Source organism: Mustela putorius, unplaced genomic scaffold (assembly GCF_011764305.1).
Source record: "Mustela putorius furo isolate JIRA1106 unplaced genomic scaffold, ASM1176430v1.1 tig00003962_pilon_pilon_pilon, whole genome shotgun sequence".
Taxonomy (NCBI): Eukaryota; Metazoa; Chordata; class Mammalia; order Carnivora; family Mustelidae; genus Mustela; species Mustela putorius.
In genome coordinates this window covers 12,581,628-12,725,806 of record NW_025422106.1, presented here as the reverse complement: position 1 = coordinate 12,725,806, position 144,179 = coordinate 12,581,628, and the positions used below count along the sequence as shown (strand labels likewise).

General features: G+C 38.5%; 3 protein-coding genes and 1 long non-coding RNA gene across 18 annotated transcripts; 2 read left to right on the top strand and 2 right to left on the bottom strand.

Annotated features, from left to right (window-relative positions):
* Positions 1-40,582: 40,582 nt before the first annotated feature.
* On the bottom strand, positions 40,583-53,233 carry LOC106005324. Its single transcript, XR_001178605.2, has 2 exons — positions 53,011-53,233; positions 40,583-40,700 (listed from the first exon to the last, which is right to left on the bottom strand). It is a non-coding gene; the product is annotated as an uncharacterized LOC106005324 (long non-coding RNA).
* A 1,631-nt stretch (positions 53,234-54,864) lies between these two features.
* Positions 54,865-66,749, top strand: RNFT1 (ring finger protein, transmembrane 1). Its single transcript, XM_004747256.3, has 9 exons — positions 54,865-55,015; positions 56,312-56,769; positions 56,957-57,033; positions 58,673-58,773; positions 60,223-60,376; positions 60,990-61,148; positions 62,054-62,119; positions 65,220-65,321; positions 65,846-66,749. Exons 2-9 carry the CDS (start codon positions 56,367-56,369, stop codon positions 65,978-65,980), a joined length of 1,197 nt encoding a protein of 398 aa, XP_004747313.1. The 5' UTR covers positions 54,865-55,015; positions 56,312-56,366; the 3' UTR covers positions 65,981-66,749.
* On the bottom strand, positions 64,215-107,954 carry RPS6KB1 (ribosomal protein S6 kinase B1). Of its 12 annotated transcripts, none has more exons than XM_045070366.1 (15): positions 107,710-107,939; positions 99,689-99,738; positions 98,562-98,682; positions 96,987-97,055; positions 88,412-88,559; positions 86,042-86,099; positions 84,496-84,596; positions 82,407-82,497; positions 82,120-82,243; positions 81,554-81,661; positions 80,830-80,892; positions 80,328-80,405; positions 75,724-75,831; positions 73,587-73,699; positions 64,215-65,156 (listed from the first exon to the last, which is right to left on the bottom strand). In XM_045070366.1, the coding sequence occupies exons 1-15, from the start codon at positions 107,848-107,850 to the stop codon at positions 65,153-65,155; spliced, it is 1,377 nt and encodes a 458-aa protein (XP_044926301.1). In that variant the 5' UTR covers positions 107,851-107,939; the 3' UTR covers positions 64,215-65,152. The 12 variants fall into 12 exon arrangements, 11 of the variants coding, with proteins under 11 accessions (XP_044926301.1, XP_044926296.1, XP_004747309.1 ...); XM_045070361.1 differs by lacking the exon at positions 64,215-65,156 and adding an exon at positions 71,001-72,630 and having other exon boundaries at positions 107,710-107,933; XM_004747252.3 differs by lacking the exon at positions 64,215-65,156 and adding an exon at positions 71,001-72,630 and having other exon boundaries at positions 82,153-82,243; positions 107,710-107,929.
* A 172-nt stretch (positions 107,955-108,126) lies between these two features.
* TUBD1 (tubulin delta 1) lies at positions 108,127-134,778 on the top strand. 4 transcript variants are annotated; one of them, XM_045070177.1, is made up of 9 exons: positions 108,127-108,342; positions 109,166-109,381; positions 112,670-112,817; positions 113,815-114,031; positions 115,583-115,814; positions 122,417-122,581; positions 129,206-129,346; positions 132,705-132,888; positions 134,614-134,778. In XM_045070177.1, exons 2-9 carry the CDS (start codon positions 109,210-109,212, stop codon positions 134,714-134,716), a joined length of 1,362 nt encoding a protein of 453 aa, XP_044926112.1. In that variant the 5' UTR covers positions 108,127-108,342; positions 109,166-109,209; the 3' UTR covers positions 134,717-134,778. The 4 variants fall into 4 exon arrangements, with proteins under 4 accessions (XP_044926112.1, XP_044926113.1, XP_044926114.1 ...); XM_045070178.1 differs by lacking the exon at positions 108,127-108,342 and adding an exon at positions 108,350-109,053; XM_045070180.1 differs by lacking the exons at positions 108,127-108,342; positions 109,166-109,381 and adding an exon at positions 112,934-112,997 and having other exon boundaries at positions 112,674-112,817.
* The last annotated feature ends 9,401 nt before the right edge of the window (positions 134,779-144,179 follow it).

Here is a 144,179-nt window from a genome sequence, read left to right as displayed (position 1 = left end):
TCTGCCTGTGCTCGCTCTCGCTCGCTCTGACAAATAAATAAAATCTTTAAAAAAAAAAAAAAAACATAGTTTACTGGAGATCTTCTAAGGATCTCCCACACTACTTGACTTGCTGTGGGGAAGGGCAGGACTCACACTTCACAAACACCACATGGCCCACCAGGCCCACGGCTCTCTCTTCTCCTACGAGAAGAGCTCATGAGATCACATCTGTTTTCTTGAATGAAAGACAAAAGGGCAGAGTTTGAGAGCACACTCAGGATGTATGTAACCTCAGTGTAAACTTATATGAAAGTCATTCTTCATGCATATTGTATAGGAAAACAAAGAATTGAAAACTACTGTTTCAGTATGGGAGGTTCCTCAGAAAGCTAAAAGTAGAACTACTCTACAACCCAGCAACTGCACTATTCAGTATTTATCCAAAAGATACAAAAATACTTATTCAAAGAGGCACATGTACCGCAATGTTTATAGCATCATTATCAGCAATAGCCAAATTATGGAAAGAGACCAAATATCCCTCAACTTATGAATGGAGAAACAAGATGTGGTGTAGAGATATATAGATAGACAGATAGATAGATAAATATAGATATAGATATAGATATAGATATATAGAGATGTGGGGTGTGTGTGTGTGTATATATATATATATATTAATCAGTGATCAAAAGGAATGAAATCTTTCCGTTTGCAAGAAATAAGTCAGTCAGAGAAAGACAAATATCATAAGATTTCACTCACATGTGGAATTTAAGACAAAAAACACATGAAAATAGGGAAAGGGAAGGAAAAATAAAATAAAAACAGAGAGGGAGGCAAACAATAAGAGACTCTTAAATGTAAAGAAAAAACTAAGGTTTGCTAGAGGGGAGGTGGATGGGGGCATAGGCTAAATGGCTGATGGGGTTAAGGAAGGCACTTGTTGGAATAAGCACTGGGTACTATATGTAAATGATGAATCACTAAAATCTACTCCTGAAACCATACTATACTATGTTAACTAACTTGAATTAAAAAAATAAGTAAGACTTTTAAAAACTACTGTTTCAGAGGCAAAATATATAAACAGACCTGGAAACAGTTAAAATTTGGATTTTTTGTGTGTGTTTTTTTTTTTTGACAGAGAGAGATCACAAGTAGGCTAGAAGCTGGCTAGCTGGCTCCCCACTGAGCAGACAGCCCCTATGCAGGGCTCCATCCCAGGACTCCGAGATCATGACCTGAGCTGAAGGCATAGGCTTAACCCACTGAGCCACCCAGGTACCCCAAAATTGGGATCTTAATTTAAAAAAAAGAAAGGAAGGAAGAAAATGGTATCATAAGTACTCTCTTAAACTTTAGGGAGCATACAGATAAGAAAAGGAGTTAATCAGGGGCACCTGGGTGGCTCAGTGGGTTAAAGCCTCTCCCTTCCGCTCAGGTCATGGTCTCAGCATCCTGGGATCTAGCCCCACATTGGGCTCTCTGCTCCGCAGGGAGCCTGTTTCCTCCTCTCTCTTTGCCTGCCTCTCTGCCTACTTGTGATCTCTGTCTGTCAAATAAAGAAATAAAATCTTGGGGCGTCTGGGTGGCTCAGTGGGTTAAAGCCTCTGCCTTCGGCTCAGATCATGATCCCAGGGTCCTGGGATGGAGCCCCGCATCGGGCTGTCTGCTCCACGGAGAGCCTGCTTCCTCCTCTCTCTCTCTCTGCCTGCCTCTCTGCCTACTTGTGATCTCTTCTGTCAAATAAATAAATAAAATCTTAAAAAAAAAAAAAGATAAAATCTATTTTTAAAAAGTAGTAATCAGAATAGAGGATATTTGTAATTTGCTTTTCCAGCATTTATTATTTCTTTTCCATGTCACAACTTAGGGTTTCTGCATACAGCTGCACAGGTTGTACATTGAAAAATTTCAGTGGTTGTACACTGCAATCACATCACAGACTATGTGAATTGTGACCCTTGAAGTTGTGCAGTATACAATATTTAGAGGAGACCGGTCACAGCCCTAATTTTCCTTTGTGATTCACTACTCACCCCATCACAGTCAACATGATCTGATAAGATACTACCCCTGGACCTGGAGTTAAAGCACGACCAGGCCTAATGCATCCCATTTTCCTGGCCAATGGTGGGTACATGAACGAAATTTAATCAGTCCAAGCACAGTGGATCTTAAGACTCTTGACAGGAATGTACATTCTCATGCCATAATTTTCCAAATGAAAACCCTGACTTTTTTTTTTCACTTAACAATAGTACCTAATGAAAACAGCAACTATCAATAAAATGTGTCAAAATGAAGGAGTTAACTTTTTTCCCAAGCAATAATGGTATCTTCATTAACATAATGACTCTCTTATCTGATCTCTATTGTGCCCACTTGACACCGCTAAGATTGGGTTGCAAAGGATCTGCTAAATATGGTCTTAGAAAAAAGATTTTCTTTGACCAAAATGGAAACTGAACTGGCATTGCCTTAATCTCTGAGTAACCAGTCAAAGCTAATACAAATAGACCTTTATGTATCCAAGACAAGGAGTTCCCATCACTACAGGTGATCAAACCTAGGCAGGGTGATTGCTTATAAAGCACATAGTAGAGGAGATTCAAACATCCACTGGGGGTTTGGAATATTACATTGCCAAGGTAATGTCTTCCATGTGGTCTTTTAAATAGTAAAGATATTCAAACATATGCACACAAACAGAAACATGATATTCTGAGAATTAAATAGATTGTGTTATCGATCTAGCTCCAAAATTTTTTGGAAGAACTAGGGTGTGAAGATGCTTTCCTTTACAGGGTATCATTCAACTGAACTGTGATGCCAGTATGTCAAAATTATGAACCAGATTCTTGGGTGATTTTTCTTCACAATTTTGTTGAGATAGTCTAATTCTTTGTGCATTGTGTTATTTTTATGTTACTAATTTTAAATTTTATGAAGTCTTCTGCCATATATTTTCCCCATGTAGCTATCTAAAAAGCAAATACACAACATGATGACTATTTTTTTGGTCATTTATGTCTTTTGCTTCACTGACTTATTTACAGATTTATAATTCATTGAATTTTAGCTTGGAAATTAATGCTAAATCAATACTTTGTATAAATTATGATTTTGTCATAAATTATTTTGCAATAGACTGACCGATGTGATGTAAAACTCTATTGTATATAAATGAAAACATTAAGCAAGTTGAAGGCATAAAATCAGCTAGCACCCTAGCATAGCAGCTTGTGAGTGAGAAACTATATAGCATTTTTATGTAGCATATGGGAAAACTGTGCAGCATGGGGGTTTTGAGTATTAATTCTACAGTTGTACTAAATCTAACATGTCAGTCTCTATCTACATTCCAGCCAGATTTAACGTGCTATGTTTTCGCTGTTGCATTGAATGCTGAATTATCTAAGATGGTGGTGTTTGAGGGAGCCCATCTTCATAAAGCAAGTCTAGACCACTTAGCATCTATACATGGAAATGATTTTAGCTACCAAGTATTCTAAAATGTAGGTTTTTTTTTTTACATATTTAGGAGTCCTTCCAAATAAAGTATGTATTTTAATTCTACCCTGGTTAAAGCATTTACTCTCTATGTAATGTGTAATTAGCATCATGGACAATGACACCTTTTTTCTAGGCATGATGGTTGGGAGGCAGGCTACAGTTTTTCAGATATAAGAAAGATATTACATTTTAAAACATTACAGTAAGACATTGAGAACATATTTAGATCCTTATAGATTTAAGACCCTAACTCGGGAGCATAAAAAATTAATTTCATATCACTAGACTTAATTCCTATTTTGAGCCTCTATTCCACCCAATAGCAACTTAATCTCAGTGAATCCAGAATGTTCCCCTCCTGCCTTTCCTGGGCTGTACCTAAGTTCCAGAAGTGGACATGACATTGAGGCCTCTGGGCCGCATCTATTCAAGCTGCCATGTGTTCATTCCTATCTGGGCCCTGCTAGGTATTGGGATGCCTGACTGGTTTTGAGAGTAGGGTCTTTCTGGGTCTGCTGGCCTTTTCAATAAGGTGGGGTCTTTCTCAGGCCTGTTGCCTACACATTTCATGTTTACATTCATGAATGCTCTTTCCTTGGGTCCACATCCTGCAGGGCCCATAAACATTTTATTAGTCGGGAGTGGAGTAAGCAGACTCACCCTTCATCTATTCTTCCAAATCCACTGTTGATGGCATGAACTCCGTATCTTGAATCTTTTAGGCCTTGGGTTTTTCAAACTCAAAAGTTCAGGTTCTTTTAACTCAAAAGCTTTTCACTTTTATCATCCTTTGCTCAAGGAAATGAATGTTGATGATTGCAGAGGAGTGGGGAGTAGATGGAAGGGAATATTGTTTCACCATTTAAGTATGCTTCATTCTGTTGCTCCTTTGAGCTCCCTTCACAATTTAAAAAACAAAACCAACCAAACAAAATCCTTTTACATTACTACTTCAGGCTTACCATGAATACAACTAGATTTATATCAGATTGAATTAAGTGTGAAATTTGTTAAAATTGATAGCTGTTTGTTTTTTCTGACACAGTTTAAAATTCTGAAAGAAAATTCAAAATAGCAAACTACTACTAGCTCTCATTTCTATCATCTGAGTACATAGCATATGCTAGTGCTATGCTATAAACACTTGCATATATTTCCTTATTTAATTTCTATAGCAACCTTATGAAGGAGGGTATTAGTCCCTCATTTTATATATAGAAAACTGAGGCACAAAGAGGGCAACTAACTAGCTCAAGGTCACACACAGAACCATGTAATACTGCCACGTTATACTATGTCACTGAAGAGTAAGGCTGGAATCTGGCAACTGTGTTATTATGTCTCCATTAAAACATTTAAGTCCAGGAAGAAGTGCTCTTTTGAATAAGAAAAGCCAAGAAGTCCTTAGTATGGCTGTCTGGATCCTGGTTCCTACAGCTTATATGAACCAGGACTTACTATATGAGTAGAATAAACTGGTTTAACTTCGTATAATAATTTCTAAGGTCAATTTGCAACATACAAAATTATATACATGAGGAAAACTACAAAACCCTGATGAATGAAATCAAAGAACTAAATAAATGGGAAGATAGAGTCCATGTTCATAAGTAGAAAAACTCAGTGTTGTCAAGATGCCAGTTCTTCCCAACCTGATCTACAGATCAATCCATCCCAACCCAAATCCTAGGAAATTACGTTGTGGATATTGATAAACTAATTTTGAAGCTCATATGGAGAGGGAAGAGACCCAGAATAGCCAACTCAATATTGAAAGAGAAGGACACAGGGATGCTGGGTAGCTCAGTCAGTTGAGCATCTGACTCTTGATTTTGGCTTGGGTCATGATCTCAGGGTGGTGAGATGGAGCCCCCCACTGGGCTCCATGCTGGGTATGGAGTCTGCTTAAGATTCTCTCTCTCCCTTTCCCACTTCCCCTTTCCCCACCATCCCCCACTCACTCTCTCACTCTCCCTCTCTTAAAGAAAAAAAAGAGAGAAAGAGGATACAGTCAGAGGACTGACACTACTTGACTTCAAGATTTACTATAAAGCTACAGTAATCAAGACAATGTGGTATTTACAAAAGTATAGACAAATACATCAATCACACAGAATACAGAGCCCAGAACTACAGTAAACTGATAATAATAATTGTAAACAAGGGGCACCTGGATGGCTCAGTCAGTTAAGCAACTGTCTTAGGCTCAGGTCATGATCCCAGGATCCTGAGATCAAGCCCCACATTGGGCTCCCTGCTCAGTGGGGAGCCTGCATCTCCCTCTGCCTGTCACTCCCCCGCTTGTGTGCGTGCCCTCTCTGTCAAATAAATAAATAAAATATTTTTTAAAATAATAATAATAATAGTAGTAAATAATCATAAAATAATTATAGCCAACTGATTTTTGACAAAGGAACAAAAGCAATACATTGGAGAAAAGACAGTCTTTTCAAAAAATGGTGCTAGAACAACTGGACATGCACATGAATCTAGACACCAATGTTCTACCCTTCCCAAAATTAACTAAAAATGGATCACAGACCTAAATGTAAAACACAAAACTATAAAACTCCTAGAAAGCAACATAGGAGGAAACTTAGATGACCTTGGATTTGGTGGTGACTTTTTAGTTGCAAGATCAAAGGGATGATCCCAGAAAGAAAAAATTAGTAAGCTGGACTTCATTAAAATTAAAAATTTCTGCTCTGCAAAAGATACTGGCAAGAGAATGAAAAGACAAGCCAAATAGTGAGAGAAAGTCTTTGCAAAATGTATTTCAGATAAAGGACTGTTATTCAAAATACATAAAGAACTCTTAAAACTCAACAATAAGAAAACAAACAACCCGATTTAAAAATGGGCCAAAGACCTTACCAGACATCTTGCCAAAGAACTCAAATAAGCATTTGAAAAGATGCTCTGAATCATATGTCATCAGAGAAATGCAAATTAAAACACTATACAACTACACCACACAACTATTAGAATGGTAAAATCCATAATACTGATACCAAATGCTGGCAACAATGTGGAGCAACAAGAACTCTCACTCATCACTTCTGGGACTACAAAATAGTATAGCCACTTTGTAAGGTAGTCTGGCAGTTTCTAACAAAACTAAACATACCCGGGGTGCCTGGGTGGCTCAGTGATTTAAAGTCTCTACCTTCAGCTCAGGTCATAATCCCAGGATCCTGGGATCGAGTCCCACATCAGGCTCTCTGCTCAGCAGGGAGCCTGCTTCCTCCTCTCTCCTCTCTCTCTGCCTGCCTCTCTGTCTACTTGTGATCTCTGTCTGTCAAATAAATAAAATCTTTAAAAAAAAAAAACTAAACATACCCAAACCAAACAATCCAGCAATCGGGCTCCTTGTTATATACCCAAAGGAGTTTTGTATGTTAGTGAATGGACAAATAAACTGTGGAACATTCAAACAATGGAAAAGTATTCAGCACTAAGAAGAAAGTCATGGAGAAAACTTAAATGAATATTACTAAGTGAAAGAAGCCAATCTTCAGACTGTACAATTCCAACCATTTGACATTCTGGAAAAGGAAAACTGTTGAGAGAGTAAAAGCATCAGTGTTTGCCAGGGTTTAGCAAGGAGGGGGGGATGAATGGGTGGAGCACAGAGAATTTTTAGGTCAGTGAAGAAGCTACTTTATATGATACTATAATGGTGGGTATATATCATTACACATTTGTCCATACCCATAGAATATACAACAACAAGAGTGAACCATAACGTAAACTATGGACTCTGGATAATAATGATGTGTAGATTCAGTAATTCAGTGTAATTCAGTGTAGATTCATCAATTATAACAAATGTACCACTCTATAGAGGGATACTGATAATGGGGAAGGCTATGTATTTGTGGGGACTGGGGGTACATAGGAATTCTCTGTATCTTCCTCTCAATTTTGCTGTGAATGTAAAACTGCTCTGAAAAATAGTCTTTTATTTAAAATTTTTTAAAAACAGTCTATTTTTTAAAAAAGAAAAATTATATACAGGCAAGCAATTACTGAAACTGCAGAAGGCTATGAACTGAAGCTGATAAAAAGTGTTAAATAGGTGATTAAACACACATATACACATCTTATATAGCTGACAATCCCAATTGCTTACAGCAACTTGAACAAATATCTGTAATGAAAATTAAGTTTACTCAATGCCTTCAAAAATAAAGGCAGCTGGTTTATTTAGTATTATCAATGAGAAAGCTTTGATTTAAAAGCATTGGAGAATGAAAAGTCATTTTTATTTCACTACTTTAAACTTTGGCCTTGAAATAAGGGAACAAATGCCATGGTTTTACATTTTTCATGTGAGGAAATGAATAACATGAAAATGATATTGGATGTCACCATAAAACTTCCAATGTGTCTACTTTAGCCATTTTCTCTCCATCTCACAAAACTGCTTGCACACTCATGCTCTCTCCCTCTGTACTCAAAAGCACCTTTTCTCAAATTTCCTTCCCTTTCTCTTGCTTTTCCTTTATGCTTTCCTATTCTTTTCTCAAGTAAAGCAGTTTATAGGCTTTTCCAGTTTTCAGCCAAAGTAATCCCATATTTGGCTTAGAAAGGTTGGGAGAGCAGGAGCAGCAATGGAAAACACTCATAATTTAACACTTAACATTGAATTTTCCTTCTCAGACATATATAGCTATATCTCTTATATGGAGAGTTTTTTTATTCTTTTAATAAAAATAAAAATGGTATTATCCTAAACATTCTGCTTTCTAACTGGCTTTTTTTTTTTCATTTAATATATGTTAGAAATCTGTTGATGTCAGTATGAATAGGTCTACATTGAGCCCCATGTTGGTACAGAAATTATTTAAATAAAAAAACAAACAAACAAAATGTGAAAAACAACTCGGGGAATGGGAGAAAAACTCTTGCATCTAGAATATATAAAGAACCCCTACAATTCCATTTTTAAAAAAGAAGTAACCCAATTTAAAAATGGGCAAAATATCTGAAAAGACATTTCTCCAAAAAAAAAAAAAATTACAAATGGCCAATAAGCACATGAAAAAATGTTCAACATCACTGGTCATCAGTGAAATAAAAATCAAAACCACAATGAGATATACTTTCACATGGACTAGAATGGCTGTAATAAAAAAGACAGATAATAGTAAGTGTTGGAGAGGATGTGGGAAAATTAGAACCCCTATACATTGCTGGTGGGAATAAAAAATGGTATAATTGCTTTGGAAAACAATCTGGAGTTCCTCAAAGTTTAAACACATAGTTAACATATGACCCAGCAATTCCACTTCTGGGCATATTTCTGAGAGAAATGAAAACATATGTCCACACAAAAACTTATAAATAAATGTCCATAGCAGCATTATTCATAATACCCCAAAGCAGAAATCACTCAAATACCAAGAAAGTGATGAATGAATAAACAAAATGAAGCATATTCATACAATAGAATATCACTGAGTAATAAAAAGGAATGAAGTACTCATACATGCTGTAACACAGATAAACCTTGAAAACATGCTAAGCAAAAGAAGCCAGTCATCTGGGGAAGATGGTGGAGTAAGAGTGCCCTAGTGTCACCTCATCCCATTGATACTCTGACCAGGTAAAACTCACATCCGTGTAAATAACCCAGAAAACAACCTAAAGACTGGCAGAACAAACTCCACAACTAAATGTAGAGAAGAAGCCACATCAAAGAAAGTAGGAAGGGCAGAGATGCAGTTGGTAACTAAAGAGACCATGGGGCTGTCTTTGGGAGGGAGGGATGCCAAGGGCACAGAGAGGGGAGAGAAATAGACCCCCGCGGCAGGAAGCAAAATGGGAAAGATGAATCCCCATGACATCTGGCTTTGAAAAGCAGAGAGGCTGAATTTCAGAAGTTCTTACAACCAATAGGACTTAAAACTTGGAATTTTAAAAAAATTAGCAGGCTTGGCTCTGGGAGAGACAGAAGGGTAAAAGGAAACTGAGTTCCCGTCCTTAAAGAGACGGTACAATAAACAACCCACAAAGACAGCATAGAAGCAGTAGTTTTGAAAGGCCTTTGGGACACATGGGAGGGAGTTATTTACTAACTCAGAGTGTATCCCAGAGGGACAGAATAGCTGGGAGCTCCTTCAGGAACAAAGGAACTGGCAGGTACCATTTCTCTCCCCACCCTCAGGATAAACACATGGCCACGCGTAAGACTCACTACCTAATCTGCAAGCACTGTCATCCAGCCCCCCTGCACTGTGCTTCTGCCAATCCATCCCTCTGGACGTCCAGCCTCAGTCCGGGAGCTGCAAAGCCTCTTCCACAGAAAAATGGGGGTGTGCAAAGCTTGCTGGTACCACTGTCGTTCCATATGACTCCACCCCCATGCTGTGCTTCTGTGAAGCTAGACCACTTCAGTCCTCACACTGCAGGGACCCTCCTGCAGAGGACTGGGGGGCAGGCAAAGCTTGGTGGCATCCCTCCACCCCCCAACCGCAACCTGTGATGCTGCAGGTTTGGCGGTGTATGAACAGCCTTGAAAGTGGCCAGAACTCTCCAAAGTGATTCCTGCCCCAGAGAGAGGGAAAGATAACACACCAGTCAGATGGCGATCCCAATAGTAGGCTGGAGGCAGATAACTGGTCTGACTGCAAGCCCCACCCACAAATGGAACCTTCTCAGGGCCAATACAGGGAAAGTGCACTATAGTTTGGCACTACTGCATCTCTGGCAAATGGCTGGTTTGACACAATTCAAGCCCAAGGCATCCCCAGACTGGCCCACTAATACCACAGGGCCAAATGATACCCACAAAAGGCAGATAGAGCCACTTCAGACAACTGGACTGAAGGAAAAAGCAGCTCAGCCAGAACAGCAAAGCACATGCATCACCCATAGGACCCGTGTAGTGCCAGGTTCTGGTGAATAGGGGACACAGCATGTCAGGGTACTGCAGGACTTCTTCATTAGGCCAGTCAAGTGCAAGAGATGTAGAAGTCTCCTAATACACAGAAACACACACAGAGAGTGAGATAAAATAAGGAGATCCCAATTGAAAGAATAGGACAAAATCATAGTAAGACACCTAGGTGAAACAGAGATATGTAACCTACCTGTTAGAGAATTTAAAGTAATAATCATAAAGATGACTCAATGGACTTGAGAAAAGAGTAGAAGACACCACTGAGATCCTTAAAAAATGAGATTTAAAAAGAACGAATCAGAGATGAAGAACACAATAAATGAAATTGGAAATACATTAGGAGCACCTGGGTGGCTCAGTTGTTTAAGGGTCCAACTCCTGATTTTGGCTCAGGTCATGATCTCAGGGTTATCAAGCTCTGCATCAGGCTCTGCACTCAGCACGGAGTTTGCTTGTTCCTCTCCCTGTACATCTCACCTCTCCTTCTCTCTCCCACTCTCTCTATCTCTCTCAAATAAAGTCTTTAAAAGAAAATACACTAGGGGTGCCTGGGTGGCTTAGTCAGTTAAGCATCCAACTCTTGGCTTCAGCTCAGGTCATGATCTCATGGGTTCTGGGATCAAGCCTCACCTCACACTCCTCATTCAAGCTGGGAATCTGCTTGGGTTCCTCTACTTCTCTGCCTGCCCCTCTTCCTGCTCTCCCCTTCTTCCTCTCTCTCTCAAATAAATAAATCTTTTTTAAAAACCATTTTTAAAAAGAGGGGCACCTGGGGGCTCAGTCATTGAGCATCTGCCTTTGGCTCAGGTCATGATCTCACCTGGGATCAAGCCCCACATCAGGCTCCCTACTCAGCAGGAAGCCTACTTTCCTCTCCCACTCTCCCTGCTTGTATTCTTGCTCTGCCTCCCTCTGTCAAACAAATAAATAAAATCCTTTTTAAAATGTAAACAAATAAAAATAAATAAAAATTTTAAAATATTTAAAAAAAGAAAATACATTAGATGGAATAAACAGCAGACTCAATGAAGAGGAATAAATCAGTCACCTAGAAAACAGTGTAACAGAAAATAATCAAGTTGAGCACGTAAGAAAAAAATATGCAAAATGAGAAGAGACTTAGGGAAATCAGTGACACCATTAAATGTAATAACATTTACATGATAGGGATCCCAGAAGGAGAAGGAAAAAGTAAAGGGGGCAGAAAATTTATTTGAAGAAATAACATTTGAAAACTTCCCAAATCTGAGGAAGGAAACAGAAATCCAGATCCAGGAAGCACAAATATCCCCCTACAAAATCAAGCCAAGGCAGTCCACACCAAGACACATAGTAATTAAGATGACAATAAATAGTGATACAGAAAGAATTGCAAAAGCAGCAAGAGAAAAGAAAGCAGTTAAACACAAGGCAAACCCCATAAGGATTTCAGCTGATTTTTCAGCAGAAACTTTGCAGGTCAGAAGACAGTGGCATGATATATTCAAAGTGCTGAAAGAAAAAAATCTGCAGCCAAGAATACTCTATCCAGCAAGGCTATCATTCAGAATAGCAGAGATAAAGAGTCTCCCAGACAAACAAAGTTAAAGGAATTCATGACCCCCTACATTTAGAAAAATGTCAAAGGGGCCCCTTTGAGTGGAAAGGAAAGACCATACCCAAGAGTAAGGAAAGAAGGAAGCACAAAAGCAGTAAAAATAAGTCTATCTGTAAAAATCAGTCAAAGGATTCATAAAATGAAGTAAAGTATGACATACATACCTAAAATGTGGGAGGAGAGGAGTAAAGAATAGGTTCAAATTTAAGTGACTATCAACTTAATACAGACTGCTATATACAGAACATGTTACACACAAACTGAATGGTAACCACAAGTCAAAAAACAATAATAGACATGCAAAAAATAAAGAGAAAGGAATCCGGGGCGCCTGGGTGGCTCAGTGGGTTAAAGCCTCTACCTTCGGCTCAGGTCATGATCTCAGGGTCCTGGGATCGAGCCCCGCATCGGGCTCTCTGCTCAGCAGGGAGCCTGCTTCCTTTTCTCTCTCTGTCTGCCTCTCTGCCTGCTTGTGATCTCTCTCTGTCAAATAAATAAATAAAATTAAAAAAAAAAAAAAAAGAGAAAGGAATCCAAATATATGACTAAAGAAAGCAAACTAATCTCCAGAGAGGAGACCAAAAGAAGAAAAGAGAAAAACTACAAAAACAACATAAAATAAATAATAAAATGACAATAAATACATACCTGTTAATAATTACTTTGAATGTAAATGGACTAAATGCTCCAATCGAAAAACATAAGGTGATGGAATGGATACAAAAACAATACCCACTTATGTGCTGCCTACAAGATACTCACTTCAGACCTAAAGACACATGCAGATTAAAAGTGAAGGGGTGGAGAAGCATTTATCATGCAAAAGGATGTGAAAAGAAAGCTGGGGTAGCAATACTTATATTGGAAAAAATAGACTTTAAAACAAAGGCTGTAACAAGATTCAAAGAAAGATACTATATAAGGGTCAATCCAAAAAGAAGACATAATAATTAAGTATTTATGCATCCAACATGGGAGCACCCAAATACTTAAAGCAGTTATTAACAAACATAAAGGAAGTATCAATAGTAATACAATAGTAGGGGATTTTAATACCCCACTTACATCAATGGACAGATCATCAAAACAGGAAATCAACAAGGAAACAGCAGCTTTGAATAACACATTGGACCAGATGCATTTAACAAATACAATCAGAATATTCCTTCCTAAAACAATAGAAAACACATTCATTTCAAATGCACATTGAGCAGTCTCCAGAATACATCACATAATAGGTCATAAAACAAGTCTCAACAAATTAAAAAAGACTGAAGTCCTTCCATGCATCTTTTCTGACCACAATACTATGAAACTAGAAATCAAGCACAAGAGAAAATCTGGAAAGAGCACAAATACACGGAGGTTAAATAACATGTTACTAAATAATAAATGGGTCAACCAAAAAAATCAAAGAGGAAATCAAAAAGTACATGGAGATTGTTAGGTCCCCCAATAATAGGTCCGTGATCAAAGGTGCGAGACTGATACAAAGCGAAGGTCAAGCAAAGCTTTATTTAGAGCCAAGCATCGAGAACCAAACCGACCGGTCAGGGCCATCTCTTACAAAGAGGCGACCTCTCTCTGCCTTACAGACTAGCTTTTAAGGGGAAAGGTATCTGGTTAGGCCTGGCCACGCACAGGTTGGCCAATGAGATTGCAACACACACAGAGAAAGCTGCCCAGGCATGCTAGGTCACACATGAGTGACCAATTGAATTACAATTTACCCTATAGTAGATATTTGAACTAGCTTATCACCTTGGCACCCAAAAGGCAGGGCCCATACTCCTTGGTAGCTAGGGAGACAGTATGCGCCCCCTCCCCCCATTGGATGTCTCCATCTGGCCCGACCCACCCTTGTATTTGGGCTTTGTTACCTGAGACTGGTTTCCAGGACTTGCTTTTAACTAAGTTCCCTGACAGGGGGCAGGGTCAGTTTAAGTTTTACTGCATAAACAACAAAATCAGTGTTTAACTGGATGGCATTGCTCTAGCTAAATAGGCCCTTCCAGAGACAATTAAAAATGAAAACACAATGTTCCAAAAATGTCTGGGATGCAGCAAAAGTTGTTCTAAGAGGGAAGTTCATAGCAATACAGGCCTACATCAAGAAGCAAGAAAAATCTGAAATAAACAACCTCATCTTACACTTAAAGGGACTAGCAAAGAAAGAACAAACAAAACCCCAAAACAGTAGAAGGAAGGAAATAATATAGAACAGAAATGAATGAAATAGGGGCAGCTGGCTCAGTTAAGCATATGCCTTTGGCTCAGGTCATGATCCCAGGGTCCTGGGATTGAGTCCCACATCAGGTTCCTTGCTCAGCAGGGAGTCTGCTTCTCCCTCTCCTCCCTGCTCTTGCTCTCTCTTGCTATCTCTCTCTCTCTCAAATAAAAAAAATGAAAAAAAAAAAAAAAAAGAAATGAAAGAAACAGAAACTAAAAGGGCAATAGTACAGATCAATGAAACCAGGAGTTGGTTCTTTGAAAAGATCAACAAACTGAATAATTCTTAGCTAGATTCATCCAAAAAGAGAGAGAGAGAGAGAGAGGATTCAAATAAGCAAAATAAGAAATGGGCGAGGAGATACAAAAACTAATGAGTGAGGAGATGTAACAACTCACAGCACAGAAATACAAAGGACAAGAGAATACATGAAAAATTATATACCAACAAATTGGACAACGGAGAAGAAATGGATAAATTCCTAGAAACATATAATCTCCTAAAATTAAACCAGGAAGAAATAGAAAATTTGAATAAACTGATTACCAGCAATGAAATTAAATCAGTAAAAAAACAAAATAAAAACTCCCAACATACAAAAGTCCAGGACCAGATGGTTTCACAGATGAATTCTACCACAAATTTAAAGAAGAATTAATACCTATTCTCAAATTATTCCAAAAAATAGAAGAGAAAGGAAAACTTTCAAAATCGTTCTACAAGGCCTGCATTATCCTGATACCAAAACCAGATAAGAAAAGAGAATTAAAGGCCAATATCCGTGATGAATATAGATGCATAAATCTTCAACAAAATATTAGCAAACCAAATCCAACACATTACATATTAAAAAAATCATATACCATAATCAAATGGAATTTATTACTGGGATGCAAGGTGGTTCACAAATATTCACATTTATTGTGAATATTAATTATGTTATGTATTATATTTTATTATCATATATAATATATAACATGATAAATATATAAATTAATATATTATAAATATAAGTATATATAAATCATACAATATACAATATATTATAAATAAATAATATAAATAAAAATACATAATATAAATTATAAATATATATTATAAATATATATGTTGTAAATATATTATGTGTAAATATGATATATAAAATATATGTTATAAGTATAATATATCATAATAAATATGAATAATGTTATTATATTAATATCATTATTATTTGTGATATTCACAAATCAGTAAAGGTGATACATATCAATAAGAGAAAGGATAAGAATCATATGTTCATTTCAATAGATGCAGAGTGTTCTTCTCCCTCTCTCTCTGCCTGCCACTCCCCCAGCTTGTGCATGTGCTCTTTCTCTTTCTGTCAAATAAATAAATAAATAAAATCTTTAAAAAAAAAGCAACACGTGTTGGCGAGGATGGGGAGAAAGGGAACAATCATGTACTGTTGATGGGAATGCAAACTAGTAAAGCCACTGTGGAAAACAGTATGATTTCCTCAAAAATTTAAAAATAGAACTACCCTACAGTCCAGTAATAGCTCTACTGGGTATTTACCCATGCAGTAATAGCACTACTAGGTATTTATCCCCCAAATACAAAAACATTAATTCAAAGGGATTCATGCATCCCTTTGTTTTTGAAGCATTATTTACAATAGTCAAATTATGAAAGCAGCCCAAGTGTCCATCAATAGATGAATGGATTAAGATGTGATAAATATACACAACAGAATATATTCAGCCATAAAAAAGAACAAAATCCTGCCATTTCCAACAACATGGATGGACCTAGAGAGCATAATGCTAAATGAAGTCAGTTAGAAAAAGACAAATACCGTATGATTTCACTCATATGTGGAATTTAAGAAACAAAACAAAGGAATAAAAGAGAGAGACAAACCAAGGAACAGACTCTTTTTTAAAAAATATTTTATTTACTTATTTGACAGAGATAGAGATCACAAGTAGGCAGAGAGGCAGACAGAGTGGGAAGCAGGATCCCTGCTGAGCAGAGAGCCCAACACGGGCCCTGATCCCAGGACCCTGGGATCACGACCTGAGCCAAAGGCAGAGGCTTAACCCACTAAGCCACCCAGGCACCCAAGGAGCAGATTCTTACTTATGGAGAACAAACAGTTACCAGGTGGGTAGGAGGATGGGTGAAATAGGTGATGGGAATTAAAGAGTACACTTATCATGATGAGCACTGAGTAATGTATACAATTGCTAAATCACTACATTACACATCTGAAACTAATACAACACTGTATGTTTGCTATAGTGGAATTAAAATAAAAACCTAAAAAGGAAAAGAAGAAATAAATTAATAGAAAAGTAAAAAATGCTAGTCACAAAGACTACCTATTTTATGATTCCATTTATTTAAAATGTCCAAAATAGGCAAAAACCCACAGAAACAGAAAGTAGATCAGAGGTTACTTAGGGTTGGGATATGGACAAAATGGGACTCACTATTAGTGGGAAAGGAGCCTCTTTTGAGGGAGTTATAAAATGCTCAAAAATTGATTGTGATGATGGTTGCACAACTCTGTGAACATATTAAAACCCAATGAATTAAACATTTTAATGGGTGAATTGTATTGGTATATGACATACCTCATGCTGTTACATTTCCAAAATCCTTGTGTCTGGCTTTGTTCTAGGTGGTGCAAATACACTAGTTGACACATGTCTTCCATTTACCCTTCCAGATTCACTCCTCAGCCTTCACCACTCTGTACTCTGCTCTTAGAGACTTATCTAACAGTCCATATCAAAAAGGTTCTCATGAGGGGCTCCTGGGTGGCTCAGTGGGTTAAAGCCTCTGCCTTTGGCTCAGGTCATGATCCCAGGATCCTGGGATCGAGCCCCGCATTGGGCTCTCTGCTTGGTGGAGAGCCTGCTTCCCCCTCTCTCTCTGCCTGCCTCTCTGCCTATTTGTGAGCTCTGTCTGTCAAATAAATAAATTTAAAAAAAAAAAAAAAGGTTCTCATGCTTTGGTTGAGTTTGGCCAATGGAGTTCAGGCAGGAGAACACAGTGGAAAAGAAGATGGGGTTAGGGTATTTAATTCTTTTGGCTTGCTCACTGAAAGGACACATTGGGCCTGCTGTGTCTCTCCAGGGAGAGTAACTGATCTTTCAAGGCAGCCGACTTTGTGTACTATCTCTTTTACATTCTACTAACTACTATAACTATTTCTCCAGCCATTTGGGGCCTATAGATGGTAACTTCACAAATGCTCCAGGGTTTCCCCATACTTGGCTCTTTGTAAATAACACCCTAAAAAAAATAACCAGTTTGTAAAAAAAGAAACTTTCTTGGGATTTTCTGTACCATCCATTTTCTACTGAGACCCTTGCTAAATAGATGGGGACCCTGCTACCCCAGAGCTTTCATTCCAATGATCAAAGGAAAGAAATAAAATACTAAGAATATTCCAAGTAGAGGGAACAGAAAGTATAATAGTGCTGTTCCAGGCAGACATTTGGCATGTTTGCTGTGCAGAAAGACCAGTGTGACCAATGTGCAATGACTTAATGGGGATTAATAAGAAATTAAGTTGAGTGGTGGGCAGGGCCAAATTATAGAGTCATATGTATGCTATTAAATTTGTACTTGCTTGATATGTTTAACTAAATACAGACAAAACATAAATAGAAACACAACTTTTAGTATTTATAATGTTATCTAGTATTTGCATCCCTGATTTAAAAATCACTTTGGGGTGCCTGGCTGGCTCAGTCAGTAGTCTTGATCTCAGAGTCATAAGTTCAAGCCCCACATTAGGCATAGGGCTCACTTAAATAAAATTAATAAATAACAATCCCATGCTTGTATTAAAGTAGTGCCAACTACCTTCAGGGACTGGAAAGGGCTTAATTTCTGATTCATAAAATACAAATAAATCAGGGACCAAATATATAGCCATGCCATATATACATATATATGTCATTAATAAGAAAAATCAGAAAATAAGATTCATAACAGACTTTCTTTTTCACCAGCTAACCCCTTAAATGAGAGATCTTATTTCTTGAGAGCCATAGGTTTTGTTTTCATTTTTTACTTTGTTTTTGAAAAAAAGTGAGTTTAATATTTAAGGAAAGAAATCCTTTGCAAAAGTAGAAATGTGGAACTGGCCGAGTTGTATGGGGTGCGTAATGAAGGAAATCTTCCTATGACAATGGTAGCACTTAAGTTGAAGAAAATTTGCCTATAAAACAAATACTGTCATATATAGACTGATTTGGGGTAAGGGAGTATCTATATTCTATATTTTTATTATAGTTCCTCTCTAATAAAATCTTTTATTAGATGTTTATAAGCCTTCTCTCCAAAAATTCCACAGGCAGCCTGGTGACTTTATATTTATATGAAAGCCAAAGAACAAACTAAGAATATATCCAAGATTCAAAGATGGTGAAAAGATTAAGTATCATAACCACAGAAATCAGTTGAGAATCAGGTTTAAGTATAAATAAAGCACACTTAACACTTTGTGGGGATACTTGGCTGACTCAGGTGGAGGAGCATGTGACTCTTAATCTCAGGGTCCAGGGTTTAAGTCTCATGTTGGGTGTAGAGATTACTTAGAGCTACCCTATGACCCAGGAACTGCATTACTGGATATTTATCCAAAAGAAACAAACATAGGGATTCAAAGGGGCACATGCATCACTATATTTATATAATAATGTCCAAAATAGCCAAAATATGGAAAGAGTCCAGATGTCCATTGACAGACGAATAGTTAAATAAGATGTGGTATATACGAGTACCAGGCAAGCTCACAAGGCCCAACTGGGAACCGGCACACTAAGTGCTTTGGAAGAAATGAGAAGGCCTGTGTCCAGTGATCACCCCTGATTTGTGCTATTGCTGCAGGAGTACCTGTGTTTACACAGGACATTTAGCCTTAGAAAGGTCTAGGAACTTCTAGACTTGAAGTCTCCCCAGGGAACACCCAAGACTAGCTCTTACAGGGAAGGGGTATGCTCAGTGCAGCTTCATTTGCACCATATCCTGTCTGAACACTTGGTGACAACCCAGCCCTGACTTGTGGGGCCCCTGGTGAGGCGTGGGGATGCCAGAGCAGACAAGCAGAATGCATAGCTGGGGAGGGTGGAAGCTCTTCCTCCCAAAACCAGGGTAGCTTGGCTGGGCTCTCAATGACTTACATACTCACTCTTGCCCCAGAGATGATGGCAACATTCCCATCTGCCCTGAACTCTGTTCAGGACTTTGGGAGAAGGGTGAGGATCAGAGAGACAAGAAGCGTAGACACACACACACACACACACACACACACACACACACACACACACAGAGGACTATTACTCAGCCATCAAAAAGAATGAAATCTTGCCATTTGCCACAACGTGGATGGAACTAAAGGGTCTTATGCTAATAAAATAGGTCAGAGAAAGATAAATACCATATGATTCATTCATATGTGGAATTTTTTTAAAGATTTTATTTAATTATTTGACAGAGAGAGATCAAAGTAGGCAGAGAGACAGGTAGAGAGAGAGGGAAGCAGGCTCCCCGCTAAGCAGAGAGCCTGACATGGGGCTCAATCTCAGGACCCTGGGATCATGACCTGAGCTAAAGGCAGAGGCTTTAGCCCACTGAGCCACCCATGTGCCCCTCATATGTGGAATTTGAGAAACAAAACAGATTAACATAGGGGAAGGAAAGAAAAAAATAAAATAAGATGAAATTAGAGAGGAAGGCAAACCATAAGAGATGCTGAACTCTAGGAAACAAACTGAATTGCTAGTGGGGAGGTGGGTATGAGGAAGGAGTAATTGGGTAAATGTGCATTAAGAATGGCACTTGAGGGGTGCCTGGGTGGCTCAGTGGGTTAAAGCCTCTGCCTTCAGCTCAGGTCATGATCCCAGGGTCCTAGGATTGAGCCCCATATCGGGCTCTCTGCTCAGCAGGGAGCCTGCTTCCTCCTCTCTCTCTGCCTGCTTCTCTGCCTACTTGGGATCTCTGTCTGTCAAATAAATAAATAAAATCTTAAAAAAAAAAAAAAAAGAAGGGCACTTGATGTTATGAGCACTGGGTGTTAAGATGCAACTGATGAATCACTAAATTCTACCCTAGTAAATAATAATACAGTATATGTTAACTAAACAGAATTTAAATGAGGAATGTTTTAAAATTATAAAAAATGTTTAAAAAATTTTTTTTAAAAAGGTGGAGAGAGAAGCTGAATTAAATCAACAAAATTACTTTGTAAATGGCAAAACATAGAGCTCCTCTATATTCTAAACAATAAAACACATGTGGTGTTGTATTTTTTTGTTGTTGTTATTTTTTAATGTGGTGTTATATTTTTAAAAAGGGAAAAAAAAAAAACAGGGGCACCTGGGTGGCTCAGTTGGTTAAATTGTCTCCCTTCAGCTCAGGTCATGATTTCAGGGTCCTGGGATTGAGCCCTACATCGGGCTTTCTACTCAGAAGCAAGTCGGCTTCTCCCTCTCCCTCTAATCTCTCTCACCTTCACTCTCTCTCAACTATGTAAAACAAACAAACAAACAAACAAAAAAACACTTTGTGGAGCAAATATTCATAAAAATAAACATTCTAAATAATTGTTTCTACATATTTTATAAATAAGTTATACAATACCCTGGGTAAATATTTGAATTAAGAAGTTGCCAGGATGAGAGTCAAGTCTCCAGCATAAATTCACTGAAAAGGGACTGTTGTACAATCTTTCAAAAAATACTAGTACTCTATTTACTCTAAATAATAGGACATACAAAGTCACAATATCTTTGGGCCTTAAATCTTCCATCAGTATATCTGTATAGTATTGGTTTTGACTTAACTAAAAATCTAAGTCCTAGCAAGAAATGCTTATGCACTTCCAGTTTCTGACTGATTAGAGCGCCCTCATGTGTGTCTTTCTTGTAATGTTTTAAATGACTGAGAATTGTTAATCTCACAGCAATATAATTATAATACCTTTATTTTCCCATTTATAATGGTTTCAAGTACCACTCAGAAAATGATAAAGAGTGTGATTAATACTACTACAGTTCACTAACAAGCTTTTCATATACCAAATTTTATTCTAAAGTAGTAAAGTTATTGCGCTGGTTTACATTTTAATGACTTAAAGTATTTTTCCTTTAAAACTTCCAAGATAAGCTTTTCATTACAATATTATTTTATCATGTCTGAAAAAATGCAGCCAATGAAGTTGTTAATTATATGTGATAGCTTTTTAGGGGTGGAGAACAGCTCAAAGGGACATTTCTAACTCAGTTTTTCCAAATAAAAATTTACTTAAGTCACTGCAGAGATTTCTTCCTACTTGAAAAGATTATATTACAGGGAGCCACAAGAGAATCTCATTTTTTAAAAAACTATACATAAAATTTTAAAATCTCATAAATCCAACCATATTTTAAATGGCATTCATCCAACAAATATTTATTGAGGGGCCCCACTGTATGCCAGGTATGAGATGTCAAACCGAAGGAACCCAAAGCTACTAAAGTAGAGCAAAAACGTACTGTTTTTTTCTTACTTCTATAAAATGACTTAATAATGACCGCTTCACCCAAGAGAGTTGCTGTAAAGATCTAATAACATGACATAAGCAACCACATTTTTTAAAGAGAGAAGTGTTATTAATATGTTTATAAGAGAACCTTGGTGATTCCAAATACATATTTTAGGCATTGTTTTGTGTGTGGAAAACCCTTGAATGCGAGGCTCTACTGATTTTAACAAAATTTTTCTTCAAATTTTCATGAGAGAAAGTGGGAAGAGAAAATTATGTCACCTAAGAAAGAAAATCTAAACTATTCTTCATCACCTCTTATGCATTTTTTTCTTAGCAACAAGGCATGGATCGGTTGGTGGTTACACCAGCTAAGTCAAGAAGTCAGACTGGCTATAGTGGACTAGCTAGAATGGGGCAGCGATGCTACCCTGGCAGAACCCAGTTTTCACCTTACCAAAATCCCTGAAACCAACACCAGCAACCCAGTTTATTCAAACAAAGGTAGCATATGAAATGATTCTCAATGACTCTCTGATTCTACTCCCCATGGGAAAATGAATAGACTGTTTGTATCCTCCCACCAAGACTTAGAATTCATTTCCTATTTCCAACTTCTTTTCCATCTCTCACATATCCACAGCCTCCCTTCCTGCTGTCCTCTTCCCATTCAGAATCCTTCACTGCATCTGGAGAAAAGCTCCATACCTCACAACTCTGTCTTCTCTGTGACCCAGTTTAAGCTGTTTTCATATGGCCTACTGTTTGACTATTTCCAACTTTGAAAGTATCATGATTTTACTCACCTCCAATTTTTAAATTGTTATGGAAATTACTTAACATATCAAAAACGTAGATGAAAATGTATAATGTATCCCCCACATACCCGTTATCCAGCTTTAACTACTACCAACATATGGGCAATTGTAAGCAGCGTAACTTGGTTAAAATATAGCATGAGAGTGGTTAGTGATTAGATAATCAAACAGAATTTCTGAAATGAAAAATATATTTGGAAGTACAAAATCAATGCAAAGATTAAATAGCTGAACAGTTCAGTGGAATAATTACCTAGAAGACAGCCACAGAAGTTACCTAGAATGTAACACAGACCCAAAGAAATGGAAAGGATGAAAAAAAGAAAGTGTCATTGATGATAAAGTGCAAAGGTCCAGTGTGTATTTGGAGTTCCAGAAGAAGAAAATGGAGAAAATGGAACAGAGGCCATATTTGAAAAATTATGACTGAGAATTTTCCATAATTAATAAAACTCAAATTCTCAGTTTGAAGAAACTATGATTCCCAATGTAAAGAAATGGAAAAAAAATCCACTCAAGATACATTATAGTGAAACTACAGAAAACCAAATAAAAGAAGAAGATCCTGTAACAGGAGAAAGAAAGACAACATACCTACAAAAAAACAAATGAAAGTGATAGGACATTCCAGCAACAGTAGAAGCCAGAAGATAGTGAAAATACAGACATATTTCATTTTTTTGCAGTTCACTATACTGTGTTCCACAAATACTGCATTTTTTTTTTAAACAAATCGAAGGTTGATAACAACCCTGCACTGAGCAAGTCTATCAGCACCATTTTCTAATAAAATTTGCTTATTTCTTGTCTCTGTGTTACGTTTCGGTAATTTTCACAGTATGTTAAATTTTTCCACTATTATTGTATTTGTTATAGTGATCAGTGTTCTTTGATGTTACTACTGGAGCCTGAAGATGTGGTAAATTGCTGCAATCTCATGATAAAACTTTAGTGAATGAGGACTTCTTTCTTATGGATGAGCAAAGACAGTGGTTTTTTTGAGATGGAATCTACTCCTGGAAAGGTACTGTGAAGACTATTGACATGACAACAAATGGTTTAGAATATTCATAAACTTAGTTGATCAAATAGTCACAGGGCTTGAGACAATTGAGTCCAAGTTTGAAAGAAGCTCTACTGTAGGCAAAATGCTATCAAACAGCATCACATATTACAGAGAAATCATCCTATGAAAGGAAGAGTGGCAATCGACATGGCAACAAGCTTCACTGCTCTTTTATGTTAAGAAATAGCCACAGTCACCAGCCACCCCAATCTTTAGCAATCGCCACTCTGTTCAGTCCTCAGCCATCAACATGGAGGCAAGACCCTCCGCCAGCAAAAAGATTATGACTTACTGAAAACTCAGATGATGGTTAGAATTTTCTAGAAATAAAGTTTTTCTTAGAGAGCAGAGGGGCAGAAGGAGAGAGGGAATTTTTATTTATTTTTTTTTTTTTTTAAGATTTTACTTATTTGTCAGAGAGAGAGAGTACAACTAGGGAGAGCGGCAGGCAGAGCAGGCAGAGCAGGCAGAGGAAGAAGTAGGCTCCGGATTCGGGGCTCGATCCCAGGACCCTGGGATCATGACCCAAGCCATCGGTGGGTGCTTAACTGACTGAGCCATCCAGGCATCCTGAGAGAGAATCTTAAGCAGGCTCCACATCCAGCACAGAGCCCGATGCAGGGCTCAATTCCATGACCCTGAGATCATGACCTGAGCCGAAATCAAGAGTCAGACAGTAAACCAACTGAGCCACCTAGATCCTAAAGCATTTTTAATTAATTTAATTAATCCTAAAGTATTTTTTAAATAATGTATGCCCATTGTATTTTTAAACATAAGGCTATTATACACTTAATTAGCATAAAAAATTTTATATGCACTGGGAAACCAAAAAATTAATTTGACTTACTTTATTGAGATATTTGCTTTACTGCCATGGTCTGGAATCAAACCTACAACATCTCTGAGGTATGTCTGGTAATATCTCTAAAGTCTGAGAGGAAAATAATTGTCAACCTAGAATTATGTCCTAGCAAAACCACCTCAAGAAAGATCTTGAAACAATGATATTTATGGAAGATACCAGTGGCAGGGTCAAATATCCTAACGGTAATTCTTTTGTTTAAATTTCTCTAATTTGGGGCACCTGGGTGGCTCAGTGGTTTAAGCCTCTGCCTTCGGCTCTGGTCATGATCTCAGGGTCCTGGGATCCAGCCCCGCGTCGGGCTCTCTGCTCGGCAGGGAGTCTGCTTCCCTTCCTCTCTCTCTGCCTGCCTCTCTGCCTACTTGTGATCTCTGTCAAATAAATAAATAAAATCTTTAAAAAAAAATAAAATAAATTTCTCTAATTTATTTGACGGAGAGAAAGAGAGCCCAAGCTGGGGAGGGAAAAGCGGGCTCCCCGCTGAGCAGGGAGCCTGATGTGGGGCTTAATCCCAGGACCTGGGATCATGACCTGAGCCAAAGGCAGAGGGTTAATAACTGAGCCACCCAGACACCCACCCTAAAAGTAATTCTTGAAGTTTCTAATGAGAAATTCTGAGGAAGTAGGGTTATAAAAGTTATGAACATTCATAGAACACAAATAAACTAAGGTGACAATGGCCCTAGCCACAACCATCAAAACCTCACCTCAATTTTTACTCTGTGGAACATTTTGGTTACATGTGAGGCATAAGGTTCACTTTTGTAGATTTCAGGGAAGAAAACACTTCTGCTCAGTCTCCTCCTTACCCCACTAAAAAAGGCTTCCTTGGGTCCCCCTGTTCTTAGGAGGAGTGGTTAAAGTAATTGGTCAGGGTCCAAGGTATTCACCAGGGTCTTACTGCTTCCTCCTGACTCGGAACTCTTTTCTTTTCTGCCTCATACTGGGGCCTCACCTGCTAACTGTGTCATGTTGGTTTCAGGGTGAAGGGAGAAGTTCAACGTAACAAAGTTCCCCAGCAGTAATTATTGGATTTTCATTTCATATATGTAGCTCTCTATAATCCCTGGCACACTCGCCTTTTTTGCAAAGTGATTTGCTTTTCCTTCCTGGTGAAGTAAAGTCTTTACCTACTGGAGAGGTTAAGTCTATTTCTCTATCCTCTTGAATCCTAGACTTGGACAGGTGACTTCCTTTGGCCAATGGGAGGGTACAAATGTGGCACAAACAGAAGGTATAATAATTGCATATTGGAACTTGCTCTCTCTTGCTGCTAGGAACCCTTCCACCCCTGTGTGTACATAACCCCAGACCAGCCTCCTGGAGAATGAAAGATCATGTGAAGAAGCCTCTGGTTATCCCAACCATTCTAGCGGAGGCCCCCAGATACATGACTGAGGCCATCCTAAATCATCCAGTCCCAGCCGAGCTGGCCCACACTAGAACTACCCTCAGAATTATGAGAAATAGGGGTGCCTGGGTAGCTCAGTAGGTTAGGCCTTTGCCTTTGGCGCAGGTCATGATCTCAGGGTCCTGGGATCAAGCCCCGCATTGGGCTCTCTGCTCAGCGGGGACCCTGCTTCTCCCTCTCTCTCTCTGCCTGCCTCTCTGCCTACTTGTGATCTCTGTCAAATAAATAAATAAAATCTTTAAAAATAAAATAAAATCCTGATTTCTTAAAAATAAAAGCATTATGAGAAATAATGTCCATTGTTTTAAACCACTAAATTTAGATGATTTTGTTTCACAGCAAAAGACAACTGATATACTGGTATAACATACAAACAAATAAAACAAGCTATAAAACCCCGAATGTAATCAGTGGAAAATGGTAAATGAATTTATATCCCTATTAAAGGCTATTATGCAACTATTAAGTATTAGGATCTTCATGTTTTAGTTCAGAGTAATACTGTCCAAAAGAAATTTAATTATGTCACATGTGTAATTTTAAGTTTTAAGTAGCTACATTAAGAACAGCAAAAGGAGACGCCTGAGTGGCCTAGTGGATTAAGCCGCTGCCTTCGGCTCAGGTCATGATCCTAGGGTCCTGGGATCAAGTCCTACATTGAGCTCCTTGCACAGTGGGGAGCCTGCTTCTCTCTCTGCCTCTGCCTGCCACTCTGCCTGCTTGTGCATGCTCTCTCTCTCTGACAAATAAATAAATTAAATCTTAAAAAAAAAAAAAAACACAGCAAAAGGAAACAATGAAATTAGTTTTAATAATATATTTTATTTAACTCAATATATCCAAAATGACTATCACTGCAAAATGTAATCAACAAAAAAATAATTTGTGAGATAGTTTACATTTTTTTGTACTAAGTCTTAAAAATCTGGTTATATTTTATACCTCATTAGCACAATTCAAATTCAAACAAACTACATTTCAATGTTCAGTAGTGACATGAGGTTAGTGACTACCATCTTGGATGACAAAGGTCTCAAGGCTTGTTCAACATACATGAAGTTACAGATTCAAATATATTATTTCACCCCCTACACATTTTTTAATATTTTTATTGAAGTATAACTGACATGTAACGTACTGATTTCAGGTATACAACATAACAATTTGATATGTGTATACACTGTGATCACCACAATAAATCTAGTTACTATCTATTCCCTAGAAAGTTAACTTTTAGAATTTAATCTCCTCCTGACAATCTTCAGGTATGCATTACAATATCATTGACTATACTTACCATGATATATGTTACACCCTTGTGATTTATTTATTTTATAACTGGAAGTTTGTACTTCACCCATTTTGCCCAACTTACCAATCCACCACCCTTCTGGTAAATGCCATTCTGTCCTCTGTATCTCAGAGTTTTGTTTCATTTTGTTTGTTCATTTTTTTAAAACTCTACATACAAGTGAAATCATACAATATTTGTCTTTCTCTGACTTATTTTGCCTAGCATGATTTCCTCAAGGTCCATCCATGTTGTTGCAAGCAGTAAGATTTCATTCTTTTTAGTGGCTGAGTAGTATTCCAGTGTGTGTACATACACTACATCTTCTTTATCTATTCATCTACTGATGGACACTTAGGTTGTTTCCATATCTTGACTATTATAAGATGAACAAAGGGATGCACATATCTTTTTGAATTAGGTATTTTTTCCAGATAAATTGCATAAGTGGGATAGCTAGATTATACAGTAATTCCACTTTTATTTGAAGAACTTCCATATTGTTTTCCACAGTAGCTGCACCAATTTTCCTTCCCACCAATAGTGCATGAGGGTCCCCTTAAGATCCTTAATATAGGTCTTTTCCAATTTTACAGCTCTAACCACTTACTTTTTTAATAATTTTTAAAAGTTACATTTTTTTTAAGTAGGCCCCACACCCAGCATAGAGCCCAACATGGGACTCAAACTCAGGACTGCAAGATCAAGACCTGAGCTGAGATCAAGAATCAGACACTCAACCAACTGAGTGAGCCACCTAGGTACCCTTCAAAGTCACATTTTTATGTTAAATATTTGTTTATAAAAAACTGGAATACTGATTTTTTTTTTTTTTTCACAAGGAGGGTTAGGGACAGAAATTGAGTGGGAAGGGGCATACAGAATCTTTTGGGGGTGATGAAAATGTTCTAGATCTTAAAAAGAATTAGGGTTACACAGGTGAACATATTTGTCAAAACTCCTAAGGTACACACTCAAGATCTGTGCTTTTACTTTGTATAAAAAAGTTATTAAAAAATTGAATGCTGGGTGGCTCAATCAGTGAAGCGTCTGCCTTTGGCTCAGAGTCCTGGGGTTGAGCCCTGCATTGGGCTCCCTGGTAAGTGGGGAGTCTGCTACTCCTTCTGCCCCGCCCCCCTGCTCATGTTTTCTCTCTCTCAAATAAATAACATTTTTTAAATTAAATTTCCTCATACTTAAAAAAAAATGGAACCTTAGTTAACAATATGTATGATGACATATTTAAAGGTGAAGTATATTGTTATATGTGATTTGCTTTGAAATGCACAAAATAATGGGGTGCCTGAGTGGCTCAGTGGGTTAAAGCCTCTGCCTTCAGCTCAGGTCATGAATACCAAGGTCTGGGATCAAGCCCCACATTGGGCTCTCTGCTGAGCAGGGGGTCTGCTTCCTCCTCCCTCTCTCTCTGCCTGCCTCTCTGACTACTTGTGATCTCTGTCAAATAAATAAATAAAATCTTAAAAAAAATAAATGTACAAAATAAGATGGTTTGATGGACACATGGAATAGGGGACTATGGCTAGGAATGGCTACTTATATGATGGTATACAAATATACCAAAATGTCTCCTGTAGAATATAGACTAGGGGTGGGAGATGAAGAGGGCAGTGTGTTTGGCTGTTTACTACAGTTCTTTCATTATCTCTGAAAATTTTCATAATAAAATGTTGGGGGAGAAAAGAAAGTTGCAGAAAAACATAGTATCATTATAATTTTGTTTTAATGTATTCATGTGTTGTAGAAGATATATTTATATATGCATAAAGATAAGAAAGCCACACGAAACTGAAGAAATTGTCAAGCTGATCCCAAAATTCATACAGAAATGAAACCCAAAATAGCCAAAACAATCTTGAAAAAGAGAATAAAGTTGGAGTCCTGACACTTCCTGATTTCAAAACATAACATAAAGCCAGAAATTAGGAAGTATGGTACTGGTATAGAGAGATATGTAGATCAATGGACTAGAAATGTACATGCTTGCATTTCTGGTCCATTGATTTTCAAGGAAGTTGTCAAGAAAATTCAATGGGAAAGAGACAGTCTTCCAATAAACTGGATATCCATATAAAAAATTAATTTGAGGGCACCTCGGTGGCTCAGTTGGTTAAGGGTCTGCCTTCAGCAGAGGTCATGATCCCCAGGTCCTAGGATGGAGCCCACATTCCCTGCTCAGAGGGAAGTCTGTTTCTCCCTCTCCCTCTGCTCCTCCCCCTGCTCCTGTGTGCACTCGCTCTTTCTCTCAAATAAATAAAATCTTCAAAAAAAATTAATTTGCACTCTTACTTCACACCATATACAAGAATTAACTCAGAAGAGATGCAAATGTAAAAGCTAAAACTGTAAAACTCTTAGGAAAAAAAAAATAAGTAAATTCTTGCGGACATGGGTTGAGAAATGGTTTTCTTAGAGATGACACTAAAAGCACAAGCAGGGGTGCCTGGGTGGCTCAGTGGGTTAAGCCTCTGCCTTCGGCTCTTGTCATGATACCAGGGTCCTGGGATCGAGCCCCGCATCGGGCTCTCTGCTCCGCAGGGAACCTGCTTCCTTCTCTCTCTCTCTGCCTGCCTCTCTGCCTCCTTATGATCTGTCAAATAAATAAATAAAATCTTAAAAAAAATAAAAGCACAAGCAAACAAAGGGAAAAAATAGATAAACTGGACTTCATCAAAATAAAAAAATTTAGTGCTTCAAAAATACCATCAAAAAAATAAAACAACCCACAATATGGGAGAAAGTATTTGCAAACCATATATCTGATATAGAAGTTGTATCCAGAATATATAAAGTCAAACCCATTAGTAAGATAAAAACCCTAATTTTTTTAAGTTAGTGGTCTTTTTATTGGGAGGGGAAAAAAAGACTAGCATTTATAACTTTGAACAGATGTAAATTATAATTTCTTGAATAGCATTGTTGATGGCTGTGTTGAAGTCCACAGTCATAGCCTACTTTATGCTCCAAGTCATTGTTCAGGTTTTAAAAACAGATAATCCAAAGATGCTCCCTTAGTAAAAGTTTCTTTTAAAAAAAACTGGGTGAGTGGTGACAGCCTGACACCCATTTTGCTCTACTACAACAAGGACAACGCTGAGCCAACACACGTAGCAAGCCACCAGGATGAGCGCCATGGGTTGGGGCACAAAGTACAAGAAGGCCATTCTGCTAAGTGGGGCTCTGTCTAGACAGTTTATCCTTCACCCACTTTTCTGCACAACATCTGAGGTAAATCAATTTTAAATGTTTGTTTTCAGTGAACCAGCTATGACAATTCAGACTAACAAACTGAACTAGAACTTATTTGAATAGGTTTTAAATGTTTTTTCATTTTTCCAAAAAAATTTTTTTTAAGTATTTGAAAAGATATTCCTCCAAAGACATACAAATGGACAATAAGTAAATGAAAAAATGCTCAACATCATTAGCAATGAGGGGAATGCAAATCAAAACTGCAATGAGATGCCACTTTACACCCATTAGGATAGTTACAGTCAGAAAGACAGTAAGTGTTAGAGAGGATGTGAAGAAATTGGTACAGTCACACACTGCTGGTGGGAATGTAAAATGGTATGGCCTAATTTTGGAAGATAGCCTAGCAGTTCCTCAAAAGGTTAAACATAGAGTTACCATATGATTCAGCAATTTCACTCTGATGTATATACTCAAGAAAAATGAAAATATATGACCATATAAAAACTTATACATAGGGGCACCTGGGTGGCTCAGTGGGTTAAGCCTCTGCCTTTAGCTCAGGTCATGATCTCAGGGTCCTGGGATCAAGCCCCGCATCGGGCTCTCTGCTCAATGGCGAGCCTGCTTCTCCCTCTCTCTCTGCCTGCCTCTCTGCCTACTTGTGATCTCTGTCTGTCAAATAAATAAATAAATAAATAAAATCTTAAAAAAAAAAAAAATAAAAACTTATACATGGAGGTGCCTGGTTGGCTCAGTTGGTACAGCATGTGACTTTTTTTTTTAAAGATTTTATTTTCTTTTCTTTTATTTTGAGAGAGAGAGTGAGTGAGAGAGAGAACACAAGCAGGTGTAGAGAGAAAGGGAGAAGCAGACTCCCCTACTAAGCAGGAAGCCCAATGCAGGGCTCAATCCTAGGGCCCTGGGATCATGACCTAAGCCAAAGGCAGATGCTTAACCGACTGAGCCACCCAGGTGTCCCCTGAGTATGTGACTCTTGATCTTAGGGTTGTAAGTTTGAGCCCTATGTTGGGAGTAGAGACTACTTAAAAATAAAATTGAAACAAAACAAAAAACCTTAGGGTGCGATGGTTAAGCATCTGCCTTCCACTCAGGGTCCTGGGATCGAGTCAGTCAGTCTCCCTGCTCAGCAAGTGTCTGCTTCTCCCTCTGCCTCTGCCCCTCCACCTGCTTGTGCTTGCTCTATCAAATAAATAAAATAAAATCTATTATTTTATTGACACAGAGAGAGAGAGATCACAAGAGAAACAGGCAGAGAGAGAGGGGAAGCAGGCTCCCTGCTGAGCAGAGATCCCAATGTGGGACTCGATCCCAGGACCCTGAGATCATGACCTGAGCCAAAGGCAGAGGCTTAACCCACTGAGCCGCCCAGGCACCCCCAAATAAATGAAATCTTAAAGACAAAACACCTTATACATGAATGTTAAAAGCAGCATTGTCTTAACATTGTGAACAAGTGAGAAGCAATTCAGGCATCCATCAGCTGGTGAACGAATAAACAAACATGTCACATCCATATAATGGAATATTACTGAGCAATAAAAAGGAATGAAATATTGATACATGCTTCAACAAGGATAAACCTTGAAAATACTTTGCTAAGTGAAAGAAAACAGTCACAGCAAGCTACATATTCTATTATTCTATTTATACGAAATGTCTAGAATAGGTAACTCCACAGAGACAAAGTAGATTAATGATTGCTAGGGGATGGGGGAATGAGGGGAATGAGGAGTAACTATTAATGAGCACTGGGTTTCTTTCTTTTTTTTAAAATTTTTTATTAACATATAATGTATTACTAGCCCCAGGGGTACAGGTTTGTGAATCGCTGGGTTTACACACCACAGCACTCACCATAGCGAGCACTGGGTTTCTTTTTGAAGTGAAGAAAATGCTCTAAATTTATAATGATGATGGTTACACAGCTCTGTGGATAAAACCCCACTGAACTGTATACTTTAAAAGGGTAAAATTTTGTGCTATGTGAATAGTACCTTAATAAAGCTGTTGTTATTAAAAAAGTTAGTTTGAATGAATAAAAAATTTTATAGAGAGAAAAATTAAACTCATTTATGTTTCTTATAATCTCTACTATCATTACTGAACCATTTTTATGAATGAAGACTAATAAGAAAAAAAATTAAAAGTGTAATTAGAAAAAATAAAAAAACAACACACTTAGGTTTCGGTGTTTGGTACAAAGCAGTGACTCTCAGATTTGGGCTGGTAGCAAGAGGGGTGAAAACTGCAAGTGCAGTAACTGCTGCTAAAGAAATACCAGCAGTTTCTAATTTTATGCTGTCCTATATTTTGCTGTGACTTTCATAGCTTTCGATAATGCTATAGTGGAGGCCAAAACAGAAATGCCTTTTATATTTTATTATAACAGCTAAACTGGGAAATAAACTCACCAATTGCTTTTTTAAAAATGAAATGAGCTAAAAACAACATAGATGTAAGTGGAGCTTAAATAAACCTTTACTCAGTAAAATGAATGTGTTCACAGGGGAGGGAGAGTTTGGTAGTAAAAATAGTTTAAAGTATTACATTATTTTAAAAAGCATTTTGTTTCATTTACTGTAGATGGTCAAACACCATTTTAAAACAGATGGTAAATCTGTTGGATAGTAAAAGAAATGACATCTTGTTTCCATTTTCCTATTCCTCCCAGTTCATCTCTTTATTGTAAATCATTTTCCATTGTGGGAGGATATTAAATTTAAATCAAACTGAAAGGAAAAAAGGATGTGGCTATGTCCATAAATTCATATTTCTTAGCACTTGCTGCCTCTTATAGCCATTTTATGAAGAATACTTTAAATTGATCTATTTTTCCTGGATCTGAATAAATTGAGTTTCTTTTCTTGAGCAAACAGCTCATTCAAAAAACCTATTTACAAAAAGAAAACAAAAGAATTGTGTAGTTATGATATAAACATTTAAAATAAATTTTAATACTTTCAGGAGAAAGATGTGGTACTGGTAAGCATTTGAGGAATGGTGTTAACCTTAATTTGTAAAGATAAATAATAACTAAGATATGCAGTGCTTAACATATTCCTAGATTGTTCTAAATGCCATACATAAGACACTGTGTATATATGTTTGCATACATACATGTATATGTGTATATGAATGTGTGTGTTGCTCACAATTATATAAATAAGCATGTAAAAAATTTCTCACAATAACCACATTAAGAAGAGGAAATTGAGACAGAGCAAAGTTAAGCAGTTTGTCCAAGCTGAATCCAAGGGAGTTTGGCACCACAGTCCATTTTTAATAATTACTCTATGTATATATCAAGAGCACTGAGAACACTAAACAAGATTATAGATCTTTCATATCTCCTATTCTGAACTTCCCTCTACAAAATACCAAGTTCTTTTTTTGGACATACGGTACATCGGAGACTTACTGTAAAGTTCTTTTAAAAGAAAGGAGTAACAAATTTCTGTTTTTGAAAACTCTTTGACCTATGACAAAACACTCTAGATTTATGGAAAGCAAACAGTTTTTCAATCTAAAGCACATGACTTTGGGATCAAACATAACTACATTAAAAAAAAGATACACTGGAGGGCCACCTGGGTGGCTCAGTCAGTTGGGCATTGGACTCTTGGTTTCAGCTCACGTCATGATCTCACAGGTTGTGAGATCAAGCCCACTCATACTCAACAGGGTTGCTTGAGATTCTATTCCTCTGACCCTCCCCACCTCATGTTCTTTCTCTCTCTCTATAGCGAAGAGATAAATTTTTATAAAAACAACACTGGAGGTGTCACTGAGGGAGGCATTAAAAGGAAGGCATGGAGAACCAGGAAACACAAGGACCAACAGCCAGGACTAGAGTAGCTACTCTGGAGATAGCCCTCTCACATGTGATGCCACTCTAGTAACCCAATCCCCACATGAACAGGGATCTGAGAATGTGCCAAGGCTCCCCCTCGCCTTCACCAGGTGGGCAGGTGTAATGTGTCCATGTGCAGTAAAGAGGGATGTCTTTTCTTTTTTAATTTTTTGCTGCTTCCTCCCTGCCAATGCATTGTTGGGGCAGAGGGAGAAGGTATTTTCAAGACAAAGCACAAGCAGCACAAATAAAAGGTGTGAAGTTGAAAAAAAATTTGAAATCAGGTTAATAAATCCATATCTTTATTTTCCAGATGGTTAATCATGATAGAAATAAATTTCTATATAAAATCGTTAACTACTTTGGTAATTTGGATTTTTAGCTAAAAAAAAGGAAAACATATTTCTTTTTTTTTCAAGTTATCTATTATTTTTTTAGTTGAAGTACAGTTGACATACAATGTTAACATTAGTTTCAGGTGTACCACATAGTGATTTGATAACCCTATACTTTATGCTATGCTCACTACACGTGCAGCTGCCATCTATCACCCCTCAACACTATCACAATACCATTGGTTATATTCCCTATGCTGTACATTTTATCCCTGTGACTTATTCATTCCATAACTGGAAACCTATACCTTCAATTTCCCTTCACCCATTTTGCCCAGCCCTCTGGCAAAAAACAGTTTGTTCTCTGTATTTAGTTTTAAGTCTGATTCTGCTTTTTGTTTGTTTGGTTTTTAGATTCCACATATAAGTTAAACGATGTGATATTTGTCCTTCTCTGTCTGACTTATTTCACTTAGCTTAACACCTCACGGTCCATCCATGTTGCCAGAAATAGCAATAGCTCATTTATTTTCTAGTTGAATAATATTCCGTTCTATACATACACCGTATCTTTATCCATTTATCTATCGATGGACGCTTGGTCCAGATCCTGGCCATTTTAAATAATGCCACAATAAACATAGGGATGCATATATCTTTTTGAATTAGTTTTTGTTTTCTTTGGGTAGTAGAGTTACTGGATCATATGGTATTTCTATTTCTAATTTTTTTAAATATTTTTATTTATTTATCTGAAAGAGAGAGAGAGCACTAGTAGGCAGAGAGGCAGGAAAAGAGAGGGGGAAGCAGGCTCTCCGTTGAGCAGAGAGCCTGATGTGGGGCTCAATCCCAGGACCCTGAGACCATGACCTGCGCCGAAGGCAGAGGCTTAACCCACTGAGCCACCCAAGGACCCCTCTATTTTTAATTTTTTGAGGAACCTCCATAGTTTTCCAATGTGCCTACACCAATTTACATTCCCAACAGTGCATGAGGATTTTGTTTTCTCCAATTCCTTACCATCACTTGTTATTTCTTGTCATTTTGATTCTAGCCATTCTGACTGGCATAAGGTGATATCCTATTGTGATTTTGATCTGCATTAAGGAAAACATGTTTTTTAAGATTATACTCAACTTCATACAACTAATTACCTAAAAACAATTCCCAAAGACATTTCTATTTTGAGAGAAAAACAAAGACTGCCTTCTTATATCCCAACTCTAGAACCAGATTGCTCTATGACATTTTTCCTAAAAGCATTCACTTAAAACATGTTCACATAGGGTCAACTTCAACTTATTGATAGGAATGGATGGATTCTCTGTGAAGAAGGAATTGAGGCTGAGTTCAGGCTAAACAAGAATGAACTTGACAAGAATGAACATCAGTTGTCACTATCTGCCATAGGTATGGGTAGATGAAGTGACAGCACAAGTGCTATCCATTTACTATCTCTGAATTAGTGGATACAATTTCTTTCTTTTTTTTTAAAAGATTTTATTTATTTATTTATTTGAGAAAGAGACAGTATGAGTGGGAAGAGGGAGAGGGACAAGCAGACTCCCCACAGAGCAGGGAGCCCAAAACAGGGTCTGATCGTAGGACCCCAATATCATAACCTAAGCTGAAGGCAGACACTTAACCAACTGAGGCACCCAGGTACCTTAGTGGATACAATTCCCATACAAAAAAACCCAATCACTTGTAGTTTAAAACAGAGCTTAAAGTAGAACTGAAAATATACATATGCCAACCCAATAAAGACCATTTTTAATAAAAATAATACCATCTTACTATACCATAAAATAAAAAACTTACACTCCAAATTATTCTCCAAATGTTTAGGAAGTGAACTGTGGATCAGCCACATCATATAACGGTAAGAGAAAGAAAACCAAAAATTTGTGTTCAAAGGACGCAAGCTAGGGCCAAGATTTAATGGTGCTGGAGAGATAACTGGGCACAAGGAGGGGAAAGAACATTCTATGAAGGAAAGGGGACAGGTACTATAGCAAAGCAGAAGTAAAGTTTTCTTGTCAGGGTAAAAAGCATTAAGAAAAAACATTAAAAACTTGGAAAAAGGCAGAAGAGATCACTGGGATCATTCCAATGGAATACAAAATATATTTAGCAGACCCTCTGGGAATTAGCCGATTGTGTAGGAATGTACATCTTAATCTGACTTTCTATTGACTAGACTATTTTACAACTTTATAGGGGTAATGATTAACTTGCAGGTAACCAATAACAAAGCAAATTGCTCTTCCTATTAGAGAGCAATGCAAATGACTCCTGTCCTTAGTCACATAAATACAAATCTCCTGGTAGAAATTTAACTGTTTTACATCTGGAAAAAACATAACCCAAAATAGTATGTCTCTTACCATGCAGAAATCTGCATCTGTTGACAAATTAGTTTTCAGCATTCCTTTGACTATATAAATTCTCTGTTCTTGAATTTTTTTTGAATCAGTCTTAGTATCTTATATGTTCTCACAGTTAATGAGTTGAATAAAATATCTGAAATATTTTCCTGTTATATTTGAATAAGAATCATGTTTTTAAGTTTTTGAAAATTATATTCTAGCAAATGTGTGTGTAGCAAATAATTAACTAGATAAACAGGGAAAAAGAGTTAAAGAGGCCCTAATAACAGGTAACAAGAAAACAGCAAAGGAGTATAACTATGCTGTTAACAAATATCTACTTTGTTCTAGAATGATGAAATGGTGACTGAGTATTTATTACTAAGAATTTAGGTGTTGCCTACATGAGGTGACTATGCAGGTATCCCTTTTCAAAAGCAATTTCTGAAGGTGTAATGTTCATAAAGAAATGGCAACTTGAGATGACTGGGTGGCTCTCTTGGCTGAGTGTCCAGCTCTTGGTTTGGGCATAGGTCATGATTTCACGCTTGTAAGATCCAGCCCTGCATCAGGCTCCACACTCAGCACAGAGTCTGTTTCAGATTCTCACTCCCTCTCCCTCCTGCTCACACACTCTCTCTCAAATAAATAAATAAAATCTTAGAAAGAAAGAAAGAGAAAGGAAGGAAGGGCAACTTACCAATAAAGGAAGGCTAGAGAAGTGATGAAACCAGCAGACTTTACTAATAAGGAAGACTAGAGGGAAAAGATTCCAGGTAAGAACAATCCATGGTGTAGAATGCTACAAAAAGTCAACACAAGATGAGATCTGAAAAATGTCCATTCATTCATATATTCAGTAAATATTTATTGGGTTCTTAGTATTTGCCAAAAACTGTATTAGTAATGGGGATACAGTAATAAAACCAAAATAGTCCCTACTGACAGTGAGAATTGTGGAAGAGACAGACATTAAATAGCTAATACAAGTAATAAGTGTTCAGAGATTTCAGTGCTGGGCAAGGAACAGTCCACTGAAGGCTGTCTCCACTGCTGATTGTAACTAAACACTCTGGATGAAGTACAAAAGCCACTACCTGAGCACTCTAGAAAAGTTAATAAAAACAAAAGCAATACTGGGAGAAGAATCAAACTGGAAAAACAATCCATACAGGAGATTCATACGTGTGTGTGTGTGTGTGTGTGTGTGTGCGCGCGTGCGTGTGTGTATGCGGATGGGTAGTGAGAGAGAATTTTACAGGATGGTGGGTGCCCAGTGAAGCTGTGGCAGTGGCAGAAAAAGCAGCTAAAACTCTTAGAGCAACCCTGTCTTTGTAGACAGAGAAACTGAGAAAAATGGTCCTTGGGTTTTAAAAGAGTAGTGGGGGAGAAATCCCCATTTTTCCCTCTCTTTTCTCTTGTTGTGAAATGGCCAACTAAAACTCCTAGAGAAACCTCATCATTCTAGCTATAGGATAGAGGCAGGAAGTTGAAGACAATCCCAGAGAGGAGAGAGCTGGTTCGGTGTACAAATGAGCATATATCCAGGGCTCATTTCACACACACACACACACACACACACACACAGAGAGAGAGAGAGAGAGAGAGAGAGAGAGAGAGAGAAAATCCCACAGCAACAGAGTAAAGTCCTTGAGAACTGAATGACAGTATAAAGCAAACCAAAGTCCAAGATAAACCCCTAAGTAGCAAAGATGTAGGACAGATTTAAAGAACACAGCATAGGATTTGAAAAGAGTTCTGACATTAGAATCCAAAAGGGATAACAAGGGCGCCTGAGTGGCTCAGTGGGTTAAAGCCTCTGCCTTTGGCTCAGGTCATGATCCCAGGGTCCTCTGCTCAGCAGGGAGCCTGCTTCCCTTCCTCTCTCTGGCTTCCTCTCTGCCTGCCTGTGATCTCTGTCTGTCAAATAAATAAATAAAATTTAAAAAAAAACAAAACCCAAAAGGGATAACAAGGCAAGACAGATCTTGCAGTCTCAATCCAAGTGACATAATGACTGTTGAAGACAACAATAAAAGTCAACATCCTTCAAAGGATTTTACTAGAATCGAGAATATCATAAAATAATATTCAAAATGTCCAGAAAGGGTTTTTTTTTTCCTGATGGACATTGATACCTCCTAGTTCAATATGCCCCTCAAATTTCCACAGTGATTTTCCACAGAGCTATGCCCCATACTGGCACCCCTTTAATAGGCCAGGTTTCCACTGCCCTTCATTGGCCATTGTCCATGGTAAAAATGAAATCTAGGGATTGTTATCATTGTCTAATTCTTCCACCACTGCTAAGAAAACAGTATACAATTTGGCATACCTAGCTGATTTTTACCTTCTCTGATCAGCAGGGTGGTCTCCCAAACAGGATTTTGTCCACTTATTTTACAACTGCCATCCATGAACCAAGGAGATCTTTGTTGGTCATCTAAGAGATGTCTATAGGGCATAGTCCAAGTGATGAAAGAATCTAGAGGCTCCTCAAAATTTCAAAGTCAGGCTTAGGGTTTGAAAAGACGCTCCCTATTGTAAGTACATCATCTTTGCTTTCCACAGGTAGCATGACTCTGTATAAACTATTTTCATTTTATTATGGAACTATTCTGGGCACTGCCCTCCCCAGTACAGTGTTTTTCCAACACTATTAAGACATCAAAGGCATTTTAGGTTTCAAGATTTTATGTCCAAGTCATAAGGGGAGTTTTTTTTTTTTAATTTTTAATTTTTCATAAACATATATTTTTATCCCCAGGAGTTTTAACCCACTGAGTCACCCAGGTGCCCCATAAGGGCAGTTATAATTAACATCTGACACAACCTAATAATTGCCCCTCAAATGGGAATTCTCCATTTGAGGTGGGAGGTGCTCCCAGGCTTTTGTGATAAGCCCCAGTATATGTTCCACATACAGTTATTGCACAAAGAATTTGTCCAGAGGTGCCTGGGCAGCTCAGTTGGTTAAGTGTCTGCCTTTGGCTTGGGTCATGATCCCAGGGTCCTGGGATAGAGCCCCACATCGGGCTCCCTGCTCAGCGAGGAGCCTGCTTCTCCCTCTCTAATAAATAAATAAAATCTTAAAAAAAAAAAAAAAAAAGCAAAAACAAAAAAGAATTTGTCCAATCAGCACTCCAGATCCTATTCTATATCGTTAAGATTCACATAATCTTATTGATTCCCATTTAGCATGTCCAATTAATATTGCTTGAAGGGCAGATTTACATGCCTTCTATTTTACAATTATAGGTAGCCGTTCCCCAATCAGATATAATGTTCATCCCCATAATGCAACCAGGTGAAAGATAAAACCATTTCACGTAAGGCCCACTGAAACATTAATTCTCATCTAAGCTTTCATCTTGGGGCGCCTGGGTGGCTTAGTCATTAAGCGTCTGCCTTCAGGTCAGGTCATGGTCTCAGGGTCCTGGGATCGAGCCCTGCATCTGGCTCCCTGCTTAGCAGGAAGCCTGCTTCTCCCTCTCCCACTCCCCCTGCTTGTGTTCCCTCTGTCACTGCGTCTCTCTCTGTCAAATAATACATAAAATCTAAAAAATTTAAAAAAAAAAACACTTTCACCTTAATTTCATCAGCCTTTACTTTCTTAGCTGTAGCTTCCATTAGGACTTCATCAATAGGTTCTGGTTTTATAACACTGACCATGAAAGGTGCTCCCCAGTCATACATAATATTCATTCCTATAAAACATTCAGATAAAAGAGACAATTTCTTTATATAAAGCCTGTTTCAACATCTAATTTTATAATCCTATAAACTCTTATATTTCTATATTTTTCTCGATTGGATGGTAGTCCAAGTTAGAGCTTCATAAATAGGTTTCCATACCACAGTGCATGGAACTGTGTTGCAAAGGAGTACCAGAAATTTCTCTGTCCCCTGATCATTTTATCCACACAAGTTCATATGGCCTTGGGTGTCAGGCCAGAAAATTCTGGCCCCTTGGTAAATCTTTATCTTGATTAATAAACCTAGCCATCACCCCCAAGCAATTCTGGGTAGATTTTTCTCATTGTAATCTATACCTTCTGGCTTTAAAAATTCCTCCAAACTGAGGTCAATGAAGCAGACTAATTTGGGGCCTTTCAACATTGAGGAACTAGCAGGGAGTCCCACTGGCCAATCCAACTTTGATAGTGCTGTATCAACGTCTTTGTTTCAACACTATCAACATCCACCACTCTCGTTCCATTCCTCTATAACCTTTTAAAGCCTTCCACTCTGCTGAGACAAGTCCCCTGACATGCCCCTCTGTCTTTCCTCCATTTTCTTGTTACTTTAATGATCTTGTTTTCAGTAAAACCCATACTGAGAAACTGAGACCGCAAATCTGATAGGACTTCTCATAATGTTGTTTCATTTCTGCAAAAGTAAAGTTATATGCATGCTCATGCAACAGAAGCCTCCTTAATCACAGCGTCTTCCAGAACCTGAGTAATAAGCATATTCATCAAGTGAATAGCCCAGTCATCATAAAGCCAGTGCCTTAATGCTTGCATAGAAAGCACATCAGCTGCTTCATCTGCAATTGGTTCTATTTGGCAATTATGGGGGGAGTGAGGCAGTTCGCCCTTTCTCAGATAAATACAATTTCCAGTGACTTTTATCCAGTCCAACAGGATAGCTGTTCTCTTGAGAATAACCACATGTTTGTCTGGATCATGTATAGCCACGTGTGCTTGTTTAACAGTGAGCTTCAGATCCTGTACCAGCCCAAACTCTTTCATACAGCGGCATTTAAAACCAAAGATACTTCGCCTTATTTACTCTTATAATCCATTTTAGTAAAGGTTCTTCAGAAAGCTGATGATACTGATCTACAAAATGAGACAAATCCTTCACACTATAACCACTGTTCTCAGTAGTTTCTTGGTTTTGCCTTTCTCCCATGTTGACTACCTTATTGGTGACCAGAGGTATTAGAGGTAATTTCTATTGCTCCAGCATTATTTTTCCCTTTGTGGTCAGCTTTGTGGCCAAAGCTCAGACCAATCAAAGTCTGAGCTTGGTCCAGCATCAAAGCCTAACCACACTTTCTTTCTTCTTAATATTATAACAATATAATATTATATAATATATAATATATTTTATATATATATATATATATATATATATATATATATATAACAATAACCAAAGGATTACATGGTTAACATGTTTCTTCTTATTTTTCATTTCCTTACATATCCAATAAGACAACTCTATAGGAACTGGGTCTACCACCATTTCTAAATTATACTGGTAATTTTTTTTAAATGATTTTATTTATTTGAGAGACAGAGAAAAAAAGCGCTGGAGCTGGGGAAGGGGCAAAAGGGGAGGGAAAGGGAGAAGCAGACTCTGTGCTGAGCGCCAAGCCCGATGCAGGGCTCGGAGGACTTGATCCCAGGACTCTGACAGCAGCACCTGAGCTGAAACCAAGAGTCAAATGCTGACTGAGCCACCCAAGCGCCCCTCCACTGTCAATTTTTACCTTTAGTCACTGATTGCAGTACAGCTGCAGTTTCATACCATGGGTGACTAGGCAGCCATCCAGGGCTCAAAGGTTCTTTACTTCCTACCCTTTCATGCTTTCTCTTCATAAATCAAGTATTTCCTTGAGATAAGGCCCAATTCTAGAGAATCTCATTTTTCTGACACCAACAAAAAGAAAACTGTTTCTCTGCCCACAGAACACTTCTGACACCAAGTGTATGAGGGTTTTTGTTTTTTTTTTAAGATTTTAATTATTTGTTTGACAGACAGAGATCACAAGTAGGCAGAGAGACAGGCAGAGAGAGAGGAGGAGGAAGCAGGCTCCCCGTGGAGCAGAGAGCATGATGCGGGGCTTGATCCCAGGACCCTGAGATCACGACCTGAGCCGAAGGCAGAGGCTTTAACCCACTGAGCCACTCAGGTGCCCCTGATTTTTTGTTTGTTTGTTTGTTAGTTTAAGTACATCACTTACACTTCCCACTCTGGATACCAACTTATGAACTCAGTCCCACAAGACTATCTTCAATTCAAATGCCAGTCACAAGTAAGGAGTCCCTAATGGGACCGATTTTTGTCTGACTTGGCTACAAAAGTCAAGGGTTCCTATAATCACCCCCTCAGATTTAATAATTTGCTAGAATGGCTTGCAAAACTCAAGGAAACATTTACTTATGTTTACCAGTTTCCTATAAAGGATATTGTAATGAATACAGATGAACAGATGAAGAGGTACAAAGGATAAGGTCTAAAGGGGTTCCATGTGTTGGAACATCTGCTGCCATGGAACTGGGGTACATCACCTTCCTGGCATGCAGATGTGTGCAGCAACCCAGAAGCTCTCCTTGTAGTTTATGGATTTTTATGGAGGTATCATGTACACATGATTAAGCATTACCTCAATCTCCATCTTCTTTCCCCTTTCCTATGGATGGAGGTAGGACTGAAAGTTCTAAACTTCTAATCATGGAATGGTATTCTTGATGACCAGTCCCAACCCTGAAACTATCCAGGAATCAACCAAGAGTCAACTCATTAGAACAAAACATGCTCCTATCACCCAGGAAATTCCGAAGGGTTAGAACCTCTATGTAAAATATTCCTAATTACCCTCATTGCTCAGGAAATTATTATAAGGGTTTTAGAAGTTCTGTTAGGAACCTGGGGAAGAGAACAAATATATAATTCTTATTATACCACACAGTTATTATTATTATGCTCTATAAGACAAAAATGAACAGGCTTAAATATAATGGAAAGAGGGTCACCTGGGTGGCTCAGTTGGTTAAGCAGCTGCTTTTGGCTCAGGTCATGATCCCAGCGTCCTGGGATAGAGTCCCACATTGGGCTCCGTGCTCGGCAGGGAGCCTGTTTCTCCCTCTGCCTCTGCCTGCCATTCTGTCTGCCTGTGCTCGCTCACTCTCCCTCTCTCTCTCTCTGACAAATATAATCTTTTTAAAAAAATGGAAAGATACAAGTCCTCAGCCAGAGAAAAAGAAATTATGGAAAAGAAACAAATAGAAATTTTATTTTCTTTTTTAAAGATTTGTTTATTTGAGAGACAGAGAGAACACGAGTGGGGGGGGGCAGGTGCACAGGGAGAGGGAGAAAATCTCAAGGAGACTCCCTGCTAATTGCAGAGCCTGACCCTGAGATCATGACCTGAGCCAAAATCAAGAATCGGACACTTAACCAACTAAGCCACCCAGGCACCCCACAAAGAGATACTTTAAACTGAGAAATATATACAGACAAAAAATTTCATTAAATAAGATCAAAAATAGGATAAAGGTGGTAGGGAAACCTGAAGATAGATCAATAGAAATTATCCAGTCTGAAGAAAGAGGAAAAATAAGATTGAAAAGAAAATGAAGACAACCTCTAAGATATGTGGGACAATATCTAATGGTCTGACATTCATTTCATTGGAGTTCCAGAAAGGTATATTAGTTTCTACGTAAAGGTACAGTGGAGGTGTATTAGTTTCCTGTTGATGCTATATCAAATTACAACAAACTTTGTGGCTTAAAACAACAGAAATCATTCCCTCACAAATCTAGAAGCCAGAATTCTGAAATTAAGGTGTTAGAAGGGCTGCATTCTCAGTAGAGGCTCTAGGAAAGAATCCATGACTTGCACTCTTCCAGCCTCTGGTAGCTATCAGAATTCCTTAGCTTGTGATCATTTCTCTCTCTACTCCATCTTCACATTGCCTTCTCCTTAGCGTCTCTGTGTTATCTCCTTCTCCTCTCTCCTATAAGGACACTTGTGATGGCGTTTAGGGCCTACTTGCAAAATCCAGGGGAAGAGCCTTAACTCAAAATCCTTAACTTAATTACATCAGCAAAGACTGTTTTTCCTAATAAAGTAATACTTTAATTTCTAGGATTAAGTCTTGATATCTCTGGGTAGCCGTTAGTGCACACATACAAATTTTTTTGAAGAAATAATTAGCAAAAACTCCACAAATTTGGTGAAAGTGTAAATTTACAGATCTGCTGAGATTTAAGCATCTTAGGGAATTTCAAACAGGATAAACTCACAGAAAACCACTCCCAAGAAATCATAATAAAACTACTGGATATACAAATATTGAATCGTTGTGTTGTACAACTAAAACTAATATGGTGTTGTATGTCAATTATAACTTAATTAAATGAAACAAAACAAAAAAACCTGCTGGAAACCCAAGATAAAGAAAAAAATCTTGAGAGTAGCTAGAGGAAAATAATACATAACATATGGAGGAGGAAAGACTCAAATGACTATGGATTTCTCATGAGACACCTTGGAGAATAAGAACAATGAGATATCTGTAAAATGCTGAAAGAAACTATCCAAAATTAAATGTCAATCAAAGCAGCTTTCATTATGAAAGTAAAATGAAGACATTATCTGAGTAAGAAAAACTAAGAGAATACATTGCCAGCAGACCTAATAGAAACAGAATAGACGTTCTTCAGAACTAAGGGAAATGATACCAGGGAAACACAGAACTTGAAGCATGAAAGAAATGCAAAAGAAACGTAAATATGTAGATAAATATAAAAGACTATTTTTTTTCACTAAAGTTCTTTAAAATTTGTATGACTATTACAATCAAAAATCATAACACCATTTGATGCAGTTTTCAAATGACAGAAATGTGATCAACATGACACAAACAGAAGAGAAGAAAACAAAGGCACATATATGGATTTAGGATTTTTTAATTATTATTATTATTTGAAAGAGAGAAATGGAGGGGAGGAGTCAGAGGGAAAATCAGGCTCCTTGCTGAGCAGGGAGTCCAATGCAGACTCCATCCTGGGACTCCAGGATCATGACCTGAGCCGAAGGCAGTTGCTTAACCAACTAAGCCACCCAGGTGCCCAGGATTTAGGTTTTTTGTTTGTTTGTTTGTTTTAATTTATTTTTTTTATTTTTCTTAATTTATTTTTTTTTCTTAATTTACTTATTTTCTTTATTTATTGGGACAGAGAGAAAGAGAGAGAGCACACACAGCAGTGGAGGAAGGCAGAGGGAGAGCGAGAGGGAGAAGCAGACTCCCTGTTGGGCATGGGGCCTGACGTGGGGCTTGATCCCAGAACCCTGAGATCATGACCTGAGCTTAACCAACTGAACCACCCAGGCACGCTAGATATAAAATTTTGACATTTCACTTGAAATAAACTGTGAAAGGTTAGGAATGCATATCATAATCCTTAAAATAACCATTAAAAACACTGTATCTCTGGGTGCCTAGGTGGCTCAGTGGGTTAAGCCTCTGCCTTCGGCTCAGGTCATGATCTCAGGGTCCTGGGATGGAGTCCAGCATCTGGCTCTCTGCTCAGCGGGGAGCCTGCTTCCTCCTCTTTCTCTGCCTGCCTCTCTGCCTACTTGCTCTCTCTCTCTCTCTCTCTCTCTCTGTGTCAAATAAATTAAAGAAACAAACAAATAAAAAAACACTGTTATCTCTAAGATATACAAATGGCCAACAAGCCCTTGAAAAGATGCTCAATATAACTAATCATTATAGAAATGCAAATCAAACCATAATGATTACATGTCAATTATACCTCAATAAAGTTGGATAAAAGAAAACCACAATGAGGTATCACCTCACATCTATTAGGAATGGCTACTACAAAAAAAGGAAGAAAGGAAGAGGGGGAGGAAGGGAAAAGATAACAGGTGTGGTGAAGACATAGAGAAATTAACCCTTGTGCACTGTTGGGGATAATGTAAAATAGTGCAGTTGCTAAGGAAAACACTATGGCACTTCCTCAAAAAATTAAAAATTGATATAATAATTCCACTTCTAGGTGTATATCCAAAATATAAAGGAGAATCTCAAAGAGACATCTGTATACCCATATTTATAGCAGATTATTCACAAGAGACCAAAGATGGTTAGAAACCAAGCATCCATCAGCAAATGAATGGATAAACAAAATGTGATATATAGACAAAGTGGAATTATTAAGCCTTTAAAATGAAGTAAATTCTAATATTTGCTACAACAATATTTGAGATTATGCTAAGTGAAATAAGTCAGTCACAAAGACAAATACTATATAAATACATTTACATGCATTATCTAGAGCTGTCAAATTCATAGAAATACAAAGTATTATGGTATTTGCCAGGGCTTGGGAGGAGAGAAAATGGGGAGTTATTGCCTAATAGGTATGGGGTTTCAGTTTCACAAGATGGAAAAGTTCTGAAGAATGGCTGCACAACAATGTAAATATATTTAGTAATACTGAACTATGCAACTAAAATTAGTTAAGATGATAAATTTTGTTATGTGTATTTTAACAGTTAAAAATTAGAAAATCAAAGTGTTTATATCTTAGAGAGAGAACCAAAAAAGCCAATAGATAATGGAATACTAAAAATATCCAAACAATCCAAAAAAAAGGCAGAAAAAGTTAAAGAGAAAAATAAAAAAGAGGAAACAAATAGAAACCAATAAAAGGGTAACTTAAGTCCAACCACATTATTACACTAATGTAAATAATCTAAACATACCAATTAAAAGCAAAAATTGTCAGAATGAGTTTAAAAAAGATTCAACTGGGGACGCCTGGGTTGCTCAGCTGGTTAAGCAGCTGCCTTCAGCTCAGGTCATGATCCCAGCGTCCTGGAATCGAGTCCCACATTGGGCTACTTGCTTGGCAGGGAGCCTGCTTCTCCCTCTGCCTCTACCTGCCACTCTGCCTGTGCTCACTCTCACTCCTCTCTCTCTGACAAATAAAAAAATAAAATCTTAAAAAAAAAAAAGAAAAAAAGAAAAAAAGATTCAACTGAAATGTAATAAACAACCCATAGATTAGGAGTAAAAGGATTGAAAAGATAACATTAAAACACTAGTCAAAAGAAGTGGGAGTTGGGGCACCTGGGTGGCTCTGTGGGTTGAGGCCTCTGCCTTCCGCTCAGGTCATGATCTCAGGGTCCCGGGATTGAGCCCCACATCGGACTCTCTGCTCAGCAGGGAGCCTGCTTCCCTTCCTCTCTTTCAGCCTGCCTCTCTCCCTGCTTGTGATCTCTCTCTGTCAAATAAATAAATAAAATATTTTTTAAAAAAAAGAAGTAGTGGGAGTTGCTCTGTATCACCATAGATAAAAAGGGATATTATACAATGTTAAAGAATCAAACTGCCAAGAAGAATTGTAATTGTGTATAGACCTAAAAACAGATCTTTAAAATACATGAAGCAAAAACTTGAATGAATAGACAAATTCATAATTATACTTGGAGCCTTCACTATTTCTCTCAATAATGGATAGAATAAGTAGAAAGTCAACAAAGACTGAGAAGACCTGAATAACACTATCAACCAACTTGACCTAAGATATATGTAGAATTCTCTACCCACCAACAGCATTCTTTTCAAGAAAAGAATACATTCTTTTCAAGTGTACCTATAGCACTTATCAAGACATATGATAGTCTGGGGGCACCTAGCTGGCTCAGCTCCATCAGCAGAATGTGTGTGATTCTTGATCTTGGGGTTGTGAGTTCAAGCCCCACATTGGGCAGAGAGATTACTTAAATAAATAAAAAATAAACTAAAAATATCTTTTAAAAAGAGACATGATATTCTAGGTCATAATACAATTTCATTTTTTAATAGATTTATTTATTTGAAAGAATGAGACAGGGAAAGAGAACATGTGAGCTCGAGCTGGGAGGAGGGGCAGAGGAGAGGGAGATGCAGGCTTCCTGCTTAGCAGGCCTGAGCTAAAGGCAGAAGCTTAACTGGCTCAGCCACCCAGAGACCCCTAGATCATAATACAAATTTTAAAGAATTGAAATCACAGAAAGTATGGTCTCTGAATATATCAGAATTAAATGAGAAACCAATAATAGAAAGATATCTAGAAAAGTCATAAATATTTGGAAATTAGCACACTTCTAATTAACCCTCGGGTCAAATAAGTCATCAGAGGGAAGTTAAAAAATATTCTGAACTGAGTTCAAATAAAAATACAACATATGAAATGTATGAGACTCAGCCAAAGCAGTGCTCAGAGAGAAATGCATAAAATCACATGCCTATATTAGAAAAAAAATCTATGATCTAAACTTCCACCTTTAGGGGCACCTAAGTGGCTCAGCTGATTAAGCGTCTGTGTGGCTTCTGCCTAGGTCATTATCTCAGGATCCTGGGTTTGAACCCCTTATCGGGATCCCTGCTCAATGGGGAGTCTGCTTCTCCTTCTCCCTCTCCTCCTCACTCATTCTCTCTGTCTCTCAAATAAATAAATGATATCTTTTTAAAAAATTAAAAAAAGAAATTTCCACCGTTAGAGGGGTACATGGCTAGCTCAGTCAGAGCATGAGACTTTTAATCTCAGGGTCATGAATTCAAGCCCAACGTTGGGCATGAAGCCTACTTAAAAATAAACAAACTTACACCTTTAGAGACCACATAAACAAAAGCAAATTAAATCTAAAGCAAACAGAAGGGAAATAATAAAGAGCAGAAATCAGTAAAATTAAAAATAGGGAAACTACAGAGAAAAATAACACCAAAATAAAAGAAACCAAATTTTACTGAAAATACCAATAGGAGTGCCTCAGTGGCTCCGCTGGTTAAGCACTGAACTTAGTTTTGGCTCAGGTCATGATCTCAGGGTTGTGGGGTCAGGCTCCACGCTCAGCACACAGTCTACCTGAGTTCTCTCCCGTTCCCATTCCCTTTCCCTCCCCTTGTGCCTCTCTCCCTCCTCCCCTTTCTTCTCGTTCTGGTACTCTCATCTCTCTCTCGAAAATAAATAAAATAAAACAAAATAAAGGAAAATACTAACAAAATCTATAAACTTCTAGCCATACTAGGAAAAAAAGAGACACAAATTACCAAAATCAGGAATGTGAGGGTAACATCATCGCAGACACCACAGATATTTAAGAGAGTATTACACACACCTTTAGGCCAATTCATCCATAACAAATCACCAAAGCTCACTCAGGAAGAACTATATAACCTGAATAATTCTATATCCATTAAAAAAATTAAATTTGTAGTTTAAAACCTGTCCATAAAGAAAATTTTTTTCCAAGTAGGTTCACTGGCAAATCTACCAAATTGTAAAGAAATAATACTAATTCCATACAATCTTCTTTGAAAATAGAAGGAGGGGAAACATTTCCAATTCAGGAGCACAACCCTGTTATCAAAGCCAGATAAATACATTATAAGAAAGGCAATATCTCCCATAAACACAGATGCAAAATCCACCACAAAACATTTGAAAATAATATGCAACACATGAAAAGGATAATATACTACCACCCAATGTGTTTTATCCTGTAAATGCAAGGCTGATTCAACTTTTAAAAACTAACTGACAGGGGTGCCTGGGTGGCTCAGTGGGTTAAAGCCTCTGCCTTCGGCTCGGGTCGTGATCCCAGGGTCCTGGGATCGAGTCCCACATCGGGTTCTCTGCTCAGTGGGGAGCCTGCTTCCTCCTCCTCTCTCTCTGCCTGCCTCTCTGCCTACTTATGATCTCTGTCAAATTAATAAATAAATAAAATCTTTAACAAAAAAAAAGACTAACTGACATAATTCACCATATTAATAGAGTAAAAAGAAAAACTGTATGATTTCTCCAAAAAGACAGGAAAAGCATTTGACAGAATTAAGATCTACCTGTGATAAAAACTTAGTAATCTTAGAAAGGAACTTACCTAACCTGAAAAATGACATCTACAAAAGAAAAACTATAGGTAATATAATAGTGTAAGACTGAATGGTTTTTTCCCTGAAACAGAAACAAGGCAAGGACATCTACTCTGACCGTTCGTATTCAACATTTTGAACAACAGTCCAAACCAACACAATAAAAAATAAATGACATAGAGCTTGGAAGGGAAAAGGCTATCTCTCTTGACAAACAACACTAAATACAAAGTATGAAAGAATTTACAAAAATCCCCAAAGCTAATGAGAAACTGGCAATGTCATTCAAAGCCACAATTTATGATCTCCAGATCTTTATATGAAACTGCCCACTGGATATCTTCACTTGTATGTCCCAGGAACTCAACTCCTAAGACTATTTCCACAACTGAATTTATTATCCCTCCAAAACTGGTCTTTAAAAATACATGTTTCCAGGGCACCTGGCTGGCTCAGTCGCTGGTGCATGCAACCCTTGATCTCAGGGTTGTAAGTTCAAGTCCCATGATGGGTGTAGAAACTACTTAAAAATATTAGATAGATAGATAGATAGATAGGGGCGCCTGGATGGCTCAGTGGGTTAAGCCGCTGCCTTCGGCTCAGGTCATGATCTCAGGGTCCTGGGATCAAGCCCCGCATCGGGCTCTCTGCTCAGCAGGGAGCCTGCTTCTTTCTCTCTCTCTGCCTGCCTCTCTGCCTACTTGTAATCTCTCTCTGTCAAATAAATAAATAAATAAATCTTAAAAAAAAAAAACACAACTAAATAGCTTTCCTTTGGCCATTAGAATAAACTATGGAATAAATCCCTAGATGAGACCCACAAAATCTTTCATTTTCTAGCCCATATGTATTCTTACTATTCCCTCATATGCACCCTACTGTTTCAGAAACAAACAAAAAAATTCCTTCAAAGGGCCATTATGTTCAATAACATGCCTTTCCACCTAATGTTATTTTTATCTGAAATGTCCATCCATTTACTGCTTGTGTCCTGGCAAATTTTGACATATTCTTCAAGATTCATCTCAAATACCACAAATTTAATGAAGCAGTTCCTTCCTGACAAAGTTAAATGCTCCTGTTCTTGTTTCCATTGCATCTCATGCAACCTTCAATTATAGTGTTTATTCCAATACACTACAATTATTTGTTTGGAGACTGTGGGAGGACTGTGTTTTTTTAATGTCTACCTCTTCAACGTCTAGTACAATTCTTGACATTTAGTACTCAGCAAATGCTGTTTGAATTAATCAATTAAAATACCTATTTCTACATTCTAGTTGCCAGTGGAAAGAAAATGTATCAGATAAGTCTGTCACTGTCAAATCTTGTCATCACCTTGGGCGCCTGGGTGGCTCAGTGGGTTAAGCCGCTGCCTTCGGCTCAGGTCATGATCTCAGGGTCCTGGGATCGAGCCCCACATCGGGCTCTCTGCTCAGCAGGGAGCCTGCTTCCCTCTCTCTCTCTCTGCCTGCCTCTCCGTCTACTTGTGATTTCTCTGTCAAATAAATAAATAAAATCTTAAAAAAAAAAAAAATCTTGTCATCACCTCAGTACTCTTCTTCAAATGTTACTTTTCGTCAAGTTGTTTGAGTGGATTGCAGTTCCAAGCATACTAGCAAATTCTGAATATGTACTAATTAATATACCTGCAGTGTGTTATGAATGTGTTAAAATAAGAATTTAAACATTACAGTGAGATATAAAAATGTAATAAAATTTAAATGTACCTAATGTATTAAAATTATCAATGTACTAAAAGACTGATGCCCCATTATAACCATAGCTAAATTACATGAGACTCTCTTCTTTCTGTTTTCTTAAATCACCATACCTTTTAAAGTTTAAAATAAAAATATTCACGTTGTAGGGGCACCCGGGTGGCTCAGTTAAGCGTTTGCCTTCAACTCAGGTCATGATCCTAGGATCCTGGGATCCAGCATTGGGCTCCCTGCTCAGCAGGAAGCTTGCTTCTCTCTCTCCTACTCACCCTGCTTGTGTTCCCTCTCTCGCTGTGTCTGTCAAATAAACAAATAAAATCTTAAAAAAAAAAATCCGTGTTGTAAGTGGAATGAAAGGATATATACAAAAATATGTCTCCTTCAAAAACTCACTACAGTCCAGAGCCTGGCCTTTGCTATGGTCCTAATATTTGTGTTCCCTACAAAATTCATACACTAAATCCTAAAGTCCAATGTGATGGTATTAGGAGGTGGAGATGATTAGGTCATTAGGTGATTAGGTCATGAGGGCACAGCCCTTATGAATGAGATTCCAAAGAGTTTCCTCCACCCTTCCACCATAGAAGGACATAGCAAGAATATGAAACATTCAAAGAAACAGGTACTCACCAGACACCAAATCTGCCAGCACTTTGATGGTAAACTTCTTCAGCTCCTGAAGTGTGAGAAATAAATTTGTTGTTTATGAGCTACCTAGTCAGTGACTTTGCAGCCCCAATGGACTAAGACAGCCTTACTGACCCAGAAACTGAATCTGTCAGCAAGAAATTATGTTAATCAAGCTCATGGAGACCTATTAATATTAGAAAAATAAATTAAAAGCCCAATATCTTGGGGCGCCTGAGTGGCTCAGTGGGTTAAGCCTCTGCCTTCGGCTCAGGTCATGGTCCCAGGGTCCTGGGATTGAGTCCTGCATCGGGCTCTCTGCTGAGCAGGGATCCTACTCCCCCCCCCACCCCCGCTTGCCTCTCCGCCTACTTGTGATCTCTCTCTGTTAAATAAATTTAAAAATAATAATAATAACAATAAAAAAAAAAAAGCCCAATATCTTAACAGTGTGAAGCAGATCTAATACAATTAGGGGGTGGATGTGGGGGTGTGGGGAGGAGAGTTCCTCTCTAAGCAAGCGAAAGAGTTTGGTGATAGAACTAATCTGACTTAAGTACAGCCTCAAATTGGTTAACCAAGGATAAACGGTGTGCTCAGTTGTACTCTGATACAGGAGAAAATAAAGTGCAAACAACTTCATGATTAAAAAGCCTCAGAAAGTACACACAACTAAACTAATTTGGGCAAAACTGTGAATGGTTCTAAGTCAGGTAGTGACCAATATAAAGACAAAGTATCACTCATTCCACTACATAGTCAACTCCTAGCCTATATATGAAAATTTATTGTCTCTAATGAAGAAAGAAAACCCCTTACCAAGTAAGTGCAGCCCCACAGGGCATGGAATATTTAATTCAATACTGTAGGAAGACTATTAAGAGTTATTTACCTGACATCAATTTAATTCAGTACTGTAGAAAGACTATTAAGAGTTATTTACTTGACGTCAATTTCTATAAATTAAAGGTAAAAGGCTTGCAGTTCAGAGTGGAAAGGCTTATGGTAATTGTGCGGGATGGCGGAAGATTCATGGAATACATTTAGTACCGTTTAAAATACCTTTTCACCAGGAATCAAGAGGCAGGGTTGTTTCTTTTAAGATTTTTTCCTAATAAGCTTATCACTTTAGGACTTATAAAGAAGACAGCACAGTTCCCTATATTCCATACAAAATAGGGTTTTTAAATTTAACATCTACTTCTTCTGCCACCAACTCTCTCTCCGACTTCTCTTAGCTTCTCCTCCCTCAAGTTTTGGTAGGGTCTAGCTCACAGCGCGCCAACTGTAGCATCATAACGAAAAGCCTTTCCATTTCAGTTAAAACTTCACCACCCAGCCACAACTCGGTCAGGGGTTAAGCTCGAGAAACGCAAACGCGAACACCGGAACGCTCTCGCTCTGTCCAGCTCTTTCAGAGACTGGCCGAGCCCGCAGCTGACGTGGCATCTCTAACCCGGGTCCCAGGAGACCGGCGTGAAGCGAGACCAGGGGGATGGGCAGCCTCCACGGGGCAGGTGTGCCCAGGATCCTTCGGGACGAGCCGGGGCCGGCCTCAGACAACCCCCAACATCAGGTCTCTCCTCCGAGGGCAGGCTACCGGAACCGAAACATTTTTAACTCAAAATGTCCAGATCTCTGAGGCTTGTGGCGGATTACACGTATATACGCACACAGAGACGGCGGCTTGTGGTTTAATGCAGACGCCTATACCGGCGGTCTTCAGGCGCAGCCCACTACTAGCCACAGGTACCAACCCCACGCGGCCTCACGGCTGCCGGGTCCCCAGGCGCCTCCTGTCGCTCTGCGCGCTGCGCGGGGGCGGGCACGCGGCGGGCAGCGCACGCGCGCGTGAGGACGTCCGGGGAGCGCGCGCGCCGCCGCGCTGGGCCGGAGTTGCCGGTAATGGGGTTTGAAGGTGATGGCCTTGATTGAAGGCCTCGCGGCGGGGTCTTCCGCTGTTGCTGCGCTCGCTGCCGAGGCCTCCGTTCACTCTTCGTCATGAGAGGTCAGGCCTGGGAGAAGCGGGCGGAGGCCGGGGACCGCGGCGAATGGGGCTTGGGTGGGGGCGGGGGTGGCGGGGTTGGAGGTGGAAATAAATGGGGCACTCGAAGCTCGAACGTGGGTGGAAAACTGAGTCCTGGGGATTCCGGAAGAGTTGCGTGCGTTTGCTTTTAATTTTTTCGTCCCCTTTCTTGCATGTGTTTGGAGGAAAGTGGGAAGGTTCTACGTTTTTATTTATGGAAAAAGATACAGAAACTGTCTCGTTCAACGTTGGTCTTCGGAGGTTTGAGGGAATAAATAGCACCTGTGGCGTTGGGAGCATTGGTGAAAGCCTTTGAAGGCATTAAAAATCACACCGCCGTACAGTAACTGAAGAAAAAAAAATTCAGACTTAGGAATGAAATAGAATGACAGAACATGCCCTGTCGTTAACCCTATTTTCTCCTACCAGCAGTCTGGGATAAGGCTCTGCGTTCAGTCGGCTGGGATTGACTCTCTAGCATCTTTCTGCCCACACTGGTCATTTAGGGATCCTTCCCTGCCAGTGTCTGTTGTTCTTCCCACCCCCAACCCCCACGTCCCCAAAGATGATGACATTTTTAATAGGCAGACTATATTAACTATCCTTACTCAGAGTAAAGAGTTACCTAGCAATTACATGGCGACTCCCCAAGTCTACCTATTTTAAAGGTATTTGGGTCGCTTTCTTTTATGGGGGACGGTAATACTCTTGGAAGTAGTTATTAGAAAGCTTTTAAGCCTTGGGAAAGCTATTTCAGCATAAAACGAAATTTGTCGGTTACCTAAGTGAAATGTGTTTATTATCAGTTTTCCATGATACTTTAAAAGGCAGTAAAATTTAATTTTTTTTCTTCCTAGCCTTTCTAAGCATTAAAAAATACAGTCTGACTTTTATGGAATGTAGAATCTCCATCAGAGATGAAACTGCTCTATTCGGGCTGAGTAAATGTACTGATGTATTCAAGTATGAATGAGTATTCATACATTATTAACATCTGCTGGGCACTCATACTTTGACTATTTTGTGCTTTCCTTCTGTCATTAGAGAAGGCACCTGAAACTAATTTTTTTTTTTTTTGTACCAGATGTTCCCTAAAAAATAGTTTGGGTACAGCCTTTGCATTAAGGGAAGGGGGATGAGTCTAGTAACAAGTGATAGATAACCTGAAGATAATTCATCAACTGTGACTATTGGCCTTTAGAATAAAGGATTCCTACGAGAAGTATTTGTCTGTATTTAACTGTTCACTTAGAATATTTTCTGCTCTTTGATTTTTAGGAGATAGAGCCCTGAAACAAAGAAATCTGGATCACAGGAAAAGTATTCAAGGGTCATGCAAGCCCACTGTAGCCAACTGCACAGCCCTCCAGGAGCTGCAGGCAGTGAGGATGCCTCAGTCTCCCAATGTGTCCATACAAAATTGACAGGAGAAGGTTCTTGTCTTCATTCAGGAGATGTTCATATCCAGATAAACTCCATACCTAAAGAATATGCTGAAAATCCAACCTCCAGAAATATAAGGTCAGGTGTCCATAGCTGTACCCATGGATGTATACATAGCCGCTCACGGAGTCATTCCCACAATGAAGCAAGGCAGCCCGATGATACTGCCACAGAGGCTGGAGATCATGGTAGTAGCTCCTTCTCAGAATTCCGCTATCTCTTCAAGTGGTTACACAGAAGTCTTCCATATATTTTGATTCTGGGTGTCAAACTTGTTATGCAGCATATAACAGGTAGAGTATAATAAAACATTGAATTGTTTCATTGTCAGTTAATTTTACTTCTTTATTGGTAATCTACTTGAAGCTTTGTATTTTGTTAGCTTTTAAAATTATATATTTTTCCTTTAAATTAATGTCATTGTGTTAGCTCTTGGATTTTTTTTTTCCGTTCAATTAACTGGAACTTATTTCCTAACAGGAATTTCTCTTGGAATTGGGCTGCTTACAACTTTTATGTATGCAAACAAAAGCATTGTAAATCAGGTTTTTCTAAGAGTAAGTATAACAAATAACTGAAAAAAACATTAAATGTTTCTCTCTGTAGAATTAATTATATACTCGCTTTTGAGAGAAATAGGAATTAAGATAGTTTTCTTGAAAATTTAAATAGACATGTTATAGCATCCATGATATATTAAATTTTGTTATCTAAATGATCTGTCCTAACACTACATTGTTTCACTTTATTTTCTTTGTATGTTGAGTCCCTGATAGAAAAACTTAATAGGATTAAAAGATTTAGAATTCACTATTTGATCTGATTTGTCAAGTGTCCTCATATTTTGAGTAATTTGACCAAACTATATAATATCATTAAAAACTTTAGCTGTTGCCCTATAAAATTTTAAAATAGTTAAATAAAAAATATACATCAAATAGGTATTAAACTGTTTAGGTCTCTCTTATTTAAAGATAATTAAACCCAAATAGTTTTTCCATAACACAAATGACAAATTATTAGTCATATAAACTATTGGGGAAAATAGGATTAGTTTATAAAATTTCACCTTAAAGCAACTTTGAAGGGCTGTATCTCTGTAAAGGATCATGCATTCTGACCTGGATGTTTGTAGTTAGAACCTATCAAACCATAAAAATGTAATTCAGGGTTTAAAATAGGTAAAACTTTTATAGATTTTATTTATTTGACAGAGAGAGAGAGACAGCGAGAGAGGGAACACAAGCAGGGAGAGTGGAAGAGGGAGAAGCAGGCTTCCCACTGAGCAGGGAGCCTGATACACGACTCCAGGATCAGGACCTGAGCCAAAGGCAGACACTTAACTAACTGAGCCACCCAGGTGCCCCTGAAACTTTTAATTAAACATATAAAACAATTTTAAGGGGCGCCTGGATAGCTCAATCGGTTAAGCATCCTACTCTTGATTGTGGCTCAGGTCTTTGTGAGACCAAGCCTCTGTCAGTCTCTGAGCTCAGTGGGCAGGCTGCTGCTTGTCCCTTTCCGCTCCCCCTCCCTGCACCTCATGCTCTCTCTCTTAAATAAATAAAATCTTTCCTTAAAACAATTTAATTAAGGGGTGCCTGGGTGGCTCAGTCAGTTAAGTGTCTGCCTGCCTTTGGCTCCGGTCATGATCCTATAGAAGCAGGGAGCCTGCTTCTCCCTCTCCCTCTGCTCCTACCCCTGCTTGTGCTCGCTCTGTCAAATAAATACATAAAATCTTTTTTAAAAAATCTAAGTGATACTAATAACAAATCACCTTGTTAAAATCTTACTGAATTCTTTGAAAATTTTGAAAATTATACTTACAAATCCTGATAAATGCATTTTTAAAGTTCTGTTTTGTCAGGGAGGCAAAAATAGGCAAAAATACCTTTGCAGAGATAAAGTTTGTACTTGGACAGGTCCTTTATGTTAGCTTGTAGAAGTTTGGGTTTCTTTGAAACCTAGGTAATGTGGGTAATGTTTTAATACAGTGAGGAAACTTGTATTTTAAAAATTTATGAGTTCTGTTTTGTTCACTAAGAGTGTGCTGATGTATAATTTAACAATATTTTTATTAAGATTAATCTATTAAAATGTTCTAAGTTAATAAAAATATTCATTAATTAAAATAGTTTAATGACATAATTCTGGCATAATTCATAGTAACAAATTATAAAATTGTTTATTTTTCAGGAAAGGTGCTCAAAGATTCAGTGTGCTTGGTTACTGGTATTCTTAGCAGGATCTTCTGTTCTTTTATATTACACCTTTCATTCTCAGTCACTTTATTACAGGTAATTTGAGGTCCAAATACACAATCACATTTTTTATGTAATCATTTATTCCATAGCACTTTGCATATATCTTAACTTGTATATAATTATTGTTAGAGTTCAATTTTTACTTATTCCTTTCCTTCCAAAATTAAGAGGTCTAAGTGACTCATTCAGATTTATATATCAGTGCCTTGGCTTAGAGGTGCTATTTAATTTTTGATACTTAAATTTTTACTTATATAATCAATAGTATTGAATACCATTCAGTTGTTTCTGGTGGTCTTTTTAAATTTTTATTTAGTTTTGACAGAAATTTTATATGTATAAGATAATACAACATGATGTTTTGATATGTATACATTATGAAACGATTACACAATCAAGCTAGTTAACATCCATCACCTACTTTAGTTATGTGTGTGTGGTGAGAACATGTGATCTGTTTCTAGAAACAAGGCAAAGACTTAGTAAAGGACAGTAGTTAAATTTCCATGTCAGATGGAAATGTTTTGAATTTTTGGCTCTAATCAGGTAATTAGAAGTTTTGGCTTCAGTAGAGCTGGAGAGATGTTACAATCTAGGATATAGTTTCTAGGGGGAAACAATACCACTCAGATTGCATTGAGGTAGGTAGGTAGGAAGGGGGTTAAGAATAAAAGATGACACCTAAGACTTAGTCTTAGCAACTGGCTGGATGGTGGTACCATTTATGGGCTGGCAAAGACTGGGGAAGGAACTGATTTTGCTTTGGACATGTTAAGTTGGTGAGATCATGTAGAACTGTTAAAGAGATTATAGCTATATGTCATGAGCTTAGAGTCAAGGTTAGGGCTATAAATTTTGGTGGTATCCAGCATGTGGCTGATATTTAAAAACTATGGAACTCTTCAAGACTAATGAGGGACAGAAAATGTAGACAGGAAAGGGGGCAGGACTGCACATCCCTATAATTAGAGGAGGAGGAGTAAAGGAGATTTAAGGAACCATCCATCACATAATGAGAACTAGAAGAGTGTGATGTTAGAAGTCTAGGAAGAAGTAATTCAGAGAGGGAAGGTGGAAAATGAGAAGTGGCCTTTGAGTTTAGCAAGACAGAAGGAATTGGTGATCTTGGCTAAAGCAATTCAGTGGAAAGGAGGGAATGGACCCTTGATTGGGATTGGTTGAGAAGACAATAGCAGATATCTAGTGTTTAGTGAATTTTTTAGATTACAGGCTAGCTTTCCAACATGCTAGGAAGACTTTTTCTTTATTCTATGGAGGAAACATTTGAAATGTAAACATTTGAAAAGTCTCTTTAAGCAAAATGATTTTCTACTCTATTTACATGAACTCTGACATCTTGCCAAACTCACATTTTTTACACATCAAATTAAAGTAAAATATTTGGTAGCAAATTTAAAACCCCATCAAAACTTGACCTTTGTATGTTGCTTTGGTTAAGTGTTGATGTTTTTCTTTTGGTAGCTTAATTTTCTTAAATCCTACCTTGGACAATTCAAGCTTCTGGGAAGTACTTTGGATTGTTGGAATTACAGACTTCATTCTGAAATTCCTTTTCATGGGCTTAAAATGCCTTATTTTGCTGATGCCTTCTTTCATCATGCCTTTTAAATCCAAGGTAAGAAACTAACATGGCTTATTGAGAAAATGTTAGCAAACCACACCAATGCTATTTAGTCTTTGTTGAAATGACTTTTTCATAACTTTTCAGTTTCCTAAATAATCTAATTTAAATTATCTGTATTACTTCAGACTGGCAACCATTTGCTCAAATCTTGAACCCAAATATCAATCTAGTCCAATAAAATCAGAATTATATTTGCTTCAGAATAATCTAAAAATCAATCTCCACATCACACATAGAAAAACAAAATTTAGATTTGTACTTCTGTTCTCCTCCAGGGCTTTATCAATTAATAACTGATAACTGACTGTATTCAGTGTTTTTCTCATATTCAGTAAAAACTTAAATATAAATTTGTGTAATCAGCAAAAATGTAAATTTTACTTAATAGTATACGTAAAAAATTTTCACTATGTCATTCTTTAGAAATTCTTTAGAAACAAATCACTCAATAATTATGAGAACGAGGTTGCCAATCATAACCATTATCATTATGAAGATTTGTATATTGTGTCCAGTACTCGTGATTATTTCAGTCCAGTATGAAATATTTATGCTATGTATAAGTAGCTTGTGTAGCTGTTTTTTTCTTTCCTTTCCTTTTTAGGGTTACTGGTACATGCTTTTAGAAGAATCATGTCAGTATTACCGAACTTTTGTTCCCATACCAGTTTGGTTTCGTTACCTTATAAGCTATGGGGAGTTTGGTAATGTAACCAGACGGAGTCTTGGGATATTGCTGGCTTTACTCTACCTCATACTAAAAGTAGGTAACATGGGGCATCCGGGTGGCTCAGGTCATGATCCCAGGTCCTGGGATCAAGCCCCACGTCAGGCTCCCTGCTCAGCAGGGAAGTCTGCTTCTCCCTCTCCCTCTGCTCCTTCCCCTGCTTGTGCTCTCCCCCGCCACCAAATAAATAAATAAAATCTTAAATAAATAAATAAAAGTAGGTAATGTTATAAATCTTCTCATTGTATAATGATTCATGTGATGATTACAGATTTTACATACTATTGCTTTTGTCTTTAACTGTTTTATAGCTTATATCACTAGTTTGAAGTAATGGCAGGTTCTGTATCTACTTTAAAAAAAAAATGGAATTATTTATCTTTATCTTAATCCAGTAGTTCTCAGATTTAATTGGGGGAGTGGACCTCCACATAGCATGGGTAGAGTAGAACATACCCATCCCCAAAAGTAGTTAGTATCTGTCCATACACAAAATTATTGAACTGGTATAATGTCCGGTTGCCCTCAAATTAATATGAAACTTCAAAAAATGTTAAGTACAGGGGTGCCTGGGTGGCTTATTTGGTTAAGCAACTGCCTTTGGCTCAGGTCATGATCACTGGTCCTGCGATCAAGCCCCGCATCGGGCTCCCTGCTCAGCCAGGGGTCTGCTTCTCTCTCTCCCCCTGTTCCTCCCACCTACTCGTTCTCTCTCTCCCTCCCTCCCTCTCAAAGTCTTGGGGGAAAAAAATGTTGGCTTAAACCTATACATTGATAAGATATTACATAACTGAATTTTAAATATATTTAGAATGAAATGAATATGCAATGAGCATTACATTAATATCAGTATTTGAGATTATGGGAATTTAGCTTTGATCTCTGGGTTTAACAGACAGGGTTCTTTGAATTCAAGAATTTTCTCTTATTTCCTTTTCCAGCTTTTGGACTTTTTTGGACATCTGAGAACTTTCCGACGGGTTTTGCGAATATTTTTTAAACGACCAGTAAGTACTTTTTATCAGTTAAAGAAAAAAACACCTTTTTTTTTTACCTTTCTTCATTATAAAAATGTTTTAGTTTATAAATGTTACAAGTATGGATTGATAGGACACCTGGTTGGCTCAGTCGGTAGAGCATGTGATTCTTGATTTTGGGTAGTGAATTCACGTCTGACATTGGGCATAGAGCTTGCTTCTTAAAAAATGTGTGGATTTCATAATTACGTGCTTTTTTAGTACTTTGGCACATAGAGATATGGTAATAATTTGTTTTATTTCTGTGATAAGTTTCTTGACTTGAATGTTGACAACCACCTGATAGTTGATGTGATGCTTATATTTTTGAATGTACCACTTCAGATCACTTGACATAAGGGTTTATATACATTCCCTTAAGGATCTTGTCATGAACTTTTATGGTTCCTTTTTGGAAAATTCACATGGGGTGCCTGGGTGGCTCAGTCGGTTGAGCATCCAACTCTTGGTTTCAGCCAGGTCATGAAATCAAGCCCTGAGTTTGGCTCTGTACTCAGCAGGAGGTCTGCTTGGGATTCTCTCCCTCTCCCCTTGTCCCTCCTCCCTCAGCACCCTTCTCACACATGCTCTCTAAAAATACATAAATATATAAATCTTTTTTTGAAATTTAAAAATAAATTTTAATATTTAAAAATTATTTTTAAAAAATTTTTAAATTAAAAAACATTTTTTTCACAAATGGTGGCTTTGTATACTTCCATTAACTCTTTAGCTCCTGTAATGCTCTCATTATAATTTATTGTGTATACAAGAAAAGCTCATTACCAAAAATGTCCTTTCAAATCTTCTTACTGGAAAAATTTCCCCAAGTCAATTCTATATATACCAGTAAGTTCACAATGTGGAGTTTAACAATATATGGAAACTCTAGTGTCAGTTATAAACTTGATTATTATGTGATTCCACTGATGTTATACATTGCAGAGAAAGGCTCATTTGCTATTTCGTAGTCTCAAAGGTTATCAGTACTCAGATATGGACAGTTTTTGGCTAGACAGAGCTAGTAATCTTATTTTTTTTTAAAGCAAGCTCTATGCCCAGTGTGGGGCTTGAACTCCCAAGCTCAAGATGAAGATTCACATACTCTACCACCAGCTGAGCCAGCCACATGCCCCTAGAGCTACTAATAAGTTTTGCTGCATCCTATTCAGACTTCATTCTTCAGATAGGTGTATTAAAATTGAGAGTTCTGCTTAGATGAAGTTTATTGAATTGATTATATGAGTATCAACCATTTTACTATAATTTAGTAAGGCTTGTGCTGAAATACTTTGATAGTCACTCTCTGTGAGGCATAAAGAGAAATCAGTCTTTGATACTCTTTGATTCACTCTTGAGTCTCTCATGAATGCATGCATCTACACAATCCTTAACTTTGCCAGGGAAATGGCAACCACCATCAAAATAAGTCTTCACCTAAAGGGAGTCTGCAAAATACCAGACAGGAGTGCTTTTTTTTAAGGTTTATTTATTTGTTTGAGAGAGAAAGAGAGGAAATGGGAGGTGCAGGGGGAGAGGGAGAGAGAGAAACTCTCAAGTAGACTGTGCTCAAGCCCCCCAAGGCAGGCCCTATCTCTGCAGCCCTGAGATCACAACCTGACCCAAAACCAAGTCTGATGATTAACTGACTGACACCCAGGCTTCCCAGGAGTGCTATTTTAAAAGTTTGTCAGCTTATGCTTATATATCTGCAGTGCACTCTGCTAAATGACACTTTAATGAAGGGAAATCGGCATCAGGATCATTCATCAGTGTTCCAGTTTGTTTCTGGAATCTTTAATATGACCAGACTAAAAAAAAAAAAATCCTATTTCTAAATATTTTTATTCTTTGAGTCTTTGTTTGATTTTATTAACTCACAGTATTTAGTAACATAAGTTTATTTATTTTTTTTTTAAAAGATTTATTTATTTATTTATTTGACAGAGAGAAATCACAAGTAGACAGAGAGGCAGCCAGAGAGAGAGAGAGAGGGAAGCAGGCTCCCTGCTGAGCAGAGAGCCCGATGCGGGACTCGATCCCAGGACCCTAAGATCATGACCTGAGCCGTAGGCAGCGGCTTAATCCACTGAGCCACCCAGGCGCCCCGTAACATAAGTTTAGATCATAGCCTCGGGTTGAGTCAGGTCATGCTTTGCTCTCATTACCATGACTGAACTTGGTTATTCTTAACTCTCTTCAGCCACCTTTTCCTCATTATTTCTACAAAAAGGTGATCTTATTGGCAACATTTTGTCCTGTCTAGTTAATGACTATATTCTACTCAGTTTGGTGAGGAAGTTATTAAGGTTTTAAAGAGATCAAAAACGTTAAGGACTTTAGGAGAAAAGGAAATTCAAAGAATAGTGTTATCATTCAGTCTGTTTTGACAGTATAACTCTGCCCCGCAACATTTTGCAATTCCAGTTCTTTTGTAAAATTTTATTTTTTTCCTAGTAGTAAATCTTCTCTAACTTTAGTGGTAATTAAGGATGACCGTCAACTTATTTTTAGATTTAGTAAAAGGACACTCTTCAGTGGTCCCCAAACCTTCTTCATTTTCAGTTCACTTAGAGAACTTTCAAAAGTTAGATTCCTGGGTCACATCCCTGTATGTCTGGACCTAGTGAGTCAGTCTCCAGTGTGGAGCACAGAAATCTATTTTAAAAGCTATCTCTACATGAGTTACATTCAGCCTGCCAAGCTTTGAATGGACTGTTTTGAACCAGTGCCATAGGTAATAAGTGGGCTATTTGGTAATACACATAATACATGAATATTGATTTTTTAATAGTTATATTTCAGATGGCTTAATCTCTTAAACCAGTTGGATTTATAGCATTTTCATCATTATTATTAATACATCTAAGAGTCTTCCAAGATCCTATTATGTATTTAATTTCACCTGGATGCATGTAGTCCATCCAGACATGGTTCTGCATACAAAGTTCAGTTTTGAAATGTTTGCCCCCTTCAGGAGAGTCTTCAAATGCCCAGTTCCAGGGAGATTTGAGAAATACAGCATCACCTATGTATTTGAGTAACAGGAAAGAAAAAGATTTGTAGATGAACAGAACTTTTTTCTTCCTAGAGTTACGGAGTGGCTGCCAGCAAGAGACAGTGTTCAGATGTGGATGACATTTGTTCAATATGTCAAGCTGAATTTCAAAAACCCATTCTGCTGATCTGTCAGGTAAGTATATTTTTTAAGCATACCAAATACAGTACCTTCTCTGAGTTACAAGTGATATTTATTTAGTTGAAAGGAAAAATCTACAGTGTTTAGCCTAAAGTAGCATTCAGGCCACATACTAGTAATTTCTTACCTGTAATCAGAGGTTTGGTAGATTAGTTAAATCTTATCCCTTATGGTCTAATGATTTGTATGGAGAGGAATGTATGTAAGGCCCTTTCTTATACTTTATGGCAGTTACTCTCAAAGACTATTAAGCTGTGAAGTCATTATACTTAAAGCTATCGTCTAGGAATAGCATATATTTTATTAAAGGTCACTAAATGAATAGTCAGAAGAATACTATTGGCTCTACTACTGACACTGCTTTATGTTTTTTAATGTACTTTGTTTCCTTATTTGTAAAATGAAGGGACTGGTGCTCTCCAAAATTCTTTTCAGCTATAGAGTATGATTCTCTGCAATGTGATGATTTTAAATTAAAATGTTAGCAAGTATAAAGTCTAATTTTAATTCCCTTACAGCATATATTTTGTGAAGAATGCATTACCTTATGGTTTAACAGAGAGAAAACGTGTCCACTGTGCCGAACTGTGATCTCAGACCATATAAACAAATGGAAAGATGGAGCCACTTCATTCCACCTTCAAATATATTAAGTTGTATAAACTATGAAGGCCACAAAACACTAATTTCGTTTGGTTACAATGACTATTGATAAAGACATTCGAATGGGTTTTCAGGACTAGAAGTTAAGGAACATGGCTTCAAACGGTTTTAGGTTATTATAGTAAGATTTAAGTGTGTAGTCAAATTTATCAAAAGATTAAAAGAGAGAACCTTATGTTTTAAGAAATATATAAGTAATGTTCAGCCTAATGCATATGGAAGATTTATTCTGTCCTAATTATTTGACAGGTGATTGCAGTGTTAAATTGTGAATGTTTTCTCATTAATGTTATCAAAATGGTAATTGGGTAACTAAAACTAGTGGTTTTAGAGGAACTCAGGTATTCTTTTCCTGACATTGTTTTCAGAATAAAGAATATTTTTCATAATATTTTAAGATACAGGTTATCTGAATGTAGAATTTTCTTTAGCATTGACTTTTATAGTTCCCACTCTAAAAATTCTTAAAATTTTCATAAAGTTTGTATTTTTAAATGAAAGTTCTAAAAGCTATTTTTTATCTGTACACAATCAGATTTTCTAAGTGAAGATTAATTTACTGAGGATGATATATTTTAATACTGTATTGCTCTCTGTTAATATGCTTAGCAATCAAATGAGAACAGATGATTTAAATTCATTGTTTGTGGACCTCATACATACAATCTGCCATCAGCTTTAATGTACATGATATTGCTTTTTGTATAGTGCCATGAACTATCTTAAAGTAACTATTAAAATAATCACATGGATTACAAACAGCTCGCTTCACTGATGATTTGAATAGTGTGATAAATGGGACCTACTCAAATTCTACAGAAGATTCCCCTTATAAAGCCTTCTCCAAAAAATTTTGGAATCTTATGCTTGAGTTGTTACTTGAGAGATTAAAGCTTACACTCAAGAGGCTTCCAGGAGACACCTTAGTGTAGTCTGTTTGCTTCTAGGTACTTCTAGTTTCTCTCTCCCCATGAAACCTTTAAGGCAGAATCAAATCTTTAACAGAAGTTTGAAGGACTGGGGCACCTGGGTGGCTCAGTTGTTAAGCATCTGCCTTCAGCTCAGGTCATGATCCCAGAGTGCTAGGAATGAGCCCCACATCGGGGCTCTGTGCTTCTCCCTCTCCCTGTTGCTCCCCCTGCTGTGCGCGTACTCTGTCAAATTAATAAAATCTTAAAAAAAAAAACTATGAAGGACCGATTATATCTAGAGTAGAAGTTTCTACCCATTTTCTCTATTAGCATTAATCAGTTTGCACACAAGGAAAAGATAGTGGAAAGGAAAAGCTGGGAGGTAGAACACAAATTTATAGTATTAAGACAAAGTCTAAACCAGCATATGGATAAATAAGGACAGTGACCAACCAGCTACAGATTAAGTCACTTCCATGCCTATACAGCCATCCAAACTGACAAGAGTATTAGCTGGGCACCTGGGTGGCTCAGTAGGTTAAACGGATGCCTTCAGCTCAGGTCATGATCCCAGAATCCTGGGATCGAGCCCTGTATCAGGCTCCCTGCTCAGCGGGGACCCTGCTTCTCCTGCTCTCTTTACTGTTTACCCCCACTGTGCTCTCTGGCTCTCTCCGTCAAATAAATAAATTTTAAAAATAAATAAAGAATATTAGCCTATAACTATTTTTCCTACATAAATATTGCCAAGTTATAAGTACACTGTTGCTAATCAGTGATGATATATTTTACTCTATTACCTACTTTGAGAACAGTTGCAAATACTGGAACAAGCTTACTTGACCTTAAATCACTTTCTTGACTGTGATGAAGCCAAGATTATTTAGGTTTACAGCAGAAGACTGAGAAAGGCAGTTTGGGATTAGAATTTGAGTGTGAAAGATAGTTGTGCTAACTTCCTATTACCAATACAAGAGTAGCATCTTACTACATGGGTAAGCCCTATTATAATACCTACTCTTCTTACCCTATGGCTATATGGATAGTATTCTTTCTTAATATGATTTAATAAAAAAGGCCCATAATAGACAGTTGGGTTTTTGTTCTTAATAAACAAGAAAGCAGTTCACATGTGAATTTAAAAGGTATGGGGGAATGTAATAGGAGAGCTGTGTCATCCACCAACAACAGTGATGAACTGGAAGCATTTCTCTACTTACACTTCAAAATGGGAACAGGGATTCAAAAATCCATTTATTCTGTGAATCCAGATCCCACCCTCTGAAAGACTGTTTCTATCAGCATCAAGAGCCAAAACCATGTGTTATATAAAAGTCAGTTTGAGAACTTCTATAGGTAACTCATCCAAATGTGAATTACCTCAATTAAGTGGCTTACACTAAACACCCATCTTACACTAGATATATTGAGCCATTAGTTAAAAACATTCATGCACTACATTATGTAGAACATACACATCTAATAACCAAATGTAGTCAACAAGTGTGGCTGAACAAACTGTTGACTGTCAGCACAAGAAAGTCTTCCTAGTTTATCTGTGAAGTTATTTTTCACTTGAGTTTTTTTTTTTAAGCAACCAATTCAACTATTGAAAAGAACTTGGAAATTACAAGTGTGTAACATCTAATATATCAGTACTAAAACTTGTTATATATTTAAGTAACTTAAAATTCTCAGCAGAAAGTTTTACAACTGTCAGACCTCACATATATAAGCAGTTTATTAAATATGAGAACCTGAACATATGTGGTATGTTAAAGCAAAAAATTATTGAAACCATTTGTGCTCCTGATAGTTATTTCTTCCTATCTTAGAATAATAAAAAAATCACTTCTATTTTATGTTCATTCAAATTTGCATTTAATTTCTATTTACATTCATTCAATCCGAAATCAAAATACTTAATACAGGAAACTAAATACAAGATGAAAAGCAGAAAAATGTGTTACCCTCATAGCACTCCTACTAAGGCAGCTGAAGAAATTATTTACTCTGATAGATGCAAAGCCAACTTGGGATAGGAAAAAAAAATTGCTTAAAGAGCAAACACAGATGAACCCATCGTTCAGATGTTACTTCGGATAATCCACTGAGATAATACTTGTGCTGTGGTGATAAATTAAGAATCACACAAGAAAAGTTTTTTATCGATCAGCAACAGACCACAGGTCATGGTGTAACATATACTTTTATGATTGTTTTGTCCAGCTTGCTGGGTCTACTCCTATGAAAAAGGGTAGATGTTTGGACACTGATATTTTTATTTGAGAAATTAACCATTTTCAAAGCCTCAAAAATCCATTCTTCATAAATTCAACATTTCTCATGGGAATAATTTTAAGATCTAACACTTGTAAGCTAGGAACCATTATGACTGAGTAACCAAAATAGTTAGATCCTGTATTAAACACACAATCCAAGGCTCAGTATATATTACTATCGAAGATGCATCTTGTTTATAACCATTTGTTAAACAATGTTGAATTTATGGAGTATCATACATGCATTCTTACCCCCCACCCCCCAATTATCTTCTATCTCAAAAAATAGTACGGAAAAATTCGTCTTGAAGGATTCAAATTAGGTGAGACCATAAAGGGGAAAAAGAAGTAACAATTTTCCTAAAAATCTGGTTCAAGTTCAGTAATTCTTTACATTGTTAATCACAGCTGGTTTATAAATCCCAGTTTATTCTGTAATGCTACAAACCTTATAAAATCAAAATTAGTAAACTTCAGTTCTCAGTGATTATATTTTAATTAAAAAACATGTATAAAGTAAAAAAATATCCTGTAATAGCTGATTTTAAAGAAAATAATCAAGTGATGAAAGAAAAGCACTTAATCTCTTTTATACACTTACCTGGAATAATCATAAAGAACCCTCTTAGAAATTTAAGACTAGTAATATTGACATCATATATTTTAAACTATGCTTGGATTTTTACAAATAAATATAGGGTAAGCCATATTGCATAGGTGTGTGCTTTCTGTCTGTGACACTAAAGTGGCACTTGACATGTTTTCACAGTCATAGTAGGGATATCCATTTATGAAACACAATTTCTCTGTAAACTTGCCACAGCATAGGAAATTAATTTCACTAAATGATAAGTTTGAAAAACTGTTTGTATGGATGGTGGGTATGCAATTTATGTTTTTTATGCAGGAAAGTTGCAGTTTGCGCCACTACTGCTGGCAATACTAATTATGAAAACAGTCTATGGGGTGGTTAGAGCCAGCCAATCACAGTGCAAATATTACTTACTAGCAAATAGGGCCGAGGAGGACTATTTTGGTGTAAAAACTTCTCTGGAATTTGGTTAGGCAGTCAACACTACAGTTAGTAAACACATTTGAAAACAAGTATCAGAGTAGCACAAGCCATTTGCAGTCTGAAATAAAGCCTGCACCTATCACCAGAGCTTTTGGGTTCTGTTTTTTCAGACATTATAAACTGTCAGAGAACAAAGATCTGTACTCGAAGTGCAATTTCTGCCCTTATCATTACTGTAGCTTCTAATTTACTAGCTACAGTTATAAAGTTATCAGTAGGCTGCTGCATAAAGAGAGGAGGGGGTCTAGAGGAAGTGATTTAAAAAAAAAAAAAAGGCTGTCTGTTCAAAGATGAACTGTAACCAATTCTTTCATTTATTGCCACAATTGAAAAGGTGTATTTCCAATCCTCCTTCATGGTTCTATTCTGCCTAATGTCATAGGATTTCATCTCATCTCACTTGAATTGCCATTTAAATAAGCAAAGCTTTGCTCTTTTCTGACTGAATTCAACATGCATAAAGAATCTTATGGCTTGGATCCTATGGCTCAAAAAGGTTTGAAGAACATAGCAAGCAGCATCTATTTAAAAAAACTGTAGGGTTGCAAAATATTACAAATTGACTTTGCACACTCAAGACTGAAGACATTATAAAAAACAAAAAGAGACGTTAAGACTCAACTGCAACTGCATGATCATCTATTATACCACTATGCGCTGAAATATATTTTTATAAAGCTCTGCAGATATTAAACCCTTTCACCAGCTAAAGTCATGGAAATGCTCTCTTTAAGGCAGGAAGTATTTAAGAAAGGTAAAGCTACCTTTATTTTTATTCTTTGTACCTGTATATCACTTATGTAGATTTTGTTACAATTTCAAAAACATAGTGTCTTGTTAACATGTTTCCTAAATTAAGCCACTAAGTTTTCTTATTCACTGTGGAAGACATTCATCAAAAGGCCATCAAATATTTTTACAATCAAAATATGTAGCCCCAGTATAGGAGAAAGAAAAATACTTTTTTCCTTTTAAAACTGTTGAGGAAAAAAAACCTAAGGAAGGTAGACAGCAAAAACAGTTAAAAGTAAAACTTAAAATCTTACCAATTTGCTGTAAAGAGATTAGACATAGAGAGTGGAACATGACAACACCCTCTTTCCCTGGATCTCCCTCTCTCCCTCACTTTACTGCCCTCAGTATGCATTTTATCCTGACTCTTTTCCATCCTTCTTCAGCCATGGGCTGAAAACATTTGATGTCTTGAACCAAATACTGGTATAAGAACAGGTGGTGACATTTTTCCAGTGCAATGCAGGCCCAGGACAAGGATGAAATGTAGGACATACAATTTATGCCCATTCCAAAGCTTCCAGTTAAGCTTAGCACATAGCAGTACTGCAAGTAGAAATGATTAAATAATTTTTTTTCTAGTATTACAGACAGGTATTGCAGCTGGGTTACTGAAAATAAACCCCAAGTCCACCCCAATCCCTTAAACGAGCCACAGCTGTGGTTAACAATGATTCATTTGCATTTTTATTATTTCACCAAGAGAAGAAACAGAAGTTGTCTGGCTTTCTTCACACCAACCAATAATTTTGCATTTTAAAGTTGGGATGTTTTCCATAATGAGCTGAATCAAAAATCTATTTGAAAAATATATATTTATATAAAAAAAAGATTCAGGTTGTTTGCACGTAAAACATCAATTGTTAAGTTTCTTTTGTCTTTGATTCCATGTTGCTGGAAAAAGTTTGAACAAGCTTGCATGCTAATTTGTCCTTAGTTGCAAGTATTACAGGCAATTTCATACTTTGCCTAATGAAAGGATAACCCTTCTTCGACACAATCAGAACTCAACAGTGATTCAGAAGCAACATCCTACCCTTAATACTGTCAGTTCGAGCCATCAATATCAAAATCCTTGATAAGGTTGAGAAGATGTCGCTAGGAATCAATTAATTGATGTGCCTAAGAGTTCCACAATACTATTTTGCTTAAGTTTTTTTTTTTTGCACCATTGATTGATTTTTTAAAATCCATGTTTATTCTTCCTCTGTCCAAAGTGTTCAATGTAATGACACTAACTCTTCGAGACTGTCATTTTGAGTCTTCCTGTTTCAACTTACAGGATGCTCACACATCCTTTCCCCACCTTTTTTGCCTTAAATTCATTAAAATCGTTGCTCTGTCATAGATTCATACGTAGGTGCTCTGGTCGTTTCGAGATCATGGGAAAAGCCTGTTTTTTGTATGGCCCGGAGTTCGGCTGTCGTATTGGAAGTGGTGCTGAAGCTTCCCCACTCATCGTCACATCCATCTGCTCTACTCCACTTGTTTCCATTGGATATTCCACAGGCGTCTGAGGATTTGTCGTGCTGGCTGAAGCACCTCTTCCCCAGAAATCCCCAGGAGAAAATTTGACCGGGCTTTAAGACAAGGAAGAGCTATCATTCATTTATCTCAAGGATTATCTCAACAAGAAGTATTTCCCTTAAATTTCAAGGAAGTGGGGTAATGTGATATTTATTTTTATTTAGTTTTATTTTTGGTGAATTACTACAAAGGCCATCATTCCCCTAGACTAATTGCTAGAGTTTTCTAACTGGTCTATTTACCTCTATACCGGCCTATGTAAAACCCTCAGTGGTAACTTTTTTTTTTTTTTTTAAATCATTTTACTCCCCACTTAAAACAGGTTCCCATTGTATTTAAGATAAAATACTTCTCCAAACCTTTCTCTTCATCACGAACCACATGTCAGGAACACTGACCTTTCATTTCCAAGACCAAGATTTTCCTCCTTTCTGGCTTTTGTATGTTGCTGCTCTACCTGTAACATCCTATACTTCTATTTTTTGTACGGGTGGCTTTTTCTCTTCATTCATAGATGTTACTTCACCAGGGAGGCCTTTCTCTGACCACCATGAATAGAAGCCCACCTGTTATTCCTTGCTACTGCCACACTCTTTCTTTTTCTTCATATAGAAGAAATTTTTCTTCATATACTACTTCATATGATTACATAATCCCTGTATTTCCTCCTTTGGTTATTTTGACTCTCTTCTCACTAAACTGTAAGCGTTAGAACAAGGACAATTTTTGTGTTAATTATGTATCCCCACCATGCAACACAGTCCCTAGTATATAATAAATGTTTAATGAATGGGTAAGGAAGACATTTGCCAGTGCAGCAGCTTACTTTCACAGGAGGGAAGGTAAACTACATAGCATACAATACAAGATGCAGATGCTATGCTTATGTCAACCAAAGAGAATACAACAGAGCTTTCTTTTATATAACCTGGCATAAATTTCTTAAGGCATTCTCCTCCAGGTTAAAAACAAACAAAAAAAAGAGGTGAGAATAACAAAGTCTGAATACCTGACAGGTGTTCGTGGGCTGCCAATAAATCTTCGAGGTGATCGGATTTTTGGTTCAAAGGAAAATTTTTCTTTCACACTTTCAAGTACAGATGGAGCCACATATGTAAAACCCTAAAAAATAGTAATTGTTGACTCCAGAATGGCGTTTTGTCATATATATCAAGAAAATGTGGTTTTGGTCTCTGACACACCAAAATAACAGTGCACACCTAAAATCAGCACTCTGTTTCCTCCCATCTCCTCAATCTCATTTCACACCTGTTAGCTTCTTTCCAGCCATTTCTTGAGGCATGGACCTCAGGAAAGCAGAATTCTATTAAGTCCCATATGCCAGTAAACAGTATTCCACTTTGTTGAAGGAGTAGAACAAAATAGGAAAATGTAGGCTCCACATTAAGCTATAAAATACCAAGATGAATGCAAAGAAAATTCTACTGTTTCTAGCCACATGCACATGAGCAACTAAGATTATCACACCTAAACAGTTTCTCATTATTAGGCCAAAGTAAAAACAGAATTCTCTAAGTTGGCATGTATGGTCTCTCTGACTTAATACCAATGATTGGAAAGATTTGGTATTTTCTTTTTTCTTTTCTTTAGAGTTGGTATTTTCTTGATGTATAAGGGTCAGCATTGTGAAAACCCCCAATTATAATAGGCAATTATGCCTATTATATATGCAGTTTTGTTAGCTTTAGTTCTTTCTTGGACCTTGCTATCAAACCACCAGGTGTCATTTCTTTGCTGTCAATATTTATCCCTTTAACAATCAGTCCTCCACTAAACTTCCCTTCTAATTATTATTCTAGTCACCTATGAATAGGCATTTTGAGTTATAGTAAAAAGACTCAATAAGCCTCTGGGTGATGTCCTAAAGACTGAGGTGCAATTCTGTAGCACACATGCTTTGTGACAAGTGTATGTACACTTCAGAAACCATTTCCCCACATAGCTTAACTACCAAGAGGACCAGCCTGTGCCTTAATCATCTTTAAATTTCCTTTAACTCTGTGATAGGAATTTAAATAATTATTGAACTGAAGTTGCTCTGACCACAATTTCCAAATAAGTAAGATGTTACTGTTTCTTATTAATTTTTAAAGAGGGGCGCCTGCATGGCTCAGTTGGTTAAGCGACTGCCTTCAGCTCAGGTCATGATCCCAGGGTCTTGGGTTAGAGCCCCATATAGGGCTCCTTGCTAAGCAGGGAGCCTGCTTCTCCCACTGCCTATATATTCTGCCTGCTTGTGCACTCTCTCTGTCAAATAAATAAGAACTCTTAAAAATAAAGAAATAAAAAATAAAGAGATTCACTTTATGTAACAAAATAAATGGTATAAAATGAGGTTTTTGTTGATCAAAATCTAAAAGCCCTCAAAAAATCTAAAAAAAATCTAAAAATCTAAAAGCCTTTTTTTTATTTTTAAGATTTTATTTATTTATTTGACAGACAGAGATCACAAGTAGGCAGAGAGGCAGGCAGAGAGGAGGAAGCAGGCTCTCCACAGAGCAGAGAGCCCAAAGTGGGGCTTGATCCCAGGACTCTGGGATCATGACCTGAGCCGAAGGCAGCGGCTTAACCCACTGAGCCACCCAGGCGCCCCAAGCCTTGCTTTTCTGAGGAGACAAGGTACAAATCAATACAAATACTTCTACAGTGAGAATTAGTTTATTTCCTATTACATATAAACCAATATATTTTGATGTCAAATATTCACAATTAACAGGTTAAAAATCCCCTACAAATTTGCTAGAAAATGTACCAAAAATCTGTAACTATTCCAAGAACAGAATAGTTACAGTGAATTCTTCTCCTACTGTTACAATGGTGTGACTTCCAATAGAGATACTGAGGCAAACATCATTTTAAGTCAACGGCCCATGTAAAAGGGAATCATATACTCCAAAGAACCATACAGTCCTACTCTAAATGCTGAAATGGAACACTGAATTATGGGAATCAGTTTTCTAACTTAGCAAGTCAGAAAACTTAAAAAACCCAAGTTAACTTAATAAAAAATAGCACCTAAGATTATCTATATCAACTGCAAGGCAAACAAACTGAATTTTCTTATTGAAAAGGGTCCACCCTAATACTTAAATTTCTCATGGCTACATGGAAATTCTTTCACTTACCAGAAAGACTTGATTGGCACTTTCACTGAGAGTTGAGTCATCTGGGCTGTCAACAGGTGTCTGACGTGTAAACTTTGAATCAAACTGACTCACATCCTCTTCGGATTGCTTTGTGAAAAACAAAATTAGAAAAGAATGAATAGTCTATATTATACATATCAATCAAATGCATGACTTGCATTAGAGAAGGCTCTAGTTAAAACTCTTCAGAGGGCTTGACTATAATAAAATATCACACAGTTTTAGTAGGAACAGACTGAAGAATAAACACAGATAGAAAGTTTCTTTTTACAGATTTTATTTATTTATTTGAAAGAAAGAGAGAGAGAGTGCCTGCATGGCTCAGTCATTAGGCACCTGCCTTTGGCTTGGGTCATGATCCCAGGGTCCTGCAATCGAGCCCCGTATTGGGCTCCTTGCGCCACGGGAAGCCTGTTCTCCCTCTCTTACTCCCCCTGCTTGTGTTCCCCTCTCACTATGTCTCTGTCAAAAATAAATAAAATCTTTAAAAAAGAGAGAGAGAGAGAGAGAGCGCACACTAGAGAGAGCACAAACGTTGGGGATGGGCAGGGGGAGAGGGAGAAGCAGACTCCCCACTAAGCAGGGAGTCCAACGTAAGGGCTCAATCACAGGAGCCCAAGGTCATGACCTGAACCTAAAGCAGATGCTTAACCAACTGAACCACCCAGGTGGCCCCAGGTGGAAAGTTTCAAAGGTCAAATTGCATCTTCAATTTTTAAGCATATACTAAAGTAGATTTTAGTACACACTCATATTTTTTAAAAATCTGAATGTCAAAAAAAATTTTTTTTGAATATCAATCTTCCCCACTTAAAAAATTTCAATTTAGTCCACTGGCTAAATTCCCTATTAGAGATAATTTGCTCAGCAGGCCACTTTATAATAAACCCGAGAAACCACTGAGGCAGAGTTTTAACACAAAACGTATTTGTAAAATGCTCTAAAATTTCTTCCTATAGCTTGGTTCATCCTACTACATTCTCAAGGAGCAAAAATGATGTTCTGCTGCATGAGTACATCTTCTTATGAAAAACATCACCTAAATCTAACTACCACATCTGTTTAATTCCTAAGGGCTCTCTGGCACAATATCAGACTTTGTGGTCATGTCAAAAGAGCTAAGGAACCAACATGAAGAAGCACCTAGTGTCAAAAGATGATACAAACTAAGCATCAGTAAAAATTACTGCAGCGGATTAAAACACAAATATATTAAAGCTCATAATTAACTTAAAAAGAATCACAGAATTCACTGGTCAATTTTGGAAGATGTTGAAGAACTAACTGATTATTTTGAAAACTGGGAAACATTTATCCTGCCTTTCCTGTACGAACAATGTAAGTTTCTCTTTAAGGAAAAATTCACTAATGAGGAATCAATAATAGTATTAGAATAAGACATTTTATAAAAACTAATGAAATCCTGAAACTAGGCTAGAGTTTCTGAATCTCAGCACTACTGACATTTTGGGCTTCATAACTGTTGCAGAGCCCTGTCCTTCATAAAGGAGGATGTTTAGCAGCATCTCTGGCCTCGACTCACTGCAAACCAGTAACATCCCCTCCCCAGAAAGTGACAACTTGTCTCCAAACCTTGCCAAACTGACCATAGCTAAGAATCACTGATATTGGCAACGATCAATGAAAAACAAAACAGAACAACAACAAAAAAAATATATATATACACATTATGCCTCCTGACCAAAATATACAACATCAAAAGTTTAATCACAGGGCGCCTGGGTGGCTCAGTGGTTACACCTCTGCCTTCGGCTCAGGTCATGATCTCAAGGTCCTGGGATCAAACCCTACATCGGGCTCTCTGCTCACGGGAGCCTGCTTCCCCACTCTCTCTGCCTGCCTGTCTACTTGTGATCTCTCTCTCCGTCAAATAAATAATCAGATTAAATATCTAAATCTAAATACTAATTTTTGGAAAAACAGGGAAGAGATGAGTATGATCAATGACACTATGGATTAAAATCACAAAATCAAAGTTTGAAACCCTAGAGGATAAATGGTCCAGTTTCTTCAGTAAGTACTCGGGAGAGGAATCAAGATGGGAGTATCTACAGATGGAAAGCGACCTAAGAGATAAAATAACCAACCCGTACAGACCTTGACTGAATCCTTATTAGAACAAACCAATAGGGAGGAAAACAAAACAAAAGAAATTGGGGAAATTGTCAGCTTTTTAGTTGTGATGATATCTAGCAGTTCTGTTTAAGTTTAAACAAGATGACCTGACAAGCTGGATAGTTGGTACATAAAGGTTAATTATCCTTCTTTATAAATTATATATATGAAAATTTTAAAGCCAGTCACCTTGTGCTCCAGGACCAAATTATCATCATCATTATCCTCCTCCTCCTCCACTTCACCCCAAGAAAGAGAAAAAGAAACTATATTTTCTCAAATTCTGAGGTGGAAGAAAGACAAGAACTAACACACTAACTCGTTTACTAATAAATATAGTGTTATGGTTTGAGTTGTGTCCCCATTGACATTCATATGTTGAAGTTCTAACCCAAATACCTCAGAACGGAACCTAATTTGAATGAGGGTCACTGCAGATGAAATTAGTTAAGATGAGGCCATCTTGGAGTAGGGAAGATCCTAATTCAGTCATGATAAAATGGGGAAATCTGGACACAGATCTGCACAAAAGGAGAATGCAAACATAAAAGTAGAGATCGGGTGAAGTCACCTATGGGCTCCAAGCCTAGCATGGCCAAAGCTAAGGCCAAAGATCGCTAGCAAACCAGCAGAAGCTAGGAGAAAGGCACAGAGTGGAAAGGAAGGTTCTCATAGCCTTCATAATGAACCAAGTGTGTCAATACATTATGTTGGCATCTAGTCTCCAGAACTGTAATATAATAAACTTCTGCTGTGTAAGCCACCTAGTTGGTGGTACTTTATTACAGCAGGCCTAGCAAACTAATACACACATATGCTATATTTTGAAGAAAATTCCCAGAAAATCAAATTCAAAATAGGGTAGAATCAGAGGGTAACCACACTTAACCTGGTGAACATTTTGTTATGTATATAACTGTTAAATCACTATGCTGTATACCTGAAACTTACATATTATTATATGTCAACTGAACTTTATTTAGAAATAAAAAATAAGGGGCGACTGGGTGGCTCAGTGGGTTAAAGCCTCTGCCTTCAGCTCAGGTCATGATCCCAGGGTCCTGGGATCGAGCCCCACATCGGGCTCTCTGCTCAGCAGGGAGCCTGCTTCTTCCTCCCTCTCTCTCTGCCTGCCTCTCTGCCTACTTGTGATCTCTATCTGTCAAATAAAATAAATAAAATCTTTAAAAAAAAAAAAAGAAATAAAAAATAAGGGCACCTGAGGGGCTCAGTCAGTTAAATATTTGCCTTCAGCTCAGGTCATCATCCCAGGGTCCTGGAACTGAGCCCCAGATCTGGCTCCCTGCTCAGCAGAGAGTCTGCTGCCGCCTCTGCTTATACGTGTGAATGCTCTGTCAAATAAATAAATAAAATCTTTAAAAAAAAAAAAGAAAGAAAGAGAAAGAGAGAATAAGGGCACCTGGCTGGCTCAGTCAGAACATGTGACTTTATTTTTTTAATTTTTTTTTATTTTTTAAAGATTTTATGTATTTACTTGCGAGAGAAAGAGAGAGCGCGTGAGCAGGGGGCAGAGGTAGAAGCAGGCTCCCTACTTTGTAGGGAGCCTGACTCAGGGCTGAATCCCAGGACCATGGGATCATGACCTGCGCTGAAGGCATAAGCTTACTGAGCCACCCAAGTACCCCAAACATGTGACTCTTGATCTGGGGTTCATGAGTTAGAGCCCCATGTGGGATATAGAGATTACTTAAAAAAAACTTAAAAAGGGCGCCTGGGTGGCTCAGTGGGTTAAGCCGCTGCCTTCGGCTCAGGTCATGATCTCAGGGTCCTGGGATCGAGGCCCGCATCGGGCTCTCTGCTCAGCAGGGAGCCTGCTTCCCTCTCTCTCTCTCTGCCTGCCTCTCCGACTACTTGTGATTTCTCTCTGTCAAATAAATAAATAAAATCTTTAAAAAAAAAAAAAAAAACTTAAAAAAAGAAGAGTAAACAGTTATACCCCATAAAAATAAAAATGGTTGAATCAAGTAAACAAAGCAAAGAAGTTCTAACTACTTGAAATATTTAGTTGTCTTAGGCAACCGACTTAAAAATAGTTAATACACTCATCAATTGCTGATGGCAATAGTCTTTGAAAAGACTATACAGAATAGAGTCTGAGAAGAACATAAACCAAAGTTTTCTGAATGGTTTATATTAACATAATGTTTTTGAAGGATCTAAGATTTTATTTATTTTTTATTTATTTATTTTTTTTAAGGATTTTTTAATTTATTTGACAGACAATGAGACAGCGAGGGAATACAAGCAGGGGGCGTGGGAGAGGGAGAAGCAGGCTTCCCATAGAGCTGGGAGCTGGATGCAGGGCCTGGAATAATGACCTGAGCCAAAGGCAGACAGCTTAACGACTGAGCCACTCAGCCGCCCCTGGGATTTTATTCTAAAAAAATACCAGGTCCCTCAAAGTATATGCTTTCGTGTATACATACCAACAGAGGTTTAAAGGGGGGCTCCACCTTCCGAGCCAGCAATTCTTCCCAGTTAATATGCCTGAAGAATGGATGAGCCTAGAAAAAAAGAACAGGAAGAAAAGTCAAGGTGAATAGACTTCACTGGACTGACAAATTAAATGTCTGTTTGAAGTTACAAATCACAAAATAAGCTATACTTATTTTTTTAGATTTTATTTATTTATTTGAGAGAGAGAAAACATGCACACAAGTACGGGGAGGGGCAGAGGGGAAGAGAGAGAGAGAGAGAGAGAATCTCTCAAGCAGACTGCAGGCAGAGCTTGGAGCCCAAAACAGGGTTTGATCCCAAGACCATGAGATCATGACCTGAGCCAAAACCAAGAGTTGGATGCTTAATCAACTGAGCCACCCAGGTGCCCCCCCCAAATAAGCTATACTTTAAACAACTACACACAACCCTCACAAATAAATAAAATTAGCTCTATCTTCCCTTCAAACCACCAAAAAGGCCAATCCCTACTTGAACTTCTCCAGCATCCCCAGGACCAGCTCCAAGTCGAGAAGCAGCATTTCTTTTCAGCAGCTTTAAGGAGGGAAAACAAAACAAAACATGATAAGCCATAGTCAAATTGATTATTTTTTATTTAGAGAATTTGCTTGTCTATATTGCTTCTCTATTTTGAGAAAATTGGCTTTATTAATTATAACTAAATATTGCTTAGGAAAAAAAATATTTAAAAAAATTTTTTTATTTATTTAAGGAGAGAGAACAGAGAGAGAAAGCACACACAAGCAGCAGGCAGTGGGGAGGGTGTAAGGGAGAGGCAGGGGCAGAGGGAGAGGGAGAAGCAGACTCTTTGCTGAGCAGGGAGCCCAACGCAGGGCTCAATTCCAGGACCTGGGATCATGACCCGAGCTGAGCCACCCAGGCACCCCAAGGAACGAAAATCTTTAAAAAATGTGTACTTTACCTGTAAAAACTGTAGGTTTTTTGATTAATATATATGATCCTTTATTTAAAATGTATGTTCAGGGGTGCCTGGGTGGCTCAGTGGGTTAAACCTCTGCCTTCGGGTCAGGTCATGATCCCAGGGTCCTGGGATCCAGCCCCACATCGGGCTCTCTGTTCAGCAGGGAGCTTGCTTCCCCCTCCCTGACTGCCTCTCTGCCTACTTGTGATCCGTCTGTCAAATAAATAAATCTTAAAAAATTAATGAGCCACCCAGGCGCCCCTCTTGTCCTACCTTTTTAAGCAGATCTCTGGCTTCTTGTGTGAGGTAGGGAGGCAAATTGAGTTTACATTTGAGGATTTTGTCAATTGTTTTCTTTCTGTTCTCCCCAGTGAATGGGGGCTACGAGTAGAAGAGAGTGTGAAAAATTAGCATATAAAAATTAAAATCATCCATTTCCTAAATTAGTCCGTTATGCATAAAGATCAGAAATGTATGCTGTGATATGGACTGACTGCTAAAGATCCATAGTTTTTAAGCAGCGTGAAAGAAGAAATAGTAACATCTCAGAAGAAACTGGGTTTCCACTTTTAACTTTGTGTGGTAATAGGTGAGCCCTGTGATTTTATGCTTTACTTTCTCTTTTTATACAATAAGGACAGTATCTATTTTATACCTATTTCACAGGACTGACATGACAGATCATTTAAACAAAAATGTTTTTAAAAGTAAAGGGCCCATACTACTACCAATAAAGCAATTAGTGTTAATTTTTTTTTAAGTAACTCCATCAGTAACATTTTTAAAAAGCACAGGAAAGGTCTCTTGCCATAATGATTTAATAACTACTCAGCACAGACCATAATACATGCAGCTTTTAACTGTGCACCTACTGCTCCAGTCAGCATGTCATACATTAATGCTCCCAAACTCCACCAATCCACAGCACGATTGTGGCCACTTCTCATCAAGATTTCAGGGGCCCTACAATGAGAAAAATAATACGCCTAAAAATTCACCCATTTGCATATCATCTGAATTAGAAGTTTAAAAACAATATACTGAGCCAAATGGCCCTACATAAACCAGGTGAAAGTTAGCTATCACCCCCCCAAACCAGTTATATTTCTTGCAACATGCAGCTCACATGTATTCTATTGTTCCACAAAATGTGTGTGTGACTGTTCCATCGTGAATAGATTCTTTGCATAGTCCAAAGTCTGTTAGTTTCACATGACCTACAATGAAAGATCACAGCATGGTTATTCTGAGAATTCTAAGCATGTGCAGTGTTTGAATGTATCATAGAAGACAATAATCTATTCTTCCATTTAACATTTTCTGCCTTAAATATTTGTTGAAGATACAAACAACTAGCAAGGTGCCATCCATAATATGGGATGCTAACTTTTTAAAGCTAACACAGTCATTTTTGGCCAATGATATAATATAAAGGGAAAACAGAGAAATAAGTAAAACAGTTTTTCCAAAGCTCTATCTTTACCTATACCTAGAATCCTCTACCATCCTGAGAAAGCAAGCCTTCAAGAAAAATTCTCTAAAGTCTGGTTTAAGGGGTACCTGGGTGGCTCAGTGGGTTAAAGCCTTTGCTTTCAGCTCAGGTCATGGTCTCAGGGTCCTGGGATCGAGCCCAGCATCAGGCTCTCTGCTCAGCAGGGAGCCTGCTTCCTCCTCTCACTCTCTCTGCCTGCCTCTCTGCCTACTTGTGATCTCTGTCTATCAAATAAATAAATAAAATCTTTTAAAAAAAAAGTCTGGTTTAAGTACACAAACCCTTATAAAGATATGTTGCATCATTTAAAAGTCTGACACTATACTTCAAACATATAACTTTTTACCACAGTGAACTGTGACTGGACAGTTTTTTAAATGGTCTCAGAACATCAATGAAACAAGTTGGCTAATTCTGCTAATACTTGCCAATTCAGAAAAAGAAATGAAATTGCTATGGCAAGGGACTGTCAGCTCTAATCCAAAAAGTGAAAAACTCACCACCTTACACAAAGAACATTGCAGTTCAAGCTTAGCTTTACTAAAATGTTATTAGATATAGAGTGGTTCAACCACCCCAGGAACCCTACTATTCCAGGTTTATTTCAGAGAAAAGAAAACGTAATGGCTTACTGATACTCTGACATACAAAAAAATATGACCTTTATCTTCACAGAACCACCTGACACACTCAGCATTATGAATCAAAGAAGTTAACTAGTCACTTCCCTATTCTATCCTTTGCCTTAGAATTCAGAATCAGAATCCAAGTGTGGGGGGATGGGAGCGGAACTGGGAGGGACAGAGATACATATATTCCCATGATGTGCTTGGTTAAGTAGAATTTCTCCTAAAAAAAAAAAAAAAAGAAAGAAAAGAAAAGAAAAACAGAAAACGAGAAAAAAAGCACAATTTGAAACATATTCATATTAGCATCAGTTGTCCACACCATTTCCTGTCCAAGAATTTAAAACCCTTAACTACCTCATGTATCATTTTGTAGATTGAAGGCACCCCAACAGCACCCCAACAGCCTGGCTGGCTGGTTGCTCCTTTGGGGTATGAGTGACCTGAGAAGTCTACTGAGCCCAGATTACTCTTGCATAAATCAAACTGTCTCTAGCAGCATGTAGTTGTAATCAAGACTCAGTCTGTTCTACGTACAGCTGCACAGAGTATGAGCCTTTCTGATTTTTATGTTTGTTGTTATGAACACCAAGAATAAACTGATGCCTACTAAACATTTTCTTTCCAAGGCTACATCAAATATTTTGGTTCAATTCTAATCCTTTTCTACAGCATTAATAAAATTTATCATAAAAAGTACTGCTTCTAATATTTATGCATCTTTTTTCAATAAGGAAAACTCAATTTATAGGGTTAAGATCTACTTTCCAATTTAAGGGACAAACCAAAACTAAAGTTGGGACTGGCTTTTGGCTCACATGTTATGTAAAGATTTCAAAAGAATGATAAGCTATAAAGAGCAAGGATTAAACCAGAAAACACAGTTAAGTGGTTAGTTATTCCTAACTTCCTCTAATCTCATCAATCACAATTATCTAAATACTTAAATCTCAGCAAGCATTATGATGCCATAAATTGTGAGGGAGGAGTGTATAACAGAAGTTACATGACTATGGGGCTTTGAAAACGACCATGACCTGGGTGGGAGGATTTTAAGATGATTATTTACTATAGAATTGTTTACAGTATATCTCCACCTTGGTGATTAAGCATGATATTCTCCGGCTTCAGGTCTCTGTAGATGATCCCCTTTTGATGTAAATGCCCCAAAGCCATGGAGATTTCTGCCAAATAAAAGCTGGAAACAAAAGTGATTTAATAAAATTAAAAAGAGTAATATATTCAAAGCAGTTTATGTATGGAGCAAAATTCCTTGAAAGAAATAGACATGCACCAAAGACCAAATTAGTGGGGATGGGGGTGGGTATGGGGGAAAGAGATGGCACAGGATGCTGCCAAAAGGCATGGTGACATTTATGTTTCACTTATTTAGTGAAACTATAAAATGTTTTCTTTAGAACATACTACTAATTTCAAAAAAGTCCAGAATATGCCAAACTGTCACTGGCTTTTGTTCTGTTCCTAATAGGAATTAGGACAATAGTCATTCAGATCAAAGCAAATTTCTCCCACCCACCCCCAATTTTAAAATCCCATAGGACACAGGAACTTTGTTATTCTCAGAGATCAAGTCTTAGTTTCGAAAGATACCTTATAAATAATCTGACCCTTAGAAGCCCACTCATCCCTTAATACAGCTGCATTATTTATATACAGTTCATGCCCACAGTATCTGCCCTCCCTCCTGCCAGCCAGCCCACAACTATAAACTGTGTGACACTCAAATTTATCTACCTCAAAAGAATAAAGGGCTGAGTCAACCCTGTCTGGATTCGAAAAGCACAAGGCACTGCAATACTGGCTGCATAACAATGTTGCAATCCTGCAGATTACTCCAGGATGGAGAGGGTGTGTCCTAGAGGACTGAGGCAGTTTCACAGCCAGCAGGACCACAAATACAGCCTCCAACAGGGCTCAGAGAGCCTCCTCCAAAAAAGGGTACTTCATCCCTAAGGCTCTTAAATGCAGCTTCTGTGTTAGAAAAGGCCTGAAATTAAACAATGGAATGCAGTTTGGTAATTAAAGTAGAAAAAAACATTTAAGTGTTTTCTATTCAATTAATGTGTAGGATAAACTGATTTATTGTTACCCAATACTGTCATCTCACAAAAGGATGTGTATATTTTTAATTTGAAGCAGATGCCATCTTAAGAAATATAAGGGTAGATCCCATCCTGGCCATAGAATCAATCCACAGATGATGTGTGCCGGCTTATCACCTCCCTAAGACTGCACCTTGGGAACTGGAAAGTCTAAAAAAAAAGAGGAGATGATTTCTGATACTTTCCATTGTTCCAGACATAAAGTTTCACCGGAAAACCACACTCACCCACAGCCAAGGCAGGCAGCTTACCAATTCAAGGAAAGAAAGCCCCAGTGAGAATGGTTCTGTTAGGAACTGGCGTGAAGAGCGTTCCACCCAAGGCCTGGGGGCAAAGGAATGATGTGACCTCCAAAATCTGCCCCATCCCAAAGATACTTCTCCCCCTTGAAGTCCTGAGTGACTGACTGGCTCCAGAACAATTTACTGAATCATTTGGCTGCCCACAGTAGGAAAAGGGCTTTGCTTTTAATTATATGAATCATTACCTGAATCCATGCAACTGTAAAAATTTCACTTACCAGGCTGTGTCTTCCATAAATATTCCCTCTCTTTCTAACTGCATAAATAATTCTCCTCCTGCGAAGAAAAGGAAAAGGGCTTAGAAATAAAACAATTTTCATTTCCAACCCATTTCTAATGAGAAGGTTGTGCTTTCTCTTTTAACTACAGTTAAAAGATAGCAGTTCCTTAAAACTAAAAAACAGATCCTAAAAACTATAGGTTTAAAACTAAGTCTTCAGGATTCTATTTTTGCAGTGTTCTTATTCTTATGTGAAAACTACGTTTTGGAATTCTAGGTTTTACATCTTTAAACTTCAAAATAGTTCAAAGATTCCAGACCTGAGGTTAAAAAAGTAATCTTGGTTAAAACTTCTCTCACATTTTATCCTAAGCAGAAAAATGTTAGTATATAATTAAGCCACCCTTACAAATTACAATTAGTGAATGCCCTTATTCCATATTTTCAGATCTCTTAATCTAGATTAATCTAGCAGCAGCTTTATTAAAAGCATGACATTGTTTTGAATATCAAGATAATAACAACTTATATTCCATTGAATAATCTTAGAATACATGAGCCCGCAATGATGTAAATCAATGAAGAGATCAATAAATTAGGTTTTAAAATGGGAGAGAAGGAAAAGCTCTTTGTTACAGCAGAATGCCAAATAAATAAATGAGGCATGACGGAATAAGAAAAATCACTTGGCAAACATTACAGTTAATTGTTTCAAGCAAGAATCAATGAATGCTAAAACTGTATATGAAAGCTTGATGAGAGATAAGATATTTCAATAATCCCAAAGTATCTCAAGATACTTATTCATTACAAAGGGTAAACTTCTCCAGGGAAAAAATTGGCCAACACCACCTTATAAATGTGATCAAAGTGAACATCAACAGCAATGGGACAAAGATATAACATCATGTACCTCCTGATCTGACAGAAGACACAATGCCACTTCAATGGTCCTCCCCAAATGCATAACCTGAATCTAATCTTGAGGAAACATCAGATAAGCCCAAATTGGTGCATTCTACAAAATAACTGGCCTATATTCTTAAAAAAGGTTAAGGTCACAAAAGATAAAGACTGAGGAACTGTTTAGGTTAAAGGGAGCTGAGAGATATTACTGTATCAATGTTAATTTCCAGTTTTGATAATTTTAGTAGAGTTAAGATACTGTCATTAATTTTAGAAAATATAAACTGGAGCATTTAGGGGTAATGGGAAATTATGTCTGAAACACTCACTTAAGCAATCCAGAAAAAAAAAGTGTGTTTATACATATACATGTATATATATATACATACACATACACATATATATACACACACATATATATGTATACATATACATATACATAGGGAGAGAAAAGAAGGATGAAACAAAACAACTGTAAAATGAAAACACTTGGGGAATCTAGGTGAAGAATACGTGGGAAGTCTTTGTACTGTTGCAACTTTTCTGTATAAATCCAAAATTGTCAAAATAAAGTTACTCAAAAAACAGCAACACAGTCACAAAAAAGTTGCTAAATTCTGCATCTTTCTGTTCCATGTTACAGGCCATTGTGGAACCTCTTTTTCAGAAAACTCAGATATCTTGGCTGGTAATAGATACCTGTGATTTAGAAATGATAAGCAACAAGGTTTGAGGAGGTAGTAATCCCTGGAAATTGTGGATGTCTTCCTATGTAAACTGCACAGTCTAGCAAAAAAGCTACATTCAACCAAAAAACTCTGTTTAGAGATGCAATTTTGAAAATATTTAGTATCTTAAATACTCTCAGTAAGTTTTCCATTTGAGTTTAGAAATGCTTTGATAGTTCATTGGAATTATAGTATCTTACCCCAGCACAGTCAATGCGATGGCTCTGTATCAATTAGGTGTTTGTTATTTTAAGTATGATTACAAAGGGATTAGGATTAAAATAAAATTTCACAGATGGGGGAAAAAACCTAACCTTTAAATCTCTTCATATTTGGGGGCGCCTGGGTGGCTCAGTGGGTTAAGCCGCTGCCTTCAGCTCAGGTCATGATCTCCGGGTCCTGGGATCGAGTCCCGCATCGGGCTCTCTGCTCAGCAGGAGCCTGCTTCCTCCTCTCTCTCTCTCTCTCTCTCTGTCCTGCAAAAAGAAAAAATCTTTAAAAAAAATAAAAAAAAAAAAAAAAAAAAAAAAAAAAAAAAAAAAAAAAAAAAAATCTCTTCATATTTGTCTGCAAAAAGAAACACATGACATCTAAATTTCTTATGTCAATGTATTTGTCAATTTTAAGAACTATTGAATCACATTGGGGAAAAAGCATTTTTTCCATTGGAAAATAATGTTTAACCCAGTTTCTGGAGCAAAGGCAAATAATTACACCAAACTGAGTGTACTGACCGCTGAGATACTCAAGGATGAGGTAGAGTTTTCCACCGGTCTGAAAGGCATAAATTAAATCCACAATGAAGGGATGCTTTACTTCCTCCAGAATATTCCGTTCTGCTTTTGTATGAGCTGTATCTTTAGCATTTCTTACTATCATTGCCTAAAGGAAAAGAGATGATCTATAAGAACAAAACAGTAGACATTTTTATTCTATAGTAACTGGAAATTCTATTTTGTGTTCTTCTTGCCAATAGTTTAATATTTAATATAATTAATTTAATTATAGTTCTCACCAGAGACTGAGATAGGAGTAATGGAAGTCATTCACTTCTTATATATATCTGCACTGTTTCGATTTTTTGCACTGAACATGTAAATAACCTAAAGATACCTTTTTAAAAAATGTAAACAGATGAAGTTTATTCATATGTTCACTAATTATTCTATGTCTACTATGCTCCAGGCTCTGTAATAAAAAGAAGAACGAACAGAAGTCTCCAGCTATTAGGAGTCCAAAGTCTCAGGGAAGAGAGAGAAGTCAATGCAGGTAAACACAAGGTGCTATGGGAGAAGAGAGAAACTATAGCTAACATGGCAAGAAGTGTACTGGGAGGTGGCAATACCTAAACTGTATCATGAAAAATATTAAAATGAAACACAGAGGATAAAAAAAGCATTTCCAGTGCAAAACAGGCTTGACAGGACATGTCTAGGTAATCTATAAGTAGTTCAATACGGTTAGAAGTGACTAGACATTAGGCTGGTGTTGTAGGTGGAGACCAGGAAATGGAAGGCCTAGGTACCCAGGCAAAAGCGCTTGAATCGGGCGCCTGGGTGGCTCAGTGGGTTAAGCCGCTGCCTTCGGCTCAGGTCATGATCTCGGGGCCCTAGGGTTGAGTCCCACATCGGGCTCTCTGCTCAGCGGGGGGCCTGCTTCCTCCTCTCTCTCTCTCTGCCTGCCTCTCTGCCTACTTGTGATCTCTGTCAAATAAATAAATAAAATCTTTAAAAAAAAAAAACAAAAAAGCACTTAAATCTTATCTCAGAGGCAGAGGAAAAATGTTAAGGTTCTGAAAATGAGTAATCTTTGGCTTTAAGACAGTTTTAGTAGTAGTTCGGAGTTTTAGGGAAGAAATGAGACTAGCTGGGGGGCTAATAACAGTAAACTAAATTAAGTAAGACCTGTATCTAAAAAAATGAAGGTGGGGGGCATTTGTGGTTCAGTCAGTTAAACGTCCAATTCTTGATTTTGGCGGCTCTGGTCATGATCTCAGGGTGGTGAGACTGAGCCCCACATTGGGCTTCATGTTGGTCATGGAGCCTACTTAAGATTCTCTCCTTCTACCCCTCCCAACCCCACCTCTCTAAAAAAAGAAAGAAAGAAAGAAAAAAGAAAAAGGAAGGTGGGAAAAAAGAAAAGGTATCATCAGCACTTGCTGACTAGGTTGAGAAGAAATGATGATACCATGGTTTCTGCATAATTAATAGGACAATGATTATCATTCAATAACAGGAAATGAAAGTCAAAACAGTTTTAGGAAAATGATGCATTATTTTGGATATGTACGGTCTAAATTAAATTCTAGGACTAAGTTCTGGTACATCTCCAGTAACATGAAAAACATACACACAAGATCAGTAGTTGCAATATTATTAAAGTGCAATATTAAAAACAACTTAAATGGCCATGTATAGAATACTGGATAAAAACCTATAGACTATCGACCTAATGTGTAAAAAAAGCTTTAAAAAGAACAGGGAATTTCTCTGTGAAACCAAAACAAAACCAAAATCAGTACAAAAGAGCATATATGGCATAACAGTATTATATAGTATACCACCTTTTGTGTCAGAAAGGGGAAATAAGAACATGTACATGTATCTCCTTATATCTTCAATAAGATAACTAAGATAAACCAAAAGCTAATGACAGTGGAAAGGTAAAAAAAAGTAATAGGACTAGACTTCTGCGAACACCTTCTGAGTAAAGCCTCAACGCTTTTAGCTTACCTAAAGTTTTTCTTTTTCTCTTACCTAAATCAAATATTATTGTGATTATAAAATAGGGGTTTTTGAATTCTGAACCATGCTAATGTTTTATATATTCCCAAAAATAAAATTAAATCAACAAGGATGGGGGAGGGAAATAAAACTATGAACACAACAGAAATACATAAATGCAACTGAATAGGGGCGCCTGGGTGGCTCAGTGGGTTAAAGTCTCTGCCTTTGGCTCAGGTTATAATCTCAGGGTCCTGGAATTGAGCTCCACATTGCACTCTCTGCTCAGCCGGGAGCATGCTTCCACCTCTCTCTCTGCCTGTCTCTGTGCCTACTTGTGATGTGCTTGTCAAATAAATAAATAAATAAATCTTTAATTTAAAAAAATTAGTAAATAGAATCACATAAGTAAACAAACCAGTTTTCTTAGCTTCAATGTAACAGAGAGGTAAATTAAGGATGAATTAAGTAAAGACCACTGAAGTCAGCCATTAGGAGATTGGTGGTGACAAGAGTTTCATTGAAATAGTAGAGTCATTAAGTCAAAATAGAGTGAATGAAAAAAATAATAAAACATGACTTCTCAAGGGCGCCTGGGTGGCTCAGTGGGTTAAGCCGCTCCCTTTGGCTCAGGTCATGATCTCAGGGTCCTGGGATCGAGTCCCGCATCGGGCTCTCTGCTCAGCAGGGAGCCTGCTTCCCTCTCTCTCTCTCTCTGCCTGCCTCTCCATCTACTTGTGATTTCTCTCTGTCAAATAAATAAATAAAATCTTAAAAAAAAAAAAAAAACATGACTTCTCAAGAAATTCAGCTAAGAAGGCAAAGAGGGTAGAAGCTATCGAAAGACTTTGTGTGAAAGAAGGATCTGTTTTACTAAATATGGCAAAAGCACCAATATACATAAACAAAAAAAGAAGTCAGAACAGAGGATGGAAAAACAGAAAGAAGTGACAAAGACCCCTACCAGGCAGAAAGGAATGGGATCCAAAACATAAGCAGAAGGCTTAACCTTGAAAAGGAGGAGGAATACATCTCCTACTAAACACTGGAGAGAAGGAAGTAAAGACAAGTAAAAATGCAGATTAATATGGTATGAGGGGTAGGGATCAGAACAGCAAGTGGAAGGAAATCACATGTGACAGCCTCAAATAGGAAGAAGCAGTGTACTAAAGAGTTAAGAGGGACTGATAACAGTTACAGAAAATGAAAGTTGTCTGGTAACATGGAGAAAAAAAGTTGGTGGGGCACCTGGGTGGCTCAGTCTGTTAAGTGTCTGCCTTCAGCTCAGGTCATGATTCCAGGGTCCTGGGATCGAGCCCCACATTGAGCAGGGAGCCTGCCTCTCCGTCTCCCTCTGCCTAACACTCTCCCTGCTTGTGCCCTCTTTATCTCTCTCTGTCAAATAAATTAAAAAATCTTTAAAAAAAAAAGAGAGAGAGAGAAACAGCTGATGAATACTTAGGGTCCAAATGATTTGGGTACTATTAATTTGTCCTAGCAGCAATCTATAAGCTTATGTGATTTCTGCCAGCAATGCTCAGTAGCTGAGATAAAAGAATAAAAGAGTATGAAAAACTGAACTATTAGGAGTAGGACTTTCCTAAAAATAAGGTCAATGGGGCTAGCAAGAACTAAAATGGCAGATCATGCTGATTATACCAGATTCAGAATAAAGTGAAATAAGAAGGGGGTCAAGAACTTTAGCAAAAAAAACCCAAAACGGTCAAAGAACTAAAAGGTTGAGAGCCAAAGACCAAGCATTGTGAGAATAAAGAAGTGAGAAAGTTATTGTTCTATTATAGTCCAACACTTCAGAGGTGGAGAATACAGCCATGGGGGCTGGTAAAGTGGAATGGAGGTGAAAGCTGATAGAGTTGAGATCAGGGAATTAGAAGGCTAGGCTACTGATTACTTATTTAATATAAGGACAGCAAAGATATACAGGATGACTAGGCTTAGGAAGGAGAAAAAAGAATGATAAATACTGAGGGAGGTTTCAACCTCAAAGTAGAAAGGATTTTGACCACAAGATAGAAAAAAAAATTGTAAGAATAAGCTTAACAATTCTTCCCTTGAATTATATGGTAAGCAGAGTGAGAGGAAGAGAACACATTTGCCTCAAATCCTAAATCTCAGTATCTAGCATAATGCCTGGCACATTACCAGTTCTCAACTGATTCAATAAAAGAAGGAATGAAACAAGTATGATCAATCTGTTAACCACAAGCCTTTAGCCAAACAGTCTAAAATTTACAGTGTGGGCTAAACTAATGCCATGGGCAACAGTACTTTGCTTCCAAGGTACATCTTTGTTGCAACTGGTGGGAAAGAGAGTCTTTTCCTCAACATTTCACCCTGAGAAAATACCCAAGTAGTACCATTCTTGTAAAAAAAAAAAAAAAATCCCAGAATAACTGAAAAATTCAGACAAACTGTCCAGATGTAAACACCATTTAAGATAAAGAGACATGTCGGGATGCCTGGGTGGCTCAGTTGGTTAAGCAGCTGCCTTTGGCTCAGGTCATGATCCCAGCGTCCTGGGATCGAGTCCCACATCGGGCTCCTTGCTCCGCAGGGAGCCTGCTTCTCCCTCTGACTCTGCCTTCCACTCTGTCTGCCTGTGCTCGATCTCGCTCGCTTTCTCTCTGACAAATAAATAAATAAAATCTTTAAAAAAAAAAAAAAAAAAAGATAAAGAGACATGTGATTCTACTCTGATTTCATCTTCAAGACTGGAAAAAGACATGTTCTTACCACATACCGAGTTCAAGAGGGTTAATAATAATAAAATCAGAATAAAGAAGCTCGAAGGCAGCAATCTGTCATCTTATCTAGTTAGGAATTAAAATTCTGGACTTAACCCTAGCACCTCTTCACTTTCATTATTTATACTGTGAGCTTGTTTTCAGGGACAGCAAGGAAAACATGAAACAGCATCTGACTCTCTAGCCACGCTTGGGGAAAGAAAAACCCTGAGACTGGGAAGGAGTGGTAACTAAGCACATGGAGAGGCAATCACGTTAGGTCTTAGATATAAGTCTATGGATTTCCCAGTACTCTGTGCCTATCCACCATCAGTAGAAAAACAACACCCTCTTCTTTTCATTTAAGGTGCCCATGCCAGAAACATATTTGACTTAAGACAGAACTGTGACTAATTATGGTCAGCCTTGATTATAAAATATATCAAAAGGAATAAATTGGGTGCCTGGGTGGCTCAGTGGGTTAAGCCACTGCCTTCGGCTCAGGTCATGATCTCAGGGTCCTGGGATCGAGTCCCGCATCGGGCTCTCTGCTCAGCAGGGAGCCTGCTTCCTCCTCTCTCTCTCTCTCTGCCTGCCTCTCTGCCTACTTGTGCTCTCTGTCAAGTAAATAAATAAAATCTTTAAAAAAAAAAAAAAAAAGGAATAAATTAACCTAAGAATCTTGACCAGTACTTCTTTCAACATTTCTAGGACAAGCATTATTATATTATCTCCATCATTAATCTCAAATGATTCCAATGGGAAAGCCAGACAGCAGATTAATACTGACTTATTGATATAGAAAGTGAAGTTCAGAATATCTAAACTGGTTCTTTTAAGACAATCACCAGGGGTGATTTTAGCTGGCTCCGTCAGAACAGCATGTGACTCTTAATCTCGGGTCATGAGTTCAAGAGATTACTTGAATAAACAAACAAATCAAAAAAAAAAAAAAAAAAGACAGGGGTGCCTGGGTGGCTCAGTGGGTTAAGCCGCTGCCTTCGGCTCAGGTCATGATCTCAGGGTCCTGGGATTGAGTCCCACATCGGGCTCTCTGCTCGGCAGGGAGCCTGCTTCCCTCTCTCTCTCTGCCTGCCTCTCTGTCAAATAAATAAATAAAATCTTTGAAAAAAAAAAAAAAAAAAGACAATCACCAATAAAGTTGTGGTCATATTTGTTCCTCAGCTTTTAAATTAATAAGTCATGTATATTGCTTAAGTAAAAATTAGGAAGATAAGGACTGAAGTATTATAAACCCTGTAATTTTTGTTAAAAGTCGTTTTGATTGTCTTTTAATACAGTTTTCTACTAAGACTTGTTTTAAGACAGTGTGATCTTCTCAGAAATTAATCCCAAACAAAAAGAACAAGAAACCAAACACACATAACCCATTTTCAATAAAACTAGGAAATGCATTTAACTCCACACATCAGGAGGTAAAGAAAACAGAGTGGTTTAAAGCAATGGTACATGACTCAGTGGAGTAGAATATGATCAAACCTAAATGCCTGCACAGAGAACTCAAAAGAAGTTGATTCCATCTATAGAACCCTAGTAGGTTCAAAAATTGGAGACAAAAATAAAAAGCAAGAAAGGAAAAAAAAAGTCATTAGGGACTACAGAAGGCAGAAGGTAGAGGACTAAAAATAGGTAGATTACTAACACTTGGAAAGGTGTACTCTCCAAGAAAAAAAAAAAAAAAGAGTGAAATATCAGATACAGAGTGAAGTGCTAAAGTAAAAACTTGACTTCAGTGAAGGTCTGCGTATTGGAAGGTTAAGATCTTCATCTCTTCTCTCCCATCCAGCTCCAGGATGCTTTTTCTATGCAAAAGAATAGAGGATCTTTGTCAGCACCAACTGACTACAGAAAATGATATCTGGAGGTTCTCAGTCAATTGCCAGCTAAAAACATGCCTTCCTACACAGATGGAGCTTGTGATCAGCTTTTCAGAATTTCACTCTTAAATATGAACAATCAGTAAAGGACACCAGGCATCTAAAGAAGACTTTTGACATGGAAGAAAGAGACTAAATCAAACTTAAAGCAAACAGGAACTTAGAAAAGAGATCTAATGCCTAGAAAAAAAGGACATTTCAAAGAATTATCATAAATACCCTCAGAGGAATAAGATAAGATAATGTACTCATAAAACAGTTGCTATAAAAAGAAAAAGTCAGTTAAGTGTCTACCTTCAGCTTGGGTTATGACCTCAGGGTCCTGGGACTAAGCCCCATGTCAGGCTCCCTGCTCGGCTAAGAGTCTGCTTCTCCCTCTCCCTCTGATACTCTGCCCCACTTGTGCTCCATCTCAAATAAACAGAAAATCTTTTTAAAAAAATAAATAAATAAAAGAAAAAAAATGGCAAAGCTCTGGGGAACCACAAATATTACAGCTTTAAAAAAATCAGTAAAAGGATTAGAAAACAAATTTCTAGAAAAATCTCAGAAAGTAAACAAAAAGACAAAGAAGCAGACAAATGGAAAAGATAAGAAAAACAGATGATCAGTCCAGGAGGTGCAATATCCAACTAACTATAAATCCAAGAAGAGAAAACAGTAGAGGGAGAAATTATCAGAGATCATATAAGAAAATCTCCCACAGATTGAAGGACTGGAACTCTCAAGATTCAAAGAGTAAAAATAAAGAAAATAATAAGAATCAAAGGAAGATAAATATACCACTGTAGAAAATTCAGAACAGAAACTAAAGAAAATTTTAGATATTTTAAAAGAAAAATAGATCTCTAGGGACATCTGTGTGGCTCAGTGCATATGTGCCTGCCTTTGGCTCAGGTCATGATCCCAGGGTCCTGGAACTGAGTCCCACATCTGGCTCCTTGCTCAGCGGGGAACCTGCTTTTCCCTCTGCCTGCCTCTCCCCCTGCTTGTGCTCTCTTCCTCAGCCCTGACAAATAAATAAATAAAATCTTTTCTTTTTTAAAGATGTTAAATATACAAATAAATAAATAAATAAGAAAAATAGATCTCTAAAGAAATGGGAATTGGGGGTGCCTGGGGGGCTCAGACAGTTAAGTGTCTGCCTTTGGCTCAGGAAGCCACTGGTAGATGGTCACCACAAGAGGCAACAAGGGAATTAACAATGATAAAGGAAGATATGGGATCCAGGACACAAAGACTCCAACACTGATGGAGCCAAAGGGATTCCAAGGATTGTGACCAAAGTCCAATAATGGCAGCTATGCCTCCAGAGCTACCAATACAGGCAGGAATGGGGGACAGAAGGTTTTGATGGTATATCTACAGGAAAATAAATGGAACTGATAGACAACCTAGTAAGTGGGACCATAGAACATTAACCTAAACAGAGTTGTTGGAAGGCATGAGAAGACAACAGTAGACTCAAAGAAAATGAAGCAAAATCAGAATATAGGGAAAAGGGAGGAAGAAGTAAAAGAGAATAGAGTGGAAATCAATACATATTTCTAAAACTGCTGTATTAAGTGACAGCAGAACTTGCCTATTACTTAGAAATGGAGACCAGAACAAAGAGCTAAAAGAGTTACCTCAGAGGAAAATTAAAAGAGCTCTCCTCTCCATGTTCACTAAGCAGAAAACACGAATACCAATAATGAAACACCTCACATTCTAAGAGGACATGTAGTATTGTGTTATAGATTTTCTTGACTGAGAATTTTAGGCCAAAATGTGGATTTTATAGCAGTTAACAATAAAGTTGGGGAGGGATGCCTGGCTGGCTCAGTGGGGCATGCAATTCTTGATCTCAGGGTCATGGAATTCACCCCCTATGCTGGGCATGGAGCTACTTAAAAAAAAAAAAGTAGAAGAAGAAAAAGGACCAAAAAGGAGGAAAGGAATCACCTTTTTAAGCACCTTCATGGCAAATATCTTCCCAGTATTTGCTCCTGTTACTTTTCGAACTTGAAAAACCTGGATAAAAAATAAAAAAGTGTTTGTTACTAAAAGCTAAACTAGGTTAGTCACACTCCCTTAATTCCTATTTATAGAAAACAGATACAACAGTTTATATTCTTATAAAAACTAGTAACACAAAGACTGTGCAAAAATGATAAGCTGAAAGAGCAGACTATATTAAAGCTTTAGTAATGAAATCTGTGAAACATGGGACTGTTCTATTTGGTCTGCTGACATCTGGTGGCCAAGTCGGTCAGTGATCATCTAATAATGAACAATCTATATAACTTTATACACAAAATCCAAGTTTGCTTGGAAAAAGCTATAATCAGGGTTCTCAGAGGCAGAATACCAAAAGTAAAAATTATAAATTATTTTGTAAATTTCTTCTAGGAGTGCCACTTTTCTTGCTTCACATAAAACTTTAATAATAGTTGACAGGAATTACTGTTTACCTATTCCTTAAAATGGCTAACTATATAAAACTTTATCATGCAATAGCTAAAACAATGTGAGACTCAAAGTGCATGTGTTCCACATTCAAGATGATTAGAACAAATCAGAATGTGTCCTTAAGCCTAAGAAGAAACTACAAATGTCATGCAATGAAAAAATTAACACTACACAGTAGCATAAATAGTTCTTAAACTTAACTACTAAAATGTTATCTAAATTCTACCTTTTGATAAAGAATAGCTAGGTATAAATTTTCCTGGACAGCACACATAAAGATAAGGTCATATGTTAGAAAGACGTGGGCAAAATATGAAGCTAAGCAGTTCTCTTCCTTTTTCTTCTCCCTTCTTAGATTCTTCAGCTTCCCTAACTAAACCTCCAAATACTGCAAGTCAAAGAAAACCAATTCAGATTTAGATCTCAGTAACATTTAGCAATATGCCATGCCCATTAAAAGTAAGGAATGGTTTTTTAAGAGGATACCTATAGAGGATACCCTTTAATCAAAAGAAGGAAGGATTCCTCTAATAACAGACTTTGACTGGCAACGTTGTCTATTTATTTATTCAACAAATATTGACTGAGTGCCTATTATGTGTCAGTCTTTTATGTTTATGTTGGGAGGAAGAGAACTTCTGTACATCCTCCAAAGAGTATCAGATTAAGCGATCATATCCTTTGCTGACAGCTAGCAAAGACTGAAGAGGACTGCTGAACGAGTATATACAGGGCGGGGGGTTATGGGGGGTAGGGAACAAAAAAATCAAAGAAGATGGGAACAGGGAGGGAGACAAACCATAAGAGATTCTTTATCTCACAAAACAAACTGAGGGTTGCTGGGGGTGGGGGAGTAGGGATAGGGTGGCTGGGTTATGGACATTGGGGAGGGTATGTGCTATGGTGAGTGCTGTAAAATGTGTAAGCCTGATGATTCACAGACCTGTACCCCTCGGGCAAGTAATACATTATATGTTAATAAAAATTAAAAAAAAAATTAACCTATCCCCCACCAAAAATTAACCTACCCAAACAGACAATAGCTCTTATTTCAAAAATACTTCCTACCTTTCCATAGCCCCCTTTACCAAGTACCCGAAGTAGCTCAAAACATTCTGGTCTGATTTTTTCTGGCCCTCTGTTCACACTAGTTTCCGAAATTTCAAATTTCTCACAATGTTCCATGCCACTGAGAAGAAAATTAAAACCAAAAGTAAATTCTCAAAAAGTTAAATTACCTTCAGTTTACTATAATTTAATACAAATAAGTAAAAAGGAAAAGGTACATAACAAATTTACTATCTGTACTCTCAATAAACTAATGATTCAATGACAAGGTAAGTCAAGATTAGGATGACTTGATAATTGCTTATCTGCTTGTTTACAGAATATGCTACTTATTTTTTGAAACACTGAGCACCCCCAAACTAAGATAAAATTAGAACAAGTTTATTGAGCAAGTTGACAAAGGAAAAAAGTCTTCTGGCTATTCATATTTAGTTCATTCAAAATGTCTATGAGACTAGGTATTATCCAACTTCATTTAGCAACTTCAGAAAATCTGGGAACTTTGTAAAAGTACCCGATTAGTTCAAGTCTTTATGCTACAAAAATTCTTGCTAAGAGAATGTATCCATGCACCTTTCCATAGCTACTATTAGCTTGCTTTAAAGACTCCAAAAGTGGCATTTAAGTGGCAATTTGTTCCTTCAATGCTTTTTATATGAGAGATCTTGGTCTACCCCCAACCCATGGTTTTTACTTAAGTTTGGGGTATAGAGCAGATTAATCACCATTTTCACTTAACAGAGTTTGCCTAAGATGGCTTGAAATCTCTGTATGAATGACATATTACAAGTAGAACAAAAAACATTGGACTTTGAAGGCATTTCTAAAAATTTTATTTTTAAGAAAGAAAAGTTGACTCTATTAACCTAGTAAAAATTTCTAACCCATTCAGACTCATATTCATTCTAGTGTTAATCAGAATGAATATCTTTCTCTTAAAATCTATATATGATCTCAAAACCTGGATATATTACTATATTAGAGCTAAACTCAATAAACCAAGTTCACATATATGACTAGATAATTAAGAAGAGATTACTGGAATCACATGATGGCTACAAACTAGAACTTATAAAACCTACTTGTAAAGAAAGACAGCACAATGAAATCTTTTCATATAAACTTACAGTTCATATGGTCCAACTCCCCCATGGTCCATGCTTTCATTTAACTGACCCTGAAAAATACGTTAAAGTTGTAAAAATAAATAACCTCATAAACATAAAATCAAAATATGTAATGCTTCACCCTACTACAAAAAGAGAAATGAATGAAATAAACCAGCTTAAAAACTCTCTATACTTTAATAACAGGCAAATGTCATGATGAACAAAATAAGGTACACAGTACCACAGGGATTTCATTTTTAGTTTTCTATGACAATTACGCTACCGATTCTACTCAATAATGATCTACAAAAAAAAAACTGGATGATAGCTCCTTTAAAAATTACATTTATTCAAAAGATAAATTTTGTGTATTGTGAAACTAAAGACATCAGCTTTTAAGTATGAATTACTAAATCAAATTATTTACAAAAAGTGCTCTGATATGATATGATACACAAGACTAACATAACATGTAACTACAACCTAACTAAGCCTATAGTAACCACAACCAGTCCAAGACACTATGCTGTATGATGTGGCTGATCAAAGCAAAATAATTAAGAATCACCCTCAAATTGTCAAGAGTCATGCCAGCCGAACATTTATTCTGACCACAGTATAGATCTAAATAAAAGACATTCCAAGTTCATGGATCTGATGACTTAATACTGTTTAAAATGGTTATACTAGCCAAACTGGTATATAGGTTCAACACAATCCTATCAAAATCCCAGGTTTCTTTCTACAGAAATTGACAAGCTCACTATAAAACTCATACAGAAATGCAAGGGACCCAAAATAGCTAGAACAATCTTGAAAAAAGGAGAACAAAGTCGAAGAACTGACATTTCCTTATTTTAAAATGTATTTACAACAAAGCAACACCAACGAAGGCAATGAGATACTGGTTTAAGGACAGACATATAGATAAATGAAATAGAAATGAGTCCAGAAATAAACCCTTACATTATGGTTAACTAATTTTTTACAATGAGCCAAGAAAATTCAATGGGAAAGAGACAGTCTTTCAATAAATGGTCCTGGAACATTTGGATATCCACATGCAAAAAAATTACTTCAGTTCTCTACTTCACACCATATTCCACCACACTAAAAAATTAACTTAAAATTCATCACAGGCCTGGGGTGCCTGGCTAGCACAGTTGATTGGATGTCAGACTCTTGGTTTCTGCTCTGTAGTTATCTCAGGGTCATGGGATTGAGCCCTACATCAGGCTCCACACTTAGCATGGAGTCTGCTAGCCATTCTCTCTCCCTCTCCCTCTGTCCCTTGACGTTCCATGTACATACTCTCTCTCAAATAAATAAGTAAACCTTTAAAAAAAAATTGATCACAGGCCTAAATATAAGAGCTAAAACTACAAAACTCCTACAAGAAACCTAAAGTAATTCTTCATGATCTTGGGATAGGCAATGATTACTTAAGACACATCACCAAGGGGCGCCTGGGTGGCTCAGTGGGTTAAGCCGTTGTCTTCGGCTCAGGTCATGATCTCAGGGTCCTGGGATCGAGTCCCACATCAGGCTCTCTGCTCAGCAGGGAGCCTGCTTCCCTTCCTCTCTCTCTGCCTGCCTCTCCATCTACTTGTGATTTCTCTCTGTCAAATAAATAAATAAAAAATCTTTAAAAAAAAAAAAAAAAAAGACACATCACCAAGGTGCACCTGAGTGGCTCAGTCAATTAAGCATCTGCCTTTGCTTAGTCCTGATCCCAGGGTGCTGGGATAGAGCTCCATGTCAGGCTTCCTGCTCAGCAGGGAGTCCGCTTGTCTCTCTGTCCCTGCCCCAACTTGTGCACGCGCTCTCTCTCTCTCTCTCAAATAAATAAATAAAATCTTTAAAAAAGACACATCACCAAAAGCACAAATGACTCAAGGAAAAAAAAACCAATAAACTGGACTTATTCAAAATGTAAAACTTTTGCACTTCAAAAGTGAAAAGAAAACCCACAGAGTAAGAATATATAAAGAACTTCTACAACTCAAAAATTTAAAAATAACGCAATTTTTAAAAAGTATGTTAGAATCTGAGCAGGTATTTCTCCAAACAAGATACACAAATGGTCAATAAGCACCTGAAAAGATGTTCAACATCATCAGCCATTACAGAAATGCAAATGCAAATCAAAATCACACTGAGATAACCCTTCATATCCACAGGATGGCTATAATTAAAAAGACAGAAAAGTAAGTTGCGCAAGAAGGAGAGAAATTAGAACACTGGTAAACTACTGTCAGGAATATAAAATGGTACAACCTCTTTAACAGTTTGGCAGTTTCTTGAAAAATTAAACGTAGACTTAACATATAACCCTGCAAATCTCCTCATAGGTATCTACCCAAGAAAAATAAAAATATATGTTCCATAAAGAGTTGGGTACAAATGTTCTTAGCAGCATTATTCACAACAGTCAAAAACTGAACAACTGCAATGAGTATCAACTGGTGAACTCATAAATAAAATGTGGTTGACACATACAATGGAATACAACTTGGTTCTATGTACATACTATGACATAGCTGATCTTCCAAAACGTCATGTTATGTAAAAGAAGCCAGACACAAAGTCCACATACTGAATGATTCAATTTATATGGAATGTCCAGAAAAAGCAAATTTACAGAGATGGAAAGTAGACCCCTGGTTACCTAGGGATAGAGGTGGCAGTAGTGACTCTAAATGGGCCCAGTTTCTTTTAAGGCAATAAAAATGTTTTAAAACTAAATTGCAGTGGTGGTTGTACAACTCTATAAATACACTAAAAGTCACAGAATTGCCAAAAAAAAAAAAAAAAAAAAACCCTGGGCAGTAGAAATTCAGTTATGAATATTATAAAATATAGCTTTAAAGTAAGTATTCTTGAATACAGTCTGGTTATGAGTCTTTCAATTTATATAAAAGGATATCCCTTAATTGGGCTCTCAATAATGATGTTTTTTTAAGTGCTGAATCACTAAATTGTATACCTAAAACTAATATTACACTGTAGGCTGACTAACTGGAATTTAAGTATTTTTTAAAAACGGTAAGTTTTTAAGTTTTTTTTTTTTTTTTTAAAGATTTTATTTATTTATTTGACGAGAGAAATCACAAGTAGTTGGAGAGGCAGGCAGAGAGAGAGAGAGGAGGAAGCAGGCTCCCTGCTGAGCAGAGAGCCCGATGCGGGACTCGATCCCAGGACCCTGAGATCATGACCTGAGCCGAAGGCAGCGGCTTAACCCACTGAGCCACCCAGGCGCCCCAAGTTTTTAAGTTTTTATTGAACATTTTAGAATAATTTATAAAATGTTTAGTTGAACATAACTTCCTTCAAAGGAACCAGTACAGGGGCGCCTGGGTGGCTCAGTGGGTTAAAGCCTCTGCTTTCAGCTCAGGTAATGGTCTCAAGGTCCTGGAATCAAGCCCTACATCAGGCTCTCTGCTCAGCAGGGAGGCTGCTTCCTCCTCCTCTCTCTCTTCTGCCTGCCTCTCTGCCTACTTGTGATCTCTGTTTGTCAAATAAATAAATAAAACCTTTAAAAAAAAAAAGGTACCAGTACACATTCAAGCTACACAAAGAAAACTGATAGTATTCTTAAACAAAGGATGCTTAAATGTCCCCCCAAAACTATAAGTTTTCAGCCAAAATTTACTCATGGTGTGAACAAGTCAGGATGAAGGCTAATACTAGGCATGTAAGTTTCAATGTTAGACTGAGCTAAATGGATGGGGCAATACCAAGGGGAAAAAAATTCTTGCAGTTTCAACTTGATACAGTTTCTTTTGTGGGGGGGTAGTAGTAGTTATGGTTAAAGGTTTTTTTGGTCTCCAGTGCTTCACATATAATGGCTTCACTTTAAAGACAAAAGACTAACTTCTCTCAAATGTGATAAAAGTAGTAATACATAATTGTTTTTACTTTAATGTTAGTTTTACTTAATTTTAAATTAAAGACCACAGGGTAGTTAACACTAAACCATGACTTTGAAGCCACCTAGAAAGATATGGCCTGCGGCTATATTTCATTTCCGAAGCCAGCCAGGCCTGTATTACCACCTCCATCTGTGTTTATAACTTCCTACCGTTACCTTCTGGAGCAGAAACATTTGAGGCACAATGCTTTTCTGTGGCCCACGTGACCGACAGAAAAGTCTCACACCTGAAGCATCAGGCTAACATTATATAATACATACACAATTCTTTCATAGGAAACTTTTCAGTTAGATTTTTTTTTTCCTCCGCTTTAAGCTTTATGACTTTTTATGACTTAATGCTTTTCTTCATGTGCTACTATGATTGACAACATGAATCCTGCTCACCTAAGAACTATTCAAGGTATGTTTCAAACCACCCACCAAACTATTTCCCAAGTTTTAAGTTAAAATTGTATATAAATTCAACTTAATATGCCTAAGATCCCAATCAAAGAGAGAACATTTCATAAAAATGTAAATAAGTTGTTACACAATGGGTGAAATATCCTTAATCCAGATATCCATTATACGGTTTATCCACTTGCCTGCTTGTCACAAACATTTCATTATAAAATAAGATTCAGAAAATCAATGAATTGGGAGAAAAGGAGTAAACCTTGCTCAAAATCTTGAGCTACTTAAAACTGCTTTATAATGCCTATTATAATGCAGGATAACTACTGATGTTTTTCTGTAATTTTTCGTAACAGTGAATATTTGCTTTAGCACTATATTTTTCAAAGCACTAAAAAATTTTAAACTTTTTGCTCAATAAAAATCTGATATCCCAATCTGAAACTCATGCAGTAAGCTTCTGTGACTACTTCAAATTTTGAATTAGTAGAGTAAAAATTAAGGATTAGTACTGTTTTTGTGTCTCTATAGAAAACAGAAGTTTACAACATCTTCATAATCTAATGAAACTCTCTAGAGGAAAACTTTCCCTTAGTTTCAACTCACTCTCCCCAAATTATACCACCACCAGTGAAAAACAAAAAAAAAGATCCAAACCCACCCATCCAGCCCCCTCCCCCAAAACGCTCTTACCCATTGCTTTTTAATATAGTCTTTTGAGGTATTCAATCAGGGTCTTTTCTTAGTTAAGAGACATTCAGCTTTATTCATAAATGCTTTCATTTACTGTCCTCATGAAGACATCCTTTACTAACTAAAGAATTAACTATGCTGTATAAACATATATATTGGTTAATATAAATTTAGCTAGTGTAACATATCTAAAAAGGCATATAGCTCTAACTAGGACCAATAATTTAAAAAACCCTACAGTTTCAAAAATGCAGCACCTCTGGTATAACTGCATTTATCAAGTCTCTAGGCAAAAATGAGGGTAAACTTGAACGTTTGGTTTTTTGACAATGAGTAAGACTGACAGCTGTATTTCCATGAACAAGCTAACTGCTTAATATGCCAGAATGTTTTAAGAGGACAATATTTTATATACTTTAACTCACATAATCCTCATCTTACAGAGAAGAAAGTAGTGTCAGATTAAGCAATTTATTCTAAATCATACAATCATAAATCATACAGCCACCTGGGTGGCTCAGTCAGTTAAGCGCCTGCCTTTAGCTCAGGTCATGATTCCAGAGTCCTGGGACAGAGCCCCATATCAGGCTCCCTGCTTGGCGAGCCTGCTTCTCCCTCTCCCTCTGTCTGGTGCTCTGCCTGCTTGTGCTGTCTCTCTCTCTCTCAAATAAGTAAAATCTTAAAAAAAAAAAAAAAAAAAAAAAAAAAAAAGCCACACAGCCAGTGACAATGCCTAGAGGGATTTGAATTAACTTTTAACCCACCACAAAGAGGTACAGAATGAACAAGACAAGTAAATGCAATGAAAAAGCTGTGCAATGAAGCCTGCAGGCTGAATGGAATCAGCAGACACTACTAGTTAACTACTAGTTATCTATGTAGTCTTGAGCAATCACCTCTCTGGTTTATGCCTCAGTTTCCTTGCTATACAATGATGAAGTGGGGCTTCTCTGAGACCAATGTTTTAAAAGCTTGTGTACTAAGTGTTGCATATTCACGACTACCCAGATTTTCCAAGATTCTAAACTTCTCTTGTTTTTCAGAATTTTTAGATTTTGTTTTAGAGAAACCTGGATGTCCACTGCATTTCCTCAAGTGGCCAACCCAATCCCATTCTCAACTCTTTTCACTTGTCTACCTTGAGGAATCTCTTGGAATAACACATTCAAAAGAAATATTTTCAACTCCAAAAGCATTGCTAAGTAAGATATATTCTACTGAAGGCTCTTCCTCAAAATCCTCTTTACCTTTGCTTTTTCTCCAAAGTTCCCCTCCCCAGGGTAGTAGTCTTATTTCTTTCTCTTTCATATTTCTACCAATCTCTCTGGCCTCCTCTTCCACACTCTCTCAAAACCTGTTTGCTTGTACCCAACAAAATGAATGTACAGGAGCAGGCCAAAACACATCTCAAGGAGATCCCATTTCGTAACAGAAATCTAAATACAGTGTTTTACTTTCAACTGCTTTAACATCTCCTGAATTACCCAGTTTTCCCCCTTGCCCCGCTCCAAAGCCGCTGCCATATGGAGCCAATATAATTAATGACAGTATGCAATACATAGTGAAAGTAATTCCATATCTGTTTCAAATTGTATGTCGTGTACCTGGAATTCTGCAGGCAAACATACTAAAAAGTATACAACTAAATACCCACCTTACAAACTGTGATTTTTATTTAGATTCATTTCATTATGAAAAAACAATTTATTTCAGCCCACTTAGTTTCTTACAATGTTCAAAGCTCTTTTTTTTTTTTTTAATAGCATCTCAATCTTTTGGCAACAAGCAGGGCACAACTTACTTTCCTGGAGAGGAAAATCAGGTAAGGAAAAGGGAAGTCTCTTACATAGAGCAAATATCTGACACCAGTCCTTAACTCATGTGCTCACCTAGACAGTGGGATTTAAAATCTAAATTATCATGAGGTTACCAGGAGTGATCATTTGCCCAGAATCAGTGACTTAGTATGACAACAGTATTTTTGAGCTTCAAGTGCAATTTGTGATTTTTCAATAACTTTATCTTGAAAAAAGAATGGTATTCCATAAAGAATAACAAACTATTAAGACAGCAAAGGTAAAACCAAGCTATGCATTAGGAAAAAACAATTCTAAATTTAGTACCCTAAATTACAGCAAGGAAAGCCCTCACACCACCATTCACAAGTCTCAGTACAAGCAATTTATTTTTGGCAAGCCAAATCACAGCTGTCAACGCTGGTTTTTTTCCACCCCCAAATTACACAAAGTATTTTGAAAAAAGGTAGACATCTTCAACTAGGGGGAAAGTTACAAATGCCGTGTGCCATTATAAATGCTTTAAGAAAAGAAAAAAAAAAAGTCACACGGAAGAGGGTGTTTAAAAAAAAAAAAGCAAACAAACAAACCCTGGAAGATGCAGCAGAGCCCCCTTGCTCCCGAAATAAAACTCCTGGTGGCTGTAACAGCAGCGGCAGCGCTACTCCCGACAGAAGTTTTCAGCTGTCACTTCTAACAGCTGAGCGCTTCCTAGGAGAGAAGCGACAGGCCGAGAAGAGAGGTGGTTGTGGGAGGTCTGAAGATTTAATACTTGAAAACTTACATTCGAAGGGAAACCCTTCCGCACTTCACCTGCACTTAAGGGACACCCAGAAAGCGCAGTCCTCCTCCCCCCAACACGCGCTTACACCACTCGCGCCCCGCCACACTCAAGTTCAAGAGCTAGAGGAATCGACCACGCGCCCTTTCTCGTTCCCTCCACAAATAGACTGCTCCCGGCTGCGCTGATCTAGGGCTACAGGCGCGACCTGCGGCTACAGGCGCAACCTGCACCTGCGAGCCCCAAAGCGGCCTCACACCTAGGGCCAGGTCCGCCCCACCCGCTCCCCTGCCTCGGACCGCGCGGCGCCTACGCTCCTCCTGGAGACTACTCGCGCCCCCCCTTCCCCGGGTCTCCGAGCTCTCCGACGCGCCGGGCTTCCAGGGCCCGCGCCGCCGCCCTGGCCCTGTCACCTCGGGCCCCCCGGGACCCCGGGCCTCACCCCCTCCTCCAGCTCATCCTCAGAGCCCGCGTCCTCTGGCTGGTCCAGGTCTATGTCAAATACTCCTGCCATGTCCTCAGCTTCCCTGTCTCGGAAGTCCGGCGCTGGGTAAAAGCCGTCCCGCCTCCGTCGTCGCCTCATGGGCCCGGACCCGCCGCAGCCACCGCCGCTGCTGCCGCCATCACCGGCTGCTTGGGCTCAGTGCGTCTGCGCCTAGGCCCTAGACTGGCTCCTCAAGTTCAGCGGTAGAGCATGCGTACAAGGTTGTGTGAAGCCGAACTGTGGGCAATGAACATGCGTAGAGCTATCGCCTGGCGCCAGGTACTGGCAGAAACATGCGCAGAACCCCGACCGAAGCCGCTTGAGGTAGCTAGAGCATGCGCATTGTCGGCTAAAGAGTTTGATGGACAATGAGCATGCGTACCTAGTCTGAAGTTGATAAATTGAAATTGAACATGCGTAATTAACCTTTCTGAATAGGAAAAAAAACCCTACAAAACTCTTAGTTTGTGAACATGCGCATTCGTCCTCCGTAGTTTTTTTCTTTTTAATTGAAAGTGAGCATGCGCATGATGAGGGGGTTGGCCCTCTGAAGTTTGAACAGGACGGAAACGGCTGGTTCTGGGTCTATCAGTGAGTGGGGTTTATGGGGAGCTCCTGGGGCTAGTGGAGAAAGGGAGAAACTTGGTTTTGCTGTTCTATTTCAGTGGCCTTGTGAAAGACACATAACCTTTCAGAGTCTGTTTCCTTATCTATTAAACGAGAATACCTAGTTTGCAAGGTTATTGGAAATTTTTAAGTACAGTCTGGCTCGAAAGCCACTAGCCACTGTTCTTTCCGGTGCTGCAAAGACCTGGTGTGAGGTCTTTACCAAAAATTCTCTTTTCATTGTTAAAAATAGTGAAGGTTCGGTCTCCTATTTCATCTAGTCCTCCCTTTCCAAGCTTTGTCTTCCTTGCTCTCTACCTGAGCTAAACGCACATATTTCTTGTGTTACTATAGTTACCAGACCAGAAGATGATTTGTAGAGAGAGAAAGTCATTAGTTAGAAGAGAGAAAATTAATGTTAATTAAATGTACAATTGTTGAGCTAACTTCTGTGTTCTGTGTGTCAGTGTAATTGAAGTTGAACTAGGAATTCCTTCAACTAGCATTCATTTTGTTTTGTTTTAAATGCGTGCTTGGGGACACAGTGACTACAAATCAGATTTCAGTAACTATTGAGCTGTTTTTGAATGCATTTGGGTACAGTAAATTCCAAATCCCAAAACCATGTAGAGAAAGAAAACAACTTCCTTGAATGATTAGTTCCTTAGACAACGGAACTATTTCATCTATAACACCGTATGTATGGCATTTTTAAGTTATATTTTTATCAATGTACATATGATATTTTATTTGTTCCTTGTTTATTAGTACTGTAGTGGTTCTTAAAGCCTATATTTTTCTATTACAGGTTGCTCACTTTTTTGAGGGAATAGGCCTAGTTTGCCTCTCAGCATGTCAGTAGTAACAGTGCAACTTGGTCAGTGTGGTAATCAGATTGGTTTTGAAGTATTTGATGCTCTATATACTGACTCACACTGTCCCCACGGACTCTGCTCTAAAAGAGAGAATGAGGCATATCAAGCATCTTGCAAAGAAAGATTCTTCAGTGAAGAGGAAAATGGAGGTATGTGTGATGCATCTTATTCCTCTCCCTTACTCTGACATCTCTTCAAGGCCACGTCCTTTGCATGGTGTCTGAACCCCAACTCTTCCCATTGTTCTAGGGAATGACTTTGCTTATAGCCCTTTGTTTCTGTGTTAACAACCTTTGCCTCTCTAGTGGCAACTTACACTCAGCACATGAGCTGTAAGATCTCACCAACCTACCAAACAACATATGACTAACTTCTTTTTTCTCTTGTTTTGTTTTGATTTGTTCTGTTTTGTTTTTTAAAGACTTATTCCCTGGGGCACCTGGGTGGCTCAGTGGGTTAAGTGTCAGCCTTTGACTCAGATCATGATCCCAGAGTCTTGGGATCGAGCCCTACTTCGGGCTCCCAGGTTAACAGGAACTTGCTTCTCCCTCCTCTCTGCCTGCCACTCCCCCTGCTTGTGCGCGCGCGCTCTCTCTCTCTGTCAAATAAATAAAATCTTTAAGAAAAAACTTTTATTGCATTTTGGGTCTATGCACTGGGGTGGTACATGGTGCAAGGATTTGGAATAAGCTTTGCAATTTTTTTTTAAAGTAAACTCTACCCCCAACGTGGGGCTCGAACTTCACAACACCAAGATCAAGAGTTACATGCTCTACCAACTGAGCCCACCAGGCACCCCAAGCTTTTCTTTTCCTTCTTATCCCTTTACCTTCTCATCTAAGATTTTCAAAGGAGAACCCTCTTTACCCAACTACAGTCCTGCTTTAGCCCTACACCACCACTGAAGTCCTCAAAGAAAAGTTCCTAGGAGACTAGGGGGATGGGGTAACTGGGTGATGAACATTAAGGAGGGCATGTGGTGTAATGAACACTGGGTATTATATAAGACTGATGAATCACAGACCTATACCTCTGAAACCAATAGTACATTATATGTTAATTTTTTTTAAAAAAGTTCCTAGTGGGGAACCTGGTGGCTCAGTCGGTTAAGTGTCCAACTCTTGATTTCAGCTCAGGTCATGATCTCAGGATTATGAGATCAGGCCCTGCATCAGGCTCTATGCTGGGTGTGGAGCAAACTTAATATTCTCTCTCTCCTTCTTCCTCTGCCTCTCCCCACCTCTCTTAAAAAAAAAAAAAAAGTTCCTAGTAATCTAATTACTAGATTTTTGTGATTGTTTCTTTTTTCTCAATTCATTCTGGATTTTATAAGATTAACTATAAAACTTCCTCCTTGAGGGGTGCCTGGGTGGCTGGGTGGGTTAAGCCTCTGCCTTCAGCTCAGGTCATGATCTCAGGGTCTTGGGATCGAGCCCTGAATCCAGGCTCTCTGCTCAGCAGGGAGACTGCTTCTCCTTCCCTCTCTGCCTACTTGTGAGCTCTCTCTCTCTGTCAAATAAATAAATATTTAAAAAAGAAACAACAAAAACTCCCTCCTTGAAACTCCTCCTTAGTCTCTGAACTTTTCTTCTCCACTGGTTGCATCTCAGGCTATCTCTCCTCACTGGTGTAATCCTCTCTGGTATAGTTCTCTCTGGATAATTTCAGTTACTCTTGTAATTTGCCACTTCTTGACATTGGTGATTCTCAGATCTGCAGCTTCTCTTCCAAGCTGCAGACTGATTAGTGGACATCTCCACCTGCATCCTCATGTGTACCTCAAACTCAGCATCTCCATACCTTAGGGCATTCATTATTTTTTCATTTAGAACGTGGGTTCTTTCTGCCCACATACCATCAAACATAATGATCTGCTTACTTTACCTCCTACATATCTCTTCTCCCCTTTCTATCTTCACTGCCATTGGCTTAGTTCTGGCTCTTGTCCTCTCTCACCTGGATTATTTCAAGACATTCCTTCTATTTCCCTGCCTTAACTCTTGTGTCTGTCGTATCTCTCCTCTATACTGCTGTATTTAACAAGTCATCTGATGGGGCACCTGGCTGGTTCATTTGGTAGAGCTTGTGACTTTTGATAACAGGGTTGTGAGTTCAAGCCCCACACTGTGTGTAGAGGTTACTTAAAAACTAAATTAGAGGCTCAGTCATTTAGCATCTGCCTTCAGCTCAGGTCATGATCCCAGGGTCCTGGGATGGAGCCCCGCATCAAGCTCCCTGCTTGGTGGGAAGCCTATTTCTCTCTCCCCCCTACCCCCTGCTGGTGTTTCCTCTCTCGCCGTCTCTCTCTCTGTCAAATAAATGAATAAAATATTTAAAAATTTAATTAATTAATTAATTAAAGGGATGCTTGGGTAACTCAGTTGTTAAGCGTCTGCCTTTGGCATCAGGTCATGATCCTAGGGTCCTGGGATTGAGTTCTGCATCAGGCTCTTTGCTCATTGTGGAACCTGCTTCTCCCTCTGCCTGCTCTGCCTGGTGCTCTCCCTCTTGTGCTCTTGCTTTCTCTCTCTCTCTCTCTTTCTCTGACAAATAAATAAATAAAATTTTAAAAGAATTAATTAAAAATAAGATTAAAAGTCATATGACAATTCCTCACTTGCTTGAACATTTGTAGTTTCACAGTATTTTAAAGATAAATTTTTAAGCTTTTTAGCACTGCATACCAGGACTTCCAAGATTTGAGCCCTGCCTGCTTTGCATCCCCATTCATCAGTCCCTGTACTCCCTCCTTCTCTGTCTTCTGTTTCAACAATCCTGACCCGCTTTCTGTTCCCACGCTAATTTTATACATCTGAATGTGCTACTCTGCTAATGTGGATTCATTGTGGGTCATATCACATCACACTGAGATTAAGTTTTATCTCTTCCACCAGTCCTTCTAGGGCTAGACTGATGTTGTTTTCATCTCTGTGTTCCCAGCACCATACATGGGACGTTGTAAGCTCTTAACAGATGTTTGTAGACCTGACCCAGTGATCATTTTAGCCTTCACTGATCCGTTCTACTTAGTAGAATGCTAGACATTATGAACCATCTGCAAAAACCTGCTACTGCCCACCTTAATTTCTTTTTTTTTTTTAAAGGTTTATTTATTTGACAGAGAGAGAGATCACAAGTAGACAGAGAGGCAGGCAGAGAGAGAGGGGGAAGTAGGCTCCCTGCTGAGCAGAGAGCCTAATGCGGGGCTGGATCCCAGGACCCTGAGATCATGACCTGAGCTGAAGGCAGAGGCTTAACCCACTGAGCCACCCAGGCGCCCCTGCCCACCTTAATTTCTAAGCAGTATGACAGATCTTTCTATCCTTAATCTTTGGATTTTTTTTTTTTTTTTTTTTTGGACCTAGAAATTTGTGCTCTGAAATAACCCGAATAAGACAGATGAAATATTTTTCTTTTGGTCTTTTTCCTCTGTCTAGTTCCAATTGCCCGGGCCATACTTGTCGATATGGAACCTAAAGTTACCAGTCAGACACTATCAAAAGCTGCCCAGTCTGGCCGATGGAAATATGGTCAGCATTCGTGCTTCTGTCAAAAACAAGGTTCTGGAAACAACTGGGCATATGGGTAAGAGTAATTCCTCATGATTTTTGGTTTAGATACAGCTACCCTGTCAGCATAGTTACTGCTGCACAGTTGATATACCAAGTACATAATCCTGAAGTTGCTATTTTAAAATTTAGAGTGTGACTTCACCCAGAAGAAACTCTTCATTCTATCCCATGGGTGTCTCTGCTTCTGGTCCAGGTAATGATAAAACCAAAGCTCTCTTCCTACAGGGTTTTCTACCTCTTCACTGTCATCCCACCAACTAGCGTATTATCAAAACAATATCTTTATCTGGCAGGTATTCCAGCTAATGGGGAACACAAGGCAGTAGTATGTCTTGGGGTTCTTTGGAAAATTTCGATGTGTGGGTCTTACTTTCAGAAATTCTGATTTACTTGATTTTTTTTTTTAAGATTTTATTTATCTTTTTGACAGAGAGAGATCACAAGTAGGCAGAGAGGCAGGCAGAGAGAGAGAGAGGAGGAAGCAGGCTCCCCACCAAGCAGAGAGCCTAATGCGGGACTCGATCCCAGAACTCTGAGATCATGACCTGAGCTGAAGGCAGAGGCTTAACCCACTAAGCCACCCAGGCGCCCTGATTTAATTGATTTACGATGAAGTCCGGATGTTGGAATTTTTTTAAAGCTTCCCTCTGTGATTCTAATGTGCAGTGAAGTTTGAGAACTACTGCTTTAGGAGTATTATTGTAAATAGTGAATATTATTTTGTACCATAAACTTGCAGAAGCATCTGGTACCTGAAGTCTTTAGCTACAGGAATGGCCTATAAAAGAGAATTTTCTGTACCCAGTAAATTCCCTGTCCCCGCAGGGCTATTCTCCTGTTCAATATATTTAACATTTAAATTTTATCAATCAGGGCACCTATACCTTTCATAAGAGCTAGTTCACATCCATGTGTTTAAAAAACCTTCTGTATTGTATATATTCCTCTCTGCATTGCCTCTTTCTGAGTAAATTGAAAGGTGTTTTTATTTGTTTCTTTGTGTTGCATAGTTACTCTGTTCATGGACCCAGGCATGAAGAATCTATAATGAACCTAATCCAGAAGGAAGTGGAGAAATGTGATTCTTTGAGTGGTTTTTTCATCATAATGAGTATGGCTGGGGGCACAGGATCAGGGCTAGGAGCCTTTGTTACACAGAAATTACAAGATCAGTACTCAAATTCTTTGAAAATGAATCACATTATATGGCCTTATGGAACTGGTGAGGTATGAAAATTTTGAAAAATTTTATATTTTGGGGGCATCTGTCTGACTTAGTTGGAAAAGCATGTGACTCTTGATCTTAGGGTTTTGAGTTTGAGCCCCACATGGGGTGTAGAGATTACTTAAATGAAACTTACCAAAAAAAGAAAAAGAAAATTTTGTATTTTGTATTCTTTGCAGTGAGATAAATTTAGGTTGCTCTCACCCTTTCTTTGGAAATACCAAGTTACCACATCAGGAGTCATTCATTATATTATATAGTACTTTTGTGAGCAATTCATTTAACTTTGCTTAAACTTTTCCAAAGGAGTGAGGTGTCCTTGTTTTTAAAAACTCCAAAGGAAGGGGGCGCCTGGGTGGCTCAGTGGGTTAAAGCCTCTGCCTTTGGCTCAGGGCATGATCCCAGGGTTCTGGGATGGAGCCCTGCATTAGGCTCTCTGCTCAGCTGGGAGCCTGCTTCCTTCTCTCTCTCTCTGCCTGCCTCTCTGCCTGCTTGTGATCTCTGTCTTTCAAATAAATAAGATCTTTGGGAAAAAAATAATAATAATTAAAAAAATAAAAATAAATAAAAACTCCAAAGGAGGGGCGCCTGGGTGGCTTAGTTAGTTAAGCGACCACTTTCGGCTCAGGTCATGATCCTTAAGTCCTGGGTTGGAGCCCCACATCAGGCTCCCTGCTGAGCGGGGAGTCTGTTTCTCCCTCTGACCTTCCCCTGTCATGCTCCCTCTCACTCATTCTCCCTCTCTGAAATAAATAAATAAATACATAAATACATAAATAAATAAAATTTAAAAAAAAATCCAAAGGAGATAATTGTGCATCTTCTCTCAGAAACCCATTCCTGGGTTTGTCCCTGTGGCTACAGTATGTAAAGGAGGGACCTTGACCTCGTGTTGGGGTTCATCATGCCATTGCCAACCTTCAAAGACTTTTCCTTTCTTTCTTTCTTTTTTTTTTTTTAAGATTTTATTTATTTATTTTACAGACAGAGATCACAAGCAGGCAGAGAGGCAGGCAGAGAGAAGAAGAAGCAGGCTTCCTGCTGAGCAGAGAGCCTGAGGCGGGGCTGGATCCCAGGACTCTGAGATAGTGACCTGAGCCCAAGGCAGAGGCTTTAACCCACTGAGCCACCCAGGCACCCCTCCTTTCTTTCCATTGAGAGGAATTTTCTATATAGGTCAATTTCCTGTTGATCAACCTTGTAAGAGAAATGATAAAATAGAGGTGAGTCAGTCACTATAGGAAATGTAGGAAGGAAGTGTGATAGTAATAGTAATAGTCACTGTTTTTTGAGCCCTTACAAACAGCAAGACACTGCTCTAGTGCTTTAATTGCATTCTGTCATTAATCCTTACAATTCAAGGAGCTGGTGTAATTATGATCCCTGCTGTACAAGTGAGAAAACTGAGGCATGGAGACATCACATAACTTGCCCAAGATCATATAGCTAGAAAGTGACAGAGCTGGGATTTGAACCCAGGCAGGATGCCCTTCTAGTCTACCTTCTTAACAGCTCTTTTCTCTTTTCTTTTTTTCTGACCTTTTTCTCTCCAGGTTATTGTCCAGAACTACAACTCCATTTTGACTCTTTCTCACTTGTACCGATCTTCAGATGCCCTCCTTGTTCATGAAAATGATGCTGTTCATAAGATCTGTGCAAAACTGATGAACATCAAGCAGATCTCCTTTAGTGATATAAACCAAGTCCTTGCACATCAGTTGGGAAGCGTGTTCCAGCCTACGTATTCCGTGGAAGGCTCATGTCACTACAGAAGAAATCCATTAGGTATTTGTCCTCTTGTATGTAATTTGTAGGAAAGTCTTATGTTCTGAAAGCCTCACAGTTATTCCCTACTAGCTCCTCCTCTCTGTCTGAGGATACACTCAGGTTTCCCTCCTCTCAAAAACCTTTCTAAAGAGCTACTTCACTCTCCAACTGTCTTTTTTTTTTTTTTTACACTTTTTTAAAAAGATTTTATTTATTTATTTGACAGAGAGATCATGAGTAGGCAGAGAGGCAGGCAGAGAGAGAGAGAGGAGGAAGCAGGCTCCCCGCCCAGAGAGCCCGATGCAGGGCTCGAACCCAGGACCCTGGGATCATGACCTGAGCCAAAGGCAGAGGTTTTAACCCACTGAGCCACCCAGGCACCCCGCTTTCCAACTGTCTTATGAGGTTTTGAGAAGTTACTAAATTTCTGAAGAGTGGTGATATCACTGACTCCATTCTTCAGGATCCTTTCTCTTCTTTTTTCATAGAAACTTTGACATATAATTCACATACCATATAATTCACTCACTTAAAGTGTACAATTCTATTTTTAGCATATTCACGAAGTTGTACAACCATCATTTTCATCACCCCATAAAGAAATTCATCATTCTTGGGGTGCCTGGGTGGCTCAGTGGGTTAAGCCGCTGCCTTCAGCTCAGGTCATGATCTCAGGGTCCTGGGATCAAGTCCCGCATCGGGCTCTGTGCTCAGCAGGAAGCCTGCTTCCCTCTCTCTCTCTCTCTGCCTGCCTCTCTGTCTACTTATAATCTCTCTCTGTCAAATAAATAAATAAAATCTTTTAAAAAAAAAATTCATCATTCTTTTTTCAGCTGGTCAAGTGATGCCTTATCAATTCATATCATCTGCAAATAACTCCATAATCTATACTCTCCTCAGTCCTAATCTCCACCTACCCCACTTTTCTTAATTACCTTCTGCTTCTTTAAATTTAGATTATTCTGAAAGGATCCATCTTTTTTTTCCTGCCATCTCTCCCCACGTCCCTCTTCCTTAATTTCTATCACCTGGCTTTCTCTCACTGTCCTCATATCTCATGAGGATGTTCAGACTTCTTGGTGCCGTCTCTGCCATCTGCCTGCATTCTTCCCCTCCTTTCCTGTCTGACATTGGCTCATGGTATCCATATCTCTTATCTAATAGTGCATACTCTCCTTGAATGCAAAGTAAACTAGTCTCTTTCTACTCCTTCTCTCTTTCTCTCTTTCTCTCTCTCTCTCACACAAAAAACGGAGCTTATTTCAAATTGATGTTCCTGTCTTAAGATGGTCCTAACCCTGCATTTTCCCCCTGCAGTCCATCTTGCACACTGACTGCAAAAGAGCCGCCCGCATGCACAGATCTAATTCTTATACTCTCCTGTTCAACCTGTGGCCACATTTGTGAGAATTCCTTAGCCTGGACTCCACATTATGCCCTAAACCCTAACTTCCTAGCTTCATTACTTCCTGCTTCCTCTGCCCCCACCTACTTTTCATCCTGTCTCCATTGTCTTTCTTCAGCCTGGTAATTTCCAGCCCTGATCCCTTTGCTCAGTGTTCCTTCTCAGTAATTATTTCATCCTTCCCTTCTTCACCTGTATTGAAACCTTAACTCATCCTTCAGTCACCTGTTCAAGTGATAATTTTTCTATAAAACTTTCCTGCTGAGGCCTTTACCTAGTGTAACCCTCTTTCCTTTGAAATTTAAGGCATTCTCTCCTTTATGTCACTTAATGTTTCTTACCTTTATTATTTCTTTAAGTGTGTTTGCTTACCTTTAAAAGTAACAGGGGTGCTTGGGTGGCTCAGTCAGTTGAGCATCTGCCTTCAGCTGGGGTCATGATGCAGAGTCCTGGGATCAAGCCCTGCATTGGGCTCTCTGCTCAGCGGGGAGTTTGCTTCTCTCTCTCCCTCTGCCGCTCTCCCTGCTCATGATGTCCCTGTTTGTGCTCTCTCGCTCATGCTTTCTCTCTCAAATGAATGGATAAAATCTTTTTAAAAATAATTTAAAATTAATTATTAAATAAATTATTAAATAAATTAATAATAAATGAATTTATTAAATAAATAATGAATAAACAAATTATTAAATAAAAATAATTTAAAAATAAAAGTCACACACACACACGTATTCAAAGAATGCGAAGGTAGAATGCAAAGATTGCAAAAGCAATCAAAAGTAGGTGTCCTCACCCTTTCCCAGATGATGCCATTGTAACTAACACCATGTGTTTCCTTACAGAGGGAATTCTGTCATGTGTGTATTATGTAATCCCACTCATTTGCAGCTTCCTTGGAGACCTGTATCTTGTTAATATCTGTGCATGTCATGGTACTTAACCATATTGCACATCTGTTCACTCAACCAATATTTATTGACTTCCTGCTATGTGTCAGTCACTATGCTAAATGTCAGGGATCCAGCGGGAGCCAATGCAGACATTGTGTTCCCTGTGAAATGGGAAGGAGAGACATTAAACAAATAAATTACATTAAGAACATATAATTAAAAACTGAGTTAAGTGCTCTAAAGGAACATAGTACAAGAGAATGTGTCATGAAGGAATCAGACTTAGACTGCAGGCGCAGAGAAGGCTGCCCTGAGAAAACAACACCTGAGCCAAGAGCTGGATAAGGACTCGGAAGTGACTTAGGGAGGGAGGAGAGAGTAGCGTGTGCAGAGGGAACAGCACATGAAAAGGCCTTGCAGCAGAAGGAAGCCTGGCACATCAAACAAATCCAGTGGCACTGGAGTGCAGGGAATGGTGTAGGGGCTGGCTGAAATCTGAAGCTAACGTGGTAAGCAGGGGCAGGCCTTGCAGGTCCTCATAAGCCATTTGGAGGCCTTTCTCATCACCCAAAGAGAAGGGAAAACTGCCGAACAATTTTAAACAGGTTGGTGACATAGTCACTTTTATTATTGAAAAATTCGCCTGTGGAAAACTAACTGGTGGTTGAGTCTGCAGGCTAGTCTAGTCATTCCTCACTGGACCTCATTGAGGAAATAAAGGCATTTAGTCACACGGGAGCTCTCTCAGCTCCCCCACTATGTCTGCAAACCTTACTGTGCTCTCTGGACTCACCTTTGCACTTCACCTGGTGTCACAGTAGAAGTGTCCTGCTCCTATCAAAGGCCAGTCTCTCACTTGGCTTCTGGGTCCCATTCCCTCTCTTTTTTCAGGAGCTTAATTCCTCACTCATCTCTTGTTCTCCATGCATCTTTCCTAGATAACTGCCATTATAACAACTCTCTGGCATCTCTCACACTGAAAATACCCTCCTTTGACCTCACCTCTAGTTATTGAACCTATTTCTCTGTTATTCTTTAGAACAATACAAGGGCATTATGACTTGTGTCTGCCCTTGTTGTCCTCTTCTCCTCATCTCTTTGCTCTTCAGCCCACTCTGCTCTAGTTTCTCCCTCACTGCTTTTCTGAAATTGCTTTTTACAAGTCACAGGCATGTCCACATTGCCAAATTCAGTGGACACTTTGCTCTCCTTGTTTCCATCAACCTGTCAGTAGAATTTGGCATGGCTTACCTTTAGTCTTCCAAATCTTCTCTTTGTCTTTTGTGACAGCCCTCCTGATTTTCCTTCTAACTCAATGATCACTCCTTTTATTCCTTTCCTTTCTTTCTTCCCTCTTTTGTTTCATCTTCCTTTTCCCAAGCTCTAAATGCTGGTCTTGGATTCTCTCCCTGATAACTGGCCCACTTCCATGGCTCTAAATGCCATTTGTATCCTCCAACCTGCTGGTTTATTTCCAACTCCTACCAATTCTCTTAGCTCCAGATTTCTATATCCTGCAGCCTTCCTGTATGGACATCCCAAACAATGTATTTGAAACAGCTTTCTCCCACAAGCTTGTTTCTTTCTCACTCCCTCAGTTGCTCAGTTTTAAAGTCTTAGGTCAGGGCTCCATGGAGCCTACAAAAAAAAAAAAAAAAATTCTAAAGTCTTAGGTCCAGCTTTCTTATAGCAGAGTCTACCAGTGCCTCAGTTGTATGTAATCCATCTTCTGTTTTCCAGGTTCCCTTCTGCTCTTCTCCCTGTTCACGAGCACAGCTTCGGGGGCCTCACTGCACCTCAGAGCCCAGCTCATTTTCAGGGGGTCTGTTCTTGCTGTTCTCATCAACTTCCTGCTCCCTCTACCAGGAATATCCTCCTGGCCATTTCCCTTTTATCTTCCCAGTCTCAGGTCACAGTTACCCCTTAAAGTGGCCTTCCATGGGGGCACCTGGGTGGCTCAGATGGTTAGGCATCTGCCTTCATATCATAATGGAAATGTCCTGTGAGGAGTTGGCTGGAGGCTGGTCTTCCCTCTTCAACCTTTGCCAATGCACAGCCTTTCTTTAAGTATAGCAGCCAGACTGAAGTCTGGCTTTACTTGTCTAAAAGGTTAAATCCCATTAGATCCTGTTTCTCTCCTACTCCAAACCTTCAGGAGGTTTCCCATCTCACCCAGAGTTAAAGCCAGAGTCATTGGAATCACATGTAAGGCTTTGCTCTGTCTGGTTTCGCACTGCTTTGTCGATCTTATATCCTGCTACTCACTCTCTTCCGGCTGCTTTGGCCTCCATGCCCCTTCTCAGGTATGTTTGCTGTGCTCCATAGTCTCTGCATGAGATGACCTTGGATATCCACATGGCTCCACTCAGGTGTTTGAGGGGATGGCACCTTTACAACAGAGCATCAGCATTAGTGGGCAGCAGTGTTCGGCATCTAAATTCTGAGGGGTCCCATCAGTGAGATGGGCTGATTTGCTTTATTTTTTTTTTTAAGATTTTATTTATTTATTTGACAGAAAGAGACACAGCGGGAGAGGGAACACAAGTAGAGGGAGTGGGAGAAGGAGAAGCAGGCTTCCCATCGAGCAGAGAGCCCGATACAGGGCTCAATCCCAAGACCCTGGGATCATGACCTAAACTAAAGGCAGACACTTAACAACTGAGCCACCCAGGCACCCCAGGGTGACTTGCTTTAGCTGTGCTCTGACAGGCACAGAGAATGTGAGGAGTGAGTCTGATCCAAGATTGGATTTTCACTAGAAAGATCTGAAGAAGAGACAAGAGCAAGTAGCTGATTAAGGAGAGGAGCGAAGAAGGGGGGAGACTAATAGACTGAGCAGTCAGGCAGTCCACGGATTAGTTTGTCTTAGCCCATTTAGGTTGCTATATCAAAAGTGCTTATAAACAACATAAATTTATTTCTTGTGGTTCTGGAGGCTGGGAAGTCCAAGATCGAGACACCAATAGTGGTGTCTGGTAAGGGTCTGATTCCTAGTTCTCAGATGGCCATCTTCTCATTGTGTCCTCATCTGGCAGGAAGGGCTCGAGAGCTCAGGAGGACCCCTTCTATAAGGGCACCAATCCTATTTATAAGGGCTCCATCCTTAACATACCATCACCTCAGGGGTTAAGATTTCAGTATAGGAATTTGAGGGGGGGAACAAACCTTCAGTTCATAATAGGGTCTCAGCAAGGTGCGAGATTGGCTAAAATGAGAGTGGGTGAACAAGGGGGCTGGGGGGAGGGGGATTGTGATAATTAATACTTTATGTGTTAGTGCTCAGGCTACGTCTGCTGGCTGTCACTTCTTTATCTGTGCTATGCAATAGAATTCAGCTCTAGGTATTCTGCAGAAAAGGACTCTTAGGTTTAGAGAAAACTCCATTAGGCATAAGACCAATTTGTGCAGCATTTTGTATATGCCGGCGTCAAAATCTGTTCTTTCCCTGAGGATATAGAATATGAGTTTGTACTGCTATAAAATTTATATTTCATGTTTTTGTAGTAATATATTTTTCTCTTTCCTCTAGCTTTTTCTACAAACATATAAAACAGCTCTGAATGCAAAACAAATTAGCCTTTTTCCATAATCCTGTGTCATTACAAATATAAGTTTCTAAAGACAGGCATATTCCTGTCTTCAGGAATCCCTAATCTCTTTTTTTCCTAGTAGAGTTTGACTTAAAAGGTTCTGATTATCATTTAAGTAGATAAAATAAATAAGAGATCTAGGAAAATTTCCAAAGGAAATTTCCAAAGGAAATTATAGTGACTATAGAATGATGATAAAAGCATAGTAGCTCTCATGTTTACTTTATTTTCCTGAGGTGTAGCTAAATTTTTCATTCATGTTTCCAATTTCTTAGCTTCTAAATTCTTGTTTCCTTTTGGGCAAAGTGCCTTTCTCACTCATGCTAAAATATGTGCCAAAATATGTCATCTAAAATAGACATTGTTGGGGCGCCTGGGTGGCTCAGTGGGTTGGGGCCTCTGCCTTCGGCTCAGGTCATGATCCCAGGGTCCTGGGATCGAGCCCCGCATTGGGCTCTCTGCTCGGCAGGGAGCCTGCTTCCTCCTCTCTCTCTGCCTGCCTCTCTGCCTACTTGTGATCTCTGTCTGTCAAATAAATAAATAAACAAAATCTTTTAAAAAAATAAAATAAAATAGACATTGTCTCTGAAATTTTATTTATGTTTTTAAACTTAAGCAACTCTGGTCTTGGAGGAGAAAACATGTTTGGCCCTCCAAACCATCAAGCCACAGTTGTGTATGGGCCAGTGGAAACATTATGGAATTTAAAAGTTTAGCTCAGATTTTTTTTCTTTACAGGAGACTTAATGGAGAATTTGGTTCCCCATCCTGAATTCAAGATGCTGGGTATTCGTAACATTCCTCAAATGTCTGAGAACTCACTGGCATACAGCACCTTTACTTGGGCCGGCCTCCTCAAATATCTGAGACAGATGCTCATTTCTAATTCAAAAATGGAAGAAGGTAAAGTATATTTTAAAAATATGCAGGCCACAAGCTGGGGAAAGTGCCTGAACTGGAATTCTCAATATCAACTTCCTCGGCCAGTTGAAATAATGGTGCCGCCTTCTGGTCAGGGAGGCTCCTACAGAAACTCACCAGGACACCCCAGGAGGGTTTCTTAATCACTTCACAGTTTCATTTACCAAAAATGAAAAAAATTTCAGAGGAGCATGACATTTTTTTTTTAAGGTTATTTATTTATTTTTAGTAATCTCTACACCTAACATGGGACTCAATTTCCCTAACCTGATACCAGGAATCCCATGCCAGTTGCCCCTGTTTTATTTTGATCGAAGTGATAAATGAACATAGTTTTTAAAAAAATAAAATGGTCAAAACTCATCTAAGTGTATACTTATATCTACATTGCATTGTATGTAAACTATATCTCAGTTTTTTAAAAAAACCAGTTGTCCAATATGAATTTATAATGAGGAAAAGAGCAGATCCTTGTCCTACACATCCCCACTGCCTTGATGAAACTGTCAATGTTTTTAGCTGTTTTTTTCTGGACTTCCCCTCCATATTTCTAAGTATCTTGCTTATGCTGTTACTTATTTTATTTTCCAGGTTTAGATATTGTCAGTTGTTTTCCTAATGTGAAATTGAGAATTGAATCTACTTATACTTCCTCTGTATACACACACACACACACACTCTCTTTCTCTCTCCCTCTCTTCCCCTCCCCATCCCTCCCTCCCTTTTCCCTTTATGTTTATAACATACTTTTGAATTAGATTTGTTTTCAATGTTTGTACTACCTTTGATAGGTAAATATTTTTTATAGTTGAGCCATGTACTGTATACATAGAATAAATTTATTTCATGTAATTTTTTTCTTCAGTTAATTTTTTTTTTTTCCGCTGGTTAATAATACTTATTTGGGGGCACTTACTTGTCTGGCTCAGTCAGTAGAGCCTGCGATTCAGGTTCGAACCTCACATTGGGTGTAGAGATTACTTTACAAAAATTATACTTATTTGCTCAGTATTCTGTGTGCCCGTCACACATCTATCCCTAAATTTTTCCCATAAAAATGAATCCCTTCTCAACATGTTCAAACCCATCAGGTAGTCTCTTACTTTCATTATCTCTTTGGAAATGTCCCTTTTGGAGATCTCCTCCTCTTGTTGCTGCCCTGGCTACTCTCCAGGCTTGATGAGCAGCCAGCACCAACATCTCTGCCTCATTCTATATTCTGTCTGATTTCCTAGATTCCACATCTGCCTTTTGTTTTGTTTTGTTTATTCTCTCATAGCGATAGGACACACTCTCCAAGAGCTTCCTAAGAAAAAGTACAAGGAAGGTAAAAAAAAAAAAAAAAAATTAAAGCTATAAATGTCATTATTCTGCCTTTACATTTGATTGATGATTTGCTCAGGTATAAGATCTGAGAGTGGGGAGTCATGTTTGCTCAGAATTTTGAAGGCATTGTTCTGTTATCTTCCAGCTTCAGTGGTTGCCACGAGGTCCCACATCAATCTGATTCTTAAACCTGTTTTGTTCTCTCTTGAATCTTTTAGGATTGCCTCTTTGTCTCTACCTTAGTGTGGATCTTCCATTGATCTCTGTAGGATGTAAGCTTTAGAAGAGCAGAGATTTCTGTTTTGTTTACTGCTGTATCTTCCAAGCCTGGAAGGCAGGGCCCAGCATGTAGTTCGGTGGAGGCTGGAGCCTCACTATTTTAGCCTTTCTTGAGCAGATGGCTTCTAGGATGAAGGGGGGGCACGCCCTCTGCTGCCAGGAGTGAGGAAGTGTTCTGGCCTCTCCACTTTGCATGAAGATTTTTTTTTTTTTAAGATTTTATTTATTTATTTGACAGAGAGATCATGAGTAGGCAGAGAGGCAGGCAGAGAGAGAGAGAGGAGGAAGCAGGCTCCCCGCCGAGCAGAGAGCCCGACGCGGGGCTCCATCCCAGAACCCTGGGACCGTGACCTGAGCCGAAGGCAGAGGCTTTAACCCACTGAGTCACCCAGGCCCCCCAGATTTTATTTATTTATTTGACAGACAGAGATCACAAGTAGGCAGAGACAGGCAGAGAGAGAGAGGGAAGGAAGCAGACTCACTGCTGAGCAGAGAGCCTGATGCGGGGCTCAATCCCAAGACCCTGGGATAGTAGTGACCTGAGCCGAAGGCAGAGGCTTTAACCCACTGAGCCACCCAGGCTCCCCTTGCATGAAGATTTTTAACTAATCCTCTTGTTTCCCCCTTTTAGAAGGGCCTGGCCTCCTGCCAGGATCTTCACTGGGGGCAGAATGTCCCTGGTTGCTAAGTCAGCCACAGCTGGCTCATTTGCTTATCATCTTCCAAAATGTTGTTCCCATTATCTTCTCTTCCATTCCCTGTTTTCATGTTTATGCCTTTTAAAAATACCTCTGTCTTGGGGCACCTGGGTTTAACTGGAAATCACTACTATTAGTGAATATTTGAGCAGCATATATTTTATCACAAATAACAATTAGTTGGGTTTCAATACTATAAAAGTGGATGGATTTTCTCAACATTACGTACTTAGTGATACCTTATGGATTTTAGATCATAGTGCCTGAGGTTTGGAGATAAATAGAAAGGTCACATCTTCATATCTTAAAGGAATTCTTACCAAATTTTTTGGCCTCAGTACCTGTTTTTCTAGTAATACCTGTTAACATCTCAAGGAACACAGTGTTCCTCAGGGTATAGCATGAGACATGCTGCTCTGAGCTCTCTTAGGTCAATAAACCAGTTTGCTTAGTCATTTTCCCATGCAGAACCTTGAGTGTCAACATTTTTTAACAGTTATAGATACAGCTTTGAACATATAAATATTTTCATATATATGAGTATATATGAATAAATATATTTATGTCACTTACCAGGTTGAGACAAATAGCTTTAAAAATCTTCATGTATGTAGGGACATGTGGGGGACTCAGTCACTTAGGCGTCTGCCTTCAGTTCAGGTCATGATCTCAGGGTCTTGGGATCGAGCCCTGCATCAGGCTCCCTGCTCAGTGGGAGCCTGCTTCTCCCTCTGCCTGTTGCTCTCCTTGCTTGTGCTCTCTCTCTCTACCAAATAAATAGATGAAATCTTAAAACACACACAAATACAGCTTTTACAGTAGGTCATAAATTTTTAAATATCTTTACTGAGATATGATTTATATACCATATGTCTCACCTATATAATTTAGTGATTTTTTTAGTAAATTTGCAGAGTTATGTAACCATTATCACAAGCCAGTTTTTTTGTTTTAATTTTTTTAAGATTTTATTTATTTGAGAAAGAAAGATACAGATAGCACAAGCCGGGGGAGCAGAGAGAGAGGGAGTAGGGGAAGCAGACTCCCACTGAGCAGGGAAGCTGAGGTGGGGCTCGATCCCAGGACCCCAGGATCACGACTTGAGCTGAAAGCAGATGCTTAACCGACTGAACTACCCTTGTGCCCCTATCACAAGACAGTTGTTGGGGCGCCTGGGTGGCTCAGTGGGTTAAGCCGCTGCCTTTGGCTCAGGTCATGATCTCAGGGTCCTGGGATCGAGTCCCACATTGGGCTCTCTGCTCAGCGGGGGGCCTGCTTCCCTTCCTCTCTATCTGCCTGCCTCTGTCTACTTGTGTTCTCTGTCAAATAAATAAATAAAATCTTTTAAAAAAAAAAAAAGACAGTTGTAGAACATGTCGATCACTTCAAAAAGATCCTTGTGTTCATCTGCAGTCAATTCCCATTTTTTTAAAAAAATATTTTATTTATTTATTTGACAGACAGAAATCCAAAGTAGGCAAAGAGGCAGGCAGAGAGAGAGGGGAAAGCAGGTTCCCTGCTGAGCAGAGAACCCGATGTGGGGCTTGATCCCAGGACCCTGAGATCACGACCCGAGCCGAAAGCAGAGGATTAACCCACTAAGCCACCCAGGCGCCCCTCAATTCCCATTTTTATTCCTATTCCCAAACAACCACTGCTATGCTTTCTATCTCTATAGATTTGCCAATTTTGGATAAACCATATAAATGGAATTAGACAATATACAGTCTTTTGTGTCTGACCTTTTTCTTTTTTCTTTTTTTTTTTTTTTAATGATTTTGTTTATTTGTGTGACAAAGAGAGAGATCACAGGTAGGCAGAGAGGCAGGCAGAGAGGTGAGGGGGAAAGCAGGCTCCCTGCTGAGCAGAGAGCTTGATGTGGGGCTCAAACCCAGGACCCTGAGATCATGACCTGAGCCAAAGACAGAGGCTTTAACCCACTGAACCATCCAGGTGACCCTGTGTCTGACCTTTTTCACTTCATGTCTTTGAGGGTCATCGACGTTGTAGTATATATCAGTAGTTCAATTTTGTATCAACTTCAGTATTGCTGAATGGTATTCCATTACATGAATATACCACATTTTCTTTAGATGTCCAACAGTTGATGGACGTTTAGCTTGTTTTCACTTTGTGTCTGTCATGAATAATGCTGCTGTGTGCATTTGTATAAAGTCTTTGTATGGACATATGTTTTCAGTCTCTTGGTTGTATACTTGTAAGTGGCATTGCTCGGTCAAAGGATAAGTATGTGTTTAATGTTTTGTAAAATTGCTATACTCTCCAAAATGGCTGCACCATTTTACATTCCCACAAACAGTTGAAGAGGGTTTCAGTTTTCCACATCCTTGCCAACACCTGACATTGTTAGTCGTTTTGATTATAGCCATTCTAATAGGTGTGAAGTAGTGTCTCCTTGTGGTTTGGTTTCATTTTGCATTTTCCTAATGACTGTGATGTTGAGATCTGTTAATGTGCTTGTTAGGTTTGTTTATCTTCTTCCATGAAATTTCTATTCAAACATCTTTCTGATTTTTATTTATTTATTTATCTATTTAAGATTTTTTTTTTTAAGATTTTATTTATTTGACAGAGAGAGATCACAAGCAGGCAGAGAGGCAGGCAGAGAGAGAGAGGAGGAAGCAGGCTCCCTGCTGAGCAGAGAGCCCAATGCGGGCCTCGATCCCAGGACCCTGAGATCATGACCTGAGCCAAAGGCAGCGGCTTAACCCACTGAGCCACCCAGGCGCCCTATTTATTTATTTTTTAAAGATTTTATTTATTTATTTGTCAGAGAGAGAAAGAGAGAGAGAGAGTGTGCGAGCTAGCGCACAAGCAGGCAGAGTGGCAGGCAGAGGCAGAGAGAGAAGCAGGCTCCCTGCTAAGCAAGGAGCCCAATGCGGGACTCAATCCCAGGATCCTGGGATCATGACCTGAGCTGAAAGCAGCGGGTTAAGCTAACCCACTGAGCCACCCAGACGTCCCTCTTTCTGATTTTTAAATTGGCTCATTTGTGTTACAGACTTAAATTGGCTCTGATTTTTAAATTGGCTCATGCCAAAGATTTTAGTTTCTTATGTTTTTATTTTCATTGAAAATCAGTCTGTGGCTGAGTGCTGAAATTTATCCCTATCCTATGTATACTTTAATAGTATTTTCTTTTTTTTAATTTAAATTCAATTAGCCAACAAATAGTACATCATTTTCAGATGTAGTGTTCAACAATTCATCAGTTGCTTATAACACCCAGTGCTTATCACATCATGTGCCCTCCTTAAAACCCTTCACCCAGTCACCCCATCTTCTTACCCACCTCCCCTCCAGCAACCCTCAGTTTGTTTCCCATTGTTAAGAGTCTCTCATGGTTTGTCTCCCTCTCTAATTTCTTCCCATTCAGTTTTCCCTCCCTTCCCTTATGGTCCTCTGTACTATTCCTTATATTCCACATATGAGTGAAACCATATGATAATTGTCTTTCTCTTCTTGACTTATTTTACTCAGCATAATACCCTCCAGTTCCATGCACATCAGTGTAAATGGTAAGTATATTCATCCTTTCTGACGGCTGAGTAATATTCCATTGTATACATTAAGAGTATTTTCTTAATATTTCTACATGACTGGTGTCAGTTTTCAATCCTATTTTTGTTTTATGTTTCTACATCCCTTAACATTTTTGTATGTATTCTATATAGAGTAAGGTTCGCCCTTTACATACATTTTGTATGTATTCTGTATAGAGTAAGGTTCACCTTTTTAAGTGTATGGTTCTATGAATTTGGACAAATCTCTATAAAATATAACCTCCACCACAATTGAAATAGTGTTTACATCATCTCAGAAAGTTCGTTCGTACTTTGGAGGCACTTACTGCCCCTGACTCCAGCCCCTAGCAACTATGGATCTGAATTTCATTCTTATGGTTGTGCCTTTTCCAGAATGTTCTGTAAATGGAATCATACAGTGCATAATTTTTTGAGTCAAGCTTGTTTCACTTACCATAATGCTTTTGAGATGTATCCCTGCTGTTTGTTATGTGTATTAATAGTTTCTTTTTACTAGTGAAGAGAAATCCATTGTATGTACCTACCCCCATCCTTTAGTACTTTATGAAGAAATACTTCCTGCCTTTCTCGGGATTGAATAGTTTGAATCATTTTGGGTCAACCAGATACGAATTTTTAAACATTTAGTAGAAAAAAAGCAACTATAAAAATTTATGTAAAATATACATACCGTAATATGCTTTTCTTTTCTTATTCTGAACTATTTATAAAACCTTGTGCTTTTTTTCTTTTGGTAGGTATTGATTGGCACGTACGGCCTCCTTTATCAAGACTTCCTACTCTGGGTAAAGCATCCCTCAACAGGGAGCTTCAGTTTAACACTTCCATTGCCAACTTGGTCATCCTTCGTGGAAAAGATGTACACAGTGCAGATCTGGGTAAGAAGTTAAGGTGAAATCAATATGTACATTCTGCACATGTACATGGTAACACATTTTTTTTCAAAGATTTTATTTATTCATTTGACAGAGATCACAAGTAGGCAGAGAGACAGGCTGAAAGAGAGAGAGGAGAAGCAGGCTCCCTGCCGAGCAGAGAGCCTGATACGGGACTTGATCCCAGGACCCTGGCCGAAGGCTGTGGCTTAACCCACTGAGCCACCCAGGCGCCCTCATGGTAACACATTTTTTAAAAAAAAGGATGTCCCGGGGCACCTGGGTGGCTCAGTGGTTAAAGCCTCTGCCTTCGGCTCAAGTCGTGATCCCAGGGTCCTGGGATCAAGCCTCACATCAGGCTCTCTGCTCAGCAGGGAGCCTGCCTCCTCCTCCTCTCTCTCTCTGCCTGCCTCTCTGCCTATTTGTGATCTGTCTGTCAAATAAATAAAAATCTTTAAAATAATTAATTAATTAATTAACAGTGAGTTGCACACACTGGTGTTTATACAGCTTTGATTGGGGCTGACTTGTGCTACACCTAGCTACAAGAGCGGCCATGAATACAGTTAAAATTTGGGGGTTCTCTTTCTAAAGAAGGAGAGAACAGGTCATGTAGCATAACCAGTGGTCTCTGTGACAAGCATTTTGATATAAAACTTTCAGGAAGTTCAAAGAGAAGTACTCTTTTAGCTTTGTGTTTTTATGGAAAATCTCCAGGTTTGTCTTATCGTTATTTGATGGTTGTGTTTTACTGGACACCCAGCTAACTGAGCCACACAGGTACTCCTTATTTGATGATTTTAGCAGTATCAAGTTGCCTGCTTCTAGCTTTAATATTAAAAAAACCAAATAATCTAGTTCCTATAATACACCTTAGATAAGAAAGTGGTAATTAAAAGGAATCGTTTCAAGTCTGTCAAATGGTATACTTTCTCCTACCTCAGAACATTTTCTTCATAGTCTTCATTTCAGATGTTATTTTATTTTTTTTTAAAGATTTTATTCATTTATTTGACAGACAGAAATCACAAGTAGGCAGAGAGGCAGGCAGAGAGAGAGGAGGAAGCAGGCTCCCCACTGAGCAGAGAGCCCGATGCGGGGCTTGATCCCAGAACCCTGGGATCATGACCTGAGCCGAAGGCAGAGGCTTTAACCCACTGAGCCACCCAGGCGCCCCTTCATTTCAGATTTTAAATTGAGAGAATAAGAGGATATATAAAGTAATCAAACTTCCAAAAATGTATCCACAGCACATGACATACAGAGAGGTGTTCTGACAAAGGTATTTACTACAATATCTATTACACAAAAATGCAGAAACAACCTAAATGCTCAACAGTAGGAAATGTGTTAAATAAATTATGGTATATTCATATAATAAAACTTTATGAATGATATTTGTTGACATGGAAAGGAGGTTCACAACATATTGGTGAAATGAAAACAGATTACAGAACAGCATTTTTGTAAAATTACAGACTCAAGGTCAGCAAAATGTTCATGGTCTTATCTGGGTGGTGACATTTCAGATGTTCAGTTGACTTTTAAATTTTCTTTATTTTTTTTGTTTAAGTTTTTATATAAATTCCAGTTAGTTAACATATATAGTAATACTAGTTTCAGGTGTAGGATTTAGTGATTCATCAGTGACACAACACCCAGTGCTCATCACACGTGCCCTCCTTAAGACCCATCACCCATTTAACCCATTCCCCGCCTACCTCCCCTCCAGCAACCGTCAGTTTGTTCTCTGTAAAGAGTTTGTTCTCTGTAAAGGGTCCGTTTTATGGTTTGCCTCTCTCTCTCCCTCCTGCCATGTTTGTCCATTTTGTTTCCACACATGAGTGTGGTATTTGTCTTTCTCTCATTGACTTATTTCATGTAGTATAATACACTCTAGCTCCATCCACGTTGTTGGAAATGGCAAGATTTCATTTTGTTTTATGGCAAAGTAATATTCCATTGTATATGTATGCCACAACTTCCTTTTTTTTAAAAGACTTTATTTCAGAGAATGAGAGAGTGAGAACGCAAGCTGGGAGAGGGGTACAGAGAAAGGGAAAGAAATCTTTAAGCACACTCCCCACTGAGCAGGGAACCTGATGCAGGGCTCAATCCCAAGACCTCAAGATCATGACCCAAGTGGATATCAAGAGTCAGACACTGAACTGACTGAACCACCCCAGCACCTCTGTATACCACAATTTCTTCATCCATTCACAGTCAGTGGACATTTAGGCTCTTTCCATAATTTGGCTATTGTTGATAATGCTGCTGTAAACATTGGGGCATATGTGTCCCTTGGAATCAGTATTTTTGTATTCTTTGGGTAAATACCTAGTAGTGCAATTATTGGGTCAGAGGGTAGTTCTATTTTTAACCTTTTGAGGAACCTCCATGCTGTTTTCCCAAGTGGCTGCCCCAGTTTGCATTCCCACCAACAGTGTTAAGAGGGTTCCCCTTTCTCCACATCCTTACCAACACCTGTTGTTTCCCATGTTGTTAATTTTAGCCATTCTGACTGGTGTGAGGCAGTATCTCATTGTAGTTTTGATTCGTATTTCCCTGATGATGAGTGATGTTGGGCATCTTTTCACTTGTCTGTTGACCATCTGGGTGTCTTCTTTGGAAAAATGTCTATTTCTGTCTTCTGCCCATTTCTTAACTGGATTATTTGTTTTTTGGGAGTTGAGTTTGATTGGTTCCTTATAGATTTTGGATATTAACCCTTTATCAGATATGTTATTCACAAATATCTTCTCCCATTCTGAAGGTCGCCTTTTAGTTTGGTTGACTATTTCCTTCATTGTGCAGACTTTTTGTCTTGATAAAGTCCCAAAAGTTAATTCTTCCTTTTGTGTCCCTTGCCTCCAGAGACATATCTGGAGAAGTTGCTATGGCCAAGGTCAAAGAGATTGTTACCTGTATTCTCCTCTAGGATTTTTGATGGTTTCCTATCTCACATTTACTTTCCTGAATGATATGAATTTTTTTTTTTACAATGAATATGGATCATTTATCCAAAAGCAACATAAAGCTAGTTTTAAATATTTTTATTTATTTATTTATTTTTGTGAAAGATAAAGAGTGTACACGAGCAGAGAGAGGGGCAGAGGGAGACGCAGACTGCCCACTGAGCAGGGAGACAGATGCAGGACTCATCCCAGGACTCTGGGATCATGACCTGACATGAAGGCAGATGCTTAACCAGCTGAGCCACCCAGGCGCCCGTAAAGCTAGTATTAGAAGGCAAAACAACAGGAGTCTTCTGATGAAATGAATTAAAAAAGAAAGTTTATTAATTTGTTTCTAAAATTAATGATTTATGATGTAAACAATGGCTTGTGTTGTTTTACTCTAGGAGGATTTAAAGATCCAGCTCTCTATACTTCTTGGTTAAAACCTATTAATGCTTTCAATGTGTGGAAAACCCAGCGAGCCTTTAGCAAATATGAGAAGTCTGCAGCGTTGGTCAGCAATAGCCAGTTCTTACTAAAACCACTTGATACAATTGTGGGCAAAGCCTGGAATATGTTTGCTTCAAAGTAAGTAAAAAATAAATGTACAAACCTTTCTACCTTAGGCAGATAATACCTTAAAACACAAAGCAGGATTTGGAATGTTTTAGTCTGTTTGGTTTGCTGTAACAAAAATAGCCCAGACTGAGTATCTTATAAACAACAAAATTTCTCAGGAGGTCTGGAGATTAGGAGATCCAAGGTGAAGGTGCTGGCAGATTTGATGTCTGATGAAGACCTACTTCTGGGTTCATAGGTAGTTTCTTTTCCTTGTGTCTTCAAATAGCCAAAGGGGCAAAGAAACTTTCATGGGCCCCTTTTAAAAGGCACTAATTCCTGGGGCGCCTGGGTGGCTCAGTGGGTTAAGCCGCTGCCTTCGGCTCAGGTCATGATCTCAGGGTCCTGGGATCGAGTCCCACATGGGGCTCTCTGCTCTGCGGGGAGCCTGCTTCCTCCTCTCTCTCTCTCTCTGCCTGCCTGTCTGCCTACTTGTGATCTCTGTCTGTCAAATAAAATCTTTAAAATAAATAAAATAAAAAATAAAAGGCCCTAATCCCATTCATGAGGGCTCTACCCTTGTGATCGAATCACCCTCCAAAGGCCTCACCGCCTAATACCATCACCTTGGGTGTTAGGATTTCAATGTATGAATTTGGGGGGAACATAAACATTCAACCTACAGCCTGGAGTAAGCACAGTTACCACTCTGTAGGTGTGAAACTGGGTCATGTTAGTTCAGGTGTCATTTTCTTATCTGCACAGTGGTGCAGTGAGGATTAAATGTGATACCCATGTAAAATCACCTACTACAGTGCTGTTATTGACTAGAGGAGTCATTTCTAAATGAAATGAAATGAAAGTAGAAATTTCATTATGAGGCTGGACAATAACATAGTTTTCCAAAATAAGACCCTTGGAAGAATGAAAGAGATCCCTGATCTTGTTCAGCAAGAAATCTTACAAGTTCAACTCTGTCTGTTAAGAAATGTCTGCTTGGTACTAAGAAATGTGTTATCAGATTTCCTGACCTCGGCCACAATTAACTCGTGTCAAAGCAAAATTTCCCTATTAATAGGCAAGGCCTCTAATATGATTAGCCAGGATTCCCAAGGGCCCCCCATCCTGCACGTGGCCATTCCATAAGCCCCCACACCCCGTACTGTGAACTCTGTCCTTTCCTGGTAGTGTTCTCTTCCCACTCCCATTAAATGGCCACAGCCCTTATTACCTCAGTTTAATCCAGGTCTGCCTTTGCTCGACATTCTTTTTCACATGATTTCTCATTTGGGGGATACAGGGTATTCATAGAACCACCTGGCATAACTACAAATTAAATGTCTGAAAAATACTTGGGAGACTTCACTTCATTCCTAGAACTGGATTAATGTATTTCTGAAATTTCAAGGTTTAGGTGAAAATTCTCAGGCACTTTTTAGAGTTGATACTGAACCCAGTCATCTCTGTAGGGTGATGAGTATGTACTGGGTTAGATAACCAAATCTGAACCTGCTTCTTTCTCCTATTGCTTCTTATTGTCACTCTCTTAGACACTAAAGAGACAGGGAGCTTGACATAAACTTTTTCAGTTTGCTAATCTTTGGAATAAACATTGAAGCAAATCTAAGACATTTAAGAGGTTCTGCCATCTTCAAATATTCATGAACTAGGAAAGTTCTACTTATTGTTTGATTTAAAGAGTTATTCATTTGCCTGATTTTTTTTTTATTTTACATTTTCTGTTTCTTTCACCAGAGCCTACATTCATCAGTACACAAAATTTGGACTTGAAGAAGAGGACTTTTTGGATAGTTTTACATTGTTGGAACAGGTTGTTGCCAGTTACTGCAACCTCTGATGTCGAACAAAGGAAAAATATGTTAAGTCATTTTGGGGCTAAAATACTTTCTTTTCTTTTTATTATTTTTTTAAGATTTTATTTATTTGATGGGGCGCCTGGGTGGCTCAGTTGGTTGGAGGACTGCCTTCGGCTCAGGTCATGATCCTGGACTCCCAGAATCGAGTCCCACATCGGGCTCCCAGCTCCATGGGGAGTCTGCTTCTCCCTCTGACCTTCTCCTCGCTCATGTTCTCTCTCACTGTCTCTCTCTCAAATAAATAAATAAAATCGTTAAAAAAAAAAAAGATTTTATTTATTTGACAGAGATCACAAGTGTAAAAACCATTACTTTTAACTTTATTTATTTAATTTTTAAAATATTTTTATTTATTTATTTGACAGAGATCACAAGTAGGCAGAGAGGCAGGCAGAGAGAGAGAGAGAGAGAGACAGAGGAGGAAGCAGGCTCCCCGCTGAGCAGAGAGCCTGATGCAGGACTCCATCCCAGGACCCTGGGATCACGACCCAAGCCGAAGGCAGAGGCTTCAATCCACTGAGCCACCCAGGCGCCCCATGGGCTAAAATATTTTCAATAATACTTCCTCTGTAAGGTTTTCAAATCTCTACCTGTTAAAGTAACAAAGTTGAATGCTGTTTCCTTTGGCATGCTATGACCACAGAAAAGGAGGAAGACCTTTTAAATGGAGAATGTCATGTTTTCAATGAAAATGTCTACGTGGTATTTTCATTAGTAAGAAAGAAACTGGTACTTGTATTGGGGCGCCTGGGTGGCTCAGTGGTTTAAGCCTCTGCCTTCGGCTCAGGTCATGATCCCAGGGTTCTGGGATCGAGCCCCGCATCGGGCTCTCTGCTCAGCGGGGAGCCTGCTTCCTCCTCTCTCTCTGCCTGCCTCTGCCTACTTGTGATCTCTCTCTGTCAAATAAATTAAAAAAAAAAAAAAAAAAAAAAAAAAAGAAAGAAACTGGTACTTGTATAAAGAAATTTGGAAACACTTTGCTGAGATGTTGGAACTCTGGAAGTATCCAAAAAGGGAATATTCTCTGTTTTGTCCCCATGTTTCTAAGTCTTCACTTCTTTTTTTTTTTAAGCTTTTATTTATTTGAGAGAGCAAGAAAGAGCAAGCACACAAGCAGGGGGTGGGGCCAAGGGAGAGGGAGAAGCAGATATCCTGCTGAGCAGAGAGCCTGAGGTGGGGATCAATCACCTGAGCCAAAGGCAGATGCTTAGGATCCAGCCCTGCCTCGGGCTCCCTGCTCATGGGGAGCCTGCTTCTCCCTCTCCCACTCCCTTTGCTTGTGTTCCCTTTCTTGCCGTGTCTCTATCAAATAAATAAATAAAATATTTAAAAATTTAAAAAAAGGATTCACTAAATACCAGCTAAACTTTCACCACACAATTTGAAGCTAAGAAATTGCAATTCTGCATTTTTTAAAAATTGTATTTTTATTTTTTTTAAGATTTTATTTATTTATTTATTTGCCAGAGAGAAAGAGAGAGACAGCATAAGCAGGGGGAACAGAGGGAGAAGCGGGCTTCCCATCAAGTAGGGAGCCCAATGCGGGGTTTGATCCTAAGACCCTGGGATCAGGACAAGAGCTGAAGGCTGATGCTTAATGACTGAGCTACCCAGGAGCTCCTGCAGTTCTCCATTTAATTGAAGTGGATGCTTTGAACCACAAGAGGGAGCTACTGTCAAATGCTAGACTATGAACTTTTTTCACTATTTTCTTCTGTAACAGTTAAGATTTTTCCACTTAAAAAAGCTATTTAAAAATAAACATCAGATTTTGTTAATAAACGTAAATCATGCTTAAGTACAAAAATAAGTAAGTTTTTGCTTTTCTTAAATTTTCTAGGCATCAGAAAATCAGGTCACTTTTTCTTTTCTTTTATTTATTTATTTTTTTTAAAGATTTATTTATTTGACAGAGAGAAATCACAAGTAGGCAGAGAGGCAGCCAGAGAGAGAGAGGGAAGCAGGCTCCCTGCTGAGCAGAGAGCCCGATGCGGGACTCGATCCCAGGACCCTGAGATCATGACCTGAGCTGAAGGCAGCGGCTTAACCCACTGAGCCACCCAGGCGCCCCAGGTCACTTTTTCTTTTAGATCTTGAAATGCAAGAGCAGAAACTAACTATATTCAACTAGTGCTTTCAGATTACTTATAGTATTTAGCTAGGATGGAAGATGTTATGCTCTTAGGGGTAAGAGCTTTCATTAAGGGGCACCTAGGGCGCCTGGGTGGCCCAGAGGGTTAAGCCTCTGCTTTCTGCTTGGGTCATGATCTCAGGGTCCTGGGATCAAGCCCCACATCGGGTTCTCTGCTCAGCGGGGAGCCTGCTTCCCCCTCTCTCTCTGCCTGCCTCTCTGCCTACTTGTGACCTCTCTCTCTGTGTCAAATAAATAAATAAAATCTTTAAAAAAAAAAACTTTCTAAAAAAAAAATTAAGAGATGCTCAGTGGGTTAAGCCTCTGCCTTCAACTCAGGTCATGATCTCAGGGTCCTGGGATCGAGTCCCACATTGGGCTCTGCTCAGCAGGGAGCCTGCTTCCCCCTCTCTCTCTGCCTGCCTCTCTGCCTACTTGTGATTTCTCTGTCTGTCAAATATATAAAATCTTTAAAAAAAAAAAAAAGAGCTTTCATTAAAATTTCACGAAGTTGAGAAAATTACCACCAAGGAAATACTGTCCTTGATGAAATTGACACATACAGATGTGGGTTTCACTGAGAAGAACAAAACACACTTGGAAATTGACAACTGAACTTGAGAGTAATTGTGTATTTCAATAAAATACGTCACATGCAGTGTATTAACAAATGTCAAATGGGAAACAAATAGGAATATTTGCCCCTTCTGCCAAATCTACCAGTGGTGATTTATTTTTATATGGAAAAATGACAGTTCACATCTTCACTGGTTTCTTCCTTTTCTTTCCATATGGAAATGATTACCTTTTTGCTGTTTTTCTTATCAACTGTTGCTATGATTTAAAATACTGAGCTATATCTTATTTCTAAGGAATGTAAGAAGTGGTCTGTTCAGCCACTAAAAGGCACACCCCTCTGCTGCATTTTGTTAACCCAAGTATACTTGAAAAATAATCAGATAATGATTTTTACAAAATAAAGTTAAGGGGCGCTTGGGTGGCTAAGTGAGTTAAAGCCTCTGCCTTTGGCTCAGGTCATGATCTCAGGGTCCTGGGATCGAGCCCCGTATTGGGCTCTCTGCTCAGCGGGGAGCCAGCTTCCTCCTCTCTCTCTCTGCCTGCCTCTCTGCCTACTTGTGATCTCTGTTCGTCAAATAAATAAATAAATAAATATCTCTTTAAAAATAAATAAATAAAGTTAAAAGTAATGGCTTTTACACTGAAAACATCCAAAGCCTGAAACAGTTTCCCAAACCGAACCAGCATTAATGAAGATCTGGAGCTCACCAATCATAAGCTGATTCTGAGGAACTTGCTCTAAGTGAAGCTTAAAGAAAGTCATAAGATTAATCACTCTATATTTAAGGAAGTAATTCAAGAGGTACCAACGGGCATGAATTTATTTCTAGTTTGGCAACTCATGGAATCAATGGCAGGTGAATATTTGAAAAAAGCCGAAGGTAGACACAGCTCTTGGTCTATTCACTTATATGAGTAGAGCTTTTCTTTTATGATCCATTACTGCATTATTTGATGTGTGTGAATACTCAAATATTTGCAGACTTGTCTTAAACATTTACATGGAAAAAAAATTCTTTTTGGTCTATTTGGAGTAACAAAATTTTTGCTAATAGACTTGTGATTTAACTTCAACACAAAGAAGGTGATGCCAAAACTTCAAGATAGAGGATGTCACTGGAAATGTATTTTGCGTAGAGAAAATTACCTGTCAGCAGATCAGCCAGGACAACATTAGGATCATAACTTCCTGGGCATACAGATCCAGAGGCTTTGAACTTGTAATATCTTAGATTACTGGGTAACTGGAGTACTACGTTGTCACTCACATTTCTCCCACAGAGCCTGCACACACCTCCTGTAGGCAGGAAGGAAGTGTAAATTCAAACTGCTTCTTATTTTCAAGGCTTTTTCACTCCTTCATTTGTGCTTTTGTCAAGAGTTCTTTAAGCTGTAGAACCTGTTTCTTCCCATTCTTTCCCTCTTGCTTCTAGCTTTGTTCCTGCCAACACGATCCAGTCAATCATAAACATCTTTCTCCTTTACTTAACCTGTCCCTTAGACTTTCGCCAGCGTATCCACAGTTCACTGTTCTCAGGCCATTCATTCATTCAACCAGTATCTACTCAGTGCCAGGCATTGAACTGGATGGTAAGGATGTAGAGGTTAATACCACATGGTCAAAATGAATAAGCTAACAATGTAGCTAAGTTTCCCTGAGTGTCTTGATGCTCCAGTCCTAGCTTCCTAATTATTGCTTACTATTTTTCCCATGTTCCACTTTTTTACAGGAAAGATGTAGTACAGGGAACAACGAACTGGGAGCTCTAGTCTGGGCTTTAAATTGGTCTGAAAGGCCTCCTCCCTGGCTCTGGGGACTACTCTGCATGGTACATACCAATGATTCTTCTGATCATCATGTTTATCACACTTGAATTCCTGTCCAAAATTTTGTTTTAAAACATGCTCCATATGTTCCTATCACAGTAGTCTCTCCCATGAGCCTAAGGTTTGGCAGTCAACCCTTTCTTGTTCTTCAACCTACCTACCAAATATGGCTTTACTCACTAACTTGTCATTTTTGGCAAATAACCAGTAATTTAAGAGATGTCTGCTCATCTTTATCCATCACACTGTTTCCTATGGATTTTAGGGATATGAGCTAAAAAATCTGGCTCTACATATTTAACTAAATAACTTCCTGGGGTGCCTTGGTGGCTCAGCTGTTAAGCATCTGCCTTTAACTCAGGTCATGATCCCAGGGTCCTGGGATCAAGCCCCACATCGGGCTCCCTGGTCAGCGGAGTCTGCTTCTCCCTCTCCGACTCCCTGCTTGTGTTCCCTCTCTCGCTATCTCGTTCGCGCTCTGTCAAATAAACAAAATCTTTAAAATAAATAAATAGGAGCACCTGGGTGGTTCAGTGGGTTAAAGCCTCTGCTTTCGACTCTGGTCATTATCCCAGGATCCTGGGATCAAGCCCTGCATGGGGCTCTCTGCTCAGCGGGGAGCCTGCTTCCCTTCCTCTCTCTCTTTGACTGCTTCTCTGCCTACTTGTGATCTCTATCAAATAAATAAATAAAATCTTTTTTAAAAAACCCAAAAGAATAAATAAATAAATAACTTCCTACTCCTATACTCTGAATGTCTCAGACGATACAGTGTCAGCCTTACTAATAAAGGGAATCCCATTTCCACTAGCCAGAATACTTGCACAAGAATTTAAGATAGGGGCGCCTGGGTAGCTCAGTGGGTTAAAGCCTCTGCCTTCGACTCAGGTCATGATCCCAGGGTCCTGGGATGGAGTCCTGCATCGGGCTCTCTGCTCAGCAGGGAGCCTGCTTCCTCCTCTCTCTCTCTGCCTGCCTCTCTGCCTACTTGTGAACTCTGTCTGTCAAATAAATTAAAAAAAAAAAAGAATTTAAGATAAACAATGTAAATATCTCCATTTTCTGGGCAACACAGTGTGGAGTCAGTGTTGGAGAAGATAAGGCATTTAATGCAGAAGAGGGAAAAGATAGAAAATCCTGATCACTGAGATCCCAGGGAGGCAGTGACATAGGAAGAGATGAAAAGGAAGGTTGGTGATGCCCCCCACCCCCCGCAACCCGCAACCCTCAAGAACTGCTTACAAAGAAAGAATAGCTTACAAGCATTTTCTGAAAATGACTTGATGGTTTCTGAATTTAGACCTTACCTAAAGTAATGAAAAATCTAATAGCTTACAAGAATAGCTTAAAAAGTGGGCGCCTGGATGGCTCAGTGGGTTAAGCCGCTGCCTTCGGCTCGGGTCATGATCTCAGGGTCCTGGGATCAAGTCCCGCATCAGGCTCTCTGCTCAGCAGGGAGCCTGCTTCCTCCTCTCTCTCTGCCTGCCTCTCTGCCTACTTGTGATTTCTCTCTGTCAAATAAATAAATAAAATCTTAAAAAAACAAAAACAAAACAGTAAGCCAAATAAAGTGTCACTTAGCAAATAATTCTCTTACCTGAATTTATCTCCTTTGCTCATGACGGAACCAGTAAGATGAATACTTTCATAGTTTGTCTAATTATCTAATTATCTACATGGGGAGTACACAGAAATGCAAAGATTCTGTACCTGTGCTGTCCAGTAAGGTAGCCATTAGCCACATGCAGCTAGCACTGTAAGTATAAAATACACATTGGATTTTGAAGACAGCATGAATAAAAGAATGTACAATATAAATATTTTTGATTGTTCAAATGATATTGTGGACATATTGAGTTAAACTCTTCAAATTGGTGTACTTGCTTCTTTTTACATTCTAAAATATACCTACTAAAGTTTTTAAATTAGATATATGGCTTGAATTATATTTCTGTTGAACAGGGATATTCTAGACATTTCAGGAGCAAAGGCCTGGGAACTATAGAAAAGGGAGCTGAACAAACTTGTCCTTATTAGATGAAGGGTCATGGGAACATGATAGTAAGAAACATGACATAAGGCAAAAGATGGGAGTTTCCTTTTCGGAAAAAAAAAAAAAAAGGACTTTGCTTAAGTTCAGCTCATGTGAACGGTATGAAAAAGGCAGGATGTGAGCTTAACTCAACAAACATTCATTAACCACCCGCAAGGAAAGACAGCACTAGGAGAGGCAGATTTTGAAAATGAGTTAAACCTGGCCTCTGTCCTTAAGGAGTTTACCATTTGATATATTCTTTGCTGCAAAGCATATGCCTAGCTCATGGTAGAGTTCATAGATTAATACACATGTCTAAAAAACTATGGAAGAGACAAAAAAACTGCAAAACTAGAGGCACAAAGTAAAGCCCATTAAAGCTCACTTATTATCAACAGATCTCGTAGCAGATAAAACTGAGGACCTGGAAATACAAACATAATTAAAAATATTTGGTCTTGGGGTGCCTGGATGGCTTAGTCAGTTAAGCATCTGCCTTCAGCTCAGGTCATGATCCCAAGGGCCTGGAATTGAGCCCCACATGGGGCTCCCTGCTCAGTGGGGAGACTGTTTGTCCCTCTGCCTATGCCACGCACCATCCTCCTCCCCATATTCTCTCTCTCTTGCTCTCAAATAAAATCTTCAAAACGGTTTTTTTGGTCTCTGACCCATCTTATACAATTAAGAGCCATCTAGGGCAATACAAACTCAATATACTGAGAATGAAGAAATGTCTTTGTTTCTAAGTCCTTGCCTAAAATCTAAAGCCCTAGTCCTGGAATTCCAAGCCTTCTGAAGTTAAGCACTCCCTTTACACATGCGGCAGTAAGCCAAGACAAACAGAAATGGCTGTTAAATGTTAAGAAAAACACACGGATTTGTTTAATTTTGTTCAGTAAGGACAGGGACGGAGCAGTCTAACACTGACCTGAAGATACAAATAAGAGACGTGAACCAGTGATTCTGGCTGCCCCTGCTTTGCCCCCACTGCCAGACCTCCAAGACGAAGGAGAATGGGAAGCTCAGAGCATTTTTGAGCAGTCCTGAAAGGATACACACTAAACTTCATAGTAATTTTCTCTGGGGGAGTATCTTTCTCAGATTTCCTTTTTATGCCATGCATTTCTTTTGCTTGCCTTTTTAAAAGCAAACTCTTTGCCCAATGCGGGGCTCAAACTCATGACCCCAAGATCAAGGGTAATGTGCTCTTCCAACTGAGCCAGCCAGTTAACCTGGCATATTTTTATTTTAAACCAAGCTTGAAAAATCCAATGTAAAGATAAACTAACTTGTTATTTTTAAAAGGGTGTTAACACCTGAACACCCTTGATGAAAGAAGAAATAAGTGAAATGAATCAGAAGGCAGTAACAAGGGGTTGAAGGAGAAGGCAGCATTATTGTTCTGTAAACTACCGCATAAATAGGTGTAGAGATTACAGGATCCTCCATGTACATTCAGAGAACAAACACAGGAAGAAGGAAAATGAAAGACTAACTTTGGGGTCCTACTATCTCACCATTTCCTTCTAATGAACACACTGCCTGTTGCAAGGAAGACTAGTAAATATTTCTCACACAAACACAGTCTGGGAGCAGCCTAAAAAGACAAAAAAAAAGTAGGAAATCTTTTGTATCTGAAATAACTTTTAAAGACTTTTTAGATTTTTAAGTAATCTCTATATCCAAGTGGGCTCAAACCTACAACCGCAAGATCAAGAGTCATATGCTCTACCTCCTGAGCCAGCTAGGCACCTCTTAAATAGTTTCTTGAGACTTTTTTTTTTTGGTCTTTAAGATTTTATTCATTTGAGAGAGAGAGTGAGCGAGCGCAAACACAAGTAAGGTAGGAGGCAGAGGCAGACAGAGGCAGAAGCAGGCTCCTTGCAGAGCAGGGAGCCTGACTCAGGGCTTGATCCAGGACCCGGGATCATGACCTGAGCCAAAGGCTGACATATAACTGACTGAGCCACCCAGGCAGCCTGAGACATTGTTTGTCTTTAAAAGTAATCTCTACACTCAATGGGGCTCGAAATCACAACCCCAACATCAAGAGTAAGATGCTCTACCGACTGAGCCAGACAGACATCCCTGTATGAAAGAACTTTTTATTTCCTCCTTGCGGAGACCAGGGATGTCTTTTATGCTCCAAGGAATTCTTTATGTTTGAAGAAGGAAATGTAGAGCATCTGAAAATTTCTTTGATCTCTGTTTTTCTAAAAGCACTATTTTCAGCTTCCGTTTCTCTTCTGAAATCATGTAAGAGCACTCCCACATAGATGCTTTTACTAGATAGGCATCTCATTATGTCTGATTCCATCAGAAAGCCAGTAACAGTGACAATCCCAGTTCTCCCAGGCTTCAAAAACTGCACGCCCACCTTAGAGAGTACTAGTTTTGTACCTCTCTTCTCCATCAAAGGTTCACACACAACTAAATCTCTCTTGCTGAACTCTGTCTGCGGCTCCTGGTGAGTGGTATAATTGTGGTCATATGTCATTGATTTTGAACTCCTAGCCAGCCAACTTCAGTAACCATAACTCATTTATTGAAACATGTAAACAACCCCAGCACCAAAGCAGCCAAATGGAAAGCTGCCTTGACCACATGCTAGAAGGTGTAATAAAGCCATGATTCTGCCTTTTGGCTTGGCAAAGGCAGTTGGGAGGATGCCCTCATACTTACTTGGGAATACTTATGACATCTGGGTTCTAGGTGGCTGCCACTGCTGTCTAGGCTAGCACTGCTGGAATCTTGGACTCCAGTAGAAATATACAGGAAATCACATTGCCAAACTTTTCTCCTTATAAAGACAATCCATCCAGGAATTACCGTCCTCCCAGTTCTCATAGGGAGGAGCCATTCATTAAGCAAG

Coding starts and splice junctions, on each gene's coding strand:
- TUBD1 (XM_045070177.1), top strand. CDS start 109,210: ATGTCAGTAGTAACAGTGCAACTTGGTCAGTGTGGTAATCAGATTGGT. Junction 112,818..113,814: donor GGAAACAACTGGGCATATGG/GTAAGAGTAATT, acceptor TGTGTTGCATAG/TTACTCTGTTCATGGACCCA. Junction 115,815..122,416: donor CTACAGAAGAAATCCATTAG/GTATTTGTCCTC, acceptor TTTTCTTTACAG/GAGACTTAATGGAGAATTTG.
- RPS6KB1 (XM_045070361.1), bottom strand. CDS start 107,850: ATGAGGCGACGACGGAGGCGGGACGGCTTTTACCCAGCGCCGGACTTC. Junction 82,498..84,495: donor TATCATGCTTAATCACCAAG/GTGGAGATATAC, acceptor CTTTCATTGTAG/GTCATGTGAAACTAACAGAC. Junction 73,700..75,723: donor GTGCCAATCAAGTCTTTCTG/GTAAGTGAAAGA, acceptor ACTATTTTTTAG/GGTTTTACATATGTGGCTCC.
- RNFT1 (XM_004747256.3), top strand. CDS start 56,367: ATGCAAGCCCACTGTAGCCAACTGCACAGCCCTCCAGGAGCTGCAGGC. Junction 56,770..56,956: donor TGTTATGCAGCATATAACAG/GTAGAGTATAAT, acceptor ATTTCCTAACAG/GAATTTCTCTTGGAATTGGG. Junction 65,322..65,845: donor CCATTCTGCTGATCTGTCAG/GTAAGTATATTT, acceptor ATTCCCTTACAG/CATATATTTTGTGAAGAATG.